At 48.0% G+C, this 142,098-nt stretch overlaps 3 protein-coding genes across 4 annotated transcripts; 1 reads left to right on the top strand and 2 right to left on the bottom strand.

Moving 5' to 3' along the window:
• Nucleotides 1-22,321: 22,321 nt before the first annotated feature.
• Nucleotides 22,322-55,656, top strand: RCC2 (regulator of chromosome condensation 2). 2 transcript variants are annotated; one of them, XM_049878071.1, is made up of 13 exons: nucleotides 22,322-22,483; nucleotides 23,537-23,832; nucleotides 29,656-29,749; nucleotides 33,324-33,467; nucleotides 36,264-36,395; nucleotides 36,809-36,897; nucleotides 38,252-38,366; nucleotides 41,394-41,560; nucleotides 42,836-43,016; nucleotides 43,292-43,397; nucleotides 44,287-44,359; nucleotides 47,442-47,519; nucleotides 48,231-55,656. In XM_049878071.1, exons 2-13 carry the CDS (start codon nucleotides 23,545-23,547, stop codon nucleotides 48,333-48,335), a joined length of 1,572 nt encoding a protein of 523 aa, XP_049734028.1. In that variant the 5' UTR covers nucleotides 22,322-22,483; nucleotides 23,537-23,544; the 3' UTR covers nucleotides 48,336-55,656. The 2 variants fall into 2 exon arrangements, with proteins under 2 accessions (XP_049734028.1, XP_049734029.1); XM_049878072.1 differs by lacking the exon at nucleotides 22,322-22,483 and having other exon boundaries at nucleotides 23,401-23,832.
• A 348-nt stretch (nucleotides 55,657-56,004) lies between these two features.
• On the bottom strand, nucleotides 56,005-81,478 carry PADI6 (peptidyl arginine deiminase 6). The gene is made up of 16 exons (XM_049875882.1): nucleotides 81,387-81,478; nucleotides 80,493-80,676; nucleotides 77,746-77,818; nucleotides 74,954-75,021; nucleotides 74,162-74,279; nucleotides 72,907-73,032; nucleotides 68,280-68,458; nucleotides 67,915-68,018; nucleotides 65,177-65,288; nucleotides 63,597-63,704; nucleotides 63,205-63,359; nucleotides 62,285-62,441; nucleotides 62,050-62,173; nucleotides 60,151-60,221; nucleotides 57,857-58,018; nucleotides 56,005-56,238 (listed from the first exon to the last, which is right to left on the bottom strand). Exons 1-16 carry the CDS (start codon nucleotides 81,476-81,478, stop codon nucleotides 56,005-56,007), a joined length of 2,067 nt encoding a protein of 688 aa, XP_049731839.1.
• A 7,401-nt stretch (nucleotides 81,479-88,879) lies between these two features.
• On the bottom strand, nucleotides 88,880-121,920 carry LOC126072627 (protein-arginine deiminase type-4-like). Its single transcript, XM_049878070.1, has 16 exons — nucleotides 121,798-121,920; nucleotides 111,518-111,698; nucleotides 108,857-108,923; nucleotides 107,746-107,831; nucleotides 105,902-106,019; nucleotides 103,836-103,961; nucleotides 101,745-101,923; nucleotides 101,471-101,574; nucleotides 100,592-100,703; nucleotides 98,938-99,045; nucleotides 95,379-95,533; nucleotides 93,982-94,126; nucleotides 93,685-93,787; nucleotides 92,730-92,803; nucleotides 92,082-92,222; nucleotides 88,880-89,387 (listed from the first exon to the last, which is right to left on the bottom strand). Exons 1-16 carry the CDS (start codon nucleotides 121,887-121,889, stop codon nucleotides 89,154-89,156), a joined length of 2,025 nt encoding a protein of 674 aa, XP_049734027.1. The 5' UTR covers nucleotides 121,890-121,920; the 3' UTR covers nucleotides 88,880-89,153.
• Between the last annotated feature and the right edge of the window lie 20,178 nt (nucleotides 121,921-142,098).

Below are 142,098 nucleotides of genomic sequence, written 5' to 3'. Positions count from 1 at the left end.
CAGATATTTACACAGGAGAAATGATAACACATGGCTACACAAAGATTTGTACATGAATGTTCATAGCATCTGTATTCATAATAACGCCAAACTGGAAAGAACCCAAGTGTCCATCAACAGGCTAATGGATAAACGAATGATGGTAAGTCCATACACCGTGAAAAACTGTACAACGGAAAACTGCTCAGCAGTAAGCAGGAATCAACATTTGCTGAAAAAAAGCCAGACACAAAAGAATGCATACTGTAGGATTCCGTTTATATGAAGTTCTAGAAGGAAGCAAAGCTGAGCTATGGTGATGGAAAGCAGATCAGAAGTTATCTGTTTTGTTTTTTTTTTTGGTGGGGATGCTGCAGAGCAGAGACAGCAAAGGGGCTCAAAGGAACTTCCTGGGGTGATAGAAGTGTCCTACATGTTGACTGCGGGACGGTGGGGATTCAGTGGTAGGATTCTTGCCTTCCATCTGGGAGACCCAGCTTGATTCCTGGCCAATGCACCTCATGCACACCCACCACTCCTCTGTCAGTGGAGACTCACATGTTGCTAAGACTAAGACTAGGAAGAAAGGCTTAGAGATCTACTTCTGAAAATCAGCCAGTGAAAACCCTGTGGGTGATGACGGTCAGGTCCACAACTGATCATGGGGATGACACAGGACTGGGCAGCATTTCATCCCGTTGTGCCTGGGGTCACCATGAGGACCAACTCCATGGCAGCTAATAGCTCTAAGCTCACACCCTTCCTTGGCAAGACTCTCATCATCTGTGGCATCGTTTCCTCATCTATACAATGGGCATAACAAGAATACTCAGGTCATAGGATCACTGAAGGAGTCCCTGGGTGGCACAAATAGTTAAGGGCTCAACTACTAGCCGAAAGGTTGGCAGTTCGAACCCACACAGAGGCACCTGGAAGACAGGGCTGGCAATCTGCTTTGGAAAGGTCACAGCCTTCAAAACTCTATGGAATAGTTTTACTCTACACACGTGGGGCTGCCGTGAGTCGAAATCAACTCAACGGCAACTAACAGCAAGAACAACAAGGACGATATATCTCTCTGTTGGTGTTCAGTAAGATGCGTTGATTACAGTTACATGTGGAGTGTTTGGTGTTAAGAATTAAAAATGCACCCCTCGGCTGTGGGGACCATGGTCTCGGGGAACATCTAGCTCAATTGGCATAACATATTTATAAAGAAAATGTTCTACATTCTACTTTGGTGAGTAGCATCTGGGACCTTAAAAGCGGCCATCTAGGATACTCCACTGGTCTCACCCCTTCAGGAGCAAGGAAGAATGAAGAAATCTAGAGATACAGGGGAATGATGTGTCCAAAGGGCTAATGGACCATGTCTACCACGGCCTCCACCAGACTGAGTCCAGTATAATTAGATGGTACCCTGTTACCACCACTGACTGCTCTGACAGGGATCACAATAGAGAGTTCCAGACAGAGCTGGAGAAAAATGTAGACAAAACTCTAACTCACACACAAAAAAGACCAGACTTACTGGCCTGACAGAGACTGGAAACACCCCAAGAGTACAGCCCCGGACACTCTTTTAGCTAAGTAATGAAGTCATTCCTGAGGTTTACTCTTCATCCAAAGATTAGACAGACCCATAAAACAAAACGAGACTAAAGGGGCACACCAGCCCAGGGGCAAGGACTAGAAGGCAGGAGGGACAGGAAAGCTGGTAATAGGGAACCCAAGATCCAGAAGGGAGAGTGTTGACATGTCGTGGGGTTGTTAACCAATGTCATAAAAAAAATGTGTACTGTTTAACGAGAAGCTAGTTTCTTCTGTAAACCTTCATCCAAAGTACAATAAATAATAATAATAATCTGAAGGGAAAATTTAATGGTTTAGTCGCAGCAAAAAAAAAAAAAAAAATTGCATCCCTCAGGTGCCAGGAACCTAGTAGGGTCCTGTCATGCATTGCTTATAGCAGGGCACATGGCACCTCTATTCTTTTGATGCACAGTTTGCATCAAAAACCTTAAAAATATGCATGCCCTTTACCTCAATAGGAGCCCCTGGTGGCACAGTGGTTAAGAGCTTGGCTGCTAACCAAAAGGTCTGCAGTTCAAATGCACCAGCTGCTCCTTGGAAATCCCATAGGGCAGTTCTACCGTGTCCGATAGAGTCACTATGAGTTGGAATCGACAAGATGGCACTGGGTTTGATTTATCCCAATAATTCCACTTCTGGGAGTGTAGCCTGAAAAACAGAAATTGTTTTTAACATACCCATGAAACGCCAAGAGGTCTGGAAAGAAGCTGGTTTCTGATGCAAGGCATGGTAAGGATTCATGGCAAGGTTGAACAAGGTCAGTGTTTCAGGTTGAGGTTGGTGTTTCAGGGCAGCCCCAGGACTCGTAGAGTTCCAGTTCTGAGTTGGTTGGTTGCTGGCTGGAAGAAGTGCCCTGGCGTCCTCTCTCCCTGGTGCATGCCTTTCACAAGCCACCCTGGAGAAACCCTGGGAAGCTGGGCTCCTGCTTGTGGGGTTTTGCCTGAAGCATCCTTCTTGGTCCCTGGCAGCTGGAGAGCTGGGGCCACCTGACTGAAGGTAATGCCAAGCAAAGTAGCTTTGAATTTGGTGGATCTCCAAAGTCCCTTCCCCCTCTCATGCTGCCACCCACGAAGGCTTCACAGCTCTCAGTTGCCAGGACCTGGAGCATCCTGGGCCAAGCTGGGTAGGAGGAAGGCAAGAGCTCTAGGGAAGCTGATGGGGCTGCAGAGGAGGTAGCAATACCAGGAACCTAGAATCCAGATGCAGGAGGACTCCAGGGAGAGCACCACACCTGCAGAACTCTGAGGTTTCCTGGATCCCCAGGGGAAGCCAGGATACAGAAAGGGCACAGGCTCTGGGATCTTGCAAGCCTGGGCTGACTCTGGCTTTACCGTTGATTTGCTGTATGGCTTCTGGCAACTTAGCTTGCCTCTCCGAGCATCAGTTTCCTCACCAATAAAATAGCAGTGGTAATAAGGCGCCCTGACGGCACAAAGTTCAGTGCTTGGCTGCTAACCGAAAGGTTGGTGGTTCAAACCTACCCAGTGGTTCGACAGGAGAAAGACTTGGTGATCTGCTTCTGTGAAGGATTACAGCAAAGAAAACCCTATGAAGCAGTTCTATTCTGTCACTCAGGGTCACTGTGAGCCGATTCCAACTAGATGGCACCCGACAACAATAACAATAATAGTACCTGACATGCGACAAAGATTATGTGACATGTGTTTTGTGAAAGCATCTGGTAGGGATTCAAAAATTCTGAATAGAGATGTAAGAAATGATTCATTCTCACTCTGGACGCAGTAGGCTGTGCGGCTGAGATGGCTGACTCTGAAATCAGATGGCTGCCTTACCAGCTGTCCAACCTTGGACTAGTTACTTAATCTTGTGGGCCTCAGTTTCCTCATCTGTAAACAGGTTGAGAATAATAGTCCCAGATCATAGGGCTATTGTGCACATTAAGTGCAAAAATACGTGTAAAGCACAGGGCCTGCGTTGGAGACATCTTGCTGCTATTATCATCATCATCACTGGTAAATCATGGAAGGCTTCTGGGAAGATGTAACCTTGGAAGGGGCTTTGAAGGGTGAATAGGAGTTTGATGGATGGTGAGGGTAGGCTTAAGACACAAAGGCTTGCTGTGGGGTGGTGTTTGGGTGTATTTGTTGTGGGGAAGGTCAACATTCTCGGAAGGCTGGATTGCAAGGTGGGTGGTTGACGTAGGAAATGTGGTGGAGTCCAACCAAAAAAGATGTGAGGTAATAGAAGCTGTCGACTAGAATGCAAGGGCTTTTGTTTTTATAAACTTTTTTACTTTTTATAGAAAAGTGCACTTATTTTAAGTGTACAGCTGGATGAACTTTCAGAAACCGGATGCATCCATGTAACTAGCAAACAGATCCAGAAACAATGTCATCAGCACCCAGAAGCCCCACCCCACCCCAGACTCACTTTGAATCACGCCCTCTCCTTGTCCCCCCAATGGTAGCCACTGTCCTGACTTCTAGCAGCCTAGATTGGTTCAGGGCCAGGCTCGTGGCTTTTGGTTCACTGATGGACCCCAAGCTCTCAGAACAGTGGCAGGTATAAAGCAGGTTTGGTCGCGGTTGCAGTACATAGCAGAGCAGGTTCTGCAGGCCTGCCCATTGACCCGTTGCCATCGAGTCAATTCTGGCTTACAGCGACCCTAAAGGACAGAGTAGAGCTGCCCCATAGGGTTTCCAAGGAGCACCTGGTGGATTCGAACTGCTGACCTTTTGGTAGCAGCTGTAGTTTGTTTTTTTGTGCTCTAGGTGAAAGTTTACAAATCAAATCAGTCTCTCATACAAAAAGCCATACACACCCCGCCCTGTACTCCCAGCTGCTCTCCCCTTAATGAGACAGCGCATTCCTCCTCTCCACCCTGTATTCTCCGTGTCCATTCAACCAGCTCCTGTTCCCCTCTTCCTTCTCATTTGCCACCAGACAGGAGTCGCCCACGTAGTCTCATGTGTCTACTTGAGCCATGAAGTTCACTCCTCACCAGCATCATTGTCTATCTTCTAGTCCAGGCCAATCCTTGCCTGTAGAGTTTGTTTTAGGAATGGTTCCAATCCTGGGCTATCAAAGGGTCCGGGGACCATGACCGTCAGTGTCCCTCTAGTCTCAGTCAGACCATTGAGCCTGATCATTTTACAAGAATTTGAGATCTGCATCCCACTCCTCTCCTGCTCCATCAGGGATTCTCTGTTGTGTTCCCTGTCAGGGCAGCGATCAGTGGTAGCTGTGCACCATCTAGTTCTTCCAGTCTCAGGCTGTTGGAGTCTCTGGTTTATGTGGCCCTTTCTGTCTCTTGGGCTCATATTTACCTTGTGTCTTTGGTGTTCTTCATTCTCCTTTGCTCCAGGTGGGTTGAGACCAATTTATACATCTTAGATAGCAGCTGTAGTTCTTAACTACTATGCCACCCCTTCGGGTGGTGGGAAAGGCCAACCTCTCCTTCTAGAGACAGCCTGGGGCCCAGGAGAGAGACTGGGCTTGGATGTTGGCCAGCCATGGTTCAAATCCTAGATCTTCCTCTCACAGGCTGAGAGAACTTTCTCAGCAGCATTTCCTCAAAGGGTAAACCCACTTAACCCATTGCCTTCTTTAAAGGGTTGCTAACAATACTTTCCTTGGGGGTCAGGTGTGTATGGAACACTCCTGGCACATGGTGGATGCTTTGAAAATGGCACTCAGTATTAAAAAGTCTTTGGAGAAATGGTGGCCTTGTCCCCATTCCTTGTAGCACTTCACCTCCCCTCCTGCCACACTGTTCCCCACTGTCCAGGGGCACAAAATCTGCCACGTCCTGATTGTTTTATCTGGAATTCCTTCCCACCACCCCCCAACACCTGCATTAAGCTCAGTTTTCCCTCCCTCTATAGCAGGGGTCAGTAGGCTTTCCCTGTAAAGGACCAGATAGTACATATTTTAGGCTTTGGGAGCCAAGATGCAAACACGAGGACATCCTGTGGGTGCTTATATAACAAGAGAGAAAACATATTTTTCACAACTGCTTTACCGTTTTATTGGCTATAAAAATGGCGTGGAGGCAGCGTCCTCATCCTAGTCCTCATCCTAGAAGGGGGAGGAGAATCATTTCCAGCATCAACAGCCCAAGGCTGATTCCTCTGAAGTGGAGGTCAGACATGCCTCCTCTATCCAGCCTTTTTACCAGTTCTGACACCAGCTGTCCTTCCCACGGCACTCTACTTCTCTGCTGGCTTCAATAATTGATTGCAATGGCCACACAGAACTCACAGCTGATACTCACGATTATGACGTTTATTAGGGAAGTAAGAGGTTACCATTTAGGATCAGGAATGCCTTAGGATACAGTTCTTTAATCAGGACAGTGTCTTCTCAGCCATGCCCGCAGACAGGCCTCTCTCTGGCCCTTTGGCCCTCTGGCCCTTGGCCCCTCAGCCCCTCGGCCCAACCTCTGCCCTGTTCAGGCAAGTGTTACAAAGCTCCTAGTTTCACCAATAAGTGCCCAGGGGCACCCCAACTCCACCAGGAAGCCTCCTTCCCGAAGGTGCTCAGCTCTCTCTTTCCATGGGTCGGCACACCCACTGTAACCACCTTGTTCTGTGAACCACGAAGCCCACTGTGCCATCTAGTGCTGGTCTCCTAGTTCTGCTGCCGCCATTCATTGCTGCTGCTTCTTCCCATTTCTTGCTGTCTCCAGTATTACAGCTCTCTCTCTGTGTCCTGGGTCTAGGAGGTCAGAGTACAAGGACCCGGGGTCCAAAGGACACACTCTGCTCCCCTCTGTTTTTGGTAGTAGTGAGATCCCCCTTTTCCACCTCTGGAACGGCTCATTTTAAGCTTAGTGGAATGGCAAAACTGGCCAATCCCCTCATTAGGTTCCATACACCTTATTTGCATGGTCCCACCCTCACAAGGGTGCCACGCACCTTATTTACAATATTAGCACACCATCCAATCCCGTTGGTGAGCTACAAGCACCTTGTTTGCATGGTCCCATCCAATCATTTGGAAACCCTGGTGGCAAAGTGGTTAAATGCTCTGCTGCTAACCAAAGGATCAGCAGTTCAAATCTACCAGGCACTCCTTGGAAACTCTATGGGGCAGTTCTACTCTGTCCTATAGATTCACAATCAACTCGTCGGCAATGAGTTCAGTTTCAGTCCTCCAATTTTTTTACAAGACCGTGGCTAGAAAGACCGTATAAAAGCAATCCATCATACCACACTGGCAAATTCTAAGATAATAACAATAATTAACAAGCCAGGCATACTAAAGAATAGAATGAAATTCTTTGTGGGGAAGATAACATTTCAATTAACTGGGGTTCAAATATAAAAACCACTCTTAACCCACAGGCTGTACAAAAACAGGTGGTGGGCTGAATCTGGCCTCTCCTTTTCTGAAGGTCTTGGACCGTTTATCCCAAACTCCCTCTTATTATTAGATGTTATCTGCTGGATGTTGTTCCAAAAACAGAACTTCCAGGAATGTTCCTCCACGTTCTGCTGCAGATTAGCTTTCTCATCTTGGGCATTACTGCACTCACCTGCTAAACATTTTCTGAGCAACTACTACGTCCCCAGAGCTGTGGTTAGCACTGAGGACGCAGCAATCAATGAGGCAGGCCTGAGCCCTTGCTTGCAAAGTTGTGGGCCCAGTGGAGGGAGACAGAAAAGTTAAAAGGCAAGCCACTTGACCTTCCAAGCCTGTTACCCCTGCTATTAAAAAAAAAAAAACAAAAAACCATTACCGTCGAGTTGATTCCAACTCATGGTAACTCCACGTGTTACAGAGTAGAACTGCTCCATAGGGTTTCCTGGACTGTAATCTTTATGGAAGCAGATCACCAGGCCTTTCTCCCGTGGTGCTGCTGGGTGGGGTCAAACCACCAACCTTTAGGTTATAAGTCAAGTGCAAATCATTGACCTACCCAGGGCCTTCCCCCTCTACCATAAAACCGACATAATCACCTGTAACCCATGTCCTAACCAGACGGCTGTGAGGCCAAGTGAAGAGATGAATGTGCTTGTAAACTTTGAAGCATCGTGCAGATGTGAGCAGGGACCTTCCGCATGCGTTATTTTTAGCTGCCTTTTTCTTGTCTAGAACAAGACATTTTGACAAACAACCTTCAGGGCTCTGCAGTTGGCAGGAGGGCAAAGGGAGAGGAGACATCCATTAATGGAGGAATGCGGGGCTGCTTCTGACACGAGATTAATCCCAGATGCATTCTGAGCTTATGTTTCTGGAGCGTGAGTTCGGTGCCCCTTTATCCCTCTGCAACTTCGCCAGCCTCCCTTCGGGCCCTGTGTGGCTGGAATTCTCCATCAGCATCAAAGAGCCCACCAACCAGGGTGTGGAGGCAAGTATGTAAATTCACATTTTGAAGTCTTACTTCCAAGTCCTCAAGGCCTTCTCTGCTCTCCTCGGTCCTTCTCCTTGATCTCCGCCCCCTCTTCTAAGGAGCAGGCTCTGTAATTGCTCCTCACAGGGAGCCACCTGCCTCCCTGCAGGCCCACACCGCTGGCCAGGGATGTCATCAGTCCCACTAACGAACCTCCCATCATCAGAGGGCCCTGTTCCCTCTTCAGAGAGAGGTCTCAACAGGCAGGAGGCCCCAAGGGGTGAAAAGAGAGGCCAGGAGAGAGCTGGCTCACGCCGAGGCTAGAATGTTAGAATCCCTTCTCAGAGGGACTTTCTGCCTCAAATGCAAGGTGGACTCTTGCTCCAGGAGAGCAAACCAGCTACAGAACTCCATGCATCAGCCAAGGGCTTCGGACTAAGATATTAAAGTCAGAGAAACGTCTCTATCTTCTTATTCGATGGTTTTCAAATTATTTTAGCAGTGGAACTTTTCCTCCAAACAGAATCCTACAGGAAACACGAATGCACTAAGCAGAGAGGTGGTAAAGGGTTGTGGTTAAAAGCCCAGGCTACCATGTACAGAGGGAGCCCTGGTGGTACAATGGCTAAGGACTGGGCTGCTAACCAAAAGGTCAGTGGTTCAAATCCAAGCCGCTCCGAGGAAAAGAAGACCTGGTGATCTGTTCCCATAAAGATTACAGCCTAGGAAACCATATGGAGCAGTTCTACTCTGTCCGATAGGGTTACCGTGAGTCAGAATCAATTTGATGGCACACAACAACCTGTGTTCGGGGGAGAGGCAGCATATGGAACTCTCCGTACTATTTGCTCAATTTTTCTGAAAACCTAAAATAACTCTAAAAAAAATAATACCTATTTATTAAAAAAAAAAAAAAAAGCCCAGGCTCAATGGAGGAAGGATGGTCTTTCCAACAAATGGTGCTGCAGCTATTGGACATCTATCAACAAAAAAGTGAACTTGACCAAAACCTCATGCCTTATACAGGAATTAACTCAAAATGAATCATGGACTTAAATGTAAAACAGCATCCTATAAAACTTAGGGAAGCAAACATAGGAGAATGCCTTTGGGACCTAGGCTAGGGTTCTTAAACATGACATGACAGACAAATAAGAACAACCTAATTAGAAAATGGGCGGAAGACATGGAGACAGTTCACAGAAGAGGATGTGACCAGGGGCAAACAAGCACATGAAAAGACATCCAACATCACTAGCCATTGGGGAAATGCAAGCCAAGGCTCCTGTGAGACATCACTACATACCCATTGAAAAAGCTAAAATTAAAAAAATAAATAAATAGTGATAATACCAAATGCTGGCAAAGATGGGGAGAAACTGGATATCTCCTACATTTCCGGCGAGAATGTACAATGATAAAGTCATTCTGGGAAACAGTTTGGCAGTTTATTTAAAAAACTAAACTCACACGTACTACACAACCCAGCTATCATACTCCTGGGCGTTTATTCCAGAAAAACAAAACCATGTGTCCACACAAAAGCCTGTATACAAATTTTTGTAGCAGCTTTATTTGTAATAGCAGAAAATGAGAAGCAATCAAAGTATCTTTCCACAGGAGAATGGTCAAAAAAGCTGTAGCACATCTGTAGCATGGAATACTGTTTTTCTTAGATGCCATAGAACGGATTCCGACTCACGGCCACCCCATGTGACAGAGTAGAACTGCCCCATATGGTTTTCTTGCCTGTCATCATTACAGGAGCAGATCGCCGGGTCTTTTACCTACTAAGCTGATGGATGGGTTTGAACTTTCATTTAGCAGCCGAGCACTTAGCCATTGTGTCACCAGGGCTCCTTCCGTGGAATACTACTTAGCTATAAAAAGGAACTAACTATTGATACACCCAACAGTTTGGATAAATCTCAAGGGCATTATGGCTGAGTGGGAGAAAAAAAAAAAAAAGCCAATCTCAAAACGTCACATGCTGTACAATTCCACTCATATAAGTTTCAAAACGGCAACGTTATAAAGATAGAGAATACATTAGTGCTTGCTTATGTGTGTGTATTCCAAGAGTTAGGGATGGTGGTAATGGGAGTTCCGCTTCTTGATCGCAGTGGTAATTACACCAATATACCGATATGATAAAATGGCATAGACTTATGTACTCACATTGTACCAATGCCAGATTCCTGGTTTTGGTATCGTACTATAGTTACATATGATGTGTTGGAGGGAGAAGAAAGAAGGGTATGGGAGCCTCCCTGTACTACCTTCACAGCTGGCTGTGAATCTATAATTATTTTAAAATAAAAAATTAAAAAACAAAAATGCAAAATAAAAACCCAGGCTTGAGATCACTCGGGATCGGGTTCAAATCCCAGCTCCACCATTAACTTGCTGTGTGACCTTAGGTAGATTGCTTCACTTCTCTGCGCTTCATTTCCTCCTCTGGAACATGTAACTACCTCAGAGGTTTGTGAGGGTTAATGGAGATAATGCTCGTAAAGTGCCTGGCATGCTGTGAACAGGCAAAAGATGTTTATTAGTGTTAGTTTTAAAGGTAAAGATGCTCTGATTGAAGTAGGGGTGTGGATAGAGGTGGGGAGGAGCTGAGACACCTCCAGGGAAGCCTCACCTAAAGACCTAATGAGGCTCTGCTTCTCTTTGTACCTTTGGTACAACTAAAGCCCTGGGAGTGGGGTAGGGGAGCTTGCTCAATTTCATCCAGCTGCCCTTGGCACTGGGAGATCAAAGCCCAGTTCTCCTGGCTCCTAACCCTGGTTCTTGCCTGCTTTGCTGCTGCTCCATTGCCCACCTCCCCTCCTCCCAGCCATGTGGTCAGAGACATGCACTCCTAAGGGTCCATCCTGAGTGCTCCCTGTGTGACACAAAGACTCCGACAATACGTAGACAGTAGTCACAGCTAAAATGAGTTCCTCTTTCTTGAGGACTCTTCTGTGACAGGAGCTGAGTTTGTGTCCTTGATTTCTTATAACAATCCTATGAAGTAAGTTATTGCCCTGATTATAGGGGTGAGATAACGGAGGTCCGGAGGGCTGTAGCAAATGGCCCAAGGTCACAGAGCAGGTAGGGTTGGAGTTGAGACTCTGCTTGGGGTCTGTGGACCCAGGGCTGCCCTCTTAAGACCTATGATAATAACAACGCAATAGCACTTGCTAGATCCTAGGCACGATTCCAAGACTAGCTCACTTAGCCTTCAGAATCAGGCTACATGTAGATTTTATTGTTATCATTCCCATGTACAAAGGAGGCAAGTGAGGCAGAGAGGCGATTTCACTTGCCCAAGATTACACAGCAAGCAGCAGAGCTGGGATTTGAACCTAGGCAGGTCAGTTCCAGAGTCTGCACTCCCTTTCTCCCAACCACACCGTCTCCCACACCAGTCTACTCTTTCCAGCCTCCGCAGGAGGGCCCTGCTCTGTGAGTCACCTGGCAAGTCCCAACCTGTCAGACGGGTTGCCCAGATGTCCTAGCACCCTATTTTGGACACACAGCATTAGGTAGTGATAGTGTGGGAGGGGAATGCTTCTATTTTCACTCAAATTCCTCCCTTCCCTCCAAGGCAGGGGTGGGGAGCCAGCCCAAGACTCAAGCAGTTTAATGAGGTTTGGTAATAAACGCACTCGTTTGAAAAATGTGGGCATAATCATAGTTATTTAAACTACCCAGAAGATAAAAAATAATGAGTGGCTTGGTTGTCTAAGTGGCTCCTGGCAGAGTTGTGGGGACCCAGCCGCAGACTCGGGGGAGTCGACACAAGGTCCTCCTCCAACCGATTCAGACATGGAGACAGCTCAGCTGCTCTGGATCTCAGTGTCTTCATCCCTCAAAGGAGGGGATTGGCTTCCAGCTACAAAACGATGCTTTCCAGAGCAAGCGAATCCACAGAGAAATGAATTCCATACATATGCACTAGACACGACAGGTCAAGGCCAGGTTCCCACTGGCAAGTCTCATCCTCCTTTCAGCTTTCTAAGCCCCATAATCATCCATGGCATTGCACACCTGGTCACCCTCAAAGCCAAGATGTTTCCCATGGATTGGGTTCAGACCTGCATGAGTCATTACGCACATTTACACAGGCTTGCTTCTCTGTCCACTACCTGACTTCCCTTCACGGTGGATTTTTCAGGGCCAAGGCCGTGTCCCGTCACTGCTTGGAGAACGATGAGCTGGGGAAGATGTCAGAGAGCATCAAAATAAACCCCGGTTTCTCCTGCCAAGGCTGTTTGTGAGCCACCTTCCCCATTTTTACAACATCGACATAACATCTGAACTATTATTGGAATTTCTTTAAATCAATATTGATTTTTAATATAAATGAATTGTTTTTAAAAGGAAAATATAGTTATCGAAAGCATGGATCTGATGGCTAGTTATATCCCCCCACACGCACATATTTCTAACAGGCACTAAAACAAATACCTAACCACCTCCACAGCACATCCCTGAGGCACAACCACACAGCACGTCCACGGGACACATCATGGCGTGTGCTCGCGGTGAACATCGATAGAGAGCACGAGCATTCCACATGCATGTCTCTGGTGCCCATCCACAGACCGCATCCACTGGGTAGGTCCACAGAGCATGTCCACGGGGCACAACCACAGAGCACATCCGTGGAGCACATCCACACTGCTGTCTACAGGGCATGCCACAGAGCAGATCCATGGAGCACATCCACACTGCCGTCTACGGTGCATGCCACAGGGCAGGTCCGTGGAGCACGTCCACACTGCCGTCTACGGTGCATGCCACAGGGCAGGTCCGTGGAGCACGTCCACACTGCCGTCTACGGTGCATGCCACAGGGCAGGTCCGTGGAGCACGTCCAGAGTGCTGTCTGCAGTGCATTCCACAGAGCATGTTCACGGAGCACAACCACAGAGCACATCCACGGAGCACGTCCACAGCGCCGTCTACAGTGCATGCCACAGAGCATGTCCATGGAGCATGTCCACAGTGCTGTCTACAGTGCATGCCACAGAGCAGATCCATGGAGCACGTCCACAGTGCTGTTTACAGTGCGTTCCACAGAGCACGTCCACAGTGCCGTCTACAGGGCACATCCACAGAGCAGATCCATGGAGCACGTCCACAGTGCTGTCTACAGTGCATGCCACAGAGCATGTCCATGGAGCACGTCCACAGTGCTGTCTACAGTGCATGCCACAGAGCAGATCCATGGAGCACGTCCACAGTGCTGTTTACAGTGCGTTCCACAGAGCACGTCCACAGTGCCGTCTACAGGGCACATCCACAGAGCAGATCCATGGAGCACGTCCACAGTGCTGTCTACAGTACACGCCACAGAGCACGTCCATGGAGCAAGTCCACAGTGCCGTCTACAGGGCACATCCACAGAGCAGATCCATGGAGCACGTCCACAGCACCGTCTACAGTGCATTCCACAGAGCACGTCCATGGAGCAAGTCCACAGTACTGTCTACAGTGCATGCCACAGAGCACGTCCATGGAGCACGTCCACAGTGCCGTCTACAGTGCATGCCACAGAGCACGTCCATGGAGCACGCCCACAGTGCACCAACAGTGCATGTCTACAGAGTATGTCCACAGGGCATATCCACGGTGCATGTCCAAGGTGCATATACATGGAGCACAGACCTTCACTTTGCAGTGAGGATGCCTGACATCCACGAGAGTCACCACGGCCTAAGCATGACACCGTTGATACATGTTCAGAGAAGAGATCCAGTTCTCAGGGTTGAGAGGCAGTGAGGTATGGCCAAAAGAGTGTGGGTTCCAGAATCCCAGAGTTCCAGGCACCTTGAAACTGACAAGTTGAGCAACCTTGAGCTGATGTACTTACCTTCTCTGAGTTTCACTTCCCTCAACTCTAAAACAGGGATAATAACACCTATTTGACGTGCTTATTACCAAGACTGACTGCTGTGTCTACACAGTGCACATCTCACAGGGCTGTCACAGTGAGATCACTCAGCATGTATTCACTCTATCCCTCCACTTTGCCCAAAGCAACGGAATGCATCCTCGCCCCAGGGCCTTTGCACAGGTTATTTCTGCTGTCTGAATTGCTCTTCTCCCAGATCCTTGCATGGCTTGCCCCTGTCATCATTCAGCTCAACACCTAGTACAATGCCTGGCATAACAGGGGCTCCAAAAACACCAAGGGGATGAATGAATGAATGAACTAGTTAATGGCAGCAGAAACGGGAACTTGGATCTCCCGCCTTTGTATCTATTGCTCCTTTCTGCTGCTCCAGCGTTAAGCAAATATGAGTTGTAATGCTCCTTCCCCGTGTTATTCCTGTCAAGATAAGGATAAATAAATGGAAGATAATTACTAAAACCGCTATGAGCTGGTAAACATTTTAGATTGTGGATAGATTTTGGAAGCTGATGTTTCCAAGGTGGATGCTTTGATGCCGCACATAGCTCTGGCTAAGGCCAATGAAAGCATCTGTAGGCCCACAATGAATTTTTTCTTTTTCTTGCAAACCTAGAATGAAATTCACAGTGAATATGGTCATCTCCTCTGCCTGGACACTAATTGTTTTTTTTGCTTTGGTTTTCCTCTCCAAAACCATTCTGCAACCTGTGTTACACATGGTCTTGCTCAGACTTTCCCCCTACCTGCTCTTGCATGACCTCTTGTGCCCTTCAAAGTTACCCCATTTGTTTTGGGGGGGTGCCCACAGAGTGTCTTGTGTCCTCACAGACCAAGTCTTCACCCTCACATTCCCTCTCTCTGCAATTGGCTTCTTTTCCTGCTCTTGGCCTTCCGGAGCTGGCCCAGCCCAGGGTGCTCTCCCTACCTGACACAGCCTCCCACATCAGCGGAGGGGAAGTGGGGCCGCTACAGTGCAGGCACCAGGTGTGTGCCCAATGCAGCTTTGCTGAAGCCCCAAATGCTGTCGGGTTGCGCTGCTCTACTTGAGACCCTGCCCCAACCCCCGTGAGCGTATCTCTCTTTGGGATGGATCCTTGAGCACTTCTGCTCTGGGTTGTGCTGTTTAACAGTGTTTCGGGAAAACAATTTGTTCTTTCTGTTTTCACTCATAGACCCCTTCTCCCAAGCAAGGGCCCCCAGTCCACACACATTCTTCAAGGCCTCCATTCAGTCATTCATTCAACTCTATAAGTTTAGCCCAAGTACACTGCTCGAAGAACTATCTATATGGGTTCAAATTGACAACAGCAACTCAAAAGGTCAGATAGGAAGGTTAGGGGCAGGGAGTTCATGTTAATGGGGGAGGGGCAATTCTGGAAAGGTGGGTGAAAATGGGTGCACAAACTGAAGAATGACATCAATGTCACTGAATTTTTCGTGTAAAAATGGTTAACTCAGTGTATGTTTTGCTGTATATATAAAAAAAATTACTTTCAACAATTAAAAAGAAAGAAAAAGTGAAGGGCACTTTGTCCTCCAATCAGGATCCTACAGACAGGCTGAGGCTCTGAAATGAACTCTAAGCCCAGCACCTGGCAGAAGGCAGGTCCTCAATCAAAATTCATGGAATGTAAGAACAAATAAAGGCACCAGGGGTTCCATTCAGTAATTGTGTTGCAGGTATCAGTCTTGTTTTGCTAATCACACTGGAAATCCGTAAGGGCAGGATCTATGGCCAAGGCCCAGGACCATGATCTCCAACGGGCCAGAGTGGTGCTGAGCTAGGAGTGGGCTTGTGGCTTGTGGACCCCGTGCCTCTATATGCACTGGGGCGGAGGTGCCGTTCTGAGGCCGTGACGTGGAAGGTGACATGCCTGCCCTAGTCGGGTCCTGCATACAGGAGACACTCAGCCCACATTGCTGACTTGCCAGCCCACGTGGCCCCGGAGAAGCAGCCAGGGCCCTGGCACCGCTGCATTCCACACCCAGCATCACTGTTGCCCACAGCCTTGAGTTTAACCCTTTCCCCTTCCATGAGGTCGGTGTTTCCATCCTATTCGTTATCTGAGGGGCCTGAGGTTCACAGAGTCCTGCCTGCGGTCCCACCGCTAGTACCTGGCAGAGAGAGCCAGGTCTATCTGACACACAAAGATGAGCGGGCTGGGAGTCCGGCTGCTTAAGTTGAGATCTTGGCTTCTTCACTTACTTTCACCTGTGAGGCCTTCACCAGGTTACTTCTTTGTGTCTGTTAAATGGGACTAACAACAGTACATATGTTGTAAGGGTGTTGTGAAGATTACACACTTTTATGTAGCACGTTTGGCTTGATATCTGGCACACAGTAAGTGTTCAATTAATGCCAGGGCTTCTTGGTTCAATCTAAGAACGCCTTTGCTTCATCTGGAGTCCTGGTGGCACAGTGGTTAAGAGCTTGGCTGCAAACCAAAAGGTCCACCAGCCATTCCCTGGAAACCCTACGGGGCAGTTCTGCTCTGTCCTATGGGATAGCTATGAGTCAGAATCAACTCGACGGCAATGGGTTTGATTTTTTTGGTTTAGTTCATCTAGGTTGGCATGCGACTATTAATCTAAAGGTTGGTGCTTCCAACCCATTCAGCAGTGTCATGACAAAAAGCCTGGCAATCTGCGTCTGTAAAGATTACAACCAAGAAAATTCCATGAAGCAGTTCTACTCGGTGACACATGGGGTCACTATGAGTTGGAATTGACTTGACGGCAGTTTTTTGGTTGCTTGATCTAGCTGACTCGGTCCAGTGAATGAAGGTGACAATCGGGCAGTCCAGTGATGTGGCACAGTGGGCACTCTCCGTGGGACTGATTTCTTCTATTTTCAAAGGGTCATTAAGGTTTTGCATGATGCATCTGAAATGGAATGGTTCCAGCCACAGGGCCACCTGATACATTAAACAGGCTGCACTCCTTCTTGTCTTGTCACTAACCTTCCAGGGAAATGACATAACTCTGCAGCTGGACCCAAAGCCTTGGTTTTTCTTGTCCATCCAAATTATCGGGTTTCTTAAACTTGCCGGAAAGTAGCTTGGCTGCACGGTTCCTTTTCATGATTGATGCCGAGTGAATACCTGTAAGACTTGCCATTCCTTTGTCTCTCTGTCTCTTTCTCTCATCTCAAAACCGTGTATCCATACCTCCCACCACAGTGAGGAGATAGAATCTCTGCAGAAAATGGCTTTTATTTGCAAGCTTGGATGAGGGATAGTCTTAGGAAATGACAGGAGGGCTATTGATTAGAAACCAATTCTATAAATTTTGGTTCTAGCACAGGGCAGGAACACCACATGAATGCAAACACGTGTACAGACTCAGGAGGGACTGGTGGTTGCAAACTATGATGTAGACATTGATGAAATTGATTTCCATCTCGTTTTTCCTCAGTTTTAAAAAAAATTGGATTTAACTCCCAAGGTGTGTCAGTTTTCATTTCAAATTTCTTCTGGCCTCCCCTGGGCTGAAGTAGAAATAGCGGGACCAGCCAGGGGCAAAATTGTTGTTAGCTGTCATTGAGTCAGCCCCCGACTCATGGTGACCCCAATCCACAATGGAACAAAACACTGCCCGGTCTTGCGTCATACCCATGACCAGTTGTGGACAGGACCATTGTGGTCCATAGGGTTTTCATTGGCTGATTTTCAGAAGTAGATCGCCAGGCCTTTCTTCCTAGTCTGTCTTAGTCTAGAAGCTCTGTTGAAACCTGTTCAGCATCATAGCAACACACAAGCCTCCACGGACAGACGAGTAGCGGCTGCACACGAGGTGCCTTGGCTGGGAACTGAACTGGCTCTTCTGCATAGGAGAGAATTCTACCACTGAACCACTACTGCCCCCTGTGGGCAGATCAGAAGCTCAGTCAATATTTGTTGACTTTCCTTGAATCTTAGACTTCATGAAGCCATCACGGTGAGTTTTGGCATCCTGCATCCTTATACCTCCTCACCTGGAACCAGATCACCTTCCCTTGAGAAAGGTGGATGGTATAACTTACAGCAGCACTTCTCAAACTTTAAGATGAATAAAAATCACCAGAGGTTCTTTTCATCTCTTAGTTTTTATTGCAGTGTGAAATAGGCACAACAAACCTTCACCAGTTCAGCAGTTTCCGCACGTACAGTTCAGTGACACTGATTACATTCTTCATGTTGTGCAGCCTTTGTCGCTGTCCTTTTCCACATTGTTCCTCCACCATTAACATAAGCTCAATGCTCCCCAAGCAAAAACTCCACCCTTCTCCCCTCTCGGAAACCCCGGTGGCGTAGTGGTTAAGAACTACGGCTGCTAACAAAAAGATCGGCAGTTCGAATCCAGCAGGTGCTCCTTGGAAACCCTATGGGCCAGTTCTACTCTGTCCTATAGGGCTGCTGTGAGTCAGAATTGCCTCGATGGCAACGGGGTCCAGGTTTCCCCCTCTCATTCCTGGTAACCACTAATAATCTTTAGTGTCTGTATATTTGCTTATTCATATGTGAAATCATACAGTATTTACGTTTTCTAGGTTCATCCATATGGTGGCAGGCATCTCACGTGGGGATCTTGTTGAAATGCAAATTCTGGCTCAGCAGTTTTGGAATCAGGCTTGAGCATCTGTACTTCTAACAAGCACTAAACTGGTTTGAGAGGCCTGTGCTCTTGCTGGCTCTACTACCAGCCAGTTGTGTGGCCTTCAGGGCGTCACAGAGCCTCTCTGGGCTTCATTTCTTCACCTGGAAAATGTTTAGGTCAACAGACAGGTATTGACAGCTTAGTACAAGCCAGGCTGCCCTGGGTGCTTGCTGGAAAAACAAAGATGAATAAACCACAACCCAAGCCCAGGAGGTGGTCACAGACTGGGGACCTAAAAGTCAGAACTAAAAAAAAAAAAAAAACCCTATAATATTTAAAAACCCTGTGGACTCTAAAATTCCATGAATAGAGTTATAAGATCTTCACCTCCCAGAAAACATCTTTCCAAACACTCTAACAAGGATTCCCTCACCAACTACATTTCTCAGAATCAGGGAATATTAAATCCAGAAGTAACCTCAAGAGAAATGTAGTCCAAACTCCATCCTGCCATTCTGCAGATGGGGGAAACAAGCCCAGAAGCAGAAAGTGTTGGGCTCTGAGCAAATTACTGGCTTTCCAGCTAGAATAGAATAGAAATAGAACGTGAGCTGTACATTTTTAAACATATACTCATTTTAAATTTGTGATACCAAATTTTAAATGTGGACTTTGGAATTTTGTGGCAGCCACGTGGAAAAGAGTAAAAAGTTTAACAGGTGAAATTAATTTTCATATTACATTAGGCAAATATAGCCAAAATACTGTCATTTTAACGTGCAATCAATGTTTTTATTAATGAGATGTTTTATACTTTTTTTTTATTGTACTACGTCTTTGAAATCCAGTGTGTGTGTTACGTTTGTAGCACATCTCAATTCAGACTAACCACATTTCAGGTGCTCAGTAGCCGCATGGGATTGGTGGCTGCCATGTTGGACAGCGCTGGTCTAAAGGGTACCATCCTATCCTAACCCAGTTATACCTACACAGACCATTAGGACCATTTCCCATCATTCCCATGATCAGGGCTTTCATTTTTATAGACGATGAGCCAGGAATGTCATCTTCTAACTTTCTGTGGCTAGGTTGAATAGAATTACACTTCCGGGAGGAACCTTAAACACAGCCCCATCTAATTTGACGTATAATTTTACTGAAGACCAGACGAGGCTAAAAAGCCTGCGGCGGGTCCTAAGAAGGCAGGTTGGCAGCTGAAATCCACATCCCCATAGCTCTGAGTATAAAGAGCTCAGCACAGCACCAGGCACCTAGTAAACCAAACCAAACCTGTTGCTGTCAAGTGGATTCTGACTCATGGTGACCCCACGTGTGCAGAGTAGAACTGTGCTCCATGGGGCTTTCAAGGCTGCGACGTCTCGGAAGCAGATCGCCAGGCCTTTCTTTCACTGTGCCTGTGGGTGGGTTCAAACTGCCAACCTTTTGGTACGGTAGTCAAGTGCTTAACGCTTTGCGCCACCCAGGGACTCCGTAGGCACCTAGTAAGTGCCCGGAAATCTCACCCACTTTCTTTCCCTTCCTCTCTCCAGGTTTTGCACCAACCCATTCTACTCCCAGAGCAGTTGCTCAATTAAAGTGAGATCAAATTCACAGCACATTCTGCAGGAGGAAGCGTCACTTCAGCTTGCCCAGGTTGGTGCCCCTTGCTTTTACATTTGTTACATAAGCAGCCGCGTGACACACCTAACTGACAAATGACTGCAGCACACCCATTTCAGCTGAGAAAGTCACACTGGCTTTCCCTCAGAGAATGGTGGTGTGGAATTGAGGCATGTGGTCGCAGTGAAAATTACTTCTGTCACCCAACGAGTAGGGCCAGTTCTGGGGTATTAGACCTAGGGTACCTTTCTACTGCTGGGTTACCTTTCTACTGCAGCTCGACCTCAAGAAAAACCAGTTCAGAAGCACCACGCCTAGGATTATATGATGCAACTTGATATTAGCGTCTCATTGCATCAGTGTTTCTGACACACGTGTCTCTTAGGTTGGCAAAAAGCATTATAATGGGGAAGGAGGAGGGAAAGAAAGAAAAAAAAGACACGCAGGCTGAAATCTAAATGTATTGCCAGTGCTGCTCCTAATTGGCCACCCAGGGTGCTTGGTGGATAAACACCCAGCCAACCACTGAGACCTGATAAACATCAGCTTGCCATTTCCTGGAGGGGACTTGATGGCATATTTAGGTGGAATTCTTTTTTCCTTGGTGCTACTTAGGTTTTATATTAAAGCATTGAGGTTTAAACTTCTAAATCTTTGTTTTTTTTAATGCATATCTACTAAAAAAGAGGCTTTCAAAGGATGCTTCTGGTCCTGGTCTTGATCTATCTGAAAATCTTGGGAATTTACCAGTTGATTTTTTCTCATTTCCAAAATTATTTCACATAGTGCTCTTCATTCCCAGGGCGCACAGGCTTCTGACTTTGATCAAATAGCTTAGATTTGGGCTTCCTGGTTTCTGACTCCCTTTAGACATTTGCTGCCTCCTCCATCGTGCTTCTAGCTATGATTAGTGAATGAATGAACTGCAGAAACTCCTACAACTCGTCTTCATCTTCAAGAAGTTACCTCAAGAAGGAACTTCCTTGTTCAGTATGCCTAAGAAAAAGGGAAGCAGGTGAAAATCTTTGGTAGGAAACCAAGACCAATAGGAAAAAAGCAGGTCCTTTTTTTCCCTCCCACAATGAGCCAACAAGATTGCATAACAAAAATCAAGGTGTATAACAAAAATCAAAGGCGACTTGCCCTCGGTGGGCTTACTAGTTGCATTGAGCCAATTCCAATTCATGGTGACCCATGTGTGTCAGAGTAGAACTGTGCTCCATTTTCTGGAAGTAGAGCACCAGGCCTTCATTCCAAGGCAACTCTGGGTGGCCTGGAACCTTACATCTTTCCGCTAGCACGTTAATCATTTGCACCATGCAGGGACTCCTCTGTAAGCTAGCCCCTGCCTCCTTCTTCTGCCCTAGACACAATGCTCTTTTTTGCCCCAATCCCATGGGACACTTGTCCTCTCAAGGGACATCATCTCAAGATTCCTGGACTTTGTGTGTATCTCTTCTTCCATACGGCCTACAATACTCTTCCTACCTCTGTTCATTTGGTCAGTTTTATTCATCCTTTGTAAGTCTTTCAGTTTAACTCCCCACAGGGGGGCCTTCCCTGACCCCCAGACTAGGCTAAACTACCTTGCCAAAATGTTCCTACATAGGTATCATTTTAGAATGCATGTCGCACTTGCAATTACTTGTTTAATTATGTCTCTCCCTGCAGACCGTGTGTTCCACTAGGGCAGAAATCTGGTTCTCGCAGCCCTGTAACCCCAGCACCTAGCACCGTGTGTCTCCCACGTATCAGGGGCTCTGTAAATATTTGTCAAAAAATGAAAAAATGTTCATTAAAACTAGCTTCCAGTGCATCCATGGTCCCCAAATTAATTACTAATTAGTTCACGAATATATCCAACCTTTCTGTAACTGCCATGTAACAGCACCTTGCTACATACTGGGGACGCCTCCCTTCGTGCAGGAGAAACGCAGTACAATTGCATTCATCTTTCATTCCAACCACTCAATTAGGGCACGTCCCTTGTTGGCTGATGCGTGAGCAAAGTTAACTATTTTCCAGCGAGTGTCCTCAGGTGACCTGGCTAGACGTGCCTGGGAAAAACAATCTAACACTATCCTAAGCTCCAAAGAATCCTGTGACGCGCAGGACATGCTGGCTGGCAAGCCAAGGCGCGCTCCGGGACCGGTGAAGCGCGCGGCCCCGAGGAGCGTGCAGTCTGGCGGCGTGGCGCACGGCGCCTGGCGCAGGCCCGGGTGGACTGGGCCACCTCGCAGGCGGGGGCGGGGGTGCCGGGGTCCGCCGGCCGACAGGGGGAGCGCGCGCCCCGGGTCCTGCGCCGCCCGCCCCGCCGCGCGCTCGCTTGCCGCCCGGCGGCACATGTGTTTCTGTTTTGTGTTGTAGCATTTGTTCTGGAAGCTCGTATTTACATTTTAAGTATATCTGGTGAGTGGGCAGGAGCCTTCGTCTGGGCCGGAAAAGAAAGCAAGCTCTCCGGCCCGTCTTGTAGTCGCTCCTCTTCCTTTCTCTCTCCGATTTCATCACTCCGACGAGGTAGGGGCTGAAAATCTACAGCGATCAGTTTGCGGGGTTTGGGAAAGTTTTTTTTTTTTTTTTCGCCTTTCAAGGAGAAAAGGTAAAAAAAAAAAAAAAAAACCTGGGGAAGGGGGGCTGGGGGATTGAATGAATAAAAAGGGGAAGGAAGGCGGATCCACGTGGTTTAATCGGAGACAGACAGAGATCCCATTGTTCAAAATCGATTAAAAAAAAAAAAAAGGCAGACAAGGCGATAGCGAGGGGACGCTGGGGGGAAACTAGCCGCGGAGTGGGGCACTTTGCAGCCCTGACCGGGGAGATCTGGCCGGGTCGCACATTCGGGCAGGGGGTCGGGAGAGAGTTGGACACCATTAAAGTTTATCTTTTCCATCTGCGCGAGCAGGTGTTTGGGGCTGGGGGGCGGCTTTATTCTGGGATCTCCCCTCTTTGCTCCCCGGGGCAGCCCGCCGCCCAAGAATTCGGCTAATTAGAGCCTGACGTCGGAACCCCAGGGACGGGACAAAATTTGGGGCTCGGGCCTGCGCGGGGAGGGCGGAGAGAATTGCATTTAATTGAGTGGGCTGGGAACGGGGGCGCGGAGACAAAAGCAGCAGGTGGGGCGGCCGAGGAGGAGGGAGCTCCTTTACAACGGAGGTGCCAAAAGGGGCTCTTTAAAGTGTCTCGAAGCTGTATTAAATTTGGAGGATCGGGGGCTCCTTTTCCTTTACTTTTTTGGCCACCGGCTTGCAATTGTGATGCGATGTAGGCAAACCTAACTTGATGATGGGCCGGAGTAGCAGTGGGGGGAGGGAGTCTCTTTTTTTTTCCTCCTCTAAAGGGATTGCAATTTGGGATTTCGGCTCTCGTACGGGATTCCCCCGAGGAGCCGGCCGGAGCCGAGGGAGGGGCGCGATTTCCTCTCCCAACTAGCCCCCTCTCCGCCCACACGCGGCCGCCACTTTGGGGCGGGCAGGGGAGGAAGTGGAGGCCGGGTGGCTCGTCTCCGCTCCCCTCCCCCCGCGCAGTTTATAACCCGTCCATTGTGCGCCGCTGCCCCGTGTCTCCCTCCAGCCGCGACGATGCCCAGGAAGAAGGCGGCGGCGGCGGCCTGGGAAGAGCCGAGGTCGGGCAACGGCACGGCTCGCGCCGGGCCCAGGAAGCGCGGTGGCCCGGCGGGCAGGAAGCGCGAGCGGCCCGAGCGCTGCAGTAGCAGCAGCGGCGGTGGCAGCAGCGGCGACGAGGACGGTCTGGAGCTCGACGGGGCCCCCGGCGGGGGCAAGCGCGCGGCGCGGCCAGCAACGGCGGCGGGCAAGGCAGGCGGCGCGGCAGTGGTCATCACCGAGCCCGAGCACACCAAGGAGCGCGTCGTGAGTGCGGTCCCTAGCGCGGGGCTGGGGACGGGGCGGGCGGAGGGGCCGCGTCCCTGGAGGGTGGAGGGGGACCCCGGTGCAGGGAGAGCGAGGCGCAGGCTCGGGCCGGGGGCGGCCTGCGCGCGCTCCTTCTGGGCGGCCCGGCCGGCGCAGGCCGCGGGGCTGAATCATCGCCGCCTCCGCACAACAAAAGGGCTCGGGCCGGGGGCGGGCGCGGGCCGCGGCCTATCCAGACCCCGCTGGCGCGCGAGCGGTTAGTCGTTGGGGCGCGCGCCCCGGGCTCCCCGCGGCGGGGGAGGGGCGGTCGGAGCCCGCGCAAGGGGGTCATGGCCCCGCCCCCGGCGCCGCTCGGAGCCGACTCCTTCCTCCTCCCCTCCCCCTCCCCGCCCCGCAAGGGAGACTTTCTTAAGTTCGCTCCGGCCCGAGGAGGGGACGGGCGGCTGCGAGGAACGGCGAGCGGCGTTGCCAGCCTTCGGTGGCCTCCCGCGCCCCGCCGCCGCTCGTCTGCCCGGGCGCCACCAGGGAGGGGGCTGCCGGTGCTCTGCGGGGAGCGGCGGTTTGCGCCCGGGCTTTGAGGTTCCCGCCGCCTCGGCTCCGGCGCCCTGGGGGGGCGGGGCCTGGCGACCGCCGCGCATGCCCTGTGCGGCCCTGCGCTGTCTCGCGCCGCCGAGGAGGCGGGGGCTGCCGGCTCCGGGCGGGTGCGAGGGCGCATGCTCGGGAGAGCCCTCTCCCCCTCCCCGGAGGTCGGGGAAGTGCCCCCCAGCCCCTCGACTGAGAGGTGTGTGGGCTTTGTTGGCTGTCTCTGGGCTTGGGGGGTGGTGGTGGTGGGGAGGGGGCTTGGTGCGGCAGAGCCCGCCAGTGGAGAAGCATGTCCCGTGATCTGAATGGACGCGAATTAGTTCCTGAGTGTTGGGCCTTCAATTAAGGTCGTGACCTGCTCAACCTTTGTGTCTGCAAAACCCTTCTTTCACAGTTGCAGCTCTTAACCTAGGCTCTTAGATCTCTCCCCGCAAACTTTTTGCTAGTTTGGTGTGAGACGTGCTTTCGGGGAGAGGATCAAAGCTTTCACCAAACTCTCCGATAGCTCTGCAAAAGAGTGAGAACTTCCACTTAGGGTCTAAAGTCTGACACTGTGGAGAGATCTCTTTCTCCCGGTTAAGTATCCTCCAAACGGTGGTTAAGGGTTAACAGTACCAGAGTTCTTTCCCCTAGAGTAGCTCAGGCCATGTTTTAGTGGTGAAAGCAGTACACTTTCTACATCCGCCTCGTAGATGAGGAAATGGGGGGCATGTCCAAGATCACATGGAACCAGATTTCCAGATGGCTCAGGCTTTCTGATGTTATTCTTCACGCCTTTGTCAATTCTGTACGTAAAGATGTTTTATAACTGTCTTCTGGTGAAAGGGTAGATAGAAGAGGAGAGTGAAGTGAGGGACAGCTGGGGGAACCTGACATGTCCTACTGTCAGAGGTCTTGCCAGGGTCTTGGACCCAGCCAGCGCTAGGGAAATGGCCAGAGTATTGAGAAACTGAAACATGGGAACAGCTTTCCTTTGAAGTTCACTGTCCAAGGCTCCAGGCATTTCCTTTCCAATCACAGTGTGTTTGGAGAAAAGAAAAGCCAGGTGGGCTTCTGCCTCTTACATTTTATTTTGAGTGAGTTTCCAAAACCAAGGTTCAGTGTTTGCATATCCAGTCCCACAGTTGTCATCTCCAGTGCTCCGGTCACCCTGTTAGGCAGTGGGTTCTGTTGTTGGGAAGGAAGAAATTCCCACCTCAATGCTGAGATTCACCCAAGAACTTAGTCACAGAGGAGTGGGCAAGGACAGCAGGATCTCCAGCCTGCCCCTGTCCCCGCCAGCAGTGCATTAAGCCAGCTTCTTTGATGGAAATGACACTTGGTTTGTCTTTCTGGAAGAGGCCATTGCTCCCATGAGAAGACAGCAGCAGTCTATTGGAATCTGTGTTTATTTTATATTTAATTTATATCTTTTAAGTTTTATTTATGTATTTGTACTTATCTCCATTCTCTTTTAAAAAAACTAGAGGACCTTTTAAGCTATTTCCTTTGGGATGGTCTGCACACCATACTAGGGAGTTACACAGCTGGAGTCTCAGTGTCAAGGAGACTATGATATATGAAGGTCTAGCAAATGATGCTCTTTTATGCCTTGTGAGAAGTGCACATTATAAGCTTTTAAGTTTTCATTAGCATAGATTGAGTTAGAGTTCAGAGTTTGGGGCCTTTCCACAGGTTTAGCATCACCACCCTTGTCTCACCTTGGTCTCTGGCCAGCTATCCCTGGCCTAGGTTTTGGCCTCCAATGGAAGCGCAAGGTCTCCCCCTGTTGAGCAGTTCCTGGGGATCCTGTCTGCTGCCACAGGCTGGTGGCAGTTCTTAGTTTGTTTCAGAAAGAGCCCTTTCACCAAGAGTTTTGCAAGCCTTGCCACTGTTCAGGGTTGCTTGAAGGAGGTTTGTGTGAGAGCAGCTGCCGAGAGTTGTCTAAAACCATGTTGCTTTCAGTTAACTCAAAGCTGCAGGTGCTGAGCTTGTGAAAGATGAACCCAGCACTTTCACTGTTGACAGGAGAGTTGCCTTGAGTCGGAGATGTATACTTACTTGTATAGAACATTCTTAGGATTTCAGTCTCAGAAAGTGGTCTGAGGACCCCGGGTTTATGTATAGTTATGTCAGATGAGTATTTTATGATTGTCTAGGGTTGGGTTAGCCCGAATTCCATGTGAACTTCACACTCCTATAGGTAAAGCAGCATTGTAGGATTTTACAAAACAGTGACTATTGCAAGCTGGAAATCATGTGTCTTTGTCATTTTCCCAGTCTTGGGCTGCCAGGGTCTGTGGACCCTGAGACAAACCGTCCAATCTAAAAAGACCAAATAAACAAAACTGGAAACTGAGCTTTCGAAGTCTGTTTCAGTTGATAGCCCATTAGGGAATTTGTTGTTGCCGGCATTTCTCTGAGCAGTTCTCCCTGTTTGGAGCGCAGCAGTCTTCTAAATGGATGTATGTTAAAAGGTTGACTCTCAGCCTTGTAAACATGTTCCTTGCACTCAGGCAGTAATTCAGGAATCGCTCTGGACCAGAAACCCCATTCTGTTGATTGAAGAAGCTCGGTGCATTTTCCTGCCATTGGTGTTCATCTCAGCTCCGGTTACGTGACCAGGTTGTTGGGAGGCAGCAAGGTGAAATGAAGCTCTCCCATCCTGTTGGGTGGAATGCGTTTTCAGGCTTTTCTGCTACGCGGCCTTTAGACACAAGCAATATCACGGGCACTGAATTCATCCAAAAACAATCTTCAGTCCCATCAGCGAAGGCTTGTTTACACTCTGGAGGTTTGTGTAACCTGACGTCCACGCAGTGGCAACCCCTCTAGACGGAGTCAGGTGGGCATCAGGGGCTCTTCGTGAGATGGGAATCACAGGTATAACGAAGAACCAAGAGCCAAGGTTGTGATTTAAGGGGTGTTAGTAACTCTATTAATTTTTTCTTTCATATAAATTGAAAGGAAGAATTAAATAGTGGAGATATAAAGAGTAAACAGTGTACAGATAATGCCCATGAAATACAGTTATCTCCATCTAAAGTTTAAGTTTTTGTGCCCATGATGTAAAAACGTGGGTAAAACAATAGTTAACACCCTTCATTGGACTTGGACCACTGTCAAAGCTGAGCTGGAGTAAACTCGGTGTACTAAGGTTTTCTACAAATATCATTATCTAAATGGCTGGATTTTTAAAAATAAATTCTTTGTTGGCTTGGTGGGCCAGTACCCACAGGTCCTTGCCCACTCATACCAATAGGCATCTGCATGTCAGAGAAGAAACCCCATGCCCAAGGAGGCTGCAGCATGTCCTAGCAGTCTGGACCGAGCTCAAGCCCTCTTTCCAGCCTGCTTCATCCTCACCACTAGCTACGTGTCCGGCCCTGGTGGTGTCTTCCTGTAGTGATGCATCTCCCTGTTCAGCGGTTTAAGCATCTCAGCGGTGAATGTTGAACAGTTACTCTTGAACCCTGTTGTCTGTCTGAGCAGGGAGAACTGCTGGGTGCAGGGATGCTGCCTGGCCTGCCAGTGCTCTTTCCCATCTCTCCTGGCCTGGCAGCTTTATCCCCTTCCTGTGTCTCTGCTGCTGCCTCCACACTGGCCCGAGGGATAGTGGAGAGCAAGTCAGCTACATGGGCAGAGAACCTTCCTTCCATGGAACCCAGTTCCTTTGTGGGCCTTTCCTTCCACGGGGAAATTGACTGAGCTGACTGACTGCTTTTCCTCTTCCTCGGCAGATCTGTAGAATGTTCCTGCCGGGCCTGCCAGTTAAACAAAGAGGGGAGATAGATAACCAGGGGAAACTAGGCTGCGAGTCAAGTAATCTGAGTCTATGGGTGCCGCCAGGGTTGAACTACCCTCTGATGAAGGTCATTCGCTAAATAATTTAAATTGTGGCGAAGTCCTTCTTGATTCCAGTGCTGTTTCATTTCTCCTTTTCGTGCTGACTTCAGGCTGTGCGCCTGTAGATGGACCCTCTTCCTCCTGCCGCGTGGCCTATTGGGAGCTATCCTGTGGGAGCTGCCTGTAACGGCAGGTTTGGGTTGTGTAAAGGTCTGGAATTCATTCATTCATTGGGAAGATGCATTCGTTTTAAAAATGCGTGAACTGTATTGCCCAAACGTTCCGGGCCAGGGCGGTCACCGTGTAGAGGTTAGAATGAGTGAATTTGGAGTCTTCCAAGAGCAGTTCTGTAAACAAGCTAATCTCTTTTCTTTTAATATCCTGGGATGGTGATGTTGAAAAAGATGAAAGCAGAACGGGAAGTTCATGCTTTCCTTCCTATTGTGGAGCTGAGTAGCTAATTGAGGATTGAATCTTTGACTAGCAATTTACTTTAAAAAATGTCTTTGGACATTTAAAAAAAAATACAGTGCTGAAAATATTATGAATACCACCTGAAATTGGCCAGAAGCCTTTTTAAATGACACACTCCCATCGAAGGTTTGAGAGCCTGTGCCCCTAATGACTTGTATGTTGTGAGATTGATACCTGAGGTGAATCGAATTCACTGGCTGTAGTCTCTCTCTTGTAGGTCTGAGCCCCCAGCCTGGGAATTCCCTCATTTCTCTCACTGATTGCCCAGCCAGCAGGGAGGCTGAGCCCATCTCAGGCCTCCTGTGTCTTAATCCCACCCCTACGGAAGCCTCATGCCCCCTTTTTCTTCTGTCCCTCCAATGTAGAAATGGAACCCAGCTGTCTACGGTTTCCCCTCCTGATCCCAGCAAAGGTTCTTGGCACAGTGGGCAGCAAACGGAGGGATGACAGGAAAGGGGATGATGCGATATTACTCTGCAGAAATCATGTGGGCTCCTAAGGGCTGGATTCCGTGTGTGGAATGCGGTGTTGGCAGTGGACAGACGATCTGGCCCCAAGGATGATCCAGTCTTAATTCTCCACGTGATGCACAAGGCTTCCTGTGAATACCTGTATAAGTCTGTGCAGAGCGGAGGGAGGGAAGGAAGGTGATGTGGCTTATGTTTTAGGTTTTGCAAAAGATATACCAAAGAGAAATCACAGAATAAAAATGAGCCCTGGGCATAACAAACAAATTGCTGTGGGCAGGTTTGAGATTGCGCACGTTGAAGCGAGGCAGCGGGGCCAGTGATTGCATTGAGCCCTCTGCCGATTGCGTTGAGCTGCTAGGTGGAAGAGCTAACAATGAATTATTTTTGCTTTCTTACTGTGGTTGGAGAGCCTTGGAAAGCTCAAAGCAGCATTACAAGCTAATTCGTTTTCCTTCTTTCTCTGTCTCTGTAGAAACTTGAAGGGTCTAAGTGCAAAGGGCAGCTTTTGATTTTTGGGGCGACCAACTGGGACTTGATTGGTCGAAAAGAAGTGCCTAAACAACAAGGTATGAAAAACTGTTTTTTTTTTTTTTTTAATCTAAGTAGCTACAGTTTATTGAGTGCTTCTTATGTACTGGGTGCTTGGCTTACAGCATCCGAGGTGATTCTGGTAACCACCTGCTAGGTAGGTATTCTCTCCTTTTAAACCAGGAAAGCAGAGTTCAGAGGGGTCGAGTGACTTGGCGAGGGCCACCCAACCACTAGAGTGATGGAGCTGGGATTGAACCGTGGGTCTTATGCAAGTCTCTGGTTTAACAATTCTGCCTTTAAAAAACCAAATGCATTAAGATTAAACAGAAAAAATATAAATAGGAGCCTCAAATAAATGGCCTCCTCATCAACACCTTTTTTCATCTTCCTTTTTACGTCACTTAATTTCATTAAAATCAGGAGGCTGGTCCTGGGAGATGATGCCACAAGCACATTGCTTTGCAGGCTGCTTGATTGCTTTAGGACCTGGTTTGACAGAACAAGTAACAGTCCAAGGAGAGAGGGGGAGAGCACAGAGGTCCTGAGAAGTAACTCTTGTCTCCAGTGGCTATTAGAAAATAGGTGTCTCTTCTCTGGAGAATACTGGCCCATCCAAGAGAAGGCTGGCACAGTGCCACATTTTATGGCATCTTGATTTCATTTGGAAAGCTTCCCAACATCCTTTCAAACGTGGCTTTGTCCAGCGAACAAATATTTGCACACTGCCACTCCCTAGCGCCTCAGAGCAGGGGCAGCTAAGATCGTCGTATTCCATGTAAAGAGCAGGAGTTTCAGCAGTGCCCTGGCCCACCTGAGTTAGAAGTGGGGTAACAGCTGTTTTCCCTGTCATGGAAAATGCCCAGCCTTCAGGACCAAGCTGTAAAGGGCTGATTCCACAGGGTAGCGAGTGCTAGTGTGCCCTCCCGGGCTGTGATCACAAGCCTTGTTTATGGAACAACACATCTGCCTGTGCTGGGTTGCATCATTTCTCACAGCTGCTTTTGAGATGAGTGGCCCACCTGCAATTAAAGACATGGGCCCAGAGAGGGGAAGGCCATTTCCAGAAGGCAGCAAGTGGCAGGCCCTGGGTTAGAGCCCCTGCCCTCCGGTTTACTCCATTGCCTCCTGCACATGTAGGATGGAGTGGCGTTGCTCGGAATGACAGCCAGAGTCGGCCTCAGCCATCAGCTCAGCCTCCCCATAACCTCCCTGAGGTAAGAAGGTAGGGAAGCTGCCTGGGGTTGAGGAACGGCCGCTCACACTCCAGCTGAACTGATAGTACCCTAATTAGACTTGTTTCAAAGTGCCTGTTTGTCTTCCCCCATTTCCACCTTCGCTTCCTTGATTTGTCTCCCTCCAAATGAATTTTTGTGCATTCTTTTTTTTTTTTTTTTTAAGTATTTTTAATTATCCTTAGGCCCTCTGCAACCTGACTTTGCCAGTAGATGTAAGGGGAGGGAAGGAGAGAGGGTTTGTTCTCCTGCTGGTGTCAAACATGACAGGAAGTATGACTTCCCTCTGTCCCCCAGTCTTGTGTCATCCTCGAAGCGTGCCTTCTGTCACAGCAGAAGAGCCCATCTGACCTTGCATGACTACTGCTGTGGGTTTCGTAGGATCAGCCTCGGTTATGCCTTGTTGGTTTTCAAGATAACGGTGATTCGTGCTCCAGCTCTGATTAGGACCAGGCCCTGGGAATCTGCAGGCCATAGGAACTCATGTCCACCTGCCTCACTGAGGTGTCCAGGGCTGCTGGGGGGTATTTAATTCAGCTTGGGCCACTCTGACAGGGTTCCGTGGAAGGCCAGGAGAATCCCTGCTTCTCTAGCAAGCTGACTGCATTTTGGGTGTTGTTTTCCTAATAAGTTTCTCCTAAGAAGCCTCTGAAGGCTGTCGTTTTCAGTCTGATCTTTCCTTCTGGAGATTGTTGGGTTTTTTTTCACCTTTTCGTAGTAAGATATCTTGTGGTAGAGAGACTTAGGTGTGTGGCCGTTGTGAGTCTTATACTCCTGTAGTCCCCTGATCTGCTAAATGAGCCCCCTGAAGTGGCAGGGGGAGGCCTTTCCATCTTTTTCAAGAATGGCCTTTTGTGACTAAACGAGGGGAGGGTAGGGGCTCGTGGGGCCAGGTAACTGATGGAGATATCATAGCCTTTCAGTCAGTTCCTTCATCCTGATCAATCTCATTCAGTTAATTTGGCAGCTGCTAGCATTTCAAAGTATCCCCTACAGATTGGGAAACGCTCTTGCATTTCTGTGCTGGAGAGCTCCAGATTGAAAATATTAAGCAAAAAATGTCAGTTGTTGGGCATAGCCTTGTCCATTGATTTAAAAACAAAAAACCGTTGCCGTCAAGTTGATTCCGACTTCACAATGACTCTATGGGACACAGAGCAGAACTGCTCCATAGGGCTGACATTTTGGTTAGCAGCCGAACGCTTAACCACTGTGCCACCAGGGCTCCATTAATAGGGTGGAGTATTTTGAAGAAGGTTACTGGTTCTTTTTCCCTCTTGCAGTCCTGCTAACATTTGAGTACTTACTGTGTGCCATGCTTCTGTGAGACCTGGGCTGAAAAGGGAACCCAAAAGCCCTGTGATGGGGACACACAGGGTGCAGGGGGAGTGATGGGTGCAAAGGGGAGTTTTTTAAGTCTGATGTGGGCCAGGAGGGCTTCCCAGAGGAAGGAGTGCTTGAACTGTGTTTTGAAGAGGGCATAGTAAGCAGGGAAGGACATTGGGCAAAGGCAAAAAATCCAAACCTATTGCCATCGAGTTAATTCTGACTAATGGCGACCACATGTATTACAGAGTAGAACTGTGTTCCATAGGTTTTCTTGGCTGTAATCTTTACAGAAGCAGGTCGTGAGGAGCCATGAAATGGCCAGCAGCACGATGGAAACCCTGAGAATGGTGCAAGCTCCAGTGGCAGAAGCTGGAGCTGGGGAGGGACCAGCAGGGGCCCTTTCAGGAAGGGCCTGGTGGATATGCTAGCAGGGTAGGTTAGTGACCGCTCAAGGCTATTATGCGGAGGATGGGGACACTCGGTCACAGCCCGGACAGTGCATTCTGGCCGCAGTGGGGAAGCTTAAGTTGGCAGGCAGGAGAGCCATCGGGAAGGTGAAGGTGGCTCTGCAGAGAGAAGGGGGGAACGGGATAAGGGAGAGAGGAGGAGGTACAGGTTCCAGGGTCAGCTCCTGCTTAAAGGGTCGCCACCCACCCTGATGGGGCTGCAGGAAGGGGAGCAGCCCTGCCTTATGGACACGATGAGGACAAGGTCCCTGGGAAGAAGGCTCAGTAGCAGGTAGTTAGGTGGAGCTGAAGCTCACCAGGGGCCTGAGCCAGAGATGGAGATGGAGTGACATCAGTGTGACGATGGCCACGCTGTCAGCCTCTGGGGGCCTTTTGTCCTCCAGCCCCTCAGAGGTCTCACAGGGAATCAGGGAGCAAACCCCCTTCTTACATAGCCTCCTGATACTGCTCCCCAAGGGAGTACCTGCCAGTTGTATGGTAGGAAAGTGTACCCTCTGTGGTTACTGCTGCTTTTTGAGGGGCTTCTCACCCACCTGTCACTGCTCCTTGAATGTTTGATTTGTGTGCTTTTCTCTTTGCAGCTGCTTACCGCAATCTAGGTCAGAATTTGTGGGGGCCCCACAGATACGGGTGCCTGTCGGGGGTCCGGGTACGGACAGTGGTTTCGGGCTCTTGTGCCGCCCACAGTCTCCTCATCACCACAGAAGGGAAGCTGTGGAGCTGGGGTAAGTACCACACTGGGGCACCGTTAATGTGCAGTGGAACTAGGGGTGACCCTGTCATGGAACTGTCTCCCCACAGGGCTTTTCGTCTGCTTGGAAAAGAGATTGGCTCCTTCTGAGGCAGTGCTCCTTTGTCTGCAGTCTACACGGTCTCTTTCCCAGTTCCCACCTAGTCTCTTCTGTGCCATACAGGTGAATCGTCTGCCTGCACGCAGCGCCCTCATTCTTTGAATCCTCCTCTTCAAGCAGCCTTTTACTGAACGTTCTGACTGAATTTTGATATTTCTGGTATCGAGGTGCCTAAGATTGAATTCCCATCTTAGGCGTGCTGTCCCGCTGACAGACAGCCCCCTTCTTGTTTCACGGTGCAGTGTGGCATAAGACCTTTGTTCTTGCCACTTGAAATGCCATCGGATTATAAAACTGCCACGGCATACCGGAAGCCACGCTCACAACTCTGCTGTCTGCCTGCATGTAATCCTGTTTGTTTCTGAGGTTCACACAGGTCTGTGGGTTTTGAGGCTCATTGCCTATTTTGTCTATTTCTTGTGTCTCCAGATATTTTAGGCGTTGATTTGCTTTTCCTTCAGCTGTGTTTCCTTGCCTGGGTACTCGGGACGGTTTCCTGTCCTTGCCTTGTAGAGCCTCCTTTCCATTTCAGGGTCCTCTGCAGAAGGCTTTCCTATCAGTGCCTGTTTCCTCTTCCAGATTATTAATACACTTACTGACTGAGGCTCATTTGTCCCCAAGCCCTCCTGGTAGCTCCTGGACCCTCCTTCCAGCTGGGTATGTTGGCTCTTCTCCCCGCCCTTTGTTTCTGGTCCTTTGGCTAGCTTTTAGTCCATATGACTGCATTTTTATTTCAGTCTGTTTGAATCGTTTTTTTTTTTTTTTTTTGCAATTTCATGAGCTGCTGTACCAAAGTCCAAATATATTAACATCTGTTGTCTTCCCTGCACTCCGCTAATTTTGTAATTCTGTTGGAAAAAAGCTAACAAGTTTGGGCCAGATTTCTACTTTGTAGTCTCTTGATGACATGCTGACACTACCACGGTTTTTGTTTTCTCTAGGTTGGCGTAGAGGCGAGTCCCTCCTCCCCAAAGCAGCCCCACTTAGCATTCCGGCACTGTGCACTGCATTTTATGTCAGAGCTCCCGAACTTAAAATATCTCATTTCTCATCTCTTCACTGAATTTCACTTACGTGGTGTTTCTAAAAATGCCCCGTGCTGACCCTTTGGGCAGGGGAGGCTTCTGAAGGCTGAGCATCTAACCTGCCCCCAGAGCAGGTGTGCCTCCCTGTGAGGAGGCTGAGGTGCCGCGGGTGTTGATGTGCCAGTGTGGGTGTCACAGGTGCACCATCAGTCACTCTGAGAGGGCGAGGGGCATCGTGCAGTGTCCGTGTGCATCAGTGCTTCCCCCACTTGGGGTCTGAACCCGGGCAAAAGCAGCACTCAGTGCTCGTCCTGTGTTCAAAGTACTCGTCATAGTGGGCATGGGCAGCTCCTGTTAGATCTGGTCTCTGGCCCTCCCGCCAAGGTGCCAGTCCTGGCATTTAAGCCGACCTTTCTTTAATTGAAGTACTTGTCAGGGAATGGTTTTCCTCCTTTTAGCGATTCCTCAGGTAGCCAGGGCTGTTCACTTCCTTTTTGTCATCTCCAACATGGCTGGTGCTCAACTTGTGGCTCCGCTGTCCATCTTTCTCATGACCTAAAGGTGAAAAGCTCATTGTTGGGAAGGTTTGTGAATCTTCTCACAGAATTGCTCTGATGTGTTAGTCTTGTAAAAACCTCCCTAAATCTTCCAAAATGTTAGGTTTATAAGTGTGGGTCTTCTGTTGATTAGAAGATGTGGCAGTGGTCCATTGCATGGTTTTGTTTTGTGACTGTTGTATTATATTGAAAATAAGGTACGGTTTAGGGGCTCCTTCAGCTCTACCCAATTTGCCACGTCTGTTTTGGAACTGCAGAGATTGTCCGGAAGAGGGCTGGTGCATTGCCTAGGGCTCGGGCAGAGAGTGGTCTCCTCAGAACTTCATCCCGATCCCCTGTCAGCCAGAGCGGCTCTAGGGATGGAGATGGGCCCTGTTGGCAGGGGGCTGTTGCTCAGAGCAGACCTGTATTTGGTCCGTGACCAGGGTTCATGTGGTGAAGAGTCCTGTGAGGGATGGTCTGTAGGAGGTGGGGCTTATGTTGTATGTGTGGACAAATGACGGCAGGAACTCAGTGGCCCGTGGTAGATGCCCAGAGCCCTGAGGTAATTAAACTCTTGTGAGGCAGGTGTCAAAGATGGTTACAGTCTTAAAATATATCCCAGAGTGAAGGGAATGAGGGAGTTGTCTGGCAGATACTTTGAGAAGTGAGAAGCTGTGTGTGTTGCCATGAGTGCTCCAGCTTGTATGTGACATCCATGCCAAACTGAGCACTTCTCCTATTTGCCTCATAGCAGAGAATGCAGGAAGTGCACGGGTCGGGGCAGGGCGGGGTGTCCCAGCTGCTGCCCTAGAAAAGAGGGTCAGAGAAGGTGAAGTAGGTGCCTGCTGCCGCCTGGCTGCCTGAGGAGATGGCCTCCAGGGACAGTACCATATCTCTTTAACACGTCACCTGACAAGGCAGGCCTCAAGAGGCTGGTCATTTACTGAGAAGTTGGAGCTTTTTTTCACCTAGATCTTGGCTGGCGAGTTTGGAGGGTGCCTTTTGGGAGACAGGTTTGTCTCTACCTGAGACTGTGTGTGCTTCCTTTGTGATGCTGTTTGGGCCTCTTCTCTCTTCCCCGCTTTTATTTGGCTTATGTTCTGCAGGTCGAAACGAGAAGGGGCAGCTGGGACACGGCGACACCAAGAGAGTTGAAGCCCCCAAACTCATTGAGGGGCTCAGCCATGAAGTGATTGTGTCGGCAGCATGTGGGCGGAACCACACCCTGGCCTTGACAGGTATGGAGAAAGCCACCTGGGCTCCTTCTACATTCTGCAAGAGACCAAATGTTTACCCGCGGGGGCAGGGAGAGTGGCTCCATGACCAATGATGAAGATCAGAACATGCCCCAGAGAGCCCATTGGGTGGCTCCTTAAGGGTGTTGAGAGTATCACCCTTAGGTGCAAGAGGTCCCTGTTAGAGGAGTCTGAGACCAGAATCCGGCGTTTCTCGGCGCACCCGTCTCTGGTGTGAAAATGGTTTCGCTCTGAAGTGTCCATCTACTCCGCCATCTTTTGGAGCACTGTCTTCACTGTCATTTTTCCTGGCGTATGAGCTGTGGTTTTTAGTGTTTTGATGCTTTTGGTTTTAAAATCTAGATCAAAACATTCAGCCTTATGTTCCATTTTTTAATATTATTCTTTCCTTCCAGAAACGGGCTCTGTGTTTGCGTTTGGAGAGAACAAGATGGGGCAGCTGGGCCTGGGCAATCAGACAGATGCAGTTCCCAGCCCTGCACAGGTAATGGAACGCGCTACTCTGCACAGGCTGCATAACTTCACTTCTCTTTGGCTTTGTGTTTGATTGTAAGAGGTGAAATTGTATACTTCTCTCCATCCTTCCGGTTAATTGACCACTTGTAAAAACAAGCTCTAGATGGCTTGAGTGCAACTCATTTGCTACAGTTTTCAGAACAGGTTCAACTTGTGGTCACAGTTGAAAACATCCTGAAACCAATTTTTCTTTCCAAATGGAAAAATTTGGTTAGACGCGGCCTTGTTTTAAACCTGCACGAGTCCCAGTTTTCCAAGGAAGGGAAGTATTGTTTGGATGTGGTTTGTCTTCATTGGTAAATACTTCGAGGTTTGACCTTGTATAAAATCACATACCAGGTGCTTAGAACACGAGCGGGACCTACGTAGACTCTTGTTCTTGAGAGACTTGGATGAATCAGTTGGAGGGATGGGGTTTATACCTACAAAATGCTAAGTGCCTAATTAGTGGTTTAGGGGCTAAAGGGGAAATAGGGCTTGGATATTTTTTTGGTCTTAAAGAGATACACAAGACACAGCGGCCAATTCGTTGGCAGTTCGAAGGGTTTTGGAGGTGTTCGTGGTTTTTCATCCATTTGCTCTAAAGTAGAATGTAACCCGGGTTTCCAGAGAAATAAACAGGAGCTGGGGGGACATGGCCTCTGCTTTCTGGTGCTGACGTCCAGCTGTGCTGTTTGTTACTCCTGGTTCCTCCGGGGCTTGTCTACTGTGTCCTGAGGTTGATTAGTTCACAAGAGCAAGTTTTCTTAGTACTTTCTTAGATTTGTTTCCAAATCCCACGTTAAATTAATTCAGGACCTTTGCTGTCTTCTTTCTAGCTCCCTAATTTTTTTTTTTTTTTCTCGTTTACATCTTCAATTGGACTAATTAGTCACCTATCTCTACAGTAATAAAGAGAATATCAAACAGTTAATTTTACAGGCTGGTAATACTACTTGGAAAAACTTTCCTTTTTATTTTTAAACCAGGGACATTGGAAGTAGTGGGGGTTAAATGTCAGTTTTCTCTATGATCTCTAAGGACTTGGGACGTGTCAGGCAGAGTGTCGGGCATTTTAAGGGATACAGAGACAGTGGCAAGATTTACCTGTCTTTGAACCCTGTTCTGTGCTGAGAAGGTGGGGGTCATGTGGATGTTTCTTTGTATATTTTTGGAGCTTTATGGTGTAGAAATGCCTTCAGCTTTTGCCTTAAGAATTGCTGAGTCCGTTACAGTTCCTTTGTAACCTTAGTAAGTGTTTCATGCCAACCTGCAGAGCGCAGAGACTTTATCAATCTTTCACGACAAAAAAAGTCTGAAAGTCTACTGTCTTTTCTTTTCAGATAATGTACAACGGCCAGCCAATTACCAAAATGGCCTGTGGGGCTGAATTCAGTATGATAATGGACTGCAAAGGAAACCTCTATTCCTTTGGGTGCCCTGAATATGGTCAGCTGGGTATGGAAGTCTGTTTTATAAAAGCTCTGTAATCTATAACTGTATTTGGAACCAGGAATCAGTGTGAGGCTACACATATGTGTTAGAAATGTGGGTAATTGATCTCAGATAATAGCCTTTATCCATTAAGTGGATGTCACATTTAACGGAACAGCATGTTGTCACGCACGGGATTGTAGAGTATTACAATGCTTTGCCTCAGTGGAAAAGTCGGGACTTGTGTCTGACAAAGGATTCTTTTTTCTCATTTGTGAATTCGTTTATATGAAAGGATTTCAAAGTTGTATAAAAAAAAATCAAGCCACATTCATTCAGTTACACATTTAAAGATTTTCCTTTATTGAAAGTGAGAAAATCTCCTGGGTGGTTATTTCAGGTACATATGTGAGGAACTGCTATATGTAAAAGTGACTGGGATCCCTCTTGTTCTTCATTCCTAAATAGGGTATACACATCCCAAAACACATTTACGTACATCTCATTGAGTAGAAAAGAACACCTCAGAAACTGCTTCTGTCAGTGGGAAATGTCTTCCGATCCAGATTTTGCAAGGTCTCCATTTTCTTTTCCCATCTGACACTGAAGTGTTTTTTTACCTTTCCCCCCTCTTTTGGCATCCTCCCACCACCCTGGCCCCTTCCTAGGATGACTCTGAGTAGGAGGTGAGGAGTGGGCGCCCTCTGCTGGCTCCTCAGCTGTATCCACTTGCCAATTCAGCGCAGCCCCCACTTATCTGGGTTGCTGGGTCTCAACGTCATTAAAAGCAGGCAGATGGAAAACTGTATAAATAGAACAAGGAGCATCTCACTGGCCTTAGACTTAGGGAACAGTGACTTTGTGAAACTAAATATACCCCAAGTCAGAAGCAAACAAGAAAGAGCAGGCCCTTACGCACATTCAGCGTTGGTTGCTGGGGATTTGTCAGAGACTGTTGGAGAAACCGTTTCCATGGCCACATGCACTCCCACTATACCCAGCCCTGGGCAACACACCGGAAATGCGTTTCCGGGCTGCTTCCTGAAGTGTGTAGCTCCCCTGCTGCCTTTGGCTTCCGCAGATAATTGTGGACAAGCAGTTCACCACAGCAAGTTGATTTTCCTTTAGGAAAAATGAAATGACCTTGGTAATAATAACGGCTAACATTTATTGAGCAGACACCGTTTAATACAGATTCTCATTTGCTCGATTTAGGCTCATTTAAAGGTGTTGGGGGAAATTGACTTGACTGCATTTCTGGAATCAGTTACTCTTAACTTGCCGGGTGACTCTAACAACATTTTTTATTCAACATTTTTCAATCTCACTGTCTAAATCAAGAGAGATCCCTCTTAGAGTTAGAACATAAACGTGGCCTGGGGAGTGTGTGGCCAGCACGTGTCGCCCCCTTGCCCAGATGCGTGTACTTCGTCAGGCCGGGTAGAGGCTGGGCGGTGCCGCGAACTGCTGTTTAACAAGCTGCCACCTCCCAGAGGAGGGGGGAAGCGGCCTCAGTCCCAGTTTTTTGGAGGAATTCTGTCCTATACTTTGGAAAAAGCAGATGTTGGTGTGCAGTTCCTTTAAAGGAAGTCAAAGGAAAAAACAGTTCCCAAATGCCCCTGTCCTCGCTCTTTTGGGATTGTCCGTCTGGTTTAGTGTCCAGCACTTAATTATCACATAATAGGGTCTCGGTAGATAATATTGCTGACTGCTTTACTGAAACCTTGTCCAGAAAAGTGCAAGTGTTTAAAAACACAAGCGTGTGTGTGTACATTGTGTGGGAGAGACCCAGCCCCCACGTCCTGAAGTGCACGTGCTCTTGACTGGTGTCCTCATATGCAGCATAGCCTTGAGAAGAGGAGGAGCCCCTTAGCTGTGACCCTGGGACAATGGACAGAGACCGTCAACAATGGAGAACTGGTGTCATGATATGGATTATTCACGAGAAGAATGATACGGAACAATGCCCTGTAAACAAATCCAGTAATTTCATTGTGCTTAATTTGATTTCAAGGTTTTTAAGTGACGTGAAAATCATACACATAATGGCACTAAAAGGTGGTTCTGTAGACAAATATACCACGGGAGGATTAGCCAAAAGCTGAGGGCTAACTTAAAAGCTATATGACGAGATAACGTAGTTCCAGACCCACTGCCGTTGAGTCGATTCCAACTCATAGCGACCCCATAGGACAGGGTAGAACTGCCCCATAGAGTTTCCAAGGAGTGTCTGGTGGATTTGAACTGCCAGCCTCTTGGTTAGCAGCTGTAGCACTTAACGACTACACCACCGGGGTTTCTGATAACGTAGTTAGCTAATAATTAACGGAAACAGTAGCAGTTGAAGACTACCTATAACCGCCCCCTTACGCAGTGGTAGCTGACCTCCCACCAGCCTGCAGGAGTGTGAGCAGTTCGCTTGTGTTCTCAGCACTTGCCCAACCGGATCCTCGTTAGCAGCATGCTGATTTTGTGTCATTTTGTTAACACTCGCATTGTGCAAATTGTAGCATATGAGTTCCAGGTTACAGCAACTCATGATGTGATACATGCAGGTTATTAACGATTCATGAAAGGGGAAGTCTGGGACTGTTGAACTTTGCTGTACATTCTTGGCCCATCCAGGGGCTCCTTGAGGTGACCACCCCCCTCCACCCCGAAGAGTGACACAGACCATGTTTTGTCAGCCATTCTTCTGGCTCAGTAGCTTCAAAACAATTTTAACTGCAGCCCACAGTATATTTTACATTGCAGTGTAATCTGAATGTAGAAATTCGTTCAATTTTCAGAAAATAATGCTGTTATTAATATACAGTGTCCTTCCCCCCCCCCCCCCCTTTTTTTAAATACTGGTGTCAACCCACAAAATTGATTTCATGACCAATGGGTTGGGGCTCAGATCAAAGAGCACCACCTTCACTGGTTGGGGCAGATGCTCGGCCTGCTCTAGGTTCTCGGATCTGGGAGCTCACCTATGGCAGGGAACGGGCACAATATTGGTCTCTGCTACAAGTTGCTGCTCCTGACTGCTGCTGCCTCTGGTCTCTGCAGGACACAACTCTGACGGGAAGTTCATTGCCCGGGCGCAGCGGATAGAGTATGACTGCGAGCTGGTGCCCCGGCGAGTAGCCATCTTCATTGAGAAGACAAAAGACGGGCAGATCTTGCCAGTCCCAAACGTGGTTGTGCGGGATGTGGCCTGTGGTGCCAACCACACGGTAAGGCTTGAGTTTTTCTTCCTGCTTCCTGAGAGTCACACCAGCATAGGGGGGGCGTTTAAGCCCATGGGCCGTGACATGGAGGGTGATGTCTTCCTTAGTTGGCTTTCTACCATTAAATGGGCCACCGTGGCCACCAGGCGCGACTGAGTACGAATGTTTCCTGCCAGCACAACTCGGGACGCTCAGTTCAGAGTCCTTGGAATGTTCCTCACATATGTCTCCTTTTTGCTAAAAATGTTTTCACGTCACTGCTCCTAACGTTGACATCTCTCTCTTGACTTCTATGAATGCACATAAATATCCCCCCACCTCCGAAATGGCACCACGGTAGGCGTGTTTCTGCTCTAGGCATTTGTCAGTTAACAGCATCATGAGCATCTTTCCAGGCTGATTGAGAAGGCTGTGTTCTAGGTGTGGGTGTTGAGTTTTTCTTTTAGAGGATACTTTAAACTGCAGTAAAGACACTTGCACGTTTGTATCTCAGCTCTCTTCTTAGAGTTAATTTGCCTGAGAAGGCTTATGAGTGAAACTCAATTTCTCTTCTCAGTGGAAAGAGGACTGGGCTGGGGGCCGGAGACCACGTTGATGCTCCTGGCTCTTCCCCCACCTGGCTGCATGACCTTGGGCGTGGCTCTTTTCCTGGAATCCTCTTCCCCAACTAGTGTTCAAGGAATTAGACAAAATCTCTGTAGATGCGAGATACAGTTAGATTTTGTTTAGACTTTCAAAATCAAATTGTTTTTAATAGATTGTGCATTCACACTGCTCCAACCTGAAACATCAAAGGTTCTGTGAAGATAGATTTTAAATTGTTGACATGGGCTCACTTCATCATTGGCCAGATGGAGGTTACAGTGTATATGTGATGGGGGAAGTGGAAGGAAAAATGCCAGACGGGCAGGTATTTTCTCCTGTGTGTCCTTTCTGCATTTCAATCAGCATTGTCATACGGAAGGCGTTGCCCTACTCTATTGGAGACACAGCCCTCTTGGCTCTGATGAGGGCAAGGGAGGAAGACTTGTGACTTGGGGGTGGGGAAACAATTACAATAAGAATGGAAAACAGAGCTAGCAGAGAAAACATCCAGCTGGCCTTGGAGGGAACGTGTCGTTTTGCCACACCTGCTGCTGTCACAGCCGCTCCTGATGTTTCTGCTCCTTTGCCATTTGCTGTTAAGCCAGGTTCCCTGGCACAGAACTGAAGACCCATCTTGTCACCGTCCTGTTGGGCAGGCCACTTTGTTCCAACCCTGTATTTTCTCTCTCCCTGCAGCTTGTCCTGGACTCCCAGAAGCGTGTCTTCTCCTGGGGGTTTGGTGGCTATGGCCGGCTGGGCCACGCGGAGCAGAAGGATGAGATGGTCCCCCGCCTGGTGAAGCTGTTTGACTTCCCCGGGCGTGGGGCGTCCCAGATCTATGCTGGTTACACCTGCTCCTTTGCCGTCAGTGAAGTGGGTTAGTGATCTCCTCCCCTGTTGGTACCAAGCTTGGGATGAAGGTGTCCAGACCAGGTCTTTCCTTGCAGCTCAGTGCTCCAGTAGGGAACCATGTATGATTTTCTGGTCTAAGACTGAGCCCTGCTCTGATTTCCTTCCCAGTATTCCTTTAACTAGAGTGCTCGGGTGTGGCACTGCTGCCATCTGCCCTTCTCAGCAGTCCCGATACACTGATTAGACTTAACTCTTTCCAGGCATCCAGTCACAGTGGGCACGTGTTTTGTTTTTCTCCAGGTGGTCTGTTTTTCTGGGGGGCCACCAATACCTCACGTGAGTCTACCATGTACCCGAAAGCAGTGCAGGACCTCTGTGGCTGGAAAATCCGGAGCCTGGCGTGTGGGTGCGTGCAGGTTTCGCGTATGTCAGACACTCAGGAGGGTCTCTTCCTTGAGAGGGTCCACCCCTGCTGATGGGCTCGCCCCGTCCTTGCCAAGAGGGATTGGAACCGTCCCTGAGTGGAGACAGAAGAGGACACCAGTTGGGGCATCAGGGCTCTAGGGGAAGGAGGGGGCTGTGCTCGGGCACTCGGGGTAGTAGGCACTAGAAACGGTGGCTCAACTCTGCCTTCAGGAAAAAGTCATTTTGGATGGTTTTCTTCTTGAAGGCTTGATGTGTTCTGCTTATGCTACAGGTTCAGAATTCTCTAGTTCGAAATGTAGGGGGTTTAGTTATTCTGACCCACTGGGGAGAAGGAGTTATCTGTATTTTAAGGATATCCGTTGAGTTATCTAGCACTTGGTGGTGAGTTTGACCATGTCAGTCAACTGTGTGTGGGAGGTGGGGTGGGGGGCGGTGTGACGTGTACCTGTTGCAATCTGTAGTCCCACCAGAATTGTTTGTGAAACCTCGCCCCTTTTGGAATGAGCTTTTCATTCAAATTTAGTCTATTCTTTTCCAGGCGTGCTTGTTCACCCAAAGGTGACCTCCCCTTGCGAAAACCCCCCTTAGGTCCCATGGCCCTTTGATTCCTATCTAAGGGCTCTCCTGTTTTTATGGGACAGTCTTTAGGGTTCAGGGGAAGCCTGCTGGTCCCTTAGTTATGTTTGCTATTTGGAAATGAGTACATTGTGGAGTTGTAAAGGATGTACTTGATTTTAAAATCCAGTAGCTGACCCATGCCCTTGAGCAAGTCAGAGCAGGTAACCTGTCAGGAAGTATACACAGGTCTGGTGGGGCCCAGGGCTGAGGGTGCTGGGCACGGTGGTAACAGCCTTTGTGCCTGCTTTCAGGAAGAGCAGCATCATTGTGGCCGCTGACGAGAGCACCATCAGCTGGGGCCCGTCTCCAACCTTCGGGGAACTGGTAAGCAGGCACCCGAGTGGTGAAAGGGTTGGGAATTGGGGCTGGGTGGCTGTGGGCCTGCTGAGTTCTCTCAGACCTGCTGAGAGTGTGCAGGAGGAAAAAGTGGGCCCTGTTTGTCCTTACTACATTAAGGGCCGCAAAAGTTCGGAGTATTTGGGTCACGTCAGCGTTCAAGGACAATTCTGTGCTGATTAAAAAACTGCAAAAGTCGTCTCTGCCCACGGTTTTTTAAAAAATAATTTGTAATGTATTTGGTAAAAGTTTACACAGCCAGTTGGGCTCCCTTTAGACAATTTCCACGTAAATTGATCAGTGACATTAGTTATATTTTTCACGTTGTGTGAACATTCTCTTTGTGTTCTGGATGGTCCGTTTCCAGTATTCTAGATTCTCTGCCCCCTTATCTTCTCATCTTTGCTTTGGAATAATTATTGACCTTTTGGACTCATACAGATGTTTTTTTAGTAGAAAACTGATCTAATGGGTAAATATCTTTTATTTGGTGTCATTTTCTTTCTCTGCTAACGGGTGATCTTGGGATCGTTCTGGTTCAAAGTTGAAAGTGTTTGAGTTTTGTTGTATATTTTTCTCCCATTCTAACTGAGATCATCTGTTGTACCCCTGGTCAGATCTGTCAGTGGTGGTAGCCGGGCACCGTGTAGTTGTTCTGGTCTTAGGGTACTTGAGATCGGGCTCATGTAGGCTATTAGCCTCGTAGACTTGTTTCTTCTCTGAGATTTTGGTTACCTTCTCACTCTTTTGAGAAGCCCTGGTGGCGTAGTGGTTAAGTGCTATAGCTGCTAACCAAAAGGTTGGCAGTTTGAATCCACCAGGCGCTCCTTGGAAACTCCATGGGGCAGTTCTGCTCTGTCCTGTAGAGCCGCTATGAGTCGGAATTGACTTGACAGCAATGGGTTTTTTTTCTTCCGGTTCTCTTGCTCTTTTGCTCATGACGAGTAGAGACCAGTAGTTGAATCTTAGATGGCCACTTGCAAGCTTTTAAGACCCCAGATTCCTACTCACTTCCCTAGGATGCAGAACATGAACTTTATGAACTATCTTATGCCAGTTGACTGAGTTGCCCCACGGAACTATAGTCCTAAGCTTTCAAATTTAGTCTGCCCATGTTTTAAAATACAGAGATTAGGAAGTTTCAGGTCCAGTTTCCCTTGCATTTTGGGTTGTGAATGTGTTAGTAGATGAGTTTTCTTTTCTTTCTCTTCCCAGGAGGGTGAAGTCAACAGGAACAGTGTTAGCATTATAAACCCTGGGGCTTGGTGGGTTAGTGCGGTTGCCACGGACTCTAAACTCCCAAGGTTTCCCCATTGGCAGCTTCAGGCCGTTGTTTTGGCTGTTCACCATTGAGCAGGGTGCTGTTGGTCAGGCGCTTAGGGGACTTGGGGTTGTCTTCCCTCAGTTTTCCTCAATTGAGTTTTTCTGTATTCCCTGATTTTAGTGTCAGTGACTTGAGTGATGAGGTTAGAACCAGTGACCTTTGGCTTTTCATACCTATTTGGCCTTCACCAACCAAATAGCTTTCATTAAAGTTCTGAATACAGAAAGTCCCCAACTTAGGAAGTATTTGAGTCACAAAACACACACTTAATGCTGTCCTTTTTTTTTTTTTTTTGGCACATCTTATCATTTGGTAATACGTACTACATACAGTGTTGCAGCATGTAATTTGCTGATGTTACCATTCTCGTGTCTACCCCCAAAGTCAAAGATTGGATTTATGAAGATACCGATGATAAAAGGCAATGATGATGAAAACTAAAAAGAAAACAAGGTATTCAACTTATGTTAGATCTGACTTATAATGGAGTTGCTGGAACGGGACCCCATCATAAATGGGGGACTACCTGTACTTAAATATTTTTTATTAAGAAGAGTGGCTTGCCTGAATGGCTTGCATCACAATGGAGCTGAGCTATGGAGTGCATCCTGCTGGTCCGCAGCTCAGCTCTTGGTTGTTTGTCTTCAGTTAATAGTTTATCTTGTTCCTTCCTGCTAGGAACATGGTCTGTTTTCCTTTCTTCCTCTCACCTTTTTTCCACTGACATGGCTGACGGAGAGGTGGGAAGGAAGGTCTTTTCTCACTCTCTGGAGTCATCTCTGGGACTGAAGGTGAACATGCGTTTTCCTTGGTGTTCTGCACACACTTTGAGTCTGGTGGCTTCACACAGCACCCTGGTGCAGTGGACGCGCAGGTGGCCCTTTTTTAGGCAGTCCCATTCACAACATTGAAGGGGTCTGAGAAGGACCTGGCCTTGTTTTTATGGATTGCTCTTAAAGACAGTTGTTTTTTTTGTGGGCCTACCAGAACTAGACTTTAACCTTCTAAGTATGAATTTTGAAACTAAAGGGGACTGAGAGGGAGACATTGGAGAAGCAGCTGAGTGGTGAGAGATGGCATGGCGTCTTGGAGGAACCACATACTCTACCAGAAGGTGTGAGGGCGGGCCTGGTGGAAGATGGCGCTGGGGAAATGAACTGGCCTGTCTGAGGAAGCAGGCCGTCTGTTTCAGCTGAGCTGATGGCTCTCTGGCCCTTTCTGTTGCCTTAGCATGTGATTTCTCCTCAGCAGTCCATGACCAGTCCTCCTGGTCTCTGGTCGGGGGGCACTCCTTGTCCTGGAATCGTTACTATACACAGCATTCCTTTTCACTCTTTCAAACATCATGGTTTGGATAAGGTGTTTGGTCCTGTAGACACCAGAGGCATCGTGGGTCTATGAATGAGAATTCTGCAACTTTATAGACATGAAGGGCTGCAGGTGGGTCACACTTCAGAGTGACATTCCCCAAAAGGTATCTGTTAAGCCACAACCCCCGTAGGGCATCTTGGTCTTCTTTCAGTTAAAAAATTGCCACCTCTTGGCAGCAGTGTTTGTGGGTAAGTGTTGGTAACACAGGGCTTCATGTCTGAATGGCCGGGCTCAGTGGAGCCACAGAGGGGGCAGAAGGCATTACATTGACTCCTGGCTAGTGGAATGTCTGGAAACTTTGCCCTTAACTCCCTTTTGCAAGACTGTGCCAGACTGACCCCCATTTTTGTGCATGTCTCCTGTTTGCTTTGCCAGGGCTACGGAGATCACAAGCCCAAATCTTCCACCGCAGCCCAAGAGGTGAAGACGCTGGACGGCATTTTCACAGAGCAGGTGAGCATGGACGTCTGTGCCCGGGAAAACAAGAAGCATGGGTCACAGAGATGGAACGCCACCCACTAGAGAAAAAAATGACATGTCTAATCGCGCCTTCATTTGCAGCCCATTTTACTGTCCTCGACCAGCTTTCCTGCTACTGTATGCCAGAGGGTTCTTAGGGGGCAGTAGCCATCACCAGGAGAAAGAGAGGGCACAGGAATGCTGGCCAGGCATGGTGACTGCTCTCGCTTCAGTACAGTGTAGGGCAGGTAGTGGGGCAAGGCTCTGTTGCTAGTTAACCAGGCTGCCAGCTCTTGTCTACCAAGTCCCAGAGCAACGGGCACTTCTCACAGGCAGGACTGATCCGAACCATTGTGCCTGAGAGACAGATGGAACAATCAGCTAGATCCCCATGTTCCCGCCAGTTCCTGCGCCAACAGACGGCATTGAGAAGTTGAGCTCAGGCGCTTCCTTCCAGCTGGGTCTCCTGGGGCAGCCTGGAAGGGTCTGGTTGGCAGGGATTGGGATGCGTTCTGTTGGGATGAACCACGTTTAGTAAAGAGTTTTTACACCATTCAGAGGTTCTCTACATTGACCCAGTTTGCCAGCCAGCTTGCTCATGCCCCATTTCTTGTCTGCCTTGTGCTCATCTGCTCCAAACTGGATAGCAGGCTGACTGTGCACCAGAAGGTTCCTGACACACCCAGCCCTGCTTTGTCCCCTCAGGTTGCCATGGGCTACTCGCATTCTCTGGTGATAGCGAGAGATGAAGGTGAAACCGAGAAGGAGAAGATCAAGAAACTGCCAGAGTATAACCCCCGAACCCTCTGATGCTCCCAGAATCTCCTTCCGATTCCACACCTCTCGCGGCAGCTGTCATTCCATGTGCACTGGGACAGGAAGTCAGACAAGGAATTTACAAAAGCAAAAGTCGACCGAAGGTGCATTTTTGTTAAACTCCCTGAGGTTCCGTTTTATAAGTGATTTCAACGTCAACTACCTTTTTCTGTATGCTTTCCAAAGTGGGTTTTTTTTCCTCTCTTAATGTTTAATTAAAGTATTTGCTCATAGTTGACTTACCATTCCTACAAAAGAGGCAGAAACTTTGAGCAATTTAGGGTTTTTTGTTGTTTTGTTTTTTGTTTTTATCTTCTAAATACTCTTCCCAAAAGTTCCCTCCCCAATTGTATTTAGCATTGTGATCAGGATGGGTGCTACATGGGAGAGGAATCGCCATTTACTCAGAAAAAGCAGTCCCTGGCGGGAACAAGCAGCATCCTGGCTAAGGTCCTGGGTGGTTCTCTCTCCCAGGTCGTACCGTGTGCTCCAGAAGCATCTGGGTCTCTCCTTCCCCACTTTCCTTGTAGATCGTCTTAGGCCAGTGGTGGTTCTGTTTCTCCCCTTGGCTGCTTGAAAGCCACAGCCTTTTGGCTGAGACCTTAATAGAACCTGCCCCTTTCCCCCTGGTATTGGGGCTTAAGGGTCTGTGTTTAGCCATTTCTGTCTACTCTAGCTGTAAAAGAAGTCCAATGAAAATCGGGTGATCCTGGAACCAGTGGGGATTTGGGGGGTGGGTGGCAGTGGGGAACGTTTGTATCTGTTGAAAGATTGGCTTTGTGGCTTTCTCAGGAGCCGGGGCCTAGTCACTAGCACTCACCATTAGAGATCGATCAGCCAGGAGCAAAAAGGAATTCTGACGTTCTTGCAACGATGGGTCAGCCCTTTATCATACCAGCCTTTAGCGTCTTTGTGCTTCTGTTTTGTCTTTGCTCCCCTACGGCTGCATCCTGCCTAGAGTGGGCCCTTCCTGTTTCCGAGCCTCGGGGTTTACTGCTCTGCTAACCCAGCTCTCTTAAACGTTGCGTTTGCTTGGCTCTGGTACCAAAAAGCCGGGATGACTGAAGAATTCCCCTCCCCCGCACATCAGTGCAGATGCTGTGACTGCCACCCCACCCTGCGAAGTGCCCTCTGCCTGAGCTCATCACCTGGGTTGCACTGCTCTGCGTGAGTTACGAGGTGCCTTTCCCGGAACCCTCCTCTCGCTTGGACCCAAGAGTGGCCCCTGCTCTGGCTGGGGCTCTTGGTTTCGAGAGGGTTTGGACTGGTTTGGGTGCTTTAAAATAGACTTTTCGTTTAGTGGTGCTTACGGGGCGGGGGGGAGAAGGGTAGAACTTCAGTGTGAGACTTGGGTGGACGGGAAAGTTAAATATTGGTCTTTTTATTTTTTTGCTTTTGCTATTTTGTCATTGTCTCGATGTTAAAATGCCAAAAATGATCTAGTCCTTGTTGTTTTTCTCCTGCTCCCCCACCCCGGTCATTGTGTACAGTTTACTCTGCCTTGTCGCAGGGCACAGAGCAGCCCCTGTCTGGCCAGCCCTAATGCCTGGCATGAGGAGATTGGCTTGCGTCTTTGTAAGATTTAGTCTAATTTCACGTTCATCTCTGTTGTCCTGTGTTCAATCAGTAGTCCAGGGGAGAAGCTTCTGCAACTTCAGAGCTTCTGCTAAACTAACTGAATTTGTCCACATCACCCCAAACCGCCATTCCAACTCCAGCTGCCATGTGTGGGACCTAATCCGCTTCCCTGGACAAGTCTTTTTCCTGGAATGTGGCTCAGGCATATGTGTTCGTTGTACGCTTGAGGTCTCCCTGGAGCTGTAGGGGAACCAAGAGGTTCGGAGTTGGAGGAAGCAAGGGTTGAGGAGGCAATAGCCAGGGTCCTGGCCTTTTGCAGGAACTACCCTTGGCTGAGCCAGGGCCTAGGTCTTCCAGTGGGCTGATGTAGAACTGCAGCCAGCCTGTTGTCAATAACTCCATGCCAGGACTTCTAAGTGAAGCTCTGTTCCCTCCACAATCACTCCTTTTGACCTAGACTTGTAAAATATACTTCCTAATGGGCAGAATCCTTTAGAACGAGGAGTCTAGGGGAGGGATCCTGCACTCCAAAAAAGGTACAAAGTGACCCAGGCTGTGAACAGGCTTCATTTGTGACTGACCCTTTGGGTGTCTGGCATGTCTTCCGGCTCAGGAAGGAGAACATGAACAAAGAGGCTTAGAGTGAAGGGGAATTGAAGAGGTTATGATTGGTCACAGGTGCCTGGTTTAGTGCTGTAATTGTCTTTTTTTAATATATATATATATATATTTCTTGGAGTAAACATTTTAAATAAACGACATCGTTGTTTACTCTGTTTTGGCTTTTGCGTTTGTTTTTCAGTAGAATTTAAGAATACAAAGTAGCTCCCTACAGATGGGCCTCCCAGCCTGCGGCTGCCCACCTCCAAACCCTGGCATCCACGAAGGGAGTCATGTTAGCGGGCCAGACTTAAACTGGAGGGGGTGGGAGGTGAGTGGATCTCCTGCTCTGCCCCTGAACAATGTTCATCTCATTGTGTCCTTGAGGAGCGTGGAAGATGAGACCTCCTGAGCAGCAACTGGCATATATTGTGTACCCAGGAAAACATTCATCCTCACTCCCCCTAAGGGGCCGCTGCATCAGTTAAGCACTGGTCACTGGCCTTGCACTTGGATTCAGCACTTCCAGCTGCCCACTGGGGGGCACCAGCCCGCAGCCTGGCCAGATGCCACGTGGTGTGTTCTGTTCCACCAGGCTGCTCCTTCAGGCCGGCTGCATTGTTGGTGTTGGCTGCCGGCCACCTACAGCCACAGATATCTGACACTGGTCACCATTTGTAGAGCTTCTTGGGTGGTGGGCAGCTGTGTGTCTATTGCTTCATTAGTCTCAGGCCAGCCCCTCCTGGTAGACACTTCCCCACATTAGAGAGGAGGCAAGGCCTTCAAAAGCCAGCATCTCATGACCTTTAACGGACAAGAGTGTCACTGTAAATGTGTTGGTTGCTCACGAAGCACCTTGACTACGTGGAGCAGCATCCCCTCAATTGGTGGAAACCCACTTCTTGTCCCAGGGTCTCCTCCACTTGGAAGGCGCGGCCATGGCTCAGGCAGCATCCACAGAACAAGTGGCTGACAGAACATCCTGGCTGTCATTTAATCGGTGCTCGCTTCTGTAATCTCCACAACAGTCTTGTGAGAGGACTCCTCATAAAGGAGGAAAGTAAGATACAGATAAAATGGGCATTGGCCAAGGCTGCAGTGGTGGTGGCAAGGCCTGTGCCCAGAACTGCTGTGCTAATGAACGGCCTCAGTAACCACCCCTGACACCTGCCCTCTAGCAGCTTGCCCCTAGCTGGTAACAGTGAGTAGGTGTGGTCTATGGCCACCCTTCAAAGGGGCTGCCCTCAGAGCAGTGAAGACAGCCAAGAGGCCCTCCCCTACCCTGCCCTTTCGGAAGGTGCTCTGGCACCCTTATGGAACAGATAGCCAAGAGGGAAGGGTGTCAGGCCTAGGGGCTCGGAGGGAGCCGTGGCTGGAATAGGTGCCGCCTCAGAAGGTGGGGGTAGAGAAGGAAGACTCCCTAAGTGTAGCTGGAGGGGTAGGGGGCCCTCATCTGCAAAGCTGCTACCACCCTGCAGAGCCAGCAGCTTGGGCTTGGCTGGCCTCTGACCAGCACTGCCACAGCATGGGCTGGCTGGCTGGCTGGCTGTCCTGAGCAGCTCCTCAGGCCCCCAGGGAGGAGAAGGCCCAGGAAAGGTGTAGGGGGCTTTGCCCAACCCAGCCCCCGTAGGCCAGAGTGGATGGGCCCTCTCCTCTTCCCTCTGAGTTAGTGGGATGCTATTGGGCTCATACATTAAAGCCCCTCCCCAGTCCCCACAAATGCGGGAAGGGCAGAGACCTGAGGCACTGTAGTACCTAGAGGATGACACCCCCAGAGAGGACCTCAGTGACTGCCACACTTGTTGGTAGTTGTGGAGCCCAGTCATTTCTTCAGGCACCCAGGGGTAGCTGGATCCCTAAGGCCGGGCACAGAGTAACAAATGCTTTCAAAGGTAAAGTGTGGGGAGCACCTGCAGTTGGGGGTGTTCCAGGCATATCAAGGTCTTGAAGAAAGTGTGGGTGCGTTCAAATAACTAAACTAACAGGTGAGGGGAGAGGTTGGGTGCAGTCTACAAGAGAGGTTTAGAATTTTGTCCCAAACCCTCAACTGCTCCTCCCCCTATACAGGCCAGCCAGCTGCACAGCCTCACCCCTCCAAAAAAAAAACAAAAAACTGCCATCAAGTCGATTTCGAACCATAGTGACCCGATAGGGTAGGATAGAACTGTCGCATAGGGTTTCCAAGGAGTGCCTGGGGGATTTGAACTGCTGACCTTTTGGTTAGCAGCTGTAGCGCTTAACCACTGCACCACCAGGGTTTCCACTAGGTTTCTGCACAGCCTCCAATCAGATTGAATCCTGGGGTCACACAAGACTGCTTACAGGATCCAGGGAATGAATGAGGCCGACCAGACACTGGGGAATTTTCTTCACTGCTGCAGGATATGGGCTTCTCCCATTTCCACAAGTAAGAGTAGCTAACACTGACCTGTGCTAGCCCGTATTCTAGTGCTGTATCCATAGTATTCCCATCCTTGTGACAATCTCTGGCAGGACTGCACTTTCTGCACCGATGAGGAAACTGAGGCACAGAATTCTCTTAGTCTAGTTTTTTTCTCCTTCCCTCCTCTTCAGACAACAGTGCAAGTACAGACTCAAAGGAGACAGTGGGGACTGTGGCAAGTTGGAGCCCACCTTTGTCTTAGAGGGTGTAGCCAGCACAGGTAACAGCTGTGAGCTGGGGTTGCCAGGTCTCCTGATTCGTTGGCAGGAGCTGGAAACCCAGACTGTGGGTAAAAATGTCTCAATTGTTGGTGACTAATTGAGGAAAACCTGCAATGTGTAGGCCAAGCAAAATCAGCTGTCTGGTATGGGTGTTGACTGGTGGGGCTTGGAGGGCACCTCCAGCAGTGCCCAGCAGGATGTCGTCGCTGGGAGCCTGGGAGCAACAGGAAACCAGGTTAAGCTGCTGCCATCTCCTCAGGGATCCCCCTCCCAGGTAGGGAGGGTGGGGCCCAGGGCTGGTTCTGGGTGAGGAGCTAGTTCAGGGCTATTGAGGGGATGAACTGCCTCTACTCTCAACCAGACGTTAGTTGAGATGAGTGTTTGAGGAAAAGCCCTTGCAGGTGGCAGGATGAAATGGACGACATTCCCTGTCCCCCTTCAGGTCCCAGGACTCTTTTCTTCCCCCAGAGATGGAGCTCTAGCCCTTGGGACCAAAATAATCCCACATTTTCTTCAGCTTTTCCAGAACTACCTGAAGATGGAAATAGGCTTCTCAAGTGACAGCCTTAACCCTAATTAGCTGATCTGAACCTTTACATCTTTTAGATCCTTTTGAGGGTCTGTTCTGTGTCAGAGCTCAGGCTGATGTAGGTAACACAACATGGGATGTGGCAAAGCTAGTTACCTGTGTAGACTAAGCCCTGAGTACCCGAGCTTCAGGTTACCAAGGCTGCCTAGCCCAGAGACGGTCCTTCGAGGTTGATGGCACAGCACCAAAGCAGGAGAGGCAGACCTTAAAATCTGGATCTGGCTCCAGAGACTGCCTGTACACCCCTCGGCCACACTTCCCTGGGAGCCTGGGTAAGAAAACCAGCCACGGAGAGTGCTAAGTCCCAACCCAGCTTCATCCTTGCCATGTGGCCTTGGCAAGTCCCTTCCCCTCCCCAGACAGTTGTCTTGTTTGGAGAATCTGTGAAGGTGACTAAATGAACTGTTCACACAGTGGCAGGCATGGGCCGTCCCGGTCACTGCAGTGTTGATGCAGGTGTCTGACCACAGCTGTCCTTGCCTGGCTATTGCACCTGCACTCCATTCTCAAACTAACCCTGTGTACATGTGATTCCCATTCTACAGACTGAAAAACTGAGGCAGCATATAAGCAGTCTCCCATGGTGATGCTGGTGGGACCCTGGATGAGGGAGTTGGCTGATGTGTAGCTGGGGGCAGTGGCCCCGCCTCAGGGTGGGGCCTCAAGCCAGGAGGCAGACCTCTTCCTGGTGGGCAGCCCACTGCCCCAGGGACTGGGTTCTAGGCCTAGCTCTGCCTTTGGCTCACAGTGGGACACAATCAGGCAGCTCCCTCTCAGGGCCTGTCCTGAGGCAGGGGGCTCCTGGGGAAGCACTTCATGAGTGAAGGAAGGGACAAGATGGGAGCAACAGTGGTGGCTAAATTATTTGCTTTACTGTCCTAAGTCATTTGCTTTATATGCTTTAAATGTCATAAATCCTTTGCTTTACTGTCCTCTGAGCCGTTAACACAGGGGGGTGGTCAGACAGGTGGAAATCTTGTGTGGGCTTTTTCTCCTGGGCACTCGGGGTTACCAAGAGGCAACCCAGGCCTACCGCTGCTGTGCCTTGCCCCCAGAGAGGCCACATCCCCAGACCCCATGGAGACCAGAGCCTCCGCCTGCTGAAGCCAGCTGCCCACTCCCATCTTGGGCCTCCCTGCCCCCAGCATGGTACTTGTCACATCGAGCTCTATCTGTGTCATGGATTGAATTATGTCCCCCCAATGAATGTATCACTTTGGTTGGGCCATGATTCCTGATAACATGATTTTCCTATGTGTTGTAAGTCCTGCCTCTATGATGTTAATGAGGGAGGATGGGTGTCATTTATGTTAGTGAGGCAGGACTTAAAATCTGAGATTGGATTGTATTTTGAGTCAATCTCTTGAGATATAAAAGGAGCTAGCAGAGAGACGAGGACCTCGTACCACCAAGAAAGCAGCACCGGGAGCAGAGCACGTCCTTTGGGCCCGGGGTCCCCGTGGCGGAGAAGCTCCTCGACCAGGGGAAGACTGACAAGGAATCTTCCTTCAGAGCTGACAGAGAAAGCCTTGCCCCTGGAGCTGACACCCTGAATTTGGACATGAAACCTACTAGACTGTGAGAGAATAAATTTCTCTTGTTAAAGCCACCCACTTGTGATATTTCTGTTATAGCAGCACTAGATGACTAAGACAAGCTGCTAGACCCAGCTTTTCTGATGTTTAAACTAGAGAAGACGAGTAATCTAACCAAGTCCAACCACTTCTACACAGAAGCTGAGGATGAGAGGGATAACAATTCAACACGACTTATCCCCAACTTAGTACTGGAAACAACCAGAATGCAAATTAAAATGTTGACACAATGTGGAAAACGTTAACTAATGTAGTTGAGTAATCTGTGTAGAAATTGTCAAATGATAAAACGTATCCCTGCCCCCACACAAAAGGGCCACACAGGTGTCTCAGCTGCTGTGGTTTTTACCCTCGTTTGTCACGTATCCCTCTCCCTAAACAAGGAGGCTACTGCCAAAATGCATTTCAGAATAGCTAGAGCTTTATTGGTTATTTAGTAACCCATTTCTCAGTTGAGGACAATTTTCCCATCATTTTTTCTCCCACAGTTTGCACTGGCAGCCATTTCCTAGCCCCTTGGATACTGAGGGGCAGGAGGGATGAACAGGGTAAAAGGGGGGTTTAGAGCCTTAACATCTAGCCCCCAGCTAGGGAAGGCATTGGTGCTGCTCTGAGATGATGGGAGACCATCCGTCGTCTAGGGCATCATTCTCCACCATTTGAAGGCAAAGGGCACCCGGCGAACATTGGCACAGGCGCGGAAGTCTCCGACGTCAGTCAGGTAACAGTCAAAGTCATTAATGAAGGTGCATTTGAAGCCCAGGGGCTCCAGCAAGTGGCAGACTTTTTCTTCCAGGCAGCAGTTCCCCTTGATGTGGGGCCCAAAAGGCTTGGGGATCCCCAGGTTCTTGCCCATCACGATCATCTGGAGCTGTCAGAGAGTGGGGTGAGGCTTGGACAGGGATCAGGGCTATGGAAGTCCCCTGGCCATCCCGTAAGTAATGAATACCAGTTGCCGTCGAGTTGATTCTGACTCATGGTGACCCAGTGCGTGTCAGTAGAGCTGTGCTGCATAGGGTTTTCAATGGCTGAGTTTTTGGAAGTAGGTCATCAAACCTCTGGGTAGACTTGAACCTCTAACCTTTCCTGTTAGCAGCTGAGCACATTAACCATTTGCACCACCCAAGTCTTGAGCAATGAATGCCATAAGATTAAACGCAAGAGAAAACCCAGCTGCCTCTACCCTGCATTGGGCTAGACCAGGAGTAGCAAGCACATGGGGCTGTTGCCTGTCCTTGAGCAGATATCACTTATCAATCTCGGGGCTAAATCCAACTCACGTCTGCTCAAACTTCTAATGGCTCCCACTGCATTTCTCAGTCAAAACCAAAATCCCTGGCTTGGACAAGGTCTGGCTTTACCAACTTTCGCAGTTTCTTCCTCTACTGTATTTCTATCAGTGTGGCCTTTTCGTCATACTCCTGTCTACCTCTCCCTACCCCAAAGTTTGCTCGCTTGACTTCTGTGGGTCTTTCATACCAACTTTCAACATCTCTTCCTCAAGCTTCTCTCACCACCACCCGAACCTATACCCCGGGGGCTGTGTCAGGCTCCTGTTTCTTATAAAATTAAGTACTCCTGTGTGGTTGGTGAGTACAGGTATCAAGTGTTTAACGAATTAATGAGCTTAAGTACTTTAGAATTCATTTTAAGCATCTACATAATGGACCACAGTTGTTACCTGAGAATGTTCCGATATAGTCCATAATTAGAATAGGCTTGACATAGCAGGAATCTCTTGTACTCCCCCCATCCTACTCCCAATTTCTCACCTTCAAACTGAGATTCTAAATGAAACCTGTTGCCATCGAGTCGATTCCGACTCATAATGACTGTATAGGACAGAGCGGAACTGCCCCGTAGAGTTTTCCAAGGAACGGCTTGTGGATTCGAACTGCTGACCCCTTGGTTGGCAGCCATAGCCCTTAACCACTGTGCCACCAGGGCTCTAGATTCTAAATATGAATAGAATATTACTTTAAATGTGTGAGCACCTCTAGTAAGAATACTGGAGATACATAGCTGGGAAGACCCTGACCTTATACAACCCATCCAAGTTCTCACCCAGCAGATGGCTTGGCAGCCTTGACTCCAGTAGTGGCACAGCTTCCCCATCTGGGAAGTGGGCTTCGTAGGATTCACCCCCTTAAGGCTGGGGACTAGCTAGCTGATGTGCCTAAAACACTTAGCCAAGGGCCCTGCCCATGGAAACTGGTAGGTCACCTGGCTTTCAGGTCTAGCTCGTGCCCCCTGGCTAAGGTCATCCCTGACTAAAGAGGGAGAGAAAGGCATCTCATACAAGATGCATTTTACTTTATAGGGTTATTTCCAGAATTATAGTAAGGTATCTTGTAGGGTGCTTGGGCCATAATAGCTACTCAGGAGCTTGTCTAGATTTGTCAGCTGGAGGGCTGGGCGCTACACCACATACATTAAAGGACCAGTCAGCACTGGCTGAAGGAATGCTCCCCCACCCAGCAGCCCCTCACCATGTTGGGGAAGTAGGGCCTTGCAAAGCGTTTCTCCGTCTGCTGGTTGGAGGAGATGTGGGTCAGCTGCTCCAAGCAGAAGAGCTGGGGGATGTGAATGATGTCCTTCTCCACCAGGCCCAGCTCCCGCTTCAAGATGTCCCGGTTCAGGTTAATGCACTTCTGCAGGTGGGAAGAGGGTGAGAGAGAAGCAGGGCGGAAACTGGTAACGGCCTAAAGAATTGTCCATCGCTTACTGTGTGCTGTAACCTCACACATCATGCCAACCCTCTCATGTAAAGCAGGCCCAATTCCCCTTTACCAGGGGGAATATAGGGACTCAGAAAAAGGCCTAGTCCCCAGAGGCCAGCATCCCATGCGCTTATGCCATTTGGCCCCTTTAGTGCCCTGAGTGGGGCCCCGAGCAATGGCAGGAAGCTGGAGGGCTGGGCCAGGGCAAAAACAAGCCATCACACCCAGGAGACCTAGACACTTTTCCTTCATACAGGACATGAGCAGCTGCCTTCCCTCAGGGCACGTCCTGCTCAAACCATCTGAAGCCCAACACCCAAGTATTTCCCTGGGTCTTGAAATCAGACTCAGATGACCACTACACCTAGGATGCCATCACCAGGGGCTCAAAGATGCTATTTTGGCCCTGTACCTGGGTGACACCCCCCTTGCCATGCCAGGAGACCTCTCCTCCCGCCCCCCCTCCCCACTCCGGTTTTGCAGAGGCCAGGGCACCAGTGCTCTGTAGCACAGAAGGCTCCTGGGCCAGGAGTGACAGGGACTCAGTGAGCAAAGCACTGACCACGTGGCCTTGGGCAAGGCATTACCCTTCTCCAGGCTCTAGTGTCCCCCTCTAGAAGTTGAATAATCTATCATCCTGGGGACTCGCTCTGCTCCTTACAGCCAAAGATTCACACCCTGAGAGATGTCTCTGAAATGCTGACCCTGAGCACCATCTAGGGACTGAGCTGATGCACCATTTTATCCAGGAAGCATTTAGGAGGCCCTGGTCTGTGTCTAAGTCTCTGGTGCTCAAAGCTTCTTAGACAAGTGGGGAGGAGGGCGTCCTGTGCAAGGAGGATGCTGAGCTATATCACCATTCCAGGAAGCAGACACTGGACAACTTCAGAGCAGTAGAGTGGGCAGAGAGAGAGCTCGGGAGTTAGGCTTTGGTTCCAGCCCAGTTCCTCCAGCTCATTGGCTTAGGTTAGTGACTTCACTCCGAGCCTCACTATCCTCATATACAAGATGGGTTTTACTTCATAGGGTTATTTCCAGAATTATAGAAAAGGTACTAAGGTGTTGTCTGACCCAAGCCATGATCTATCACCTCATATGCATTCTAAAGCTGGTTAGTGAAAAGGGGAAGGAAGAAAGAAGAACTGATGTCTTCAAACTGTGGTGTTGGCAAACAATATTGAATATACCGTGGATTGCCAAAAGAGTGAACATATCAGTTTAAGAAATATAACCAGAATGTTCCTTAGAAGAGAGGATGGCGAGACTCCAGCTCACTTACATTGGACATCATCAGGAAAATATCAGTCACTAGAAGAGGACATCATGGTCAATAAAGTAATGGGCCAAGGAAAAAAAACAAGGAAAGCCCTTAATGAGATGGATTGACACAATAGCCTCAACAATGGACTCAAACATGAAGATAGTGCAGGACCAGACAACATTTTGTTCTGTTATACGTAAGTTTGCCCTGAGTTGGAACCTATTTGATGGCAACAACTAATAATCTTATAGGTGCTTGGACCATAGTAGCTGCTCAATTAGGAACTGGTTGTCTAGATAGTCAATGCTTTCGATGCCTTCTCTACCCATCGATGCCTTGGAGAAAGAGCCAGAAGGTCATAACAGATGAACTTACCCTAACAGTACATGAAACCTGCTGAGCAGACAATTTCTGTCAGTTGTCCCCTGACACACCAAGCATCTGTTCTCACTATCTGCCTATCCTAACGCCTGGTGCCTAGACCTGTGGTCTCAGCCATCCTTGGTCAGAGCCTTGGGAAGTCATGCCAATACCATGTACTTTTTTGGTTTCTTCCAAGGGTTAAAATGCATCTTTCTGTGATTTTAGCTGTGGATACCCAACCCCTTGCTCACTCCTTCCCTGACCCCTCTTCCTGGGTACTGTGGCCATCTCTGGCCCCCAGTCTGGGCCTACATTAGCACTTGGAAGAGCAGCTGTTATCTGCCACCCCACCCAGAGTAGGCCAGGGACTCTCTGACAGAACTCTCAGTGCTGGTTCTCCTTTCTTGGAGAAGCTTCCCCACATCTGTGGTCCCCATACCTCCACATAGTCATTCTGGTTTCTCATGTTTTCATCCGCTAGAAGTTGATCGATGGTTCTGGCTTCCCTTCCTGTGGAAGGAAGAGAGGTCAGGCAGGCCTGGCAGTCAGGGAGCCTGCAGTGTGGTCCAGAGCTGAACAGACTTGTGTTCCAGGCACAGCCTAACTCTGTGTCTTCTTGGACCTATGACTGGCAATTAGCCTGGCTAGTCTCCAGAGACCCACCTACGTCCAGTGTCGTATCTGGGGCTGACGGGGCCCTCAGCAGAAAGCCCTGATGAAGGGAAGGCGGGACAGGACTTTCACTGCCACGGGCCACTCTGTCCCTGGCATGAGGGGAGCAGCCCACGTCAGGGTTTGCAGGAGGCAGCCTACATTACCTCAGCAGTCTGACTTTGGTCCTGCTCGCCCCTCAGGGGGCGCAGCTCTGTGCTTTATGTAAAAATGAACCAGTTGCCATAAAGTCAATGCCAACTCATGGTGACCCCATATGTTACACACAGAGCTGCTCCATAGGGTTTTGACTCTGATCTTTACGGAAGCAGATCACCAGGAAGCAGATCACCAGGTCTTTCTTTTGTAGCACTGCTGGGTGGGTTTGAACCACCAGCCTTTGGGTTAGTAGTTGAGCGCAAACCATTTGCACCACCCAGGGATCTCCCCCCCGCCCCCCATGTGCATTATACAACCCGTATAACCTGGCAACCTCCTAACTGTGACTTTGACCAGGTTACTTTGTTCCTCAGTTTGTTAATCTTTGGGACAAGGATGCCAGTTCAACCTCTGGCTCTGAGTTAACACATACAAAGGCTTTGGCATCATGTTGGTACTTGGTTCATGCTCAGCAAATGTCATTTTCCATAGTCCTTCTGTGACAGTGAGGGCCTGGGCCCTGCCCCCAAAGGTTGATTCAGGAGGTCTGGGGTTGCACCAAAGCCATACTCTTTTAACAAGCTCCCAGGTGTTGCTGATGCTGCTGGTCCCCAGGCTACATTCTGAGTAGCAAGCACCTAGAAAACTGCCCAATATCCCACCTTCTTTCTGGGGAAGGAAACCTTGGTGGCGTAGTGGTTAAGTGCTACGGCTGCTAACCAAAGGGTCGGCAGTTCGAGTTCACCAGGCGTCCCTTGGAAACTCTATGGGACAGTTCCATTCTGTCCTATAGGGTCACTATGAGTCGGAATAGACTCGACAGCACTGGGTTTGGTTTTTTTTGGTTTTGGTTTTCTGGGGAAAGTGTCCCTTGTGTTGCCACAACATTTAGAACAGAACTGCCATGACATCAAGCTGTGTTTATGTATAACATTTTCTTTAAGGGTGATCAGGAGACTCCTGAAGTCCCAATGCCCTGGTACTTAACCCAGCATTCCCCGAATAAATCTAGACACTGGCATTGTTAGCATTAAAAAAATTTTTTTTAACGTATGGAGTTACCCAGGTGCTAACTAAGTCCCTCCCACATACATTATAGCAGTCTCACTACCATCCCAGAGCTTTCAGTTTACCTATGTTATCCTAAATACCAAAACCAAACCCACTGCTATCAATTCCAACTCATAGCAACCCTATAGGACAGAGAAGAACTGCCCCATCAGCTGTAAATCATCTTTAGAGAAGCATCTTACTCCTGTAGAGTGGCTGGTGGGTTCAAACTGCCAACCCTTTGGCTAGCAGCCAAGTTCTTAACCACTGTACCACCAGGGCTCTTATGTTATTGTAGTACCTACCATGAAACAGCCCTGAAATAGAACAAGATGTTCTAATATGGTGATTCTAACTACTTTTATCCTTCCCTGGGACCCTTTCCACCAAAGGTGGCAAAGTAAAGAATGACTATCTGGGAAGGGCACCTGGAGAAGGGACTCGAGTCCTGTTTAATCAGGAAGGGGGAATCCTTTACCATTAGAGAGGAGCTGATCCACTTTAACCTCTTCAAACAGAAGCATGTGCCCATAGCCTGCCTTCTTTTTCTCCTCGAACAGTTTATAGCAGGAGCTGGGGCTGGCCAGGAGTAGTCGGAAGCCCTAAGAAGCAAAGCACGAGGGTCAGAGGCTAGCTTCACCCCAAGAAGCTTCCAGGAGTCTTCAAGAGACATGGGAGACATGGCAGATGGGTCCTCCCCAGCTCCCACAGACCTTTTCACCTTCACTTCGTTCATCTATGGGGACAAAGCACATGAACTCATCTATGTGGCCAACCATTAGCCAGTCTGAGAAGAGCTCCACTGGGGCCTGGACTTGCTGGGCGTGGAGGAAGTCCTGGAGGGTCTTACTCATGTTCCGGCCTTCTTCACTAAAAAGAAGGCAGAAAGAATAGCCTTTGAGCCAGCATGGCTCAGGTTGGCCACCTACTACTTGGGGAGGGTCAGACTACCTCCAGGTGACTGGCTGCTCAACCCACTAGGCTAAAATCCATAGGTGATAGTGGTTATTAAGAATCTTATTCTGACCAAACTCAGGACTGGACCAAGTAATTTTAGATAAAGATGGAACCCTGGGAGACAAGGTTCTCCTGGTTCTAGACTAATGGCCACCAAGAAGTTCAACCATATGTCTTGTGAAAATAACATCCTGCTGGGTCAATTAAAAAAGTCACCATTGATTGAGTTGACTGACTCCTGGCGACCCCATGTATGTGAGAGAACTATGCTCCACAGGATTTTTTATGGCCAATTTTCTGGAAGTAGATCACCAGGCCTTTCTTCCAAGGTACTCCTGGGTGGACTCAACCTGCCAACCTTTTGGTTAGTAGCTAAGCACATTTTAAGTCTTTGCACCACCCAGGGATTCCACTTGTTCAATAGGCCAGCTGAATTTAGCATGCCTCAGTTCCAGAATTATCACTTAAAGAATAAGCAATTTGTCCGCCTTCTTTACCTTTAATCTCCTACGTGAATAAAAAAATCAAATATTCTGATTTTACAAATTTAAGGAATGATCCAGAGCAGAAGGGACCTGCTGAGGTCACACGGGAGTCAGGGTGGAGCCAGGGGGACTACAGGTCCCTTCCTTCAGTGTTTTAAGACTGCTGGCCACCACCTGGACTCTTGCCTCACCTGGGGTAAAAGCTGCTGCCAATGAGGATCCTCCCTAGGGGGTATTCTTTCCCTTGGACAGTGACTGGTGGGGACACCATCAAGTTCCCAATGGAATCCATGCTGGCCACCCTATAGTCCTTGATGCCTTGGATTATGTAGCCAACATCAGAGCTCTGGAAGGAGACCCAGCCAGGGCAGGGGTATTAGAAGGGATTGACTTTAAGCCCCAGTCTTACCACTAATCCAGGCTGCCTAGCCAACATGTCACATACTGTCTTGTCTCGAGCAGACTCCCACCTCCCGATCACCCAGAGGCCACTTGGGCCCTCCTTGGTGCCCCATCGCTCCTGGACAGGCACCAGGCCTGAGAGGTTGGACCGAGTTTAGATCAGCCCAACCAAGCCCCACACCAGTGAGTATTTCATGGGCAAGTCTTCAATCTTGGTGACGCGAGGGGTGTCGAGGACCAAAGGAATAGTTTTGTGTGGAGCCTGGGTGTAGCAGAAGGCCATCTCATCCTGGAAGAGACAGGAAAGCAAACCATGAGGTCTTTGCTCCATCAGCTGCTTTCCCCACCTAGTGTGGGGCTTGTCAGCTGCACGGCCCTCTATGTGTGGGCCTCCTCCAGACAGAAGGTGCACCAAGAACCCCCTCTTCCTTCAACTGCCATGGAATCCTTGAGACTTATCTCAAAGGTCATCTCTTCTTAGAGGCTTTCCCTGACCTGTTCCCCTATTCTTCAAGCTTAAAACCCGAGCCATCCCAGATTCTTTCCTCATCTCACTCCTTATACCCCTATCCACAAACAAGCTTTGTTGGGACCCTTCTCTGGCACCACCTTAGAGAAGCCACCATGATCTCTTACCTATGTCACCGCAATAACCCTCCAGTTTCTCTTCTTCCGTGCTTACCCCCTTTTAAAATCTGTTCTCTATGTCTCAATTTATAAGACCTAAACCATAAAATTTCCCTCCCCTGATTAATACCTTTTAATGTCACCCCTTCGTGCTTTTGTTTCTATTCCTTACTTTGGCGGGATGGAGGGGGAAAGGGGAGTCATTTCCTAGAGGCACTGAGTTTCTATGAAGGGTGATGGAAAAACCTGGAAACAGATAGTGCTGATGGTTGCACAACGTGATTAACATCATTGATGTTGCTAAATTTTACACGAGAAATGTTAAATTGGCAAATTAATACATGAGTTTTCACAATAAAAAGAGGAAGGGCCTAACACATAAGCTAGCCTCTGCCTACCTCTGACCTTTGTTCACTATGATCTGGCCACGCTAGCCCTTCTGTTCCTCCGATTCTCCAAGTGGATCTCACATTAGGATCTTCATGTCAGGTGTTCCTCTGCCCGAGGAGCTTCCACTGCCCGTCTTCCCCATCACTTCCCTGCCTCTGCATAGCTAACTCCTCATGCCGTAAGTAAAGCTGAAGCTCCTCCTGACCACTCAAACTATCTAGTTTGATCCAGTAACTATATCATCTTGGGTTTTGTATTTTTTTTTCTTTTTTTTGTCCAGCAATTAGAGGTCTATCATTGTGATTAGAATGGTACCCAACATATGGTAACCACTCAAACACTGTCGAAAACACCAGAATTCAGCTTCAGCTGGACTCTAGATTTAGGGCTCTTCTGGAGTTGGAATTGTAGCCCAGCTCCGACAGCCTGTGGCCAAAGGTGTCAGACCCTCAGGTGCCCAGGGGAGAAGGTACTGGTGTTCTGCGGTCTTGAACACACATGTACTCTAGAAAAGGACAGAGGTTGGACTCAGCTTCATTCCCCTACTATCTGTGACTTGGGCAAGTCGCTTCATCTGACCCTCAGCTGAAGTCCTAAAAATGAAGACGCCTCTATTTAGGCCCATCTTACTTGCTGTGAACATTAAAGGGAAACCTGTGAAGTCCCTTGTCTGTGGTGCGTGCAGTCTCCCCCGTCCCTCCCCCACAGGCCTATTTCCCCAGGCAGGGTTGTATGGGGTGTTACCTGGAGCCACCTGCCCAGGCGGTTGGGGTCCTCATAGACAGATGCCACCTGGCTGTTACTTTTCTTGCTCAGCTCCATCACCGTGTTCACAAAACCCCGGAGCTGCAGCTCTCTGCACGGGAGATAAGCCGGCTTGGGGGAAGGCCTCCGAGGCTCCCCACTGGTCAGAATCTGCCTGTGCCAGAGGAGGGGGCACCTCCTTCTGGTCAGGAGATTCTGCCGCTACCCCCATGCAGTAGTCCCTGGGTGGCTCAAACAGTTGAGCACTTGGCTGCTCACTGAAAGGCTGGGGACTCAAGTCCACTTGGAAGAACCTCAGGAGGAGGCCTGGAGATTTACTTTTGAAAAACCAGCCATTGAAAACCCTATGGATCAGAGTTGTACCCTGACATACATGCAGTCAACCATTAGTTGGAATCGGCTTGACAGCAGTAGTGTCTGTGAAATAAGCAGAGCAGCTGTCCCCCCATGTCATAGACTACAAGCTGGTAGCTCAGAGCAGGTCTTAGTGTCACTCAGCACCCAGGCCATCTCTCTGGCCCTAAACCTAGTTAAACCCAGTTCTACATTTATTCTTCCCTAGAACTCATGTTGCTGAAAATAGTTGGAGAAAAGCTCACAGTAACCGTTCTCTTAAGTTGCCAACCTAAGCAGGCCCTGAGCACTGTCCAGCCATCCCACTAATATTTCTCTTACAGATTTGCTCTGCTCTCCCTCTCGAACATTGGGTGAGCTATCCCTGTGCCTAAACACCTAGAAAACAAAAACCAAACTTTTGTCAAGTTGTTTTCAACTCATAGCCACCCTATACCTATTGAAGCCAGTTTAACTTATACTCCCATCTTACTACTGGATTCCATCTACTCAAGGACTTGATTTCTGCAGTTGCCTTTTGTCTCCTATCAGTTTTTCCTTTCTCTGCTGGATCATTCCATTAGCATTACTCATTGCCTCAAACCTTAGAAAACCCTTTCCATCTCACATTCTATTATAGCTGGTCCTTAAGACTGTTCGCGGAGTCTTGCAATGTACTCCTTTCCCATTCTTCAACCCCATCATACCTTCAAAGCCATCATGCCAGGTTGCTTTCTGTCCAGTGACCTCCACCTTGCCAAACCCAATGGGCATCTTATTTTCTTTCTGTCAGGGTTTCACACAGTTGGCACCTTACCTGGTATCTCCTTCCCTTAGCCTTTTGGTCATCATTGTCTTGGTTTTTATCCTAACTCTTTCTTCTCAGTATTCTTTGCTAGACTGTTTTCTAAAGCTAAGTGTTGGATCACTCTACAGCTCAGTTCTGAAGCATCTTCCCTGTATACTCGCTTACTTTAAATGTATCAGGAAAGACCAATCACTAGGAAAAGGACATCATGTTGGTAAAAGTAGAGGGTCAGCAAAAACAAGGGTAACCCTCAACTAGTTGCAACAATGGACTCAAAACATAATTAACAATCATGAAGATGGCGAAGGACTGAGCAATGTTTTGTTGTTATACATAAGTCCGAACCAACTCACAGCAACTAACAACATACAAGCTCAGCGAGTCCCGTGACTTTGGATACCTTCCACATGCCTGGCACCTAGGCTTGTTTCTAGCTTCCAAATTTTCCCCTGAGCTCCAGACACTTAGAAATCCAGTGGGTATCTCAGGCTTTCAATTACCAAAACCAAAGTACCAATTCTACCTCACTTCAGGCAGTGGTACCACCCTTTGCTTTGTGGAAAGCCCAAAACACAGGGGTTCCCCCTGTTTCTTTGTACCCCATGTATCAGCTAACCTATGGGGTGGGATCTACCTTCAAAAGAATCCTGAATCCTACCAATTCACTTCTACCACCCTGGCCCAACCACTTCTGAGTCTGGCCCACACCGTTGTAATAGCTGAACTGGTCTCCTGCCTTTTATTTGTCTCCCCACTCTTCCACATGGCCAGAGTGATCTTGCTGGGAGAACCCTTGATGACATTCTATTGGTTGTACCCCTCAGAACCCTTTTTCCTTTTCTCCCTAGACACATGGCCACATTAAGCAGACAGCATTTCTGCCTCCCCCGCCACCCCCATGGCTGGATGCAGGCCCGTGTCTCTTCAGGACATCAACACATGAGCACAGTGACTTCCAGGCCTTGAGCAGTGACAAACAGGCAGCTTTGCCTGGACTTTGGCTCTTCTCCCTTTCCAGGGGCTGTGTCTAGGAAGTGCCTGGGGCCTAGCCTCCATCATGAAGATGCTGCCCCAGAGAAGATAGTACAATAATAAGACTAAAAGGAACAGGGCCCTTAAGTAACAATGGGAGACAGTACCACCCATCAACCTGGGCTACTTTCATACCTGCAGGCATTTAGAAAAGAAAGTTGACTTTAAACTACTATACTAGGGTCTGTTACCACCACAGAGATTTACTCTAATACACAGGACCTGCTTATTTTGGCCCCTTCCTTGTCTCACCTCTCTTTTAGCTGTCTCTGGAACACACTCTCGTCCTTGCCTCTTCCATCCTTTTACCCTGATTTATAGTGCTTGATAGTATACTTGAAGTCAATGTTTCTTTGTCCATCCTCCATAAAGACATGAGAGGCACTGTCCCATTCGCTAGTCTGTCCCCAGCATTATGTGTTTAAACACCTGTTGATGACTATCTTGGGGATGGGTCCAGGCAGCTCAGGTAGAAGAGTTTTCCCCTTCCTGATAAGAACGGTATGAAGGTTACCTGGCATGGGCAGCCTTAAGGATTTCTTACCTACATATGTATACTTCTAGAGGCATCTGGGTGCTGGGAGTAAAGATGCAAGGAGCCACTCGGAATACTACTGTGTCTTTGTACACCAAGGCCTCTGGAATCAACTGCAATATGAGACAAGGTCCCATAAGTAACCTAATTCCTCATCTACCTCCCACCCTACCCCCAGGCCTCCAGCTATTCAGCCAGCCCACCTCTGGGCCCTCGCCTGTCCTCTAAAGCTCTTTCTTTCTCTTGAAGGTTCATAAAACCCTATCTCCACCCACCAAGCCTTGTCTTCCCCTGCCCTCTTCCCAGCTATGGGAGTTGTTTCCTTCCTACCCATCCCCTAGAGTCCAGGGCTTCTTGTCTGTTTGGAGACATACCGGGTCTTGAGACTCATCTACCAGAGACACAGAGTAGGAAATCAGGCCGGAGAAGTCAGCAGATGGGAATTCCATAGCTTCAATATAGAAGGTCTTCTTCAAGTGATCCTCAAGGGGGGCCAGGGTGTAGGTGTGCTGACCAGGCCCCAGCACCAACTCAAAGATGCTGGAGCTGTCTTCTAGAAGAAAGGACAGATCGGCTACCAGAGCAGCCTGTTGCTGGGAGGAGCAAACCACCTCAGTGCACTGGATTGTTCCTCATGTCAGCAGCTAGGCTCTGAACTCCAGGAGGCCATAAACAAGGGCTATTTATCCACCAACACACTTCAAAGACCTGTTACATGCCAGATACTGGAGACTCAGATGAAAATGCCTGCCTACAAGGAGTTCAGTTGGGGGGCAGGGGGGAGGCGAGAATCACATAGTAGGTGGTTCTAGACTTTGACCTACTAACTTAACTCTTGGGAGAATATTGGAATGGTCTTAAAGGCAAGAGAAACTTTGTGTACACAGGTGGGCTTGGCAGCCTCGACGGAAGAATCAGATACCTGCAAGAATCGTCTATTGGATAAAAGTTTTCTGAAGAAGCCTGAAAACAGGTCTTGTGATCGAACCTGTTAAGCCCATTTACTCCTTTATTAGATCGTTAAATACAAAATACAAGACCAGGCATAGAAGAGACAAGAAGGAAGTTGGCCACATGCAGTAGTTATCTATAGTTAACTAGAACCGGATCTGGCCATGCTTCATTTTCAGAGGTCACCCTGATCAAAGGCCACCAAGCTTCTCTCACCTGGCCCTCTCTACCTTTTCCCTACCTGGCCTTACTGCCAGGCCTCTGCCCTTCTGATCCATTCCCAGTGATGGCTGCTCCTGCTTAAAGCCCTTGGGGAGGATTATTTCAGGAAATCTTGATCTAGATTTACTGAGGCTAAATTAATAAAGCCTCTAGATCTGGGCACTGCATGCTCCTTAGCCCTCCTGCGTGGCCTGTGCCAGCTGCCTGGGTCTCCGCTTCCTCTAGCTTGCCAGCATCTGGCTGCTGCTGTGACCTGGGTGCCCCTCCAGGTCCTCAGCTTCTTGGCTCTGGATGGCGGCTGCAGCGATGGCCTGGGTGGAGGCTGTGGCCCCTCAGAAGGACTCTAAAAAACCTCAGGACTCTAGCTACCAGAAATTCTGCAGCACCTCCTTGGAGGCGCTGGCCTTGGCCTCAGTCTTGCTTCTTTTGATGCTGGGTGCAGAGAAGCAGGGCCAGCTGTACCGCCCCCAGCTGAGAACACTCCTGGGGGAACTCCCACTTCTAGTCTGCCTAGCTTCTTCACTGGGTGGGACGGGAGGAGGTAGACTCTTCCACCAGGACCCCTGCAGTTCCTCAGTGTGGGACACTGCCCTTTCAGCTCACTGAAGTCAGCTGACGTGCTGTGGAGTTCCCAGCTGCAAACTGGGCTATGCTGGACACTAGTTAACTACTTGGCCCAGAGCTGCTGCAAATTCAGCACCTTCAGTTCTTCTCCCAGGTGGCTTGCTGTATACCCCTACCAGCTGTCTCAATTCTGCTGTGGTTGATCCTGGGAATGGAGGAGGGACACTTCTCTCATATCTAGTTGTTTGCTTTTAAGCATAGGTAAGATTTCATTGTAGACTTAGGATAAGCCAGGAACTGGGCTCACAGACTCATTTGCATCCTTAAAACCCTTTGAGGTAGGTGCTGTTATCATCCCCATTATACAGGTAAAAATAAAAGGCCAGAAGCTTTATGACCCAGGCACAACCTCTATCTTTAGCCGAGAAGGCCTTTCTTGCTCTTGGTCCTCACAGGTCTCAGCTCAAGGGACTGCTCAATGGCTCCCCGCCCAGCACTAGACTTAAAGAGCTATTTCCGAAGTCTTTGCTTGATCCTTAGCTGTCTGTCTGCCCTAATGGGCTTTGAGAGTGGGCGGTGTGTTTATCCTTCCAGAGCTGTGTCCCCAAGGTAGAGAATAAACACAGATAAGTGCTCTGTGCTCCTTTTCTCTACCATCCACATACCTGGGCCTAGAGGTGGGGCAGACGCCCTCTGTGTTCTTCATGAATGCTTCTAGACTCTTTGTTCTTCAAACACCCTGGTTCCTTTGAAGTACATTCTGTTGGATAATCCCCACCTGCCCCCCTTCCTTCTTGCAATTGTTTACCAACCCTCCCAGATTGTTTTAGCACTTGCTTTTCTTTACCACCATCATTGTTATTGGTATTTGACATCATAGATCAGACCATCCATCAGACATTCTATTCTTTTGACCATATTTCAAAGAGCCTGAGTTCTACCACCATCTTGTATGCCTGTTTCAGTGGGCATAGATTAAACCAAATACTACCTTCAAAACTGATTTTTTAACATCAACCTTCCAACCTTTTGTGCCTTGGTGGCAAGTGGTTAAAGTGCTCACTGTTAACCAGAAGGTCAGCGGTTCAAATCCACCAGCCACTGTGCTGGAGAAAGACATGGCAGTCTGCTTCTGTAGAGATTTACAGCCTTGGAAACCGTATGGGGCAGTTGTACTCTGTCCCATAGGGTAAGCTATGAGTTGAAATCAACTCAATGGCAGTGGGTTTTGGTTTTTTGGGTCCAATTCTTTTTAGCTTATCTACACTCCTATCTCAGTGATTCTTCAACCTCAATACCAAACCTGTCTACTACCAATCCCCACACTCCATCCTCACTTTCCTTTTTATCCTTCTGATTCCAAGATCCATCATTCTATCCATTCCATTGCACTCACTGTCAGCTCTCATGCCCTTCATTTTACGTGCCTGACGAAAGCTCGACTCTAGTTAAATCCAGTGTATTAAGACTCATTCTCTTGTACCTGAGCAGCTAGGGAAGCCACCACACTGAAAGGTCTCTAAGATATGACCAGCCCTCAGCACGTGCCCTCAACATTACTCAAAAATGCTAGTATTTCTCTTATGCCCATTAACGCTCTCACTTCTTGTACTTGCTTCTGAATTTTCATGTACTCCTACAAATCTTCTAAATCCATTTCCCCACCTCTGTTGATGAGTCCTGTCTTCCCACAGCTGTGTTTGTGTTTGTGTTCCACCAACTTCAGACACCTTCCCTGGACACCTTACCTCCAGTTACCTCCACGTTATTTCCTTTTATGGCAAATCCTACCTATTTGGAGTCACTGTATTGCCCCTTTCAATTCTGCCTTTAGCCCCACTTTACTGAAACTTTCTATCATGGTCGCTAATGACAGTAATCTTGAAAACTGAGTTTCTCATCAGATTCAGCATCTTAGTCTAGCAACAACAGTTGCTGTAGTTACTCGTTTCTTTCTCGAAAGGCTGCCTTTGCTTTGTCTCTAGCCCTTATGCTTTTGCCTTCTTTCTATCTCTCTGGCAATTCCTTTTCAGACTCCTTTGCTGTATCTTCTAGACTAGTGGTTCTCAAGCTTTTCTATGTTTCAGAACCAGGCCTTGTTAACGCACAGTATGCTGTTTCCCCTGCCCCAGTTTCTTGAATGAGCTTCTCTTAAGTAAAGAAAGGGTAACTGTGATATACACAATGAGATTTGGCATCTTTAGCAGGCTCTGTAAATCACTGGCCTGCTGGGCAGGCTCCAGGGACCATCTGGCACAGCCCAGCCTAGCTCAGAGTTGTCCACGCTCAGTGAGACTCACAGGGCTGGACTAGCCCTTGTGGCCTGAGCTAGGCCTAGACTCGTGGGTTTCTAAGGCTTACTCCTAGTCCACATGTAAAAGGACCATGTGCAACCTGGGCTGCCTTTTCTGGCCAATCCCAAGTGATTTCTAAGTCCAGCTGTGATCTATGGTCTACAGAGGAGGTGGGGAGGGGGACTTTGAACTAAGACTCCAGAACACAGAGAGAAGTAGCTCTCTAAAGCTGAAGGCAAGGCATGGTCCCCTCCCTGAGAATAGGCACATTACATACTACAGGATTCCCCAAGTTGCCCAGATGAGCCCTTTAAGTGAAGGCGACATACTGGCATATGTTGCCAGAAACAGAGTTAGATCTTAATTCTGGAGGAAATTAGAGGCAGTGAATACTAAACCAGTTTAGAGCAGTCTTATCTGTGGGTATTTCACTGGAGTTAGACATGTCTACTTTTTGAATTAGCAACCTTCTATGCCTTTACCTATAGAATAGAGATACCACCAGCCTCCAAAGTTGGCAAAAGCTGATGATGAGTAGTGTATGGTGTGGGCTTGGAACATAGGTGCCAATTGTAGCAGCCACTCTAGCTTCTTGACCTCTGGATTCTGGAGTCTTAATGTAGTAGAGTCTTGGTTAAGGATGTAGATGGATTTTTTCTGGTAGGAGTACTTGGGAGCAGATGTTAGCTAACCTGTTTAAGGTAATAGCTACCGTCTCACATAATGCTTTTTTTTCTCTTCCAGCCATGACAGTCCTGAAGGACAGGCACCATCACCCCCCATTTTACAGATGGGAAAAGTGGCTTAGGGGTATGGTAACTCCTGTAAACGTGTAGACTTAGCCTAAGGTGAAGGAGGCAGCCAGAGAATCCCAGGGTCATAAGTCTGGCCATGACAGACCCCAACCTGCAGCTCTAGGTCCCCAGCAAGTTGATGGGGACCTGTTGGGAGGAGGTGTGGGAGTACTCACTTTGGGGCCAGTAGACCCTCGCCTTCTCTGACTCTTCTCTGGAGGTGTGGAGAACCAGCCGGTGTTTCTTTAAAGTGCAGCTGGGGCCTTGGACGCTCAGTGTCATCTGGGACAGACTCTTTATGTCTGGGTGGAAGGCAAGGCAAAGATCAGGGGGGTGGTTGGGGAATCCCAGCTTCCAGGCATAGGAGAAACAGCAGGGACGGGGTTGGGGATTTTATATTGAAATTCTGAGGACCCTCTGCCTTCCGCTCTGGCCCGAGATGCCGAGGCCTGCACCTTAACTTTGCTACTTGCCTACTATGTGGCCACAGGCAAGTTGCCAACCCTGGAGCCCACTTTATTTTGCATGAGGATGACATTTACTCCATCTGACTGTTAAGGCTTCAATGATCCCCACAAACACCTAGGACAGTTCCTGACACAGTGTTCAAAGGATTTGCCTACTGGCCTTGGTGTGGACCAGGACATCCCATGCTACTACTGATACCCAAAACTCTGATCCCAACCACAAGTCAGGACCAGATTCAAGGTCCTTTTTGGTTAAGGCCACTAGGTTTCTGCTCCAGGTTACAACAGGGTTTTTCAAAAGCTCGTATTCTCCTTTTATGGCTTCCATTTAGTCTTCTCAACTACGTGCCATTTTACAGATAGCCATATAAGATCAGGAGCGTAAATACACTTGATTTCACAGTCAAGACATAACACAGTTTGGGAAAATCAAGGGCGGCTGACATCAGAGCCCATGTTCTCCCTATGGGGCCATGTGGCTTCTTTTTACCCAATTACACAGCTTCAGGCCATGACAAAAGAATTGATCAGCCTAGAGGGGGGACATTGGCCTGGAACCATCATATTTGCTGAGGGGTAGGGCAGCCATCAGTCTTAGAAATATAACCAGGATGCTCCACAGAAACGAGAATGGTAAGACTTTGGCTCGCTTACTCTGAACACATCATTAGGAAAGACCAGTCTCTAGAAAAGGACATCATGTTTAGTAAAGCAGAGGGTCAGTGAAAATGAGGGAAACCCTCAATGAGATGGATTGACACCAATAGCTACAACAATGGATTCAAACATACCAATGATCATGAAGATGGTGCAGGACTAGGCAGTGTTTCATTCTGTCATACATAAGGTTACCATGAGTTGGTGCCAACTTGATGACCAACAACAGGCAACAAAGCCCAAGGGGAAGCAAAGCTCAAGAAGGAAAGGTGGGGACAGTCCCAGCTAGTGGCTAGCTCTTTCTTACCATCTGAATAGAGCACCTTCGTGGTCTTCTTCTTGTCTGTGAGCTGGCCCACACTGGCAGGATTGCAGTTCACAAGCAGGATGGCACCCCAACCGCTGGAGCCCCAGACCCATTTTTTCTGCAAATGTCCCATAAAGACAGGAATATTGACTCAGGTAGAAGCCAGGTTAGCTCTCTGCTTCCCAGATGCCACCCCATATGGGGGCCAGAGAGGGATCCCTAGAACAGAATTTGCAAACCCTAGTCCTATAGAACAGGGAGGTAACATCAGATACTCCAAAATGAAGAGTGGGGAGAAGAAAAGCTAGATATAGGTTACCAGTTACCTACCTACTTCAGCATCAGGAAAGGTAGGGGCTAAGGATGCAGGAGGCAGGTCCCATCTAAAGGTAGCAGCTAACCCTATGTTCTGACTATATGACCAGGCTAGAACGTGAGCCTAGTGTTGTCAGACATTCTAATTAAAAAAAACAAACAAACCTAGAGATGGATTTGATCAGTTTTGATCTGTATTGCAGCTAATTTAAGAGATGCTACCAGATGCCGCTGAATTGATTCCAATTCATGGCGACCTCATGTACGCAGAGAAGAAATGCACCCTGTAGGGTTTTCAAAGCTGTGGCCTTTCAGAAGCAGATCACCAGCCTTTCTTCCAAGGTGCTTCTGGGTGGATTTGAACCCCAAACTTTCAGTCACCCAGGGACTCTAAAAACCTAAAGGCTAAGTAAAGTGGGTCTGCTGGCCAGATCTGCTCACAGGTCCCCAGCTTCACCGTTTCCCTGGCGGCCTCACCTTAGCCTGTTTATCACTCCGCATCTCAACCTGCCCACTGCGGTAGATGTCCACGTCCAGTGAAATCTCTGAAATGAGAAGGAAACGTGTCTCAGTCACCTATACCTGCTGGATGAAGCTTTGAAGTTATTAATCCCCCTGGGGCTGCCCAAGGCTGGTATCAGGACTACGCAGGCTTTTGGGCATGCTGTCAGCTTAAGACAAAAAAAAGTGTCCCCAAGGACAGGCTATTTCTCATGAGCAAGCCTGGAGAGATCCAAGTATTTAAGTATCTATCCCAGCCTCTCAGGAATTCACAAAACCAGTCCCCTGTGGTTTCAATGCCACTTTGTGTTGCCTAGCCTCTACCCAGGCAATTCCTACCTGGACGGCCCACCTCCTTCACCTCCTGGAAAGCTCTTTGCACACCAAGGCATAGAAGGGACTCAAGACATGGCAATTCCAAGGCCCTGTAGAGCTTAAAGAGCCCTGGTGGCACAGTGGTTAAGAGCTTGGCCGCTAACCAAAAGCTCTTTGGAAACCCAACGGGCAGTTCTACTCTGCCCTATAGGGTCGGAATTTCCTCAATGGCAATGAGTTTGGTTTGGTTTTGGTAGCGCTTAAGGATCCAAGTTTCTACCCAAATATCACTGAAGAGGCTGCCCCTATATGTCACCTCCATTCCCACCCTCCACATGCAACCACTGTGTGGTTTTATTTTTGTTCATAGCTCTTGTCATCCAACATGCTGCTTCCCAAAAAGGATGGTGGGGCTATGAGAACAGACCTTGTTTGCTGGGGTAGCCTGAGCACCTGGCACACAAATGCTCAGGGGCTGGATGCCCACTATGAACCAGGCACATCTGTAGGCCCTAGGGACACAGCAATGGACAAGACAGGCCTTCTCTTCTTGGAACTTGCATTAGTGTTTATGTGTGCAGAGGTGAATAAAATACATGTCCAATGGCAATAAGAGCAGTGGGAAATAGGGCAGGGTAACTGGGTGGGGATGTTTTCCGTATTAGATGGGTGATCAAGGGTATCTTCTAATTTGAAGTTTGAATGGAGACCTGAAGAAGGCAAGAAAATGGTTCTGTGTTAACTATCTGGGGTAAAAACGATGAGAGAATACAAAGTACAAGGAAGCAAGTTCAAGGATCAGCAGAGAGGCCAATGAGTCTAGCACAGAATGAGCAAGGGGGAAAGGTAATAGGCCAAAGGTGAGAGGTAACACGGGATGAGATCATGTAGTTTTGTGGGTAACAATGACTTTGGCTTTAATCCAAGCAAGATGGAAACGGTTGGAAGGCTTTGAACTGAGGAGATGTTATCTGATATCCTTTCAAAAAGGTGCCACCCTGGCTGCTGAAGCAGAACTGGAACCATAGAAGGGCAAGAGTGAAAATAGGCGACCCTCCTCTCAGGGGAGTTGTGAAGGGATCCAGGCAAGAGAGGATAGTGGCTCGGACCACGGCGAGAGTATCTGAAGTGGCAAGTAGCTGGATTCCTGCCAAATTTCAGGCACTGCCAACAAGCTTCATGGATTGACATGCAGTCCAACAAGAGTCAGGGTGATGTCAAAGTTATTCAACAAATAGAAGAATGGGGCTACGATCTACTGCAATGGGGAAGACTATTTTAAAGATAGCTTTGAGGGGAGGTAGAAAGAATCAGTTTGATATGTCTGTTAGACAGAAAAGAAGTTATGTTGGACAGACCAACACCCAACTCTATCCGAGGTCTTGGAGAGGCCGCTAGAGATAGTTTTGGGAGTAGTCTGTTAGCTATTGTCAAGGAAACTCCAACTCATGGAAAATCCCTGTATGTCAGAGTAGAACTGTGCTCCATAGGGTTTTCAATGACCAATTTTTTAGAACTAGGCCACCAGGCCTTTCTTCTGAGGCACCTCTAGGTAGCCTTGAACTTCCATCCTCTTGGCTAGTAGCTGAGCATTTAACTGTTTGCACCACCAAGAGACCTCAGGATCAGTCTATAGATGGTATTTAAATCCACAAAACTGGCTGGCTGAGCCCTAGCGCACATCTTTGACAGGCTCAGGATGGGGGACGCAGGACCCAGCAAAGGCGTCTGAGTGCAGGGTCCCAGGAGTGAAGTGTCAAGAAAGGATAACCAACTGTATTAACTACTCTACTGCTGACAGGTCATGGGAGAGGAAGACAGCTGACCACAGGACTTTGGAAAGTAGAAGTTGTTAGGGTCCTTGATAAAAGCAATGCTGGTGGCAGGTGTAGGTTCAAGAGACTTGAGTAGGTTCAAGAGACAGGGAGGACAAATTAACAAAGTATAGATAAATTCTAAGGAGAAGAGGGGGTAGGCATTGAATTTTGGAGAGTTTATAGAATCCAGTTTAAGAGAATGGACATTATAGCTTGTTTGTGTGCAGATGGAAATGATTCAGAAGAAAGGGGGAAGGGTAGAGGCTTCCTACATGAGTGAGGGTAATTTCTAAAGGAATGATCTTGAATGAGTGAAAAGGGGAAAGATCTAATGTGGCAAGAAAGACTAATGAATTCTAACAGGAAACAGCATGTAGGTACCACATCTGGGGAGGTGGGTTGACAGTGGAAACATGTAGAAGTTGCTTCTACTCTTAGAAAATTAGGTCAGCAGTGCTAGTGAGGATGGGAAGACATGCCTGAGCTTTGAGGACGGAATGTGTGAGTGGGTAATTTGGGTGAATCCATCTAGGACCCACAGGAGTGATCTTGTTACTGGGAAAGTCCTTTTTAGCTCCTCTTGCTTTTACGGAAGTCCATCCCCCTCCCCGTCTAGGGGTAGTGGGCAACACTCACCAATGCCAGTGAGGTAGAGCACAGCTATGCTCACAGGGACTTCCTTGTCAGGCTCATAGTATGAGACCAGAACCTGTGGAGACAGTATCCGGAGCCCACCAGAACATGGGAAGGCAGTGGTCAGGAGCAGAACACATTAGCCACGGACCCGGGTTTGAATCTTGTTTGGTTGTGTGACTTGGTCTCATGTTACAGCTTCTGAGCCTTGTGATGACTCACTGTGAGCTGGTACAGTGGCCACATCACTGTACTTAGGACTAAGTGAGGATAAACCCCATGAGCATTTATAACCTGCCAGGACTACTCTAAGCACTTCTAAACTAGCGCCTCACCACAATCCACTCAGGTGGGATCTACACTCCCAAAAGCACAGAGAAACTCAGGAACTTGCCTACGTCATTCAGCCAGAAGTGGTGCAGACCCAGATTATGTGGGTCTCAAGGCCTTTTCAAGGCCAAGCTTTTATCATTCTACATATCCCCCTGCTTTATACCAACCCTCCTGTAATCCCACGCATCATCCCGGGAGGTGGACAGTAGGGAAGTAGGTTAACCCACCCAAGGATTCAGCTGCTTACCTAAAAAAAAGTGCAACACCTAGGGTGGGAAACTCAGTCTCCCCTTTGTCCTGCACTAGCCCCTGCTTCTAGAGACAAAGACAACCTGCCCTTCCGCCATTGCCTGATCATGAGGCTTTCATTATGAACCAGAACAAACCACTACCTAGGGCCATACTTACATACATATGATCCACCACCTGCCCCTAATGGAAGCTTTTCTTCCCCAGGGCCAAGTCCATCCCTCTCTAGTTCACTCCTGAAGGTTCTAGAGGCTGAGCCCTGGGCAGAGACCTTTCTGTGTTAGTATGGGCTCAGCTGGGACACAGCACAGACTCAGCTCTTAATAAGATATACTACCTCCCTTTTAGGGTTTAGCCTGCCTTGGCACAGAGCACAGAATGGGCAGGAGCACTACCCATGTGCCATCCTAGTCTTAACCTTCTACAAACTGCTTCAGACTTAACTCCAGCAGGTTCTGATGAGCATGAGTTTTCCCCCCATCCTCAAAGTGCCTCACTAGCTTCAGCGGTGGCCCTCAAAGTGCCTCACTAGCTTCAGCGGTGGCCCTCAAAGTGCCTCACTAGCTTCAGCGGTGGCCCTCAAAGTGCCTCACTAGCTTCAGCGGTGGCCCTCAAAGTGCCTCACTAGCTTCAGCGGTGGCCCTCAAAGTGCCTCACTAGCTTCAGCGGTGGCCCTCAAAGTGCCTCACTAGCTTCAGCGGTGGCCCTCAAAGTGCCTCACTAGCTTCAGCGGTGGCCCTCAAAGTGCCTCACTAGCTTCAGCGGTGGCCCTCAAAGTGCCTCACTAGCTTCAGCGGTGGCCCTCAAAGTGCCTCACTAGCTTCAGCGGTGGCCCTCAAAGTGCCTCACTAGCTTCAGCGGTGGCCCTCAAAGTGCCTCACTAGCTTCAGCGGTGGCCCTCAAAGTGCCTCACTAGCTTCAGCGGTGGCCCTCAAAGTGCCTCACTAGCTTCAGCGGTGGCCCTCAAAGTGCCTCACTAGCTTCAGCGGTGGCCCTCAAAGTGCCTCACTAGCTTCAGCGGTGGCCCTCAAAGTGCCTCACTAGCTTCAGCGGTGGCCCTCAAAGTGCCTCACTAGCTTCAGCGGTGGCCCTCAAAGTGCCTCACTAGCTTCAGCGGTGGCCCTCAAAGTGCCTCACTAGCTTCAGCGGTGGCCCTCAAAGTGCCTCACTAGCTTCAGCGGTGGCCCTCAAAGTGCCTCACTAGCTTCAGCGGTGGCCCTCAAAGTGCCTCACTAGCTTCAGCGGTGGCCCTCAAAGTGCCTCACTAGCTTTAGCGGTGGTCCTCAGCCTCAGCTTCACCATGGAGTCTCTGGAGAGCTTTGAAATACTGGTGCCTGGATCTCACCCCCAGAGGCTAATTTAATTAGTACGGGGTGTGGCATGAGTGTTGGGTTTTATAAAGCTCCTGCAGCCAAGGTTGAGCACTGCTGCTCTGAAAGATAGATCTGCTTCTACTACAGAACCACCACCTACACCTGGCCCACAAGGAGACTGACACTTGTTCTCCAAGGTGGAAATCAAACTCCCCCTGCCACAGGTGCCCTGTTAAGGAGCCACCTTGGCTCAGGAGAAAGAGCATAGACATGTGGGCTCAAATCCTGGTCGACTCCACGCTAGCTATGCTGTTTAGGGTTAGGTACATCACTCCATGTCTCAGTTTCTTCGTATGTAAAATGGGGGCAATAACCTCTTGAAATGTCAAAGTACCTAGCTCATCACATGCATTTAATAGGCATTAGTTTTCAAGTTTTATTAAAACATCCACATCCAAAAGACCAAGCTTAGCTAAAAGGCTCATTCGAGTTATGCTAAAGCCTTTTAAGCCAGACTTTGAAAGCGGCTGGTTTGGAAGTGCTCAGAGCATCAGCGTCAGGCACACACGTGGGACACAGACATGCTCCAGCTTGAATCCTGGTTTTGCTGGCTACTAGCTTGGACAAGGCACTCCCTCACTCAGTGCCTCAGTTTCTTTATCTGTAAAATGGGGTCTCGCAGTGCCCACTCACAGGTTTGTGGCAATCTGTGTGTGAGACCAAACATGCAAAGCACCTGGCATGCATTCTTCACGGACCCGGAGCTCAGGAATGGCAGCAGTCAGGAGTGAGGTCCAAGGGGTATGTTAGGGCCCTCCCCTGGGAGACCTCCCCCCAGTCCCCAACCAGGCTCACCTTGTCCTCACTAGGGGCAGTGCTGGGTGAAACCATCTTTACCAGCACATCCATGGGTCCAGACAGGGGCCACCTGGTTGTGGCTGCCTCCTCTGTGGTCTTTATGGGGACCGCATTGTGGACATTAGTCAAGACCCCCAGAGAGCCAGTGATGGTGAAGGAGTCACACTCTCGTGGGGCACACCTGGGTTGCCCAACAAGAACACAGACTTTAGGGCACAGAAGCATCCCTCAGCGTGGCAGGGGATGCCCAGACTCCTCCTCTCTCCTCTTAGGGTGTTGGGGCAAAGGACTGCCAGCAAGCCAGTTTTGGGCTCGTAACATGGCTTCCATATTACTCCTATCCTCCCCTGCTCCAAGGATCCCCGTCCTCCCTCCGACAGGTTACAACACCGCCCCAGACCCCTCCCCCTCCCACCAACATTCAAGAAGTCAACAAAGCTATGTTCTTCTTATAAACCCTCAATTCCCAACAAGGTGGGAACCACTTGTCTGAGCCCCAAGGAACGTGGACTGGACCTTAGGAGGTCTGAGCTAGACCCTGGGGAAGTCATAGCCTCCTGTAAGGGGTCACCTCCACACTGAAATGTCAACCGACCACACCCACTCAATCCCCATGGTCCCCTCCAGCGCCCATATCACCCGGTTTCACAGATAATGTCATGTCCCCCCTTGCCCGAGGACCCACAGCCAACACAGGGCAGAGGTGGGCTTAGGTCGAACTCTGCAGACCCTTTAGAGACCAGCTCCTGAGACACAGAGAAGGGAGGTCTCCCCAACTCCTACATGACCCAGGGCAGCCCTGAAGGGGAGCTGGGTGCCAGTGACCCTGCACAAGCCCACACAGGCCTACACCCTCTATGAGAACCTCCCCCCCTTCCCCCAGCTTCTCACCCATGGAGATCCAAGCAGATTTCTGTGCCCAGCACACAGATGGCCTGGATGGGGCTGTCGAGGGATAGGTGGACAATGCTCTGGAAAGACATGGCCACAGCCCCCCACGCGGACCACCCTCACACAGCACAGAGTCTCAGGAGACCCAGGGTGCCCCCTGCCCGCCACTGTTAAAGGTCAGGGCCTCTCCAGCCCCACCCCCTCATTAAAGAGCAGCGTGGGTCTAGGGCGGCTGCCCAGGTGTGAGTGGTTTCCTCACTGAGGCTTGCAGGTGGCTGGGGAGGGGGAGGTATAGAGGAGCAGGGTGGGGTCAGAGCCCGCTCAGCACTAATTTATTATGCAGCTAGTGCCTGCAGGTGTGAGGAGTCTGCGGCTGGTATCAGGGCTATGGCCTACGGCTGAGAGCAAGAGGGACTCTGGGAAGATGGTGCCTGGTGCAGGTCAACCTGGCCATGTGCTGGAGGACTCAGCTGGAAGCTGTCTGCCTGGGGCAGGGCAGTGGATGGGATGGCATCATCCCCAGGCTCTGCGGCCTCAGCTCTAGGGGTATGTTTCCTGGAAACGGATCAGGGGAGCCCACCAAAGTGCGGGCCAGTGGTTCTTGACATTCTAGCGTTGCTACAATCAGGGGAGCTTGTTAAAATGGCAAATTCCTAGGTCTGGCAGGTCTGGGGTGTGGTCCAGGTGGTTAGGTGAGCTTGGAGAAGCCCAGAGGCTCATGGGACTTGTTCACAGCTGTGAACACAGTACTGAGACACCCAGTACTGGTCAAAGAATGAATGAAGCACCCCAAGTGAGCCAAGTTCACCAGCTGTTCTCCATCTGGGCCAAGCCCACAGAGCGAAGAACGCTTGTTCCAGCATGAGGGACTTACCAGCCTACTTTAAAACGTCACTCATTTTCAGGAAGACCCTCATCTCCCTGTGTCTCTTCTCACAGGGAGATGGGATTCAGCTCCTATTATGTTGGTGAATCTTAAAATGCAACACCTCTGCTCGTATGGTTCTTTGAATTAATGTCTGCTGAGCATGCTGATACCAACCAAAGTGGACCTTTTTGACAAAAAAAAAATTTTTGAAAGTTTTGTCCAAAAAATATGTATATATACATATATATACACACATATACGTGTGTGGGTGTATAGCATTGTTCATTTTACATTTTAAATTTGGGTTGTGTTCTTCTTCTGTGGGTAACACATTCACATGATTCCAAGTTCAAAAAGTAAAAAGGAGTGCAAACCAAAAAGTCTCCCTCTGGCCCCATCCCTTATGTGAAGGCAACCAGTGTCGTCAGGTTCTCATACGTATTTCCAAATACACGTCATCCACGACCAAGCAAACGTGTATGCATGTCCTCCCCTCTTTTTTCTTTGCTTTACATTAGTGGTACTCTATCCTATATTTATCCTATATAGTATCCCGTACCTTGCTTTTTTCACTTAATAGTATGACGTGGAGACTTCTTCATATCAGCACATAAAAAGCAAACTGGGTGGCTTAAAACAACAGAAATCTGAGCTCTAGAGGCCAGGAGTCCTAACTCAAGGTGTCACCAAGGTTGGCTCCTTCTGGAGGGGTCTAAGGGAAAACCTGTTCATGCCTTTCTCTTGCTTCTGATGGTTTCTGGCAATCCTTGGCGTTCCTTGCCTTGTAAGCGCACCTCTCCAATATCTGCCTTTGTCCTCACGTGGTCTTCTCTCTTGTGTGTCTGTGTATTTCTGTGTCTCTTCTTATAAGGAGTTTTTTAAAAATAAGTCATTGGATTTAGGGTGCACCTAAATCATACTCCATTATGACTTCATCTTAATTACATCTGCAAAGACCCTAGTTCCAAATAAGGGCACATTCTGAGGTTCTGGGAAGGACATGAGTTGGGGGGGGTCATGAATTCAATGCTGGACAGCACCCTTATGCTTTTTTGTGGGTGTGTAGTGTTATTTCCACATCAGGCCCTGACCAGTCCCCGCTTGCTAAGCATCTGCTTTGGCCCTTTGCCCTTACACACAGTGCTGCCGTGTTAACCCAGGTGTAACAATCACAGGGGATTTAGGCTGAGCACTGAGTGAAGTCTCCTCTGTCAGCCGGGCTTGTTAAATTCTGGGCAAGAAGTTAAAACCCCCACCTGGGAGATTTTAAGCACACAGCCTGGCTGTCAGGGATGGATTTGTTTTAGGAGCTCTGGGGAGCAGGGGCTTTTCATCTCTCAAAATCCCATCAGCTGGATTAAAAGTGGTAAAATTAAACACGTGGGAGGCTTTCAGCATGTGTATTCTCTGGGTAAGTGTGTACCAAGGCTCAGGGTTGCCAGCAAAAGACCACACACATGCTCTATCAGTGCATGGGAAATGCTTTACTCACATAGAGAAGAGACAGAGCGAGATTAGCTTCACTAGTGGACACAGGTCTCCCATGGCCCTGGGGTTGTCCCACATATGGCCGATGCAGGGCAGATATCCATGTTCACCCCTCTCGTAGTTGAGAGACCCCGTTCCCTTCCTGGCAGGAACGGATATAGAAGTGGGGTTGGCCAGGTGCCATATGGTTCTCACACAAGTGCAAGAATCAGAGAAAATTACTGTGTGCCCAGAACACGGGGAAGGCTTCTCTGATAAAGAAACTGAGAGAGAGAGAGCAACCCAATTCCCAGCTTCCTTATCAGAGAATGTTCTGGACCCAGGGCCTTTACTTAGGTAGCCCCAATGGGAAGCATAGAGACAGACCATTTTCCCAACAGTAAGACACATTGAAGCGGTCACCCCAACTGCTCTTCACATCTCATTCGGATCTGCTCTCCACGTGCAGCTTCTGACCTCATTGTTATTTCTATACTCTATATTGCTTTCTTCTTAAAATTGGATTGTTCACAGGCCTGTAAACACTCCTTGTAGCAGCAGGGGCCTCCTGTGAATTCTGGAGGAATGAAGCATAGCCCCCCCTCCAAAAAAAAGTTTGTTATCTTTGGTAAGACAGTTCACGTGAGAGTAATGTGATTCCTTCTGCGAGTCTCACAGGAGCACATCTGGGATGTGTGATCTTAAAGCCCACCACCCATCTGCCAGTTTATCACGCTGTAGTGGTGTGAGTGTTGCTAAGGTGCTGGAAGCTATACCACTGGGATCGCAAATACCAGCAGGGTTACCCTTGGTGGACAGGTTTCAGTGGCGCTTCCAGACGAAGACAGACTAGGAAGAAAGACCTGATAATCTACTTCTGAAAATTAGCCAGTGAAAACCCTGTGGAGCAGAGAATATTGTCCCATATAGTGCTGGAGGAGCCCTGGTGGCATAGCAGTTAAGAACTTGGCTGCTAACCAAAAGGTCGGCAGTTCAAATCCACCAGTTGCTCCTTAGAAACACTATGAGGCAGTTCTACTCTGTCCTCTGGGGTCGCTATGAGCCAGAATTGACTCGAAAGCAACGGGTTTGGTTTTTTGGTATAGTGCTGGAAAATGAGCCCCCTCCGTTGGAAGGCAACCATGGACTCCAGCACGCCAGCAATCAGGAGGGTGACACGGGATTGAGCAGCATTTCATTCTGTTATACACGTGATATCACCAGGAGTCACAGCTGACTCAACGGCCATTACTAAGGGTGATCATAAAGCAAGCTTATGTGGACCCCCACAGCTCCTCACATGCTTAATCAGAATAGGAAGTTCTCCTTCTGCTCCTCCATGAGGCTTTCACATCACTCTTAGGTCGTCAAAAGTCCTGCGGTCACTTTAGGTCACTGTAGTGTGCCACCTAGCTCCCCCTTGAGGACAGAGGGACTCATTTCCCAGCTGCTGGTAGTATTGGCTTCCGGTTGCTCACAGCTGAGTCCCTCTCTGGGCTTGCCTTCTGTGGGAAGGAGCTGCTTAGCCTAAAGTTCTGCCCCCTCCTTGGGGGCAGCAACACCTACTGTGCTGGTATAAAAGGCAGGATGTCTCGTCTTAATGCAGGACGGCTCTGAAGTGCCGCCCCAGCTTGGACTCCCCATGGGATTGCCTGAAGCACCTGTGGCAACTACGCTACATTTCAGGCTCTCCCTCTGCTTCCCTGGCTTCCTCACAGATGCAGTTCCTGAGACCACCTCCCAAGCAACCTCCTGCGTGCAGATTTCCGTCTCAGAATCTGTTCCCTGGGAACCAGGCACAAGACAGTCACCAAACAATCTCAATTAGAAAGTGGAATCCCACACAAAAGAAAACCTCTAAACATGGTTTTATGAAGTTAAATCTTCCCCTTCCCCATGGGGATTCCTGCAGGTGCAAAGCCCATGAAAAAATGAAGGACTGTTTTCTGGCTTTGCACAATCTTCCCGCTGCAGTTTGCAAATGGTGGTTCTGACCTGTGGTAGGCTGAATAATGGCCCCCAAAGATACCAGGTCCTAATCCCTGTTGTTATTAGGTGCCGTCAAGCTGGTTCTGACTCATAGTGACCCTATGTACAACAGAATGAAACACAGCCTGGTCCTACGCCATCCTCACAATCGTTGTTAAGCTTGAGTCCATTGTTGCAGCCACTGTCAGTCCATCTTGTTCAGAGTCTTCCTCTTTTTCGCTGACCCTCTACCCTTTTTTTTTTTTCTACCTTACCAAGCATGACGTCCTTCTCCAGGGACTGGCCACTCCTGATAACATGTCCAAAGTAAATGTTACTGTCCAATAAAAAACAAATCCAGACTTTGATAGGGAGAATCTTTCTTCAGAAAGAAAGGGGGAAAGTGACGTTTACTCATAGCAGTCAGTTACTCATTTATGAGGCTTGCTGATCTTATGGTCAGTATGGTCACCCTATTACAACAGGCTTCTCCCCCTATTGTTATTACAGTAACAAAGCTTTCTGAACAAAGCTTCTCTCTATCAAAGTCTGGATTTGTTTTTTTATTTGACATTCCATTCCACAAAAACCAATATTTCCTGAGATGCAGTGCACCACGCCCAGTTCCAGGTCCCTCGTGGAGCAGCAGTGAACAAGAGATGGGGCCTGCTTCGTGACGCCTTTGTGCTAGTAGAACAGAAACTAGATGAGAGTGCTACAGAGAATCCACTGCTGTGTTCTGACTGAACAAAACAGTCAAATCCTTATGTACCTCTTGGGGTCCTGTACTACCTGTCTTTTGCCTTTTTTCTCAAAGGGCAACTTAAATGGAGACAAAATTCCCACCTAAAAAACTCATTTTTTTCCCCTTAGAATTTTGTAGACTTTGGGATCTCGTGAGAAGAAGTCTCAGACCCATATGACTTTTCCCCACCCACACCCCATTGCTGTTGTGTGCCTTTGAGGAGATCCTGACTCATGTAGTGACCCCCCAGGACTACGTAGAACTGCCCCATAGGGTTTCCAAGGAGTGGCTGGTGGGTTAGCACCAGCTAACAGACTTTTCAATTAGCAGCCGAGCTCTTAACCACTGCACCACCCGGGCTTCCTTGCTTTGTTGTTGATGTTGTTAGGTGCTGTCGAGTTGGTTCCAACTCATAGTGACTCCATGTACAAAAGAAAGAAACACTGCCTGGTTCTGCACCATCCTCACAGTTGTTGTTATGGTTGAGTCCATTGTTTCAGCCACTGTGTCAATCCATTTTGTTGAGGGTCTTCCACTTTTTCACTGACCCTCTACTTTACCAAGCATGATGTTCTTCTCCAGGCACTGGTCCCTCCTGATAACATGTCCAAAGTATGTGAGACAAAGTCTCACCATCCTCGCTTCCAAGGAGCACTCTGGTTGTATTTCTTCCAAGACAGACTTGTTCGTTTCTTCTGGCAATCCATATTCTTCGACAACACCATAATTCAAAGGCTTCAATTCTTCTCCATTCTTTCTTATTCATTGTCCAGCTTTCACATGCATATGATGCGACTGAAAACACCATGGCTTGGGTCAGGCACACTTTAGCCCTCAAAGTGACATCTTTGCTTTTTAACACTTAAAAGAGGTCTTTTGCAGCAGATTTGCCCAGTACAATGCATCTTTTGATTTCTTGACTGCTGCTTCCATGGCGGTTGATTGTGGATCCAAGTAAAATGAAATCCTTGACAATTTCAATCTTTTCTCCATTTATTATGATGTTGCTCATTGGTCCAGTTGTGAGGATTTTTGTTTTCTTTATGTTGAGGTGCAATCAATACGGAAGGCTGTGGTCTTTGATCTTCATCATAAGTGCTTCAAGTCCTCTTCACGTTCAGCAAGTGTCATCTGCATAATGCAGGTTGTTAATGAGTCTTCCACCAATCCTGATGCCCCATTCTTTTTCATATAGCCCAGCTTCTTGGATTATTTGCTCAGCATACAGATTGAATAAGTATCGTGAAAGGATACAACCCTGACACACACCTTTTTTGATTTTAAACCACGCAGTATCCCCTTCTGACTCATGGCTACCTCATGGTACGGAGTAGAACTGCTCCACTGGGTTTTCAAGGCAACACCTTTCAGAAGCAGATCACCACATCTTTCTTCCCAGGTACCTCTGGGTAGATTTGAACCATCAACCTTTTAATTAGTAGTTGAGCGCTTAACTAATTGCACCACCCAGGGACTTTTCCTGCCTATGTGTTCCTGTAATTTGGTCTATTTCTTATAATTCATTTTTTATTATGAAATACACATACAGAGAAGCATATTTTATACACATTAAAATGAATAATTAAAGGAATACCATATACTGCAGAATCTTGGCTCTGGCTAGGTATCTGGGGACTGACTGGCAATGTGGAGTTGAATAGGGATGTGCTCCTGCTCTCAGGTGGCTCAGCCTTCCCTTGGGCCCTCACTCTCCCCCTCCTCCTGGAAAGGATCTGTGGGAAGCTTAGAACCAACTGGGCTCAGACTGTACAAGATTTTATAGACCAAACATATGCCCTGGGTGATGCAGTCAGCGTGCTCAGCTGCTAAATGAAAGGCTGGAGGATCAAGTACACCCAGAAGCACCTTGGAAGAAAGGCCTGGAGATCTAATTCTGAAAAAAAAATCAGCCATTGAAAATCCTATGGAGCACAGTTCTACTCTGACACATATGAGGTCTCCATGAGTCGGAACCGACTCACCAGCAACTGGTTATATGCCTAGAAGTAAAAAACACATGCAATAACACTAGCCTTTGAGTTGTGGTGTTGGTGAAGAATATTAAATATACCGTGGACTGCCAGAATAACAAACAAATCTGCCTTGGAGGAAGTACAGCCAGAATGCTCGTTAGAGGCAAGGATGGAGAGACTTCGTCTCACATAGTTTGGACATGTTATTAGGAGGGACCAGTCCCTGGAGACAGATATCATGCTTGGTAGAGTAGATGGTCAGTGAAAAAGAGGAAGACCTTTGATGAGATGGATTGACACAGTGGCTGCAACAATGGACTCAAGCATAACAACGATTGTGAGGATGGCGCAGGACTAGGTAGTGCTTTGTTCTGGTGGGCATAGTGTCACTATGAGTCAGAACCGACTCCACGGCGCCTAATAACAACAATAGAACTTTAAAGTTTGTAATTGAATTCGTGTTGAATGAATGAACGAGTGATAGGAATGATATGTTGACCTTATGTACAAAGTGATTTAAAAAGCTTTTTTAAAAATCCAAAACTTTATTGCAGCTTCTTGTAGCCAGAACTGAGCTTGCAATGCCAAGACGATCTTGGGATCCAAGGAAGCAAGCCATTGCTGGAAGGGTTGGTCACCTCTGGGGAGCCAAAATGTCCCCAAGAGCTGTACACTGTGACACCGCAGGGGACCAGAAGCCTCTGGCCAGGAGGTGTTGGAGAAGAGGATTCTGGGAGGGGCCGGGCTCAGGGCACCATCTTCCACCACTCGAAGGAGAAGGGCTTCCGGCGCACGTTGGTGCCGCAGTGCACCTCCCCGCGATGAACGTGGTAGGAGTCAAAGTCGTCGATAAAGATGCAGTGCAAGCCCAGAGGCTCCAGCAGGGACCGCACCTCCTCCTCTAGGCAGCAGCGGCCCTTGATGATGGGTCCGAAGGGTTTGGGGATGCCCAGGTATTTCCCCAGCACCAGCATGTTCACCTGCAAAAAGGTGGGATCCCAGATCAAAAGTATCACTACCTGAGGGGCCCCTCCCTCCTTTGACCTTCAGAAATAACAGCCTGCTTTATAGATGAGGAAACTGAGGCCCAGACAGGTAAAGTGGCTTCCTTAACACCACCCAGCTAGTCTAGGTCTTATACCCAAGTCTGTTGAACCTCAGGGTCCAAGCTCACAACACCACACTCTCCTCCCCACCTTTGACCTTCTGGCAAATTTTTTCTATTACTCAAGACCCAGCTCAAATGCCACCTTCTCTGTGAAGCAGCCGTGACTGCCCCGCACTCTGGCAATTAGTCACTCCTCCTCTCTGTGGGAGGCACTTAGTATCTGTGGAGTGGATGAATAAATGGTTACCTCTGTTATAGCGCTTTTAATACACGATAACTTATGTAAACACCACTGTTTCGTCCATTATATTGGGAGGTGGCCTGGTGAGGTAGAAGGATGAGGGTCTGGGTTCCAGGCCAACATGGGTTTGAATCTCAGCTCTACAACTCAATGTATGACCTTAGGCAAGTCGCTTCACCTCTCTGAGCCTCGTCAGCACGATGAGCCCAAACACATTGCCATTGCTATGACAATTAGACAAGAGCGTGTATGCAAAGCACTGTGCCCAGCACATGTTGTTAGCTGCCATCTAGTCAGCCCCTGACTCATGGCTACTCCATGCACAGCGGGATCAGGCCACTGTGATCCATAGGGTTTTCATTGGCTGGTTTTTGGAAGTAGATCGCTAGGCCTTTCATTCTAGTGTGTCTTAGTCTGGAAGCTCCACTGGAGCCTGTTGTTTAGTATCACAGCAAAATGCAAGCCTCCACTGACAGATGGCTGGTGGCTTTGCTTGAGGGGCATTGTTTGGGAATTGAACCTGGAAGGCAAGAATTCTACCACTGAACCACCACTCTGTCCATACCCAGCAGGTACCAAACCAAACCAAATCCATGGCCCCCAAGTCAATTCTGACTCACAGCGGCCTTGTAGGACAAAGTAAAACTGCCCCATAGAGTTTCCAAGGCTGTAATCTTTCCAGAAGCTGACTGCCACATCTTCCTCCCACAGGGCAGCTGGTGGGTTCAAACCATTTACCTTTCAGTTAGCAGCTGAGCGCTTAACCACTGTGCCACCAGGGCTCCTTACCCAGCACATAGTAGGCACGTATTAGAGTAGCTCCCTGGGGGCGCAGGCAGGGCTGTGCACAGTCAGTCTCCTAGTTCATGAGTGACTGAATGGGCATATCATTTCCTGTGGCCGCTCAGACATAGCCCCGCTGTTGGTGTCTCTACGTGTTCCACACCCACTGATGGATTGCTCTGAGATGCCCCATCCCCAGCCATGGGCATCAGCTTTCCTTCCTGAGCTGGGAAGCCTGCCGGGCAAACCCCAAGAGGAAACAGGATGCTCGGGACCAAGGACTTTTATTCAGGGACCTGGGGAGGAGTGGCACCGCCTCCTGCCTTGTTTTGGCCAAACCCCGAACCCACTGCTGTTAAGTCAATTCTGACTCATAGCGATCCTATACGATAGAGCAGAACTGCCCCATAGGGTTTCCAAGGAGCTGCTGGTGGATTCGAACTGCCAACCTTTTGGTTAGCAGCCAAGCTCTTAACCACTGACCCACAAGGGCCCCTCTGCTGCCCCAAGAAACCCTTTATTCAAGAACAAAATCTTTTGCAGAACCTTGATGCATAAAACAGAAAATCTGAGCCACTGAATTTGCACCCCTGCCTTGGAACCCCAGCACCCTGGGGAACACAGTTTGAAAACCACTGTGCCAAGGACTGCTGGCTCTTCCCTGAACTCCCTGCATGGAGGGAGGCTGGTGGCAGAGGGGACCCAGTGGAACCGGGTGAAGTTTCTACCTGATCCTTGGGTATTCTTTGGAAAGAGAGCGTCACAGGGCTGAGGGGTGGTAAAATGTAGTAGATAACTTCAAGATAGTGCTTGCGGGTCACAGTTAACAGATCTCAACAAAGGTGGGCTCACCTTCAAGCCCACCCTTCAGAGGGTGATCCTACCCAGCCCTGGCCATGCCACCTCCCTAGACAGGACTGCCCAGACCACCCAGTCTAAAGTGGTGCCCCTGTGTTCATTTCCTTGAGGGGCTTAATGTAACCTGAAAGCATCTCGTTTGAGTTCCTGTCCCTTCCCATGGCAGGGCAGCTGATGGCAGGGCAGGTAGTAGTTAGAGCATGGGTTCTGCAACCAGACCCCTAGCTTTGAATTCAAGTTCTGCCACTTGCCAGCTGTCTGTATTTGTGCAAGAGACCACATCTCACTGGGCCTCCATGTAAAGTGGAGGCAATAATAGTATCCAAATTGCAAGGTGGTTTTGAGATATCGGAAAGTCAACAAAACCCACAAAAACCAGCTGCTCTCAAGTTGATCAAACCCATGGCAACCCCATGTGTGTCAGAGTAGAACTGTGCGCCATAGGGTTTTCACGACTGTGATTTTGGGGAAGTAGATTGCCAGGCCTTTCTTCCGAGGCTTCTCTGGGTGGTCTCGAACCTCCAACCATTCAGTTAGCAGCCGAGCCCATTAATGGTTTGCACCACCCAGGGACTCCTTATAAACTGTAAAGGGTCATGAAAATCCCAGGCAGGTGAGGAGGAGAGCCCAAGCCTTCTGGACCTGCCGAGAGGCCTGGTGGTCTCTGGGCAAATGCCTCCTCACCATGTTTGGGTAAAAGGCTTCCGCCTTGAGGGTCGCGTTGTCGTCCTTCAGGAGCCTGTAGAGCTGGGGGATGTCGATGATGTCACACTCCTCCAGGCCCAGTTCTCGCTTCAGCACCTCTCGGTTCCAGTCAATGCAGCGCTAGGTGGGGAGGGAGGAGGGCGGTGAGCATGCTGAGGGAAAGGGCAGGGTCCAAAGGCAGCACCTGTGGCCTCTCTGACGGGCAGCTCCCTGGCCCTGGGGCTTCGGCCTGCGTGGGCCTCTTTCCTCCTCTGTTTCCATCCTCTCTCCCTCTGCTCTCCCTGGATCTCTGGGTCTCTCTCTGCCTCTCCCTCTACTTCTGTGTGCCTCTTTCTGGACACTCTGCTTGGCCTCTCACACGGTCCCTCTGTGCCTCCGTTTTTTAGGGTTTCACCTCAGTCTTTCTCTGACTTTTCTCTTTTTCATGCATCATCCTATTCCTGGGATGTTGACTGGGGTTTCTCTCCCTCTCGTTTATCCAAATCTTAAGAGACCTCACCATAGCCCCCTGGGGCTGCTTATCACTGAGCTGACATGTAGCCCACGGAAGGCTCCTGCCTGTGCCCCTAATTGCAGGGAAAGTGGCTGGGGTGGGGGTGGCATCTCCTGGGCACCCAGACTTTGTACCTCCACATATGAGTTATGGTCTCTCAATTTCTTGTTCGATAGAATGTGCTTTATTTTCTGCTGCCCTTTTTCTGCTATGGAGAAAAAGAAAAAAATGCAAATGAATTCGGGAGTCCATTTCCCTCCTCCGAGTAGGTGCTGTGAGGACTTGATTTCTCCATCTGTAAAATGGGGGCATCAATGATCCCTAATGTACACGTTTGGTGTGAGCATCTGGAAGGCAAAGCTTTGGATAAAGTATTTTATCAGTGTCAGTTCTCATTTAAAATGTTGCTCTCATGCCATTAGATTCTCTTATCTCCAGAGGGATCCCTTCTACAAAGGGGAAAAAGAGGCGTGACAGCTGCCTGATGCCACATGACACACTACAGATATTAGGCAAAAATGCTCCGATGTAGAGGCTTGTCAACCTCTGACCCCAGCCTATGTCTGTGAACTTCAATGAAAAAATATTTCGGTAAAAAAATTATAATATCTTATCATACCACATTACACCATATTGTCTTTATATGACCTGAAAGACAATTTCTTTCAGGTCCTCAAACACATCTTGCTTTCTCTTGCCTCGGAGTCTTTGCATTCACTGTTCTCTCTGTAAAATTTTCCTTCCCGTCATCCCATCACCCCACTTATCTGGCCAACTCCTACTCATCCCTCATGTTCCTGCTTGGTCTTCACCTCCTCCACAAAGCTCTCCCTGAGCTCTCCTAGACATCCCTCAAGCCCACTGTGTTATAGTTGTTTGCTTGACTGGCTTCTCCTGGACTGTGAGCCCCGAGGGCTGGAAGCCATTTTGCCCTGCTCTCCAGGGTATCCCCTGGCTCTGAGCATGATGCCTGGCCTGTAGTAGGTGCTCAGAAAATACCTGTTGCCTAGGTGATTCCTTTTGGCAACAGGTGACCACGGCAAGCAGAGAAAAATGCTCAGATAGGAGGAACAGGCAAGCTTCACTTACTCTCGACCCCTTCAAACAGCACAGCCTCTTCATGGCCCTCCTCTTCCTGCTTCTGGAACAATTTGTAGCAGGCTCTCGGGCTGGACAGAAGCAGACGGAATCCCTGGAGGCAGGAAACACTGAGGTCAGAGGTCAGCATTGCCCATGGGCTTAGCCAAGGGTGTAGGGAGTGCAGACTTGGTCCCAGGTTGGCTGGCTCCCCCATCCTCCCACCCCAGGAGTGAATGAAAAAGAGTCAAACATGGGAACCCAGGAAGGAGGCACATGGCCTCCTCCAGGCAGGCCTCCAGATTGCACCTTTCTGTCCTTTGCTGGCACAAAGCTCAGGAACTCGTCCACGTGGCCCACATCCAGCCAGTCAGAATAGAGCTTCACAGGGGCCTGCACCTGCTGGGCATCAAGGAAGGTCTGCAGGGCCCAGTGCATCTCTCGGCTGTCATTGCTGCCAATGCAGGGTTAAAGGAATGTGAGGTGGGGGAAGAGAAGGTGGTAGGGAGGAGGGTCAGCAAGAAGGTCTCTCGGAGACTGGGGGCTCGGCAAAGGGGTCAGGGTTCTTCTGCAGCTGGGGAAGAGATTCAGGGGCCCAAATGCCTCCTCACCTTTATTTTATTTGCTAGAATTTGTGGGATATAAGAACTGTTATTCCAGTGTTATTGGGGGAAACTGAGGCACAGAGTATTTAAGGTATATGGGGCTGGAGCTTAGCCTGAGAAAGCATTACCTGTTGACTTAGTCTGGTTGCTGGTGTTAGAGAAAAACGTGGGGTTTGGAGTCAGTCTGACCTGAGCTCTTGGTCCCTTTTAGCTGTGTGGCCTTGAGAATGATTCTTCACCTCTCTGAGCCTGGGTTTTCTCCTTGCCCTGGTCTACATGATCTAGCTCTGCCTAGCTCTGTTGCTCAATCTGTTCTAGCCACTCTGGCCTTGTTGAACACACCAAGGTTGTTCTTGCCTCAGAGCCTTTGCAAGTCTCTTCCCTCTGCTTGGAATTCTCTGCCCCATATCTCCACATGACCAGGTCCTTCTTGCCATCAGGCTTCAGCTCCCTAGTCACCCTAGCTAACCTAGTTCCCACTCCTCCTCTGCACCTCTCTCGTTTGTTTTCTTTACTATTAGAAAATGATTTTATTTACTTTTCTACTATCTTCCCCGCTAGAATGGGGGCAGGGATTTGTCCGTCATAGTCACAGTTGCCTTCCCAGCTCCTAACATAAAAAAAAAAAACCCAAACTCATTGCTGTCAAATCAATTCCAACTCACTGTGACCTTATAGGACAGAGTAGAACTGCCCCCATAGTGTGTCCAAGGCTGTAATCTTTGCAGAAGCAGACTGCCACGTCTTTCTCCCATTGAGTGGCTGGTGGCTTCAAACTGCCAACTTTTCAGTTAGCAGCCAAGTGCTTAACCACTGAGTCACCAGGGTTCCTTGCTGCTAGTATAATGCCTGGTATATAGTAGGTGCTCAGTAAATATTCACTGACTGAAAGAATGGATGTATGTGATGGAGCTGGGATTTGAACTTGGGTCTATGGGCCCCAAAGCCCATGTCCCTTGTCCTGTACTTTGATCTTCTTATACTCTCTTAAGTTTATTGAGCCCTCTTGGGTTGGGGGCTGGTAGCAGAGGCTTCTGATTCTGGATTCTGCTTTTCCGTGGCACCCCTGGGCCCTGACCACCCTTCCCCTCCCCTCTTCACCTGGGGTAACTGCTGTTCCCGATGAGAATCCTGCCGAGTGGATATTCCTTCTCCCCAACTGTGACTGGGGGGCTCACGTCCAGATTCCCAAATGAGTCGAGGCCGGTGATCTGCCCTATTTTGCTCTCTCGAGTCACATAGCCAAAATCTGGACCCTGAAATGGAAGAAGTAAGCAGCAAGACTTAGAGAAAAGAGTCCCTGAGTGAAGAGAGGGTGAGGTTCAAGTTTCAAAGGTTAACTTGGTTACAACAAGGAATTCAATAACCACCAGTGGGTATTGTGGACTGTTGACGGAATGTCGTATCAGGTGAGCAACAAAAGGGACTGGCATTTGTTGGGTACCCAATGTGTGCCAGTTGCTTCATAAACCTTGCTGTTATTTGCCTTAGAGTAGCCGCTGACTTCAGGCAACCCTACGCACAATGGAAGCAAATGCTGCCTGGTCCTGCATCAGCCCCACGATGGTTGCAGGTTAGACTATTACTCTATTGAGACTTCATGGGCTGAGTTTTGGAAGTAGATTGCCAAGCCTTTCTTCCTAGTCTGCCTTGGTCTGGAAGCTCCACTGAAACCTGTTCAGCATCATAGCAACATGCAAGTCTCCACTGACAGACAGGTGGTGGCCGTGCATGAGATGCCTCGGCCGGGATGCAAACCCGGGTCTCCTGCATGGAAGGTGAAAATTCCACCACAGAGCCACCACCATCACCCTTGGTAAACCTTCGCTTGGGCTTAATAACAAATCTGTAAGTATCATTTTATCCTTATTTTGCAGATGAAGAAACAAAGCTCAGAGTGGTAGTGTGGCTGCCCACAAAGCCCCAGAGCCAGTTTGTGGAAGAGTCAGGATTTGAGATTTCTCCACAGCGAGATTTCCTGGCCACACCAGGCTGTGTCTTCATCTCGGCTGAAGCGAGCTTCACAGAATGCCTGCGACGGCTCCATGCGGGTCTTCGTGAAGGACCAGGGACCCGACTCTCACTCCCTGTGTGAGGCTCCTAGGGCTCCTCTAACACGTTACCACAAACAGGACAGCTTAAAGCAGCACAAATACATTCTGTCACGGTTCTGAGGGCAGAAGTCCAAAATCAGCCTCTCTGGGATAATGTCAAGGTGTCCGAAGGGCTGGTTCCTTCTGGAGGCTCTACCAGTACCAGTATCAGTTATAGTTGTTGTTAGCTGCCATTGAGTAAGTTCTGACACCAATGTACAAAAGAATGAAACACTGCCCGGCCCTCGCCACCCTCACAGTTGTTGTTATGCTCGAGCCCACTCTTGCAGCCAATGTGTCAATGCATCTCATTGAGGGTCTTCTTCTTTTTCACTGACTCTCTACCAAGCACGATGTCTTTCTCCAGGGACTGGCCCCTCCTGATAACATGTCCAAAGTATGTGAGACATAGTCTCCCCATCCTTGCCTCTAAGGAGCATTCTGGTTGTCCGTCTGCCAAGACAGATTTGTTCCTTCTTCTGGCAGTCCATGGTATATTCAATATGCTTCGCCAACATCATAATTCAAAGGCATCGATTCTCCTTTGGTCTTCCTTATTCATTGTCCAGTTTTCACATGCATATGAGGTGACTGAAAACACCATGGCTTAGGCCAGGCACACTTTAGTCCTCAAAGTGACATCGCACACCAGTACCAGTACCAGCTGCCATCTCATCAGCTCCAGCTCATGACGACCCCATGTGTGTCAGAATAGAGTTGTGCTCCATAGGGTTTTCAACAGATGATTTTTTAAAGAAGTAGATTGCCAGACCTTTCTTCTGGGGTGCCTCTGGGTGAACTCGACCCTCCAACCTTTTGGTTAGCAGCTCAGCATGTTAACTGTTTGCAGCACCCAGGTTCTGTCTGGAGGCTTTAAGGGAGCCTTTTGCAGCGTCTAGTGGCCACCTTGGCTCATGGCGCTTCCACCATCTTCAAATAGAATCACTCCAATCTCTGCTTCACTCATCACATCACCTTCTCCCACTCTGGCCCTCCTGCCTCCCTCTCGTTGGAGTGTTATGGTTATATTGGGTCCACCTAGATAATCCAGGATAATCTCCCATCTCAAGATCCTTAATTTAATCATGTTGGCAAAGTCCCTTTTGCCATAAAAGGTAACATTCACGGGCTTCAGGGATTAGGATTTGGACATATTTGAGGGGCCATTATTCAGTCTACCACACACCTTAGGAGCGGATGCAGCCTCGTAGCTGCGTTGTTAGTTGCCACCGACTCAGCTCCAACTCATGACAATCCCACGTACAACAGAATGAGATGTTGCCCCGTCCTGCACCATCTCACAACCGTTGGTATGCTTGACTCCATTGTTGCGACCGTGGTGTATTTTGACTGTCTTCCAACTGGGGGCTCACCTTCCAGCACTATATCAGACAATATTCTGTGTGATCCATAGGATTTTCATTGGTTGATTTTTGGAAGCAGATCACCAGGTCTTTCTTCCTAGTCTTTCTTAGTCTGGAAGCTCCACTGAAACCTGTCCCCCATGGGTGACCCTGCTGGTATTTGAAATACCAGTGGCATAGCTTTCAGCATCACAGCAACATGCAAACCACCACAGTATGACAAACTGATCTTCCATAAACCAATGGTCCATTCCCTGGAGCTCCAGGTACTCCCTGAAAGTAGATTCCAAATTGTGTGCCTAGGTGCATTTTCCTGGGAAAATAAGTAGTCTCAAGGAGGTCTGTGACTCCAAAAGTTTAAAAACCATCATTTCCAATTTCTCTCCTCCCTGTCTCTCTAAAACCCACACCAATATTACTTTCACCCCCAAAGCCTGAGTTCCAACTTCTCCACTCACTTTTTGTGTGACATTGAGAAATGTGCTTTACCTCTCACAGCCTCAATGTCCTCATCTGTAAAATGGGCCTATTAATAGCATCTACATAAAAGGTTATCAGATGAATTAAATGAGTCAGTGCAAGTAAAGACTTTAGCACTGTGACTGACACAGAATGCATGCTCAACTCTCATCATTATGATTGCTGTTATTGTTCTGCTATGCTGAGTTTGCGTGAACCTGCCAGGCTAGTCAAGCATAACTCACCTTTACATCATCTGCCACTCAACCCCTCCCCACATACGCAGAGACTTTGGCTGATAAAGTCATGACCAGGGAATGACCACTCTGGTCCTGAAAACCGCCAAGTCTTGGATGGAGCCCTCAGGACCAGACTCCACCCAAAAAATAGAACCTCCAAGTGGATACTGGGAAAGGTACCAATCCTGGCTCCACCACCACCTTGCTGCAAGAATATCTCTAGTTCAACAAGGATGCCTGCGTCCGACCACCTCCCTCAGTAGGGTTATCTTGAGGACAAGGTGAGCTCATGGGTGGAAAGGGCTTTGGGAAGTGAGCCAGATCTTTTCATCACAGTAGCAGTGAAAACAACCAGCCTCTCTCGCACCACCCCAGAACAAGCAGGGATTGCCCTTGTGGGAGCTGGGCTGCTCAGCCCACAGGGGTGGGCGGAGGACGGATAGGCTAATGAGGAAGGCAAGGAGGTTTCAGCAGCTGGCGGCGACCCCCATCCCCATGCAGGTACCAGCAAGCTCTTGATGGGGAAGTCCTTCAGGCCTCTGTTCCGTGGGGAGTCGAAGACCACTGGCAGCGTTTTATGCGGGGCTTGGATGTAGCCAATCTCTATTTCATCCTGGGCAGAAGGAGCAGAAAGGAGGCTGTTAGGTGTGCTGCCTGGGTCTCAGCTCCCAGTGCAGGGATGCAGGGCATGGAGCCATCCACACTCATCCTTGGAGTCCTGTGAAATATTCAACCCCAGAGAAGGGAGTCTGAGAAAGCAGAGTTTATTGCCCTGTGTTTTCCTGGCACACAAACAAGTGGTGAAACCCCTCCTGTGCCTTCATCCCACTCCTGCTGTGTGCCCTGGCTGGGCACTGGGGTCCATGATGAACAAGACACAGCCCTGTCCTCAAGGAGCCTGTCCCTCCTCAAGGAGCCTGTCCGTCCTCAAGGAACCTGTCCCTCAAGATGAGGGAGCCAAAGAGCTGGGCAGCTACTACCTCATGTTAGCAGGGTGATAGGAGGGCAAGTCAAGGGTCTGCGGGGACATGGAGGAGGGGCTCCCCATGCTATTGGGGTTGGGGCCGGTCAGAGAAGGCTTCCTGGAGGAAGGGAGGCCTGGAGGGTGAGTAAGAATAGCCCCTCCCCCACAGCCTCCTGCCTGCCCCAAAGGAGGGCAGGTAGGGCCCCAACAGAGCCCAGGGGGGGTTCGAAGATGAATCTGGTGCAAATCCTGCTTCAAGGGTCTTGTATTCTAGAGGGCAGATGTGATATTGGGCATAAGTCGAACCATATGAAATTGCCATTTTCATAGGTCAAAAATGTTGACATATCAGAAGTTTCATACGGTTCAATCTGACATCGCAAAGACAGAATAACAAGAAAGAAAATGGGGATTTGGAAGAAAGGGGATGAATTCCCACTGAAGGGTTGGGGAAGCCTATGGAGGGGGAACATTCAAGCTGGGATTCGATGGGGATGGGAGAAGGAACGGCATGGGCAAAGGTGTGGAGGTGGGGCAGCAGGGGAATGGCACGGACCAGAGATCTGAGGGAGAAAGGAGATCTGGGTCAGCCCGCCAACTGCCCACTGGGTGGCTGCCCAATGCCAGGCTTTGGGGTGCCGAGCCGAATGGTACTCAGTCTCTGCCTTAGGGAGCTCACGCGTAATATTCTAGGCGGGCACAGAAACAGAGTCTGGCGCTGCAGAGTAGCTGGTGCAGGGACAGGCTGGGCCAGGAACAGGCTGGGCTAGGAATGCAGCCAGGGCGGGTGGGCCCCAGAAGCAGGCTGAGGAGGCTATGGGAGCCACAGCAAGTCTGGGGGCGGAGCCAGCAAGGCCAGCTTGTGGGGAGGAACACTCAAGGGAAAGGTTAAGGGTTGAGCCCCCTGAGCTTTGCATCCTCTCTGAGGCCAACTGAGAGTTTTCAACCAGGGCGGTGGCTTTTATCTTGGTGACCACGGTGGGCATGCGGTGGCACGCAGTCAATGTCAGTTGACTTATTGGCCCAAGCTGCCTTATGCAGGGACATTCAGAGGCACTTAACTCCCTGCCTGTCCAAGAAAGGGTGGCTGGCAAGGTGCTGGGCTGGGAAAGGGAGCCTGGGTCCCCTAAGTGTCCTTTGCCCCATGTGCCCCAGACCACCTGCCCTTGCCCACCTGCCCCACAGGGCCACGTACCTGTATCCACTGGTCGTTCTTGTTCTCTTTCATGGGGCAGATGGTCAGCTTGCACTTGGCTTTCTTGGCCAGAGCAGTTACTGACTTCAGGAAGTCCTTGTTTTCCGAAATCCTGAACAGAGCAGAAAAGCAGCCCCTCAGCGCTCTGGATTCAGCCAGTGGCCTGGGCTGGGCTCTGAGGGGGGCAAGCTAGATAGCCTCAGTGTCCCCTAGGGGGCGCAAGAGCCCAGGCCTGGACGAAGTGGGAAGGGCACGTGGTAGATGCTCAGGAGACGCTTGTGCGCCTGCTCCTCCTGTCTCTCCGCTCTTAAGCAGGCATTATCTCATTTAATCCTCATAGCTCACGAGGCAGGAGCTAGCAGGAACCCCCTTTCACCAGGAGGAGACAGAGCATGGAGGTCATGCCACCTGGGGACAGCTCCAGGATTTAAACCCAGGCCTCTCTGGCATCCAGCCTGCATCCTAACCATCAGGTCACACTCTCACTCCTTCTGCCCCTGAAGCAACTGGAAGAGAAGAGGGGAGGGTGACCCTGAGGCCTCGCACACTTATCAGGGGCTCTCAGACTAGAGAAGAGATGCCTAGGGTGTCCCCAGAGACAAGACCCAGCAGGTCTGGAGTCGGCCAGAAACCTGCATTTTAAGCAAGTTTCCAGGTGTTTCTGATGTAAGAGGTTCACGGACCACACTGAAAAACCCTGGAAGCCTGGCTGGGGGACTCAGCCATCACCGGGGCAAGATAACCACCACCACAATTTTTCCCATTCATACGGTTAGTGCATGGTGGGCTCTGGCCAGAACCCAGAGCTCCTGACTCCCGGTCCAGGGCTCCTCATGGTATGTCAGTGTCCCCCACCCCCAGCACTCCAGAGCCCCTCACCTGCACACGTACACCTCCTGCGGGGGCTGGGTGTTGGGGGTCATAATCCATGGGGCCACGCGGAAGGTCACGCTATCTTGGAAAACCAGTGCTTCAGGAATCTCCTGCAGGGAGCAGGGCAGGGAAGGGGCCATCACAGCAGCCAGGGTGCAACAGGTACTTCTTCCCTGGCAGCTTTCCAGGGCTCCCCTACCCAGCTGGGTTCTGCACCGCCCCCTTAGCTGGGCCACTGCCTAGAAGCCCATCCCCAGTCTGAGCTGCCATCTTGGCTTACTGGGTTGGATGTATCCAGCAGGGAGATGCCGAGGGAAATGAGCCCCGAGAAGCTTGCGTCTGGGAAATCGAGGGCCTCCACATAGAAGTTGGTGCTTTGCTGGCCACCAGGGAGCTCCAGGGCATGAGATGGCTGCTTGGGTCCCAGGACCTCCTCGTACTTGGAGGGCGACTTGCTCCCTAGAAGAAGGGCGGAGAAGGCTCAGGTCTGCTTCCCACCTCTGTAGACTCTGTTCCTTCTTCCTGGTGTGGTGACACCTTTCCCAGGGCCACCATGTGGGCCCCACCGGAGGGCTCGTACAGCCAGATCTAGCTGGAGCCATCCCTTGGGAGTATAGGACCTAAGTCCTGCTGGGCTGTCGCTCCCCAGCCTGGGGGGACATGAAGGGAGTGATGGGGGTACCTGAGCCATTCCCAAGTTTACAGGAAGTCCAGTACACATCTTGGCTCATTCATTCATTCGCAAGCACCTGTTCCAGCCAGGTTTCAGCTGAGACTTGGGGATACCAGAGGCAGAGTCACCGTCCTCACCCCCAGAGCCTGCAGAGTCTGCGGTTCAGTAGGAGGAGCACAGTCAAAATAACAGAGGGTGTTAAGTGCTGTGTTGGAGGGAAGCCTACAGGACCAGGGAGGGCTTACTGGAGGAGGTGATGCCTGATGTGTCGCCAAACAAATGTCAGTCGAATTACTTTGGTATGGAAAGGAGTCCCTGGGTGGCTCAACTACTAGTTAAAAGGTTGGCAGTTCAGATCCACCCAAAGGCAAGGTCGAAAGACAGCCCGGGCGATCTGCTTCTGAAAGGTCACAGCTTTGAACCCTATGGAGCAGTTCTCTTCTGGACACGTGGCATGGCCACGAGCTGAAATCAACAGGTGGGCAACTAATAACAACGGTAAGAATGGAAGTAAGTCAGATCACATTAGGTCTCTGCACAAACCCATCTGATTGGCCTCCCCCATCTTGTAGGCAAGTCAGTAGAAGCCTACTGAGCTGCCCCTTTCTCCTCATCTATCACTCTCCCCCTTGCACAGCCCACTCCAGCCCCACTGGCCTCCCTGCTTTCTTCTAGCCCACAGGTGTGATCTCACCTCAGGGCCTTTGCATTGGGTGTTCTTTCTGCCTGTAATGCCCTCACTCCCCCTCCCATGTCTGCTATCCAACACCCCCTTCTGCTCAAATGACAACTGTCAGGGAAGCCTTTCCTGACCACCCTCTCTACACACTCTGACTCCACCTCTTACTCCACATCCCCTTCCTTGTTGTATTTTTTTACATAGCATTTGACATCATCTCACACACTTGGTATTTTGCTTAATTTTACATATCATCGCTCAACCCTCTAAGATGAAAGCAACTTGAGGGCGGAGACTTTGTTTTGTTTGTTGCTCTGTGCTTCTAGTCTAGAACGGAGACTGGCACTTAGCGGCAGGTGTTGGTGCACTGCTGAGCAATTCCTGACATCTTTAATTAGCAGGAGGACTTCCTGGGTGGTATCGATGGTTAATGCGCTCGGCTGCTACCTGAAAGGTTGGAGGTTCAAGTCCCCCCAGAGGCACCTTGGAAGAAAGGCCTGGCAATCTACTTCTGGGAAACCAGTCATTGAAAACCCTATGGAACATACAGTTCTACTCTGACACATGGGGTCGCCATGAGTTGGAATCAACTCCATGGCAACCGGTTTTGGTTCTGATGTTGGATGTTGGAGAATGAATTATTGCCTAATGCATGCAGTCTGCTTGGATTCAAAATCTCTGTAAACATGAGTCCATTGTGAGAGAGAGAGAAGCAGAGAACAGTAACAAGAGTCCTTGGGAAGGAGGTTATTTTCTTCACAGGGCTCACTAGCACCAAATATTATCTCATTTGTGTGTGTATGTGCTTGTATTTTTGTCTGTGTCCCCCTCTAGAAGGTAGTGGCAGAGACGCCGTCTGTCTTACTCAGGCTGCATCCCCAGTTCTTAGAACCTGGCTCATAGTGGGTGCTCGGGACTTATCCATGAAGGGGCTATGCCCCATTGGTTGGGGCAGGCGGGGATCACAGATAGGGAGAAAGGACAGATGAAGAGACAGATGAAGGCCAAGGACAACTCACATTTCTCATGAAATACGCGCACTTTGCTCATCTCTGATTTGGCCACATGGAGCACCAGCTGATACTTGGTGAAGAAGTCCTTGGGGGTCTTTGTGCTCAAGGTCATCAGCGACATGTCTTGGAGATCTGGAATGAGAAGGGCATGGTCTGAGATGCAGGCCCTGAGACCCCTGGCTGGCCAGACCTGCACAGACACCTGGCTAATCTCCTGACTCCCTGGCAGAGGCTCACTGCCCTCCACCCCTCGCCCTCAAGACCCTTCTTTATCACATTGTCCAATTTTATTTTCTCCATGGTATTTCCAGTGTTTGAGATGATCTTTTTTCATTTTGGAAAGGCGTTAGATTTTTGGTCTCCTTCCACCAGGATGTAAGCTCGGCAGAGCAGGTACCACGCTTACCCTGTTCATTGCTGTGTCTCCAGCACTTGGAACCTAGAAGCACCTAGAACAGTGACTAGCACATGGCAGGTGCTCAATAACTGTTTGTGGAATGAGTGGTTGCAAATATTCTTTCTCACTGTCTTGGGCAGGAAGTGAAGTTCGTGAGCCAACCTGAACAATACTGACAAGGGCATGGGAGGGTGATGCTCTCAAGCAATAGTTTCTGATGGACTGGATGAGAGTCAAGAAGCTAAAGGCTTTGGAGTCAGCTAGGTCTGAATCTTGGCTCCGTGTGAGCGTGGAAACGTTATCTCAGTTCCTGGTACCTCAGTTTCTTCATCAGTAAGACAGGGCTGTGATGGTTCATTTTATGTGTCAGCTTGGCTAGGCTACAGTTTCCAGTTGATTTGGCCAAACACTAGACCAGTTGCTGTTCCATAATATAATCTAATGCAATGTAATCAATCAATCAGTCAGTTGAGAGGAGAGTTCCTTAGGATGTGGTCTGCCTCCAGACTTTAAATAGATATTTTGGCAGAACTCGCTCTCTCTCTTTATTCTATACTTTCCCTGTCAGCTGAACTACAGATCTTGGGATGCAAGCCTGCAAGAGTCTCCAGCCTGCCACCTGATCTACAATTGGACTTGCTAGTCCCTACAACTGAGTGAGCCAATCCCTTGAAGTAAATCCCTCTTTCTCTCTCTTTCTATATATACATACACACACATATATATTACTGGTTCTGTTTTTCTGGAGAACCCTAAGACAAGGGCTAAGAGCAGTGCCCAACCTTAGAGCTGTCATGCAGGTAAGATGAGGTAATGCATATGTAATGCTTACTGCAGTGCCTCGCACTCTAGGAGTACTCACAAAGGGCCATGACTTTGACCGTGACTTTGTACCAGGCACTGTGTAGAGGCTGACCCCTGGCCTCAGGCCAGACCAACCGGATGGGATGCAACTTTACAATGCATCTATTTCTGTGTTATCCTAGCAGCTCCCCAGGAAGGCCACAGCTGCTGCCCTGGCATCACCAACCTCACCCACTTAGCACCCTCCTCCAGCAAGTGGTGATGTCCTGGTCACAGCTCAGCAGCCCAGAGTTGTGACAGGGGACCCTGTCCCCTTACCTAGCCTACCACCCTCCTTGTGGCCCTAAACCTGCCCTGGTGTCAGGATGCCTGCGTTCAAATCCTAAGCCTGCTTCTTACTAGCTGTGTAACCTTGGGCCAATTGCTTAATTTCTCTGTGCCTTGGTAGAATGAAAATGATGATAGTGCGTATTTCTTAGCTTTGTGTTAAAAAGGATCAGGTGAGTTAATGATTCTAAAGTGTTCAGAGCAGTGCCCAGGGGCTGCTCTGGCTTGTATTTGGGGCAGGCTTTCATCTGAGATTATTTTGGGCTCCAAGTTCCACCCAAGAGCAGAAATTTGAGTTGGACAGGGAGCAGGGGAATGGGAATTGGAGCCTGGAAGAAACTCGGCATTGGTCCCAGCTCTTCTCTGACTGCTGTGTGACCATGGACAGGTCATTCACCCTTTCAGGATCTTTTCCCTTTTCTTCACCTGTAAAATGAGCATCCTAACAAGGGCGTGCTTTCACTAACCCTATTTCAGAGTGCTGATACGAGGCTCAGGCCATGTGGACAAAACCCCTTTCCCTCTAGGAATCAGGGGTCTTTACCTTTGCTGTTATTCACTTCATTATTCTTGAAGTCCATGGTGGAGGATTTGGGATTGTCTTTGTCACAGTTCACCAGGAGGATGGCGCCCTGTCCGTGAGGGCCCCAGGTCCAGGTCCTCTGTGGACACCCAGGAGAGATGGGGAACACTTAGGAACCCTCATAGAGCCCCCCAACTCTTGGGGGAAGCTGAACTACCTCCCTCCATCTTCTCATCAGCTTCCTGCAGATTACACTTTCTGCTCCCACATCAAGTAATTCTTTGGTCCCAAGAGGGGATTTTTGCCTGCCTACAAAGTCATAAACGCGTTCACCGAAAATAGAGCCCATCATTTTTCAAAAGGTGGTGATGTCAGTAAAATGGACTTAAAAAAAAACAAACCCGTTGCCGTCGAGTCGATTCCAACCTATAGCGACTCTACAGGACAGAGTAAACCAAAAAAAAAAAAAAAAAAAACAAACCCAGTGCCGTCGAGTCGATTTCGACTCATAGCAACCCTATAGGACAGAGTACAACTGCCCCATAGAGTTTCCACGAAGCACCTGGTAGAGTCAAACTGCTGACTCTTTGGCTAGCAGCTGTAGCACTTAACCACTACCCCACCAGGGCTTCCAGTTAAATGGACTTTAACAACTTTTTAAAACTGTTGACAAACTAAGTGGAGCTAAATCTTGATGTGAAGATTCTAATCTAAATAGTTACTATTATGTGAACTCTTAAGTACTCATTTACCAAAGTACAGGTCTATTCTTAGCAGCCAGGTACTGTCTGTACAAAGATGAAAGCAAATTAAGGGACCCCACCTGGTAGGGAATCTAATAGTGACAACGCCTTCCCTTTGTCGGAGAGCATTTGCCACTGGGGGTGACTAGATTTTGAGTAGAACAAAAAAGAGTGGATTCTACTCCCAGAGTTGTAATTTTTCCAGAATCTTTTTCCCGCTTTCCCACGCTTTCCCTTACTTTTAATTGACCCCACAAGAGGGATCTTAAACTTTTTACAGGTCACGGCCTCCCATAGTGCACGTATCAGTATAAAATAATACAGGCTGTTTTGGGGGTTCAGGGACACCCTGAAGTTTATCCATGGACCCTGGGTTAAGACTACTGCACACACGTCCCTTCTGCCCTCCCCACCACCCTAGCTTCCCTCAGCACACATTCGCTGTCCCACCTGGCTCCTTCCCTCCTCCGCCCCTTGTCATTTCTTCCTTTCTCTGTTATCACCGGATATGGGCAATACCAAGGGGAAGTCATTAAGCCAGGGCTAGGGGATTCTGAGTGGGAGGGGATTCTGAGAGTCCTTGAGTGTCACAAATGGTTAAGAACTCGACTACTAGCCAAAAGGTTGGCAGTTCGAGTCCACTCAGAGGCACCTTGGAAGACAGGCCATGGGGATCTGCTTCTGAAAGGTTGCAGCTTTGAAAACACTATGGAACTGTTCTCCCCTGCACGCATGGGGTCGCCTTGAATCTGAACTGACTCGAGAACAACTAACAACAACAAGGAGATTTTGAGCCAGAGAGACCTGCTTACAAATCTTTCCTCTGCTGTGTGTTAGCTGGTGATAGTTTCCAGGACAACACACTCTCTGAGTCCACAGATGGTGAAAACCTGGTCTCTTAAAAGAGGTGGGAAATATATAAACCAAAATGTTAATGTTGATTTTAATTTCTTCTTTTCTTTTTTTGGTTTTTACTTTCTAAATTGTGTCTCTCAAATGGTCAATATGTATTAATACATGAGACAGACTGCCGTTCACTTCCTCACCACAAGAGGTCGCCCCAGGAGAACCCAGAGGAGCTAAAAGGAGCAGATGGGGATGTGGGTCAAGGTTACAGGGTACCTGGTTGTTCCTGGCTTTTCTGGTTGGCTTCACTTTGCCCGGCTTCACTTTGCCCGTGCGGGTGATGTCTGTGAGCAGGGAGATTTCTGAAATCCCACCAAATAAGAGGAGAGGATTGGTGAAGGTACAGGGTAGGGGCACTTGCCTGGCCCTGGATGGGCAGGTCCTTAGTTCAGGAGACTGTGTGCACCAAGGGTGGGAAACATCGTTCCCTCTCCTTTCCCAGGAGACATAGGTTCAAAGAATCCCTCCCGCACTAGGGCTCTCAAGAGATATGGCAGCCATTCAGACAGCTGAGGGGGACTTCTGCTCACACCCATTCTCCTTCAAGGGCCCACAACTGTAGTGCAGACCCTAGACATGCAGCCACCCAGAGGAATTTCAGAAGGAATTCCCAGCCACCCTGATAGGAGGTTCGATGTGAAGCCCTGCAAGTACACCTTACTTGGCTCTCAAGGCTCTGGCCCCAGCTCCAACTCCTAGTGAGTGACCCCCTAGTGAGTGGCTGTTTGTGTATTTAATATGAACTGTTCATATGCTCTAATGATCAGGCTGACCAGGATACATCAAAATGTTGTTTAGATATTTAATACACATTTAAATAATAACATCATGATACTACCACTCAAGATGAGGACAAGCTTAAAAATGGATTTTGTTCAAATAAGAATATTAAAAATATATATTAGTATAGATGGATCATTGATATGGCAAAAATTGTGAAGACGGGATATAAATCACAGAAATTTGGAAACTCTGGTCTATATTATACTATAAGACATGATCAACTTTTACTACAAAAATTCGAGGTGTCAAAAAGGTATAGAGACTCATATATTGAAAATCCATGTACCCACCACCTAACCTGAAAAATAAATATTAATAGGATGTAATTGAAGCTTCCTACACACCCCTATCAATTGTATTTTTTGTGGTTCACTGACTTGGGAGGAAATATTTATGAACTAACACATCCTTGACTGGCTAGAACCTGTCCTTTTCCTCTGTTCAGTCTAAAACAAGTTCCAGAGTATAGCTGGAGAGATGCCTTGCAGGTGTGTGTGTGTGTGTAGGGAGTAGCTGGTGCTCCAGGATCCTGGCCATCACTTACCAACTCCAGTGAGGTAGAGCAGAGCTTGGGTTGGCTGGGACTCAGGTCCATAGTATGAAATTCGAACCTACAGGACAGCAGCAGACCACTAATGACTTCTCTTATTCATTCAACAAACACTGACTGGCCCCCTGCTATATGCCAGCTCAGGGTTGGGCACTGGGGAGACAAGGATGGGCAAGACATAGTCTCAGCCTGCAAGGAGTGCCCCAGTTGGTGGAGGTAAAGGCTAACAAACAACACAAATAACTATGATGTTATAGAAGAAGGTTCTGTGGGAGCCCAGAAATGGAGTGACTCACTCTGCCTGAAGGTATCAGGGAGGATCTAATGAAGAGGTACATTTTGAGGTGGGTCTTAGAAGGTGAGTAGGAGTTTAGTGGCTACAGGCACCATGGAAAAGGGATTAGAGGGAGAGGGTTGGTTAGAACCCTATAGAGTGACTCTGGCAAGCGAAAGAGATTAAGGAAAGACCTGAAGAACCAGATCTCAGAGAGGCTAGAGCCCAAGCCCTGGGGGAATCTGGGGAGCATGAGCTTTACATGGGTGGTGGTCTCTTCAGGGTGGGTGCTGTTGAGATTAAGAAACACCAACGTCCTTTACCCGAGGTTCAAAATCTGGGGAGAACACATCTGATTGGCTCAGCCTGTCCAAGGACAGTACAGCATCTGGATGGACACCTCCAAGCAAAATGGCAGTAGGAAGTTCCCCAAAACGAAATAAAAAAGCTGCCACCAGAAGAAGATGAGCTTCTGATGGAGCCTGCTGAAGTATTTGGACCTGCCTTGTAGAGAATGGGGTGGTCTAGGGTAATGTCATGGCCACTGTTGCCTCTTGTATAAACCAAGGCATCAGTCTCCTGCCTGGCCTCCCTGCCTCCAGTCTGCTGCCTAGATCCTATCTACTTGCTGCGCTTCAGCCAGTGAGATCTTTCTAACATGCAAATGTGGTAGTGTTGCTCCCTTGCTGAAAAATTTCCATTGGCTTCCTGTTGCCCTCAGAAAACGAGGTCCCTGATGCCAAACCCTTTATGCCGGCTCCCTCTCTCACTCACTTTCCTACCTACCCTCCCATCTTGGCATATAGAACTACCTCAGTTTCTCCAACATGTTTCCCACCCTCCTCATTCAGAGTACGCACACAGGCCACCTCCTCTATGTAAAGCTCTCACTTACATGGTTTTCTTGTACCCATCCCTCAGCTTGCCACTTCTTCCAGGAAGTTTTCCCTGACCATCCCCTCCTTGACCTGCCTGAATCCCCCAGCTCTGTGCTCCCAGAGCTGGTGACAACTTTCTGCTCCCAGGGAGGAATCTGCTTGGCCCATCCTTCTGGGAGCAAGTGGCTGTTGGCTCAGATATCTCTGTGGAACTTGAGAGGGTCCTGTTTGGCCCATCTACAGTCAAAGGAGTGTAGTGGGTTCAGTGATGGTCTTGGGGCATGTGGCCTGCATCTGAATATAAGTAGACATCCTAGCTTTTGCTAGCTCTGGATTCTGCAGCTGATTCCTGCTCTCCGACCTGCCAATCTTGGGTTCACCAGCCCCTGCACCTATGTGAATCAGGAGAAGACTTGCAGCCTTGTCTGCCAACCTGGGATTTGTCCATCTTCACAGCCTGTGAGCAAGAGCCCTGCTCCCTGACCTGCCAATCTTGGGTTTGCCAGCCCCTGTGGGTACATGAATCAGGAGAAGCCTCTATCCTGATCCACCGACTTGGAACGTTCCAGTCTCTACAATCGCGTGAGCCATTTCCTTGATATAAATCTCTCTATATGTATTCATACACTTTACTGGTTTTGCTTCTCTAGAGAAGTCAGCCTAAGACATTGCCTTATTTGGAAACAGGACCTATGCAGATGTAATTAAGAATCTTGAGATGAGGCGCTCATCCTGGATTATGAAGGTGAGCCCTAGAAATATGCCCTTATAATGGCAAATGTCCTTATAGGACTGAGGCGGGGAGAGACCACACAGAAACGGGAAGAACAATGTGACCGTGGAGGCAGAGATTAGAGCGATGCAGCCATAAGCCAAGGAATGCCAACCACCAGCAGAAGCTGAAAGAGGCAAGGAACCGAGTCTCCCCTAGAGCCTCCAGAGAGAGTGTGGCCCTGTTGACATCTTAATTTTGGAGTTTTGGCTTCTACAACTGTGAGATAATACATTTTTGTTGTTTTAAGCCAACAGTTTGTGGTAACTTGTTAAAGCAGCCACAGAAAGCTGATACAGGAGGCATGGAGCAGAGTTCCCTGGGGCTTCCTGCCTGTGGCCTTCATAGCACTCACCGCCATTTGTAATTCTTGTTTATTTCCCTAATTATTATCTGCTGCCCTCACTCATGGGTTGTAAGCCTCATGAGGGCTGAGACTTCGTCTGTCTTGTCTATTTCTATCCCAGTGCCTAGCAGTGCCTGGCATGCAGTCAGTTCTTACTAAACATTTGCTGAATAAATGAATTTAATCCAAGCCCTGGTATCCATAACCCCCTGGTATCCCCACAGTGTTGTCTACGACGATGCAATGGCTGGAAGAAGCCATCGTGAGCTTTACCAGAGGGAAGGAGGCTCTGCCAGGGCTGTGTATCCAGGCAGGACAGGCTGTAAGTAGCTCCTGCCCTGCTGACCTCCATCCATACATCCCACCCCACAGCAGCCACACTCACCTTCTGGTCATCTGTACTATTGCTAGGAGCCTTCATTGTCATGGTTACCTCCAGCCTAGGGCCCAGGGGCCATGTGGAAGAACCTGTGGGCTTCTTCTTGACTGGACGGACGTGGGCAACATTCACGACCACTTCTGGGGAGGCACTGATGCTGAAGGACGTGCAGCCCTTGGGGGCAGAGCTGTGGAAGAGAAACAGGGAGAGACAGAGAGACCCAGTGAGGAAGGGTCTGGCCCATCCTACTCTTTTCAGCATTCCACCTTTTTCTGACAGGTGTAAACACCAAGTGGCAGCCAGTGCGCGCTTGATCTGGGAGTATCGTGAGGTTGTCGGGAGATAGAGAAAGAGAAGCTCCTGACCTGAAGGGCTTATATTTGAATTAGGAAAGTAACAGAGACGTGCACATCACCCACACACAGCTGGACGTATGCATAGAGTGATGGGTACACCCAGAGGTTAGTTGTTGCTGTTGTTAGGTGCCCACTGAGTCAGTTCAGACTCGTAGCGACACTGCGTACAACAGAATCAAACACTGCCCGGCCCTGCGCCATCCTCACAATTGTTGCTGTGCTTAAGCCAGTCGTAGCAGCCACTGTGTCAATCCACCTTGACGAGGGTCTTCGTCTTTTTTGCTGAACATCTACCTTACCAAGCATGATGTCCTTCTCCAGGGACTGGTCCTTCCTGATAACATGTCCAAAGTGAGCAAGACGAAGTCTTGCCATTCTTGGTTCCAAGGAGCACTCTGACTGTACTTCTTCCAACACAGATTTGTTCGTTCTTCTGGCAGTCCATGCTATATTCAACAATCTTTGCCAATACCATAATTCAAAGGCATCAATTCTTCTTCGGCCTTCCTTATTCATTGTCCAGCTTTCCCATGCATATGAGGCAATTGAAAATATCATGGCTTGGGTCAGGAACAATTTAGTCTTCTAAGTGACATCTTTGCTTTTTAACATTTTAAAGCATGTTTTACAGTATCTTTGCCCAAGTAATACGTCATTTGATTTCTTGACTGCTACTTCCATGGGCATTGATTATGAATCCAAGGAAAATTAAGTCCTTGACAATTTCAGTCTTTTCCGTTTATCATAATATTTCTTATTGGTCCACTTGTGAGGATTAATGTTTTCTTTATGTTGAGGTGTAATCCATGCTGAAGGCTGTGGTCTTTGGTCTTCATCAGTAAGTTCTTCAAGTCCTCTTCACTTTCAGCAAGCAAGGTTGTATCATCTGCATATCACAGATTATTAGTGAGTCTTCCTCCAGTCCTGATGCTGCATTCTTCTTCATAAAGTTGTACCTCTCAAATTATTTCTCAGCGTGCAGATGGAATAGGTATGGTGAAAGGATACAACCGTGACACACTCCTTTCCTGATTTTAAACCATGCAGTATCCCCTTGTTCTGTTCAAATGACTCTCCCTTGGTCTATGTACAGTTTCCACGTGAGCACAATTAAATGCTCTGGAATTCTCATTCTTCGCAATATTAGCCATAATTTGTTATGATCCACACTGTCAAATGCCTTTGCGTAGTCCATAAAACACAGGTAAACATCTTTCTGGTATTCTCTGCTTTCAGCCAAGCTCCATCTGACATCATGATATCCCTCATTTCACACCCTCTTCTGAATTCAGCTTGAATTTCTTCTGGTGGTTCCCTGTCAATGTACCGCTGCAACTGTTTTTGAACTATCTTCCACAAAATTTTACTTGCATGTGATAATACAGATACTGTTGGATAATTTCTGCATTCTGTTGGATCACCTTTCTATGGAATCCACAAATATGGATCTCTTCCAGTCGATTGGCCAAATTTCTTAACAAAAACAAGTGAGCACCTCCAGTGCTGCATTCATTTGTTGAAGCATCTCAGTTGGTATTCTGTCAATTCCTGGAGCCTTGTTTTTCACCAATGCCTTCAGTGCAGCTTGGACTTCTTCCTTCAATACCATTCGTTCTTGATCACATGAAATAGTTGAATGTCGACCAATTATTTTTGGTACAGCAACTGTGTGTATTCCTTCCATCTTCTTTTGATGGTTCCTGCATCGTTCAATATTTTGCCCATAGACCCCTTCGATATTGCAACTCGAGGCTTCAATTTTTTCTTCAGTTCTTTCAGCTTGAGAAATTCTGAGTGTGTTCTTCCCTTTTGGATTTCTAACTCCAGGTCTTTGTACACTTCATTATAATACTTTACTTTGTCTTCTCAAGCTGTCTTTTGAAATCTTCTGTTCAGCTCTTTCACTTCATTATTTCTTCCAGTCGCTTTAGCTACTCTACATTTGAGAGAAAGTTTCAGAGTTTCTTCTGGTACCCATTTTGGCATTTTCTTTCCTTCCTGTCTTTTTTGCCTTCTTCATGTGTGATGTCCTTGATGTCATTTCATAACTCATCTAGTCTTCAGTCATCAGTGTTTAATGCATCAAATCTATTCTTGAGATTGGCCTCCAAATTCAGGTGGAAACTCAAGGTTGCATTTTGGCTCTGATGGACTTGTTTTAATTTTCTTCAGCTTCGACTTGAACTTGCATATGAGCAATTAATGGTCTGTTCCTCAGTCACCCCTTGCCTTGTTCTGACTGATGATATTGAGCTTTTCCATTGTCTCTTTCACAGATGCAGTCTATTTGATTCCTATGTATTCCAACTGGTGAGGTCCACGTGTACAGTCACCATTTATGTTGATTAAAAAGAGATATTTGCAATGAAGAAATCATTTGTCTTGCAAAATTCTACCATGCTATCTCCAGGATTGTTTCTATCACCAGGGCCAAAATTTCCAACTACTGATCGTTCTTTGTTTCCAGCTTTCATGTTCCAATCACCACTAATTATCAATGCATCCTGATTGCATGTTTGATCAATTTTAGACTGCAGAAATTGGTAAAAACCTTCAATTTCCTCATCTTTAGCGTTAGTGGTTGGTGGGTAAATTTGAATAACAGTCATATTAACTGGCCTTCCTTGTAGGGATATGGATATCATCCTATCACTAACAGCGTTGTACTTCAGGATAGATCTTGAAATGTTCTTTTTGATGATGAATGCGACGTCATTCGTCTTCAGTAGGTTGAAGCTTTACACCCACACAAATGCACACACAGGGCTGTACACAAATGAAGAATCACGCAGACTTCTACTTCTGGGGTTATGGCAGACCAGATACTCTGAAGGACATTTGTCTTAAAAAATAACTGAATCATGAATACAATATGCTTTTCAAGCCATTGCTTAGATCATAAGGAGTAAGGGAAATATCTAAGGAATCCCTTCTCTGTGCATGCACATGTGCACACGTGTGCATGCACACACATACACACACACACACAGAGTAGTTAAACTAAAGAACACCAAAGATGAAAAGAAGATCTTAAAGGAATCTAGAAGGAAGAGTCAGATAATCTATAAAGGAATATCGATTAGGTTGAAAGAAGGCTTCTGAACAGCAACAATGAAATTCAGGAGACAGTTGAATGGTATCTTCAAAGTAGTTTGAAAAACTGATTATTAATCTAGAATTGTGAACCCACCAAAACTTTTAATAAAGACATTTCAGATGAGCAAAATTTGATATTTTAAAACCAACAGACTTTCACCAAAGCAACTTCTAAAGACATACTTTAGGAAGAAGATTTCTGACACCAGAAATATGATATGAGGTAAAAAGAAAATTTGTGAGCAAATAAAATGGTAAATATTTTGGTAAATCTAAACAAATGCTGTCTATATACAAGAAAGTTATAAAATATATTTTCCAAGGCAAGGCATACATGGATCATTTAAAATATTGACCCAAACTTGGCCAAAAGGTAAATTTCAACAAACATTAAAGAACAGGTAACAGATAGAATAGGTAGCATATTCTTTGATCACAACATAACTAAGTTGGAATTCGTTAACAGAAAGTATATTTTTCAAACCCCTTTACCATACATTTGGAATTTTAAAAACCAAGCTTGTAAATAACTCATAAACCAAAGGAAACTTAGTAATGGAGATTAAATAATAATACTTAGAAATCAAATGGGTGGGTGTAAAAGTGGTACTTTGTGCCTTAAATGCTTATGTATTTTTTTAAAAGACCAAAAGTTAAGAAAACAGGGTGTAACCTCCCCAAATAAAGAAAATAAATATAGCAGAAATCTATGAACTAAAAAAACTAGAAACAACTAAATCAACAAAGCCAAAAGTTGGTTCTTAGAACAAACTAACAAAACTGACATATGTCTGGCAAGGCTGATCAAGAAAAAAGAATGAGGAATACAGGAAAAGCCATCACTACAGATAAAGCACATATTTTGTAAGTAGTTGATAAAGGTAAACAAGAAACCCACAGAAAGCATCACAGGTAATAGAGAAATTTTGTAAACCTTCCCTTAAGGTCAGGGACATGACAAGGATGCCCACGATCACCACGGTTTCAACGGTGTACAGCAGATTCCAGCTCCTCCAGCAAGAGAAGAAAAAGAAAAGGTATAGATTGAAAAGTAAGAAAAATGGCCAATATTTGCAGATAGTATGATTGTCTGCAAAACCTAGAAGAATCTACAGACAAAAGAAAAAAAAGAAATAGTAAGGACTTAGTAAGGTGGCTTATGGGGGCCCCATGCACAAAGGAATGAAAAACACTGCAGAGTCCTCTGCCATATGCACGATCCGTTGTGGACTGGACCTTTGTGATCTGCAGGGTTTTTCATTGGCTGATTTTTGGAGGTAGATTGCCAGGCCTTTCTTCCTAATCCATCCAGTCTGGAAGCTCCACTAAAGCCTGTTCAGCATCATAGCAGCATGCAGGCCTCCAATGACAGACAGGTGGTGGCTGCCATGAGGTGCACTGGCTGGAATCGTAACTGAGTCTCCTGCATGGAAGATGAGAGAATTCTACCACTGAGCCACTACCTCCCAGACAACTACTACAGGACAAAACCCTTTCCTAGAAGAAAATGGGGTCTTGCCACTTAGAGACAATTACTAATATTTTAATGTTTTGCCTTCAGGGGAGAAGTTTTTAAAGTATGTTCTGAAGAACCAAAGAAAGCCAAAGTAGATAAAAAAAGAAAAACTCTTTTCCTCACACTTTTTTTTTCCCCTCCCTTCCCCTGATTTTATTTCGTCTGCTGTCCTCCCTGGCTTGGACCCTCATTCTGTCAGCATAAAGTCAATTTCAAGTTCTTAAATTTTAACAAATGAACACGTATAGAGCATTGATTTATTTCTTTGTGCCAGGCAGTGTTCAAGTTCTTTTCATGAATTAACTTATTCAGTTCCCATCACCACCCTATACCCTGTAGGTATATTATTATCTCCATTTTACAGAAGAGGAAATTGAGGCACGTAGAAGCAGAGTCGCTTGCCGAAGCTTAGCTCTAGGCATGTTGCTTCTTGGTCCAAGAGCCTCCTGTATTTCCACTGTCCCCCACCATGTTTTCCTCACTCTGCCATCAGGTAGGTTCACTCACAGTTCCCCACACCTGCTGAAACGCTTTCATCTTGCAGCCTTTGCTTATTGTCTGTCCTTCACGTGGAATGCTATTCTGCTCTCATTTCCTTTTCTCAGGATCCAACCCAGCCCTTTGATGAGGACATTGTCCTGGATTATCAGAGGTCGGTTCAGTGTGATCACAACGGTCCTTACAAGAGGGAGGAAAGAAGCTCAGAGTCAGAGAAGGAGATGCAATGGTGGAAGCAGAGATTGGAATGTGATTGATGGAAGGAACCATCAGCCAAGGAATGTGGGTGGCCTCTAGAAGCTGGAAAAGGTAAGGAATGGGTTCTCCTTAGCGTCTCCAGAAGGAACGCAGCCCTGCCAATACCTCTGTGAAGCTCATTTTCAGACTTTTGATCTCCAAACGTTAAGATAATACATTTGTGTTGTTTTAAGCCACCAGGTTTGTAGTAATTTGTTATAGAAGCCATAGGAAACTCATACACCCTTGCTCTCTGTGCTTCTCTCGACAGCAGTTCTCTCTCTCCACCTTTGAGAAAGTCCTGCTCTCAACTGACATGATGCCTTGGTTCCTGAAAGGTGGCCGGTAATTAAAAACCACTGGAACCAAAACCAATTCCCTCATAAGAAAAAAGAAAAAGCAAGTGACACGTTCTAGAAAATTTTTAAAAGTCAGCCATGCCAATGTTTGCCTGTCATGAGGATATGAACAGCAAAAGGTGACAATATAGAAAAGTTTATTCTTAGCTAAAATCAGAGAAGTCATGGGGAAGTCTAATTAAAACATTAGCTTCCAACCAGCAGCCACAGTGTCCTCTGCCTCCTCCCTTCAGGAATTCCGGCAGTTGGAATCTTTGTCACCTGTGTTGACACTGCCAATGTGTCATAAGCATGGCATTGCCCAAGTTCTGACTTTCACTAAGGTGAAGCCTGCAGCATGTGGCCAGTTGGTCACCTTTCTCAATGTGACCATTAACCCCTATTTTCACAGCCACCCTATGGGGGGGGGTGTCGTTACTCCTACTTTACAGATGAGGAAACCGAGACTCAGACGGGCGAAGTGACTTGCCCAGGCCACACGGCTGATAATGGCAGGTCTGGGCCTGCCTGCAGCCAAGCCTGAGGTCATGTCCACCATACTGTGGCTGCCTTCCTTGTCTGCACTCGCCCCCACTCTGCTGTACCAGCACTGTGCTCTTCCGCAGGCCAAAACCAAAGAAAAAAAATTCAAACCCTTTGCTATCGAGTTGATTCCGACTCATAGATACCCTATAGGACAGAGTAGAACTGCCCCATATGGTTTTCAAGGAGCAGATGGTGGATTCAAACTGCAGACCTTTTGGTGAACAGCCTGAGCTCTTAAACCAGAGCTCAGTGGTTCCCAAAGCTTGGTCCCCAGAGCAGCAGCATCAGCGTCACCTGGGAATTGGAGTCCCACCAAGACCTACTGAATCAGAAACTGTGGAGCTGAGTCCCAGCAATCTGTGTTTTAGCCAGGGCTTCAAACTGGTTCATTCCAGTTCCAGCACCTGCTGAGAATTTGCATTTCCACCCCAGATATACTGAATCGGAATCTGTATTTTAACAAGATCCGCAGGTGATTCTTAGGTATGACAAATTTTGAGAACCACTGCTCTACTAATGGTTCTCAGAATTGGTTCCTAACCAGCATCTTTAGCATTGCCTGGAAACTTGTTAGAAATGCAAGTTCTCAGCAGGGGTTCCAACCTGACCGAACTGGTTCTAAGCCCTGGTTTAAAGGAGCATTCCACTTGATTCTGATGCATGCAGGATTGTGAGAACTCTGCCCTAGAAGATGCTGATACAAGTTTGTTGCATTACCTTGAACTTGACTGGAGTCTGAGGGAAATATGAAGTGACACACAGGGTGGGATAAAGAGAGCACCACACCTGGGTGTGGGTTGTTATTGCTATTTAAAGCCACAGAGTTGGGAGAAATCAGCCTGGAGTCAACAGACTTCCTGGGCTGGAGGAGAGGAATGCATTAGTCTTACTTGAGGGACCGAGAGGTAATGAAGCAGGGAGGCAGTGGAGCAGGGAGCAGAAGCAGAGAATCAAAGCATTCAGGCCAACAGGAGTTGAGATTCAATATGGTGGGCAATGGGGAGCTGGGGTACGTTCTGGCGAAAGGGAGTGGCACGATCGAATTGTCAGTGGAAGAGAAGGTTCAGAGCCGCGCGAAAGAAATGTGGAGCTGGGAGAGACAGGAAGTAGGAGTCTTGAAGGTCCCTTGAATAATTCAGGGCTGTAGTTCCTGGAGTAGGTGGGGATAAGGGAAGTTGGGGTCCGGATTAGAGGGGCTATGGAGACAAGCAGGAAACAGGCAGACCTGGGTTTGAATCTTATTCTCGCCACTTATGACCCGAGTAAGCATGGACAAGAAAGCATGAATTCCTGTAATAGACACAGTGATGTATTACGAGTGACAGAAACAATCATGGCCATAAACCAGTTTAGAAAAAACAAAACAAAACATAGTTGTGGTTGAGTTGGTTCCGACTGATGGTGACCCTATGTAAGTCAGAACAGAACTGTGCTCCGTAGGGTTTTGGTTTTGTTTTGTTTTTTTAATGTCTTATTGTATTTTTGGTGAAAGGATATACAGAAAAACAGTTTCCCATTCAACAATTCCTACAACCACAGGGTTTCCACTGGCTGATTTTTCTGAAGTAGATCAACAGGCCTTTCTTTGGAAGTATCTTTGGGTAGACTCGATCCTCCAACCTTCTGGTTAGCAGCTGAGTATGTTAACTGTTTGCACCACCCAGGGACTCCAATCATTGCAACCCAAAATAAAAACCAAATCCATTGCCATCAAGGTGATTCTGACTCAGCGAGTCTAAGGACAGAGAACTGCCCCACAGGGTTTCCAAGGAGTGACTGGTGGACTCGAACTGCAGATCTTTTGGTTAGTAACCGAATGCTTAGCCACTGTGCCACCAGGACTCCAGTCATTGCAGTTAAAAAAAAAAAAAAACCAAACCCGTTGTCGTCGAGTCAATTTTGACTCACAGTGACCCTATAGGACAGAGCAGAACTGCCCCATAGCCATAGCTGCCATTTATTATATATTCTGTGCTAGGCACTGTGTAAACTACTTTATGTACAGCTCCATGACAACTCTGTGATGAAGGTACCTTTATTGTTTCTTTTTATAGATGAAGAAACTGAGGCTGGAGAGAACGCATGCACTATTGGTTGAGGGCAACTATGTTCTGGCCCTTTAGACGTGTTGCTTCATTGAACATTCACGGCAGCATTCCAAAGCAGGCACCACTCTCCCCATTTTACAGATAAGAAAACTGAGGCCCCAAGGCACCCTGACCACGGTCACCTGGTCACACAGCTCAGGAGTGGTGGAATTGGGATCTCATCTAGAACCTCTTCTTCTACCAGAGCACCCCACTGAAATGCACCCATAGTTGGTAGCCCAGGAGACAGGGCAGGGGGTTAGGGTTAGGGTTAGGGTTGAATGAGTTATATGTAGGAAATACAATGTAAATATTAGCTATTCTTATGAGAGATATTTAGGGGATAGAATTGACAGGGCTCATGGCCATCTGGAGGAGGAGAAAAGAGGATTTTGAGGCACCTGTGAACTGTGGGGTTCCCCTTCTTTCTGGGGAGAAGTGGGCAGTGCCTCCCTCTTGGCCCATCCCTGGCCATCTCTCTGTCCCCATCTCCAGAGCCAGAAGAAGCACTTGTGACCTTAGCCCACTGCTGCTCAGTGCTGCCCGGCCCCATGTAGGGTAGAGGGCTAGCCTGGTAATGCTGCCAGGGGCCTGGGCTAGCTCCGGCCCCTTTCATTTCCTCTGTATCCACCACCAAGCATCTCATCCTCAGAGCAGTTTGTGGCCTCAAATGACATCAGGCTCTTTTTCTTTTATTCTTCAACCTTTTCGTTCTCCCGTTCCCCTCTGTGGCCCTCGGAGGCCATGCAGATATTTGCTGCTGTTCTCACACTCCCCGGGTACAGGCAGTGAGTGGTACTTTCAAGGAAATGTTCCTGGCTGGGATGGAGGAACCAGGGCTGCCATTACTTTTACTGACAACAACTGTAACCATAACAACCATATGCACTCCCTGAGAACATTCTTTTACCATCTTGTTTTCCCCAGAGTCTGGCACATGGCTTGGCACGTAGTCGGCTCTTGTTGAGTGAATGAAAAAACTACTACTTGACATGTACCTAGCCCTGGCTAAGTGCTCAATAAACGTTTTCACATTTTTTTTTCCCACGTTTAATCCCTACAAGCACCCTATGAATTGGGTATTATCATCCCATTTCACAGATGAGGAAATGAGGCTCAGTTGCCCAGCTAGCCAACAGCAGGGCCAGGTTCCCCACCTCGGTCTGTCCCGTGCCAGAGCCATCTCATCAGGCCCACACTATTATGCTTTGCTGAGTGGTGTGGGGTAACAAAATGTACCTTGAACCAGGTACATTTCAGGAGGCCCAGGTTCTAGCCTTGCTTCCAGGGCATACTTGCTGTGTGAAGTTAGGCAAGCCACAGACCCTTTCTGAGCTTCTGTTGCTTCGACAGTGAGAGAAGACAGGCCCTGATTGACTCATAATAATTCTCTGTGGTGAGGCCCACAGGAACTCATACTCGTACAGGGCAAAGAGTCCACTGCCGTGAGCCTGGGCACCTCCCAGGGCCCCTTAGGTCTTATCTCTCCCAGCTGCTCCCCTGGTTGTGGCTACCAAAGCTTGCACCTGAAGCCTGAGCCAACCACACATTCCTGCATCAACAGGGCAGCCTCGCCCAGCATTCCCAGGCCTGCCCACAGCCCCCCTCTCACCTGAAGACGTCGACCCGAGACTCAGTGCCCAGCACACACACACCATGGGTGGGCTGCTCTGGGGCCACACGGATCACTGGTGCCTGAGCCATTGCCCCGCCAGCTCCTCCCTCCGGCTGCAGGAAGCCTCTGGGCAGGTTCCTTTATACCATCCAGCAGGGGCCATGAGTCAGCGCCTGTGGTGGAGGCCAGCAGCTCAGCCCCTCCCTGTTCACGTCCTGGGCAGATGCTCTCAGCTGTCCTCTGTCCTGGGCCTGCCCCTCAGGAGGCTTGGGGTTCAATGCCAGGATCAGGGGCGGGGCAGCTAGCTCACTCAGTGCCCTGGGAAGCATTGAGGGCTCCGGGGGGCTTACTTCCAAGTGAGGAAGCCCTCATACCCATGGCCCCGTCCCAGCTGGGGGTCCATGACCACCTGGATCCACCCAACCTCGCCTCCCTGAACCAAACAAGGGCATTAGAGAAAAGAAGGAGATACAAGTAGGGAGGGTGGGAGATTTTAGGTGAGAGGTCACAGCTCAGGCTACACATTCAAAGACCAGCCAGGCTTGGGACAAGTCTCCCCAGGCTGGGTACCAACATGACAGCACCTCCTTCTTGAGTGTGTCCCATGTGCCAGGCGCTGTCTGTGCACTTTGCCTGGAATAACTCGTTACAACAAGCTTATGAAGTAGGCACTGTTATTATCCCTTTGTTTCATCCTCACAGCAACTCTCTGAGGCAAGTGCCATTATTATTCCCACTTCACAGAAGAAGAAACTGAGGTGTGGAGACACTACATAGCTAGAAAGCCCTAGAGCCAGGATTTCAACTAAAGACGTCTGGCTCTAGAGTGTGAGATTTTTCAGCTGCCTGTTCATGTCGAGAGTGCTTTTCAGACTTTATTGTATCTACTCCTCACTGCAGCACAAAGTATATATGTACGTATTATTATCACCCATTTTACAGAAGGAAAAATTGAGGCTCAGAGAGGAAAACTGCTTGCCCAAGATTCCATGGCCAGTGCACGGGAGAGCTGGCCTGCACACTCCAGGATGCCTGCCACTTGCTGGGGCCTCTGGGTGTCAGACTAGACAGAACAGGAGGGGACCACGCCTGCCACGGGAACACTCACTCAGCCACAGAGCTGTGGTTGCACCTGGGCCTTTGGTGTCGGGCTCTGTCTGCCAATGGGGTGTTGGGTGAGGAGGGCTGGACAGGCCCCAACAGGGAGCACTCAGTGGGGGGTGTATTCGGGACCTGGAAGGGGCGTAGAGTGTTCTGAGGGTTGGGGATGTTGTATTTTGTTTGCTTTGGCTTCAAAGCAGAGAGTTTGCCTTAGTGAAGAAGAGTCTGACTTTGGGAATGGGCAAGTCTGAATTCAAATCCAGCTTCATGCTAACGTGCCTCTGAGGCAGGTCCTATCATGAAGCTCAGTTTATAGACGAGCCATAAAGGCTCAGAGAGGCTAAATTAGTCTTTAAGGTTCCACAGCCCAGAAAGTGCAGGGTCCAGCTTCCAAACCCCCTTCTCGACGCTCGAAGCCCATTTTCTTTACCAAGAGATAATGCGGCCAGACCTCCTGCCCTGATGTGTCCACACAACTGCTTGCACACAGGAAATCTTAATAAAGGAAAGTTCTTTGGCTGGCCATAGAATTCAAGGTGGTTTGAGCTTCTAATGGAAGGTGGCTGGAGGGAGCTGTCAATTGTCAGAGTTAAGAGGACCCTCAGGGAACGCCAAATCCAGTCCTCATTCTCTAGATGGGGAGACCCAGGCACAGAGAGGGGCCTTGACATTCCCGTGGTAACACAGCAAGGGGGACGGCTTAAATGCCACCAAGTCTTAGGTCTCCTGGGTAGTTTATTTTTTTCCTATGGCAGTTTGGGGTTTACATCGGCTGTGGATAAGCCACAAGGAGGACAAACCAAAAGCAATTTTGTTAATCCAACAAATATTTATTGAGTACCTACTCTTTGCCAGGAAACCCTGGTAAAGTCTAGCAGTTTGAAGCCGCTAGGAGCTCCTTGGAAGCTCTGTGGGGCAGTACTACTCTGTCCTATAAGGTCACCATGAGTTGGAATCGACTTGACAGCAATGGATTTGTTTGTTTTTGCTGTTTGCCAGGCACCCTCTCAGGTGCTGGGGATACACAGCAAATTAAATAAATAAAACAAAGATCCTTGTCTTCATGGAATTTATTTTCTAATGCAAAGAGACAGTCAGTAGGCAATAAATATAATACGTGGGTTATACATTATGTTAGGAGGTCACAGTTAAGGAAAAATGGAGCAGAGTTAGGGTTATCAGGGATGCACGGTAAAGGGGAGACTGCAATTTTAAATAGGGTGGTCAGGGTAGGTGACATTTGAGCAAAGACTTGAGGGAGGTGACAATGTGAATATTTGGGAAAGAATGTTCCAGGTAGAGGGAACAGCCAGTGCAACCAGTGCGTGTCCTGAGACAAGGACATGTCTGGTGGGTTCCAGGAAGAGTAAGAAGGTCACTGTGACTGGGGGGGAATGAGGATGAGGGAGGGGTGAGCAGCAGGAACAGATGAGGGAACAGATCATATAGGGCCTTGGGGGCCTTGTAAGGACTTTGGCTTCTACTTGAAGTGACATGGGGAGCCTTGGGGGAGTTTTGTTCAGAGGAAGAACATGATCTGGCCTCTTTAAACACAATCACTCTGGTTGCTGTGTGAGAGTAGACCATAGGGGGCAGAGGAGGAAGTGGGGAGACCAGGGAGAGATGATAGCGGCTCAGGCCAGGGTGGTGGCAGGGAAGGAAGAGAAGTGGTCAGATTCTGGACATATCGTGAAGGTACAGACAATAGCGTTCGCAGGTGAGTTGGATATTGCTGTTGTTAGGTGCCATCAAGTCAGTTCCCACTGATAGCGACCCCGTGCACAACAGAATGAAACACTGCCTGGTCCTGCACCATCCTCACAACTGTTGCTATGCTTGAGCCCATTGTTGCAGCCACTGTGTCAATCCATCTCATTGAGGGTCTTCCTCTTTCTCGCCGACCCTCTACTTTACCCAGCATGATGTCCTTCTCCAGGGGTTGGATGTGGGCGAAAGCAAAAGAGAGGAACCAGGGCGACTCCAAAGTTCAGGGCCTGAGCACCTGGAAGGATGGAACTGCCATCACCTGGGCTGGGGGAGGCTGGCAGAGGGCAGGCTGAGGGCAGTGGGGAGATCAGGAGTTGGTCCTGGCCATGTCCACTGGGAAATGTTCATTCGAGTAGTGCAGAGACATTCTGTAGAGGGATTGGACCTATGATTCTGGAGTTCGAGACAGAAGACCATGCTGGAAACGAAACCTCTGAGATGTCGGCATGGAGAAGTCGCCTAGGGATGAGTGTGGATGGAGAAGAGAGAAGTCCAAGGAATGAGCCCTGGTGTGCTCCACCAGAGACCAAGCAGGAGTGACCAGACAGAGGAGGACCCAGAGAGCAAGGTCTTGTTATTTGCTATTCCATAGGAGCCAATGAAAGCCAGGTTTATAAACATTTCTTTAAGTATAACATGGGGGAGCCTCTGTCCTCTTTCTGCACACACACACACACACACACACACGCACACACATACATGCACACATGCACACCCATAGTCTTGGGGGAAGCAGCTGCATTTCTGAGGCAGAGCCTCTCTGCAGACCTGCACTCAGCCATGCAGGGCAGGGCAGGGGCAGTGGGCTCTGGGGTGGGCAGGGGTCGAGATCAGTGAAACAAGAGGCAGATGGGCCTGGGGGAGGGGTGCGGGGTACCACCCACTCCAGCATCTCCGATGACTTCATCATCACACAGATACTCCCTACTGTTGGATGTGGGGCCTGTTTGCAAATTTTCAGCATCATAAACGATGCTGCAATGTATTAACAAACCATGCACGTCTGTGGCTATTTGCAGAGACTTTGTGGATTTATCTTTGCATAATCTCGTTGCTACTGACACCTCCATCCTCACCTGGGCCTTCTCTCCCCTAACTCCCCTTACAGCAGACCACCAGGTCTTCTTTCAGTTCCTAGAAAAGGTTCAGGAACTTCTGGGTCTTAGAATCTCCCTGGGCAGCTCCCCTCTCTGGTATTGTCTCCCCATTATGACCCCCATCCTGTCCTGGGAGATGCCTCGGTAGCAGGGATGGTGCCTAAGAGCAAAGACTGTGTAGCCAGATGGCCTGCGTTCAAATCTTGGCTCCGCACACCTAGTTGTGCAACCCTGGATGAGTTCCTTCATCTTCGTGCCTCAGTTTCCTCGTCTGTGATATGAAGATGATAACCATACTTATCTCATGGGATTGGTATGAGGATTATATGACCTAACACATGTAAAGCTTTCTGAACAGTGCCTGGCGAAGGATAAGTGGCTTGTCAGTGCAAATTTAAGTATTTCGGCTTCAACATAGCTTCCTCCAGTGGACGTGCCTGATTCCTCCTTCTAAAAGGTGCTCCTATTCTCCCACAGAGCATTTTGGGTTTTGCCCTTGAAATTTGCCAGTTTGTCACTATGTGTGTATATAAATGTCTGTCTCCTAGCTAGTCTGGATTCTCCGTGTCTTGGTTGCACCCCAGGGCCTGGAACAGTGCTTGGTACATAGTAGGTGTTCACTAAACACTTGTGACTGAATATCATGGCTGTTTGCAGCTCAGCATTTGACCTATGGGTGCGTCCTCTGAGGGCAGCCTCCTGAGAGGATCCTTGAGAGCCCAGCATGGCTGTTACCTTTCAGGAGGCATTAACCCTCTCAGAGCCTCAAGGGGGCCTTGGGGCTGGGGACCCTCTCCTGTCCATGTGCGCAACTGGCTGAGAACCCAAGTCAGAACCTGGAGGAAGGGGCCCCTTTTCCTGCCAAATGCAGAATTACCAGCCCAGCCCCTCACCAGGAGGAAGTGAAGGTGTTTTGAGGGTTGCTCAATGCCCTCTGGGCATTTAGGGCCAGGCCACTGAGCACTGAGCTAATGTCCAGGCACTGTGACTGGCCCAGTATCATCCTGGGGAAAGAAATCAGGGTCCGTAAACACTCCCAGAGACTCTAAGAATGAAGGTAGTGCGGTTGTGTTAAGAATAGATGGCCTAGCCATTCCTTCAGTAAGATTCATTCATTTAGCTGTTCATCAGCAAACCGAATGCCTACTAAGTGCCTGGCACTGTCTATTAAACGCCCCCTGGTTATCAGGGAGTCCTGGTGGTGCAGTGGTTAAGTGTTTGGCTGCTAACCAAAAGGTTGGCAATTCAAATCCACAGCCGTTCCTTGGAAACCCTAAGCGGCAGTTCTACTCTGTCCTATAACGTCACTATGAGTCAGAATCGACAGCAACAGGTTTGGGTTTTGGGGGGGTTCGTTATTAAACAGAGCCCTGGTGGCACAGGGGTTAAAAGCTCAGCTGCTAACCAAAAGGTCGGCAGTTCGAATTCACCAGCCACTCTTTGGAAAATTTATGGGGCATTTCTACTCTGCCGTATAGGGTCACTAGGAGTTGAAATTGGCTTGATGTCAACAGATTTGGCTAGGTTTTTGATTATTAAATGAAGTCTCTGGGTGGCACAGACGGTTTGCACTCAGCTGATAATCTAAAAGTTGGCGGTTCAAATCCACCCTGTGTCTCTGCAGAAGAAAGTCCTAGTGATCTGCTTTCATAAAGATTACTGCAAAGAACACCCCATGGAACAGTTCTACTCTGTAACATGTGGGGTTTCCATGAGTTGGAATCAACTCAACAGCAATGGGTTTGGTTTTTTGGTTTGTTATTAAACACCCAGGTGGCACAATGGTTAATATGCTTTGCTGCTAACTAAGAGGTTGGAGGTTCGAGTTCACCCAGAGGTGCCTCGGGAAAAAAACCTGGTGATCTACTTCTGTCTTAGCTCCTGCTGAAATAACAGAAGGACCACAAGTGGAAGGCTTCGACAAACTGAAGTTTATTCTCTCACAGTCTAGTAGGCTACAAGTCCAAATTCAGGGTGTCAGCTCCAGAGGAAGGCATTCCTTCTCTGTCAGCTCCGGAGGAAGGTCCTTGTCATCGATCTTCCCCTGGACTAGGAGCTTCTCCACACAGGAATTCCAGGCCCAAAGGACACAGCCTGCTCATAGCGCTGCTTTCTTGGTGGTATGAGGTCCCCAATTCTCTGCTCACTTCCCTTTCCTTTATCTCCTGTAAGATAAAAAGTGGTTCAGGCCACACCCCAGGGAAACTCCCTTTACATTGGATCAGGGATGTGACCTGAGCAAGAGTATTACATCCCACCCTAATCCTCTACAACATAATCTAGTCTTGCCTCCTGAACCACAGTTAGAGATTAGGATTTACAATTGTTGTTGTCATTAGGTCCCATCTAGTCGGTTCCAATTCATAGCCACCCCGTACATAACAGAACGAAACACTGCCTGGCCCTGCTCCATCCTCACAATCGTTGTTATGCTTGAGCCCATTGTTCCAGCCACTGAGTCCATCCACCTCACTGAGGGTCTTCCTCTTTTCCGCTGACCCTGTACTCTGCCAAGCATGATGTCCTTCTCCAGGGACTGATCCCTCCTGACAACATGTCCAAAGTATGTAAGTTGCAGTCTCGCCATCCTTGCTTCTAAGGAGCATTCTGTTTTACTTCTTCCAAGACAGATTTGTTCATTGTTTTGGCAGTCCATGGTATAGTCAATATTCTTCGCCAACAGCACAATTCAAAGGCATCAATTCTTCTTCCGTCTTCCTTATTAACTGCCCAGCTTTCACATGCATATGATGTGAGTGAAAAGGCCATAGGTTGGGTCAGGGGCGACTTAGTCTTCAAGGTGACATCTTTGCTTTCCAACACTTTAAAGATGTTCTTTGTGGCAGATTTGCCTAAGGCAATGCGTCTTTTCATTTCTTGACTGCTGCTTCCATGGGTGTTGATTGTGGATCCAAGTAAAATGAAATCCTTGACAACTTCAATCTTTTCTCTGTTTATCATGATGTTACATATTGGTCCAGTTGTAAGGATTTTTGTTTTCTTTATGTTGAGGCGCAATCCATACTGAAGGCTGTGGTCTTTGATCTTCATCAGTAAGTGCTTCAAGTCCTCTTCACTTTCAGCAAGCCAGTTTGTGTCATCTGCTTAACGCAGGTTGTTAATGAGTCTTCCTCCAATCCTGATGCCCCGTCCTGCTTCATATAGTCCCGCATCTCGGATTATTTGCTCAGCATACAGGTTAAATAGGTATGGTGAAAGAATACAACCCTGACGCACACCTTTCCTGACTCTACCCACCAAAACCACTGCCTTCACTCAAATTCCCCGTGTTCTGTCCGAACAACTGCTTCTTGATCTGTGTGCAGTTTTCTCATGAGTACATTTCAGTGCTCTGGAATTTCCATTCTTCGCAATGTTATCCATAATTTGTTATGATCCACACAGTTGAATGCCTTTGCATAGTCAATAAAACGCAGGTAAACATCCTTCTGGTATTCTCTGCTTTCAGCCAGGATCCCTCTGACATCAGCAATGATATCCCTGGTTCCACATCCTCTTCTGAAACTGGCCTGAGTTTCTGGCAGTTCTCTGTTGATATACTGCTGCAGCCGCTTTTGAATGATCTTCAGCAAAATTTTGTTTGCATGTGATATTAACGATACTGGATTTACAATACATGGGAAAATTACATCAATCATAACATAGAGGACAACCACATAATACTGGGAATCACGGTCTAACCAAATTGACACATATTTTGGGGGGACACAATTCAATCCATGACAACTTTCCAAAAAATCAGCCATTGAAAACCCTGTGGAACACAGTTCTACTCTGCCATGAATTGGAATTGACCGGATGGCAACTGGTATGTGCCATACCTGTCACTAGTCCTTTAGCTGTATTATTTCTAATTCTCCCCATGACTCAGTGGGCCAGGAATTATGATCTCATTTCTGCAGAGTGGTGAGGCACTGTGCTCAAGGCCACAGGTTTCTAACCATCTGCATCTGACACATTTCACTTTCTGTGCAGCCCTTACTGTGCCAGGCCCTGATTTGCATCACCCCTAATCCTCGCAGCAACCTTGATGTCTGACCTACACTGTTCCCATTTTTCAGGTGAGGAAACTGGGCCTCAGGAAGGTTAGGCAATCTTACCAAGGTTACAAAGGCAGGAAGTGGTGATGCCTGGCTTTATCTTTGCTTGGCCTGACTCCCAAGGCTCTGCGTTCTTGCCCTGCTCTGCTGGTCATGCAGCTCCCTGCAGACCAGGGGCCTTGGCCAAGGAGCTCTCAAGGCCCTTCCAGCACAAAGACTCCGGCTCTTGGCCTCTCTGCCTCTATCACTTCAAGCATAAAACTAGGAATGTGTCATGCAGGCTGGCAGAAACTGGCCAACCTCCCCCATCTCCTAAGGTGTTGGTCCAGGTGCCCCCCTGCCTGCTGGGATGGAGTAAGGGCTCTTTCCTTCTCTGCTCGTTCAGCCCTGTCCTGCCCCCAGCACCTCTCTGTCCTTCTTCCCAGAATCTTTTCATGCTTCCACCAGGGAGCGGAATCATGACTCTAACATGTGCCAGGCCCCACCCTGAGCCATTTTACATGTACCCACTCACATGAACCTCACGACAACCTGCCGAAGGGAGGACATATTGATCTTGACATTGATCGTTGATGGATGAGCAGCCAGTTGGGGACACAGATGGGAAATGGAACACAGGTCTGTCTGCAGTGAAAGCCTGTGACCTTCCACCAGGCTGTCTTTGAGAAAAGGAAGGGGACCCAGCCAGAGTGAAGGTTAATGCCCCTGCATTCCTTTTCTGGCACTGACTTCCACTCCATCCTTGACCTTAGGTGCCCACATTCCTTCTTCAGCACCCGGGGCTCCTCCGAGGGATCACAGCCACAAGAATGCCAGCACCAGAAAAGCAGGGACTTGGCTCTGTTCACTGTTCCTCAATGAGACGGACTGACACAATGGCCAAAACCAGGAACTCAAACATATCAATAATCATGAAGATGGCACAGAACTGGACAAGGTTCTGTTCTGTTATACATGAGGCCATCGAGAATTGGGGTCAACTCAACATCAGCTTACAACAGCAAAATATCCCGACTGCCTAGAACAGTGTCTAGCACATAATTGTTGTTGTTGTTAGGTGCTGTCGAGTCAGTTCTGATTTATAGCGACCCTGTGTATAACAGAATGAAACACTGCCCGGTCCTGCACCACCCTCACTACAGTTGGCATGCTTGAGCCCATTGTTGCAGCCACTGTGTCAATCCATCTCATTGAGGGTCTTCCTCTTTTTCTCTGACCCTCTACTTTACCAAGCGTGATGTCCTTCTCCAGGGATTGATCCCTCCTGATAACATGTCCGAAGTATGTAAGACATAATCTCACCATCCTCACTTCTAAGGAGCATTCTGGTTGACCTTCCAAGACAGATTTGTTTGTTCTTTTGGCAGTCCATGGTAAATTCAGTATTGTTCACCAATACCACAATGCAAAGGCATCAGTTCTTCTTCGGTCTTCTTTATTCATCGTCCAGCTTTCACGTGCATATGAGGGATTGAAAACACCATGGCTTCGGTCAGGCACACCTTAGTCTTCAAGGTGACAAAAAATACTGTATTTTATTGAATCAAAGATACCATTTATTTCAATATACATCCCTTGCTCCAGCTTCATTTGTTAAAAAGATTATTCTACCTTCATTGAATTACTTTTGCCTGTTAGTCAAAAATTAGTTGGCCATACTCGTGTGGCTGTTTCTGGGCTTTCCGTTCTGTTCCACTGATCTATGTCTATCCCTTCAATAGCATGCAGGCCTGGTTACCGAAGCTCTGTGAGTCTTGAAAAGGGTAGGCTAATTGCTCCCACTGTATTCTTTTTTTTTTTTTCAAAATAGCTTTAGCTATTCAACTTCCTTTATCTTTTCACATATATTCTAGAATAATTTTGTCTTTATCTATAAAATATCTTTCTGGGATTTTGAGAAGAGTTGCATTATATTAATATTAGTTTGGGGAGAATTGATATCTTTACAATATTGAGTCTTCTACCCCATGAACATGGTATGTCCCCCCACTTATTCTGATATTCGATTTCTTTCATCAGCGTTTTGTAGCTTTCAGCATACAAGTGCTGCACATGTTTTGTTAGATTTACACCTGTTTCATTTTCTGAGCGACTGTAAATGGTATTTTTCATTTCAGTGTCCATTATATAGAAATGTAATTGATTTTTGTGTGTTGATCTTGTATTCTGTGACCTTGCTGAACTCATTAATTAGTGCAAGAAATATATATATATATATAGATGTATAGATGTATATAGATAGATATAGATATTTTAGATTCCTTGGGATTTTTCTATGTATACCATCAAGTTCCCTGCAAATAGAGACAGTTTTATTTATTCCTTCTGATCTATGTGCCTTTAATTTCTTTTCTTGCCTTAATGCACTGACTAGGACTTTCAGTGCCATGTTGAATAGTAGTTATGAGAGTGGACATGCTTGTCTTATTCCCAGTCTTAGGGGGAAAGCACTCAGTCCTCCATCATTAAGTATGTTGTTAGCTGTAGATTTTTTTGGTAGACATTCTTTATCAAGTTGAGGTAGTTCCCTCTGTCTTAGTTATCTAGTGCTGCTATAACAGAAATACCACGAGTGAGCGGCTTTAACAAACAGTAATTTATTTTCTCACAGTTTAGGAGGCTAGAAGTCTGAATTCAGGGTGCCAGCTCTAGGGGAAGGCTTTCTCTCTCTGTGGGTTCTAGGGGGAAGTTCTTGTCTCTTTTCAACTTCTAATCTTCTATGGCATCTATCTTCCACCCCCTCTGCTTGCTTCCTTGCTTAAACTGCTATTCTGTATCTCAAAAAACGGTGACTTAAGGTATATCCTATACTAATACTGCCTCATTAATGTAAAAAAGAAAACCCATTTGCAAATGGAATTATAACCAGAGGTATGTTGTTGTTAGGTGCCTTCCAGCTGGTTCCCACTGATGGAGACCCCACGTACAACAGAATGAAACACTGCCCAGTCCTGCACCATCTTAACAATCATTGCTACATTTCAGCCCATTGTTGCAGCCACTGTGTCGATGGATCTCATTGAGGGTCTTCCTCTTTTTCGAAGACCCTCTACCTTACCAAGCATGATGTCCTTCTCCAGGGACTGGTCCCTCCTGACAGCATGTCCAAAGTATGTAAGAAGCAGCCTTGCCACCCTTGCTTCTAAGGAGCATTCTGGCTGTACTTCTCCCAAGACAGATTTTTTCCCTTCTTCTGGCAGTCCACAATATATTCAATATTCTTTGCCAACACCGTAATTCAAAGGCATCAATTCTCCTCCGGTCTCCCTTCTTCATTGTCCAGCTTTCCCATGCATATGAGGTGATTAAAAATACCATGGCTTCGGTCAGGCACACCTTAGTCCTCAAGGTGACATCTTTGCTTTTTAACACTTTAAAGAGGTCTTTTGCAGCAGATTGCAGGGGTGGATTACCCAATAAGCAAGGTAAGCACAGGCTTCCTTGTGCTTACTTACTAATCTGTAGTGAATAATTGTACATGGGTTTCACCACAGGATAAGCAAGGTAACTATTAGTTTGCTTGTGATTACTTACTAATCTGTAGTGAGCAGTCTCACATAGTCCCTGTCAGGGATTGCAAAATTGAAAAGAGGCTTTGATTCTGTAGGAAGATACTGTGAGGTTAGGAGAGAGACAGATGCCAGCCATACCTAGAAGTAGAATCTTTAATGTGGTGAAAAAATGTGAAAGTGTTCACTACAGATTAGTAAATAAGCCTCTGCTTACCTTGTTTATTGGGTAACCTGACACTGGACGTTTGATTTCTTGACTGCTGCTTCCATGGGGGTTGATTGTGAAGCCAAGTAAAATGAAATTCCTGACACCTTCAATCTTTTCTCCGTTTATCATGATGTTGATTATTGGTCCAGTTGTGAGGATTTTTGTTTTCTATATGTTGATGTTGAGGTTAATCCGTGCTGAAGGCTGTGGTCTTTGATCTTCATCAGTAAGTGCTTCAAGTCCTTTTCAAGCAAGGCTTTGTCATCTGCGTCTCGCAGGTCGTTAATGAGTCTTCCTCCAATCCTGATGCCATATTCTTCTTCATGTAGTCCATCTTCTCGGATTATTTGCTCAGCATACAGATTGAATAAGTATGGTGAAAGGATACAGCCCTGATACAGCAGATCTTTCCAGACTTTAAACCACACAGCATCCCCTTGTTCTGTTCGAACGACTGCCTCTTGGTCTACATACAGATTCTTCAACAGCACAATTAAGTGTAGTGGAATTCCCATTCTTCGCAATGTTGTCCATAATTGGCTATGATCCACACAGTTGAATGTCTTTGCATAGTCAATAAAACACAGGTAAACATCTTTCTGGTATTCTCTACTTTCAGCCAAGATCCATCTGACGTCAGCAATGATATCCCTGGTGTCACATCCTCTTCTGAATCCGGCTTGAATTTCTGGCGGTTCCCTGTCAATGCACTGCTGCAGCTGCTTTTGAATGATCTTCAGCAAAATTTTACTTGTGTGTGGTGCTACTGATATTGTTCTGTAATTTCTGCATTCTGTTGGATCACTTTTATTTGGGCTGGGCACAAATATGGATCTCTTCCAGCTGGCTGGCTAGGTAGCTTGGCATAAACAAGTGAGTGCCTCCAGCATTGCATCCATTTATTGAAACATCTCAATCGGTATTCCATCAATTCCTGGAGCCTTGTTTTTCACCAATGCCATCAGTGTACCTTGGACTTCTTCTTTCGATACCATCAGTTCTTGATCATATGCCAACAGCTGAACACCTGGCCTGGCTAATGAAAAATGAGGGCCCAGGATCTGCTTCCCTCCTTGGGAAGAGGAGGTATATCCACTTTGGCAGGGATTCAGTTAAATGAGAAATATATTTCATCTTTGAAGAAACCAGCCAACTTGTTATTTGGGAGTTAATGGAAATCCTACCCCCCTCCTCCTGCACCATGGCTGAAGAGTTGACCTTGCTGCTGGAGAAGACTGAACGTTGTTGGAGCTTCACTTCCTGTTGACAGAAACCCCCAGAGGAGACCTGGTATTTTACATGGTAGGATTAGTGAGCTTCATAGTTTCTTTTAAAAAAAAATAAATAAATAACAAATATTGATGAGGATGCAGGGACATTGGAACACTTACCCATTGCTGATGGGAATGAAAAATGGTACAGTCATTGTGGAAAACATTGTGGTAGTTCCTCAAAAAACTAAAAACAGAACTACATATGACCCAGCAATTCCATTCCTAGGTATATAGCCGAAAAACTTTTAAAGCAGAGACTCAAAAAGGGACATGTATACCAATGCTCATTGGACCACTAGTCACAATAGCCAAGAGGTGGAAATGACCGAAATGCCCATCAATAGATGAATGGATAAAGAAAATGTAGTGCATATATACAGCAGAGTACTACTCAGCCTGTAGGAGAAATGAAGTCTTGATTCATGCTGCAGTTTGGATGGAGCTGGAAGACATTAAGTTGAATGAAATAAGTCAACCACGAAAGGATAAATATTGTACGTATAACTTCACTTATATAAAAAGACAATGTACAGAGAACAAAGTTTATTAGTGGTTAACAGAGGCCGGAGGAGTCCTTGTGGTGCTTGCCTGCTAACTGAAAGGCTAAATGCTCTTCTGTTAACTGAAAGCTTGGTTGTTCAAACCCACCTGCTACTCCCTGGGAGAAAGATGGGGCAGTCCGCTTCCATAGAGATCATAACTTTGGAAACCCTATGGGGCAGTTCTACTCTGTCCTATGGGGTTGCTGAGTCAGAATCAACCCTGGGGCAATGGGTTTGGTTTTTGATTACCAGAGGCGGAAAGGAGCGGGGAAGGAGGGTTAACAGTGATGGAAATGTTGCATTGATTAAGGGTAGGGTTGCACAGCCCATTATTGTATTTGCTGTCAATAAGTGGTACTCCTGTAAAAAGCTGATTGGCAAAAGTTGTGTGATAGATATTGTCATGGATTGAATTGTGTCCCCCAAAATATCTGTCAGCTTGGCTAGGTCATGATTCCCTTGTATGATTGTCTATCATTTTATCTTCTGATGTGATTTCCCTATATGTTGTAAATCCTATCACTGTGATATAATAAGATGGATTAGCGGCAATTATATTGATGAGGTCTAAAGGATTAGGTAGTGTCTTAGGCCAACCTCTTTTGAGATATAAAAGAGATAAAGGAGCAGAGAGACATGGGGACCTCATACCACCAAGAAAGCAGCACTGGGAGCAGAGTGCATCCTTTGGACCTGAGGTTCCTCTGCTGAGATGCTCCCAGACCAGGGGAAGACTGATGACAAGGACCTTGCTCCAGAGCCGACAGAGAGAGAAAGCCTTCCCCTGGAGCTGGTGCCCTGAATTTGGACTTCTAGCCAAATGGACTGTGAGAGAATAAACTTCTCTTTGTTAAAACCATTCACTTGTGGTATTTCTGTTATAGCAGCACTAGATGACTAGGACAGATATGTTTACAACAATGACCAAAACAAAAAGACTAGCTGGTCAGGCTGCAGTGGCTGCTTATGTACAACCAAAAACCTCAAAGGATTTGGTTCCTTGATTTGGGAGCTTAGGGTCATAGTTTCATGGGACATCCCAGTTAATTGGCCTAATAACATGTTTAGTGCTTATGTTCTACTTCCTATTTCATTGTGTAGTGTCTGGGGTCTTAAAAGCTTACAAACAGCTATCCAAGGCACAAGAATTGGTCTCTATTCACCTGGAGCAACACAGGAAGAAGGAGAGTCAGAAATAGGAGAGTGATATGGAATGTGTGGCTAATTGCCTCCATGAACAACTGCCTCCTTTGCCACAAGACCAGAAGAACCAGAAGGTGCCCAGCTACCATTACTGAACATTTTGATCAAAGATTCTATAGAAGAATCCTGATCAAAAGGGGGAAAATGCAGAACAGAATTTCAAATTCTCATAGACTCCAGACTTCCTAGAGCCATGAAGGCTGAAACTATTGCCCTGAGATAACCTTTAAAACTTAAACCAAAAATATCCCCTCAAGTCTTCTGAAAATCAAACAATAGCTCAGCTTAACTAGTCAAAATATCTGCCTTGAACATTATGCTCTTTTAAGAACTATCTATGTGGGATAAAACTGATAACAGCAACTCAAAAGATTAGATAGGAACCTTAGAGGGCACTGAATTTATGTTAACGGGGGAGAAACAACTCAGAAAAGGAGGGTAAGAATGGTTGCACAACTCGAAGAATGTAAAAAATGTTACTAAATGGTACATGTAGAAACTGTTGAATTTGTATGTTTTGCTGTGTATATTCTCAACAAGAACAAAATAAATAAAAAATTTTTTAAACCATAAAAAAAAATTAATGAGATGTTTCTCCCTCTTTATTTAAAAAAAAAAAAATTAGGGAGTAATAATAATTAAAAAAAAAAATTCAGGGAATAAAAAAGTACTAGTTGGAGGAAACACAAAGAAAAAAATTTTCCTGATTCTAACAGTCACATCTAGCAAAGAATTTTATTTCTTTCCATTTTTAAGATGTATAGAATGTTTGGTTTTATATCTTACAGATTCTTTTCTGCTCTTGTATAACCTTTATTTAATTTTTTTTCAGTTATTATTTTTTAAATGAGGTTTTATTAAAATGTAGAAAAATAAGCTTCTCCCACCCAGACCCCTTCATTCTGCTCCCCACTGGTAACCTCTGTTTTCAATTAAATGTAGATCCTTCTAGAATTTCTTCTAGATCTTTAGAGATGATGGTATTGGATAACCTACTGTTTCATAACTTTTTTACTTTATAGGTCTTAGACAATTCTCTGTGTCCTATATATCCCCGCTGCCGTTGAGTCGATTCCAACTCATAGTGACCCTATATATAAATCTCTCTAATTATCCTCTCTTTTTTCCATACATTTAAATTTTCAAAGATGTATTTGAAGCGAACCATGCCAAATTTAGTCCATTTCCACAGGTAATGATTACTACAACCACCCCACTTGGACTACCCCCATCTACTCATTTACTTTGTCATTCCATCAGCACTTCCTTTGTACTCAGAATTTTTCCCTTAACATTAGGTGTATTTGTAATATTATCATTAAGACCTTGGAATTTTCATATATTGCATCAAATGGAGGTACCACGATTTTCCTGTGCGTTACCATTTGCATTGATATTTTGATCAAGCATGATTCTGATTTTTTTTTTTCTGTTATGAATCCCATATAAAGATTTGTCTCTGAATAGGATTATTTTCCTAAGGCAGAATTCCAGATATTTGAAATTGCTTTCCAAAGAATTAGATCAAATCACACCTGCGTATGCAATTCACAAAGCTGCTCATTTCTCCATGGCTTTCCTAGCAACTTGATTTTTGGTTTTTGTTTCCACTATTTTAATGCTGGTATTTTGTGCCTGGAGTCCTGGGTGGCACAAATGGTTAAGTGCTCGGAAGTTTGGCGAGTTGAACCCACTCAGAGACGCCTCAGAAGACAAGCTTGGCCACCTGCTTCCGAAAGGTCACAGCCTTGGAAACTCTATGGAGTGCAGGTCTACGCTGCAACACGTGGGGTCACCACGAGTCAGAACTGACTCTACATCAACTAACAACAACAACATTTTGCGTTTTTTTAGAGCAATTTTAATCAGGAGAGATGTCAGGGAGGGAAAGGGCCAGAGCCAGGGGTCTGGGATCCTGCAGGCAATTTGTCATCTCACCAATTCGTCATTATTTCACAAAAGCAAAAAAAAAAAAAATTGCTTTTCTGGCCAGGATCCTCACTGCATCTCTGCAAAAGCACCTTGAGCTTCGAACCTGGTGCTGCGTTAAAATCACATTGTCATGCAAGGTTGAACTTAGCACTGGTTTAAAATAACACTGACACCTCTCTTGTCCTCAGCCAAGCGTGCGTGATCATGTCTTCTGGGATTTATTTGCGCAGAGGATTCACGCCCAGCCAGGAAACAGAAAGCAGGGCTGGGTAAGCCCGTTGTACAGGCGTTGACAGAGCCTGCCCTGTCTTGGTTTGGTGGTTGGCTTTGCTGGAGCTCTCCTCCCAGTGTGCTCCAGGCCTCACTATGCTTCCCTCCTCACTCAGGATGGTTGCCTGGCGTCTTCAGCTCCCATTCAGGGACCCTGTGGGTTTAGAATGAACATGCCTTTTGGCCCTATAAGTGGGCCCAGAAGCAATAATGATAGTGATATTACAGGTGGGGTTGCCAATTCACATCAGTCATTGGTTGCCTGCTGCGGGGGGCATTAATTCCCTGGCACTTAGGTTAGTGGGCTCTGGGGGCTAGAGAAAGGTTTCAGGCAAAAAGAGCAGCTGCTGGAGATTGAAGAGTGAGGGGACGTGGGTGAGCACTGGCAGTACCTGCTGTGGGAGGGGAGGGGCATCATAATGCCTTCAAGAAGCAGAAGACAGCTGGGAACACACTTCCCTGAAAAAATGCATGTGGAACATTTTGCATACAGTTTGATGGGTTCACCCATCTGTCAGTTTGTTTTACTGCGGTGGCTTGCATGTTGCTGTAATGCTGGAAACTATGCCACCAGTATTTCAAATACCACCAGGGTAACCCATGGTGAACAGCTTTCAACAGAGTTTTCAGACAAAGACATACTAGGAAGAAAGGCCTGACCATCTTCTGAAAATTAGCCAATGAAAAAACCTTATGGATCATAAGGGAACATTGTCCACCTTATTTGCTTTGGACACGTCATGAGGAGGAATCAATCACTAGAGGAAGTCACCATGTTTAGTGAAGTAGAGGGCCAACAGGGTGAGGGAGGCCCTCGGTGAGATGAATTGCCACAACGACTGCAATGATGGGCTCCAGCACACGAGCGATCGTGAGGATGGTGCAGGATGGGGCAACATTTTGTTCTGTTGTACATAAGGTCACCATGAGTTGAAGTCAACTTGATGGTGGAGATCTATCTATCTGTCTGTCTGTCTATCTATCTATCTAATCGGATTCAGAGGAGAAAGTGGAACAAGGGAAATCATTGTTGATATCAGATGGATCCTGGCTGAAGCAGAGAATAACAGAAGTATGTTTACCTGTGTTTTATTGACTATGCAAAGGCATTTGACTGTGTGGATCATAAGAAGTTATGAATAACATCACGAAAAATGAGAATTCCAGAACACTTAATTGTGCTCATGAGGAACCTGTACATAGATGAAGAGGCATACATTAGAACAGAACAAGGAGATACTGCTTGGTTTAAAATCAGGAAAGGTGTGTGTCGGGGTTTATCCTTTCACCATACTTAATCTGTGTGCTCAGCAAACAATTCAAGAAGCTGGACTATATGAAGAACTGGGCATCAGGATTGGAGGAAGACTCATTAACAACCTGAGTTATGCAGATAACACAACCTTGCTTGCTGAAAATGAAGAGGACTTAACACACTAGCTGATGAAGATGAAAGACTATAGCCTTCAGGATGGATTACACCTCAACATAAAAAAATAAAAACAAAACAAACCCACTGCCATTGAGTCAATTGTGACTCATAGTGACCTTATAGGACAGAGTACAGCTGCCCTAGGTTTCCAAGGCTGTAATCTTTACAAAAGCAGACTGTCACATCTTTCTCCCATGGAGCAGCTGGTGAATTTCAACCACGAACCTTTTTGGTTAGTAGCTGAGCACTTCAACCACTGTGCCACCAGGGCTCCCTACCTCAACATAAAGAAAACAAAGATCCTCACAACTGGACCAATAAGCAACACCATGATAAATGGAGAAACTAATGAAGTTGTCAAGGATTTCATTTTATTTGGATCCACAATCAACCCTCATGGAAGCAGCAGTGAAGAAATCAAATGAAGTACTGGACCGGGAAGATCTGCTGCAAAAAAGCAAAGATGTCACTTTGAGGATGAAGGTGTGCCTGACCCAAGCCATGGTATTTTCAGTTGCTTCTAATGCATGCTAAAGCCGGACAATGAATAAGGAAGACTGAAGAATTGATGCCTTTGAATTATGGTGTTGGCAAAGAATGTTGAATATACCATGGACTTCCAGAAGAAGAAAAAAAATCTGTCTTGGAAGAAGTACAGCCAGAATGCTCCTTAGAAGCAAAGATGGCGAGGCTTTCTCTCACATACTTTGGACATGTTATCAGTAGGGACCAGTCCCTAGAGAAGGACATCATGCTTGGTAGAGTGTCATCAAGAGACCCCCAATGAGATGGACTGACATAGTGGCTGCAACAATGGGCTCAAGCATAGCAACGATTGTGAGGATGGTGCAGGACCAGGCAGTGTTTTGTTCTGTTGTATGTAGGGTCACTATGAATTGGAACCAACTCGGCAGCACCTAACAGCCACAACATCTATCCATCCACCTATCCATCCATCTACCCATCCAACCATCCACCCATCCACCCATCCGTCCATCCATCCATCCATCCATCCAACCATCCAACTGTCCAACCGTGCAACCATCCATCCATCTATATCTATCTAGATGGGTTCATGAACCCCTGGAGCCTATCTGGTGCCACTGGTTTAAGAGCTCTGGCTCTAATTTTCTTCCAATGGCTCTTCCTCTTCCTTCCATACCAGCCCACCCATCCTCATTAGGAAAGAAACTAGGCTTTGTTGACACAGCTGTCCTCAACCCACACCTGCTTTTTTTTTTTCTGGAGACCTTTCCAGAGAAAGGTGACACGGTCTGACATCATGGTCTGGTCACCAGTGTGTAGGCACCTCCTGTTTGCTGAGCTTCTGGGCTCTGGAGCAGCTGGCCCCTGACAGCCCACCCCCAGAAGCCCTCCACATGGGGCTGCACAGTCCCTCTGCTGTCTGTCCACTGCAGGCCCAATCTCCCTTTGTTCTGGCCAGTGTGAGCTGTGTTGATCAACTTGATTCCAGTCTCAGATGCATTTGTGGTTCCCTTTACGTCTGTGTGGAAACCCTGGTGGTGTAGTGGTTAAGTGCTATGGCTGCTAACCAAGAGGTCGGCAGTTCAAATCCGCCAGGTGCTCCTTGGAAACACTATCAGGCAGTTCTACTCTGTCCTATAGGGTCGCTATGAGTCGGAATCGACTCGACGGCAATGGGTTTGGTTTTGGTTTTTGTTTAGGTCTGTGTGCATTTCTTAAAATTGTGAAATATATCATTCATATGGAGGGGTAGGTAAGCATGTGTTCGTTTTGGTGTTGTTGTTGTTAGCTGTCTTTGAGTGGGCCCCAATTCATGACGACCTCACACACAGTGGGATAGGAACAGGCACAATGTTCAGCACCACAGCAACTGATGGAAGGGCGGTGGCTGCCCATGGGGTGCATTGGCTGGGA

This window comes from Elephas maximus, chromosome 3 (genome assembly GCF_024166365.1).
Source record: "Elephas maximus indicus isolate mEleMax1 chromosome 3, mEleMax1 primary haplotype, whole genome shotgun sequence".
Taxonomy (NCBI): Eukaryota; Metazoa; Chordata; class Mammalia; order Proboscidea; family Elephantidae; genus Elephas; species Elephas maximus.
Note: the sequence above shows the minus strand (reverse complement) of the source record. Positions and strands in the feature narration are given on the sequence as shown.

What these genes read in the sequence shown, in the direction of transcription:
- RCC2 (XM_049878071.1), top strand. Translation starts at nt 23,545, where the DNA reads ATGCCCAGGAAGAAGGCGGCGGCGGCGGCCTGGGAAGAGCCGAGGTCG. An exon ending in CCTGTGGTGCCAACCACACG is followed by an intron (nt 41,561 to 42,835) that starts GTAAGGCTTGAG and finishes CTCTCCCTGCAG; the next exon opens with CTTGTCCTGGACTCCCAGAA. An exon ending in ATCCGGAGCCTGGCGTGTGG is followed by an intron (nt 43,398 to 44,286) that starts GTGCGTGCAGGT and finishes GCCTGCTTTCAG; the next exon opens with GAAGAGCAGCATCATTGTGG.
- PADI6 (XM_049875882.1), bottom strand. Translation starts at nt 81,478, where the DNA reads ATGTCTTTCCAGAGCATTGTCCACCTATCCCTCGACAGCCCCATCCAG. An exon ending in GAGGGTCTACTGGCCCCAAA is followed by an intron (nt 68,459 to 72,906) that starts GTGAGTACTCCC and finishes CCTTTCTTCTAG; the next exon opens with AAGACAGCTCCAGCATCTTT. An exon ending in AACGAAGTGAAGGTGAAAAG is followed by an intron (nt 62,174 to 62,284) that starts GTCTGTGGGAGC and finishes TTTGCTTCTTAG; the next exon opens with GGCTTCCGACTACTCCTGGC.
- LOC126072627 (XM_049878070.1), bottom strand. Translation starts at nt 121,889, where the DNA reads ATGGCTCAGGCACCAGTGATCCGTGTGGCCCCAGAGCAGCCCACCCAT. An exon ending in CAGGAGGTGTACGTGTGCAG is followed by an intron (nt 100,704 to 101,470) that starts GTGAGGGGCTCT and finishes TGCTCTGTTCAG; the next exon opens with GATTTCGGAAAACAAGGACT. An exon ending in AGAACGACCAGTGGATACAG is followed by an intron (nt 99,046 to 100,591) that starts GTACGTGGCCCT and finishes CCTTCTGCCCAG; the next exon opens with GATGAAATAGAGATTGGCTA.